Source organism: Artibeus jamaicensis, unplaced genomic scaffold, assembly GCF_021234435.1.
Source record: "Artibeus jamaicensis isolate MK-2021 breed Jamaican fruit bat unplaced genomic scaffold, CSHL_Jam_final contig_867, whole genome shotgun sequence".
Classification (NCBI taxonomy): domain Eukaryota; kingdom Metazoa; phylum Chordata; class Mammalia; order Chiroptera; family Phyllostomidae; genus Artibeus; species Artibeus jamaicensis.
Window position 1 is genome coordinate 6,059,923 of NW_026521995.1, and position 103,808 is coordinate 6,163,730.

The following is a 103,808-nucleotide window of genomic DNA, read 5'->3' on the forward strand; positions in this document are numbered from 1 at the left end:
GTAATAAAATATAATAATGTCACAAATAATATTTGCAACGGCCAATATCCAAGAATAACAACTCATCTGTTTAAGCTTTATTCTTAATTTTGCATTATGAGGTCTTTAGAGGCAAAATTCTTTTTACATCTCAAATTTCTGTTACGTATCTAGTGAAATAGCTTTGGACTAGGATTCCAATTTTTTTCTGGTAACAATCCATATGACCTTAGCCAATGATGCTAAGCCAATTGCATCAAATAATATAACTCAATTTTCTCATCTGTAAGAGGGGGCAGTACATTTCTGTTCTACTGCATGTGGTGTTGAGATAACATGCAAGAGAATCCTTTCAAAATGCTATAAAGGTATAAGCTGTTATTAATTTGAGATGCTGTGAAAATGTATGACCAAATGTTTGTAAAGTCATTTGGCATGAAAATGACAGGGTAATTGCCTTTTAAAGATGGGTGTATGGTGACCAATCAGGGTCAGTTATAATCTGGCTAGTATGAGAATGAATACAGTAAAATGAAAAAAATACTGAAATAATGGGATTTTTCCACAAAGATAGGTATTTTAGCTCAGCAATGTTCTTATATTCCATTGAAGGAGCTGTAAGAATAAAGTCATACATTTTTACAAAGTTAATAACCAGTAAATATACTCACATTTTTTCTCTCATTCTCTTTATCCCCTTTTAGCTGTTCATTCCCAGCATTTTAAATTCTGAAATTATCTTGTGCCACTACCATGGTGAAAACACAAATATTTATATTTACACGAATTATCCACTAAGCTGAAGACTTTTGTCCTGGAAGTATACACTAATCTTTGGACAGTCTGATCATTCTTTGGCTTCAGCCAATATTGAAGGCACAACTCAATTTATGCACTGAGTTGCTCAGAGCCAGTTGCCCAGTGACACTAGACTCAAATAACAAAAGGGCATTTCATTCTTTGAGTCCTGAAACATGAAAATAAATTTTAAAAAAGTCCTCAGCCTGAAAACTGTGTTGAAATACATAAACATATGAAACTTAGTGACTCAGATGGTTAGTCACAGAGTCACTGGTTGGGCTGGATGAAATCCACTGTGGACAAAGGCCAGCTGTAATGATGATGATATTTTGCTTTTCCTTGGTACTGAACAAAACCCTTTACAAATGTTACAAATACAAAAGAAAAAGTTGTGAGGTACTTTCTTCCAAATGTTCAGGATAAGTAAGAATCTTGCTACCTTTGAGGTAATTTTTTCCCCTCTGCATGGATACAGAAGAAATCTAGTTGCAAATAACTGTAACACAAAGCAACTTAAGCAAAAGCCTCATTAGTATTCAATTAGCATAGTAAGCTCTCTTTCAAGGCCTCTTGTGTGAAACAGATTGAATCCAATATGTAGTTTTAGAGTTAAGAAAGTAATGGCTCCATCGTAGTTCTTACACATAAAGCCAAGAGCTACATTCAGAATTAAATTTTGTAGTATTACACTTTCATTAGTAATTAACCTTCCACTGCAGAGTAGATTTAATCCAAAAGATTGCAATAATGTCAGGCATGAGTAATACCATCCACAGTTAAGTACTGTGCTGCTTCAGAAATATTCTCCCACAATCTCCCCCCATCTGACCGGAACAGGAATTGGGTAGCTTCAGAGCAAAAGAATAATGTGTCCATGTGTTCCTCCAGATCTCAGAGTCCTGGCAGCCAACCTCAACTCTCTTGGCCACCATAAAGCAGTCATTGAAAGGACACAGCTGCAGGAACTAGCCACTAAGCGCTAAATAAATCCACAGGGCTGGAGGCACAAGTCATGTACATGACCCTTACACAATACCTTGCGGTTATGAATGAACGGATTAGCATCTGATGGTGCTGTGGCAGCTTATGCAAAATTAATTGGTGCTTCATCCAGTGCTGAGTTTCTAATGGAAAGATGTCCATTTAAAAAAAACCACAAGAAACAAAACCCAAGGGTCCTCCTTAGTCAACAAAGACTTTGCCTGGGTTGTGGGGGGAATAAGGACCAACTGGAATGGGAACTGAGCTGTTTGTTCTCATAACTGTACCTAGCTATATTCTCTTCAGATCAAAGGTGATATACAACATCCACTGGCAATATCCCAGGAACTGACTGAGTTATTGCCAGGCCCTCAGTTGTATTTTAGGGTTGAGGTTGGGGGAGTTGGGAAAGAGGTTGGGGAAATGTGGCTTGAAGTCTCGAGCTTTCTCACATGGGGAAAGAAACTGAGAAGGAAAAAGAGACTGGATACTAATCTGCCTGGAGCAACACTTCCTAAAGTGTGTTTTGATTTACTTTGTATTTGAAAAAGATGATGCTGTGATTCATTAAGTTTGAGAAACAATGAGAGAAATGAAGTTAAACACACATCTGTGCTTGTAGGACTTCTGGAAGCCAACACCATGTATACTGCCGGTATTCAAGGAGACTATGGCAGAGTCCAGTGTTTCCCAAACTTTTTCGATCATAGAAACCATTTTAGGAGGTGTTTATAAAGATTTAAAAAAATTACATTGTTATGAAATATTTAAATTTATGCCTTTAGTGTTATATTGATGTAGGAGATTTTAATGATCTTAAATATATACTTGAAAGGACTAAATATTTTAAATACAACATTATTTTCAAAGTATGCATTACTATTTTTTTCTTCTCAAAAATATGCTGTAAGAATTTAATAGACATGCCTAAGGTCTTTTTCTACCTCTGAAAGGCCCTGGCTTTGCAATTTGGGCCTTTCTTCAAGTTGACAGGAAATTTAGAAGACAAGGAACTTACTCTCACCCACCTCCATTTGTACTTTCTCCTTTTCCTCCAGGTGTGAACAAGATCAGCCTTCTGGGTAGCAAAAAAGATGAAAGTCATCTCACTGTGTCTATTCCATTTTGTCTCTAGCAATGATAGTGTAGTGGCTTCCAAAGGTAATTGTTTTTAGACATTGCCAGCATATATTGAAATAGAATATCCCCATGAACCAGGAAGCAAAGCTGGGATGTGATATGGCAAGCCATGCAAGGACATGGGCACACTGGGCTCCTGGTTGTTTTTAAGGAGCTCTCTGTCATGTCGAGGTCAGTGGTAATCTATGGCAGCACCACATTAATAATCCTGTGATTTGTTCTTGAAGGAACTATGTTCTTTGCGTTTTCCAACCAGGGATCTCTCAACTATGCTACCTCAGCTGTACCTATAGGATTCATGGCAAGCCAAGCCCAATTTATAGAGGAGCAAATTTTGTAAGTTTTAGCAATTCTGTTTATGCCTTCTAATTTTGGTTTTGTTCCAGTTTTATTGAGGTATAATTGACATAAAGTTGTATATATTTAAAGTGTATAAAATGATAATATATCTATACATTGGGAAATAATTACCATATCCACATAAGTATCATACAGTTATCTCTGTGTCTGAGAGAACATTTGATATCTACTCTTAGCAATTTTTTGAAATTTTTTATTGAGTTTATTGGGGTCACATTGTCTAATAAAATTATAGAGATTTCAGATGTACAATTTCAGGTGGTCTGTGTGTTCACCACCCAAAGTGAAGTCTCCTTCTGTCACCACTTATGCCCCCTTTGCCCTATTCTACTTCTCCCCACCCCACTTATCTCTGATACTCACCATGGTGTTGTCTGTGTCTATGAGGGTTTTTTTTTGCTTAATCCCTTCACCTTTTATACCCAACTGCCCAGCCCCACTTCCCTCTGACAGCTGTCAGTCTGTTCTCTGTATCTATGAGTCTATTTCTGTTTGGTTTGTTTGCTTATTTTGTTCATTAGATTCCACAAATAATTGAAATCATATGGTTTTTGTCCTTTTGTTTAACTGACTCATTTTGTTGAGCATAATACTGTCCAGGTTAATCCATGCTGTCATGAAGGGTAAGGCTTCCTTCTTTTTTACAGTGGAGTAGTATTCCACTGTGTACATGTACCACAGATTTTTATCTGCTCATCTACTGATGGTCACTTGGGCTGCTTCCAAATCTTGGCTATTGTAAGTAATGCTGGATAAACATAGGGGTGCATATATTCTTTCAAATTAGTGTTTCAAGTTTCTTTGGATATATTCTCCCAAGTGGAATCACAGAGTCATATGGCAATTCCATTTGTAATTTTTTGAGGATTCTACAGCAGGTACACCAAACTGCATTTCCACCAGCAGCTCTTGAAAAGGATGTATATTCTGTTTCTTTGGGTTGAAATGCTCGAAAGATATCAATGATACCTGATCCAGTGTGTCATTTAAGCCCAATATTTCCTTGTTGATTTTCTGTCAGGAATATCAATCCATTAATGTCAAAATGGTAGTAAAGTTCCCTTGACTGTATTTACTTTATATATTTAGGTGCTCCCATGTTGGGTGCATAAATGCTTACAAAGGTTCTATCCCCTTGTTGGATTGATCTCTATCATTATACAGTGTCCTTCTTTGTCTCTTATTATGGCTTTCATTTTAAAGTCTAATTTGTATGGTATAAATATTACTACCACAGATTTTCGGTATTTTCATTTGTATAAAATATCTTTTTCTGTCCCTTTACTTTTAATCTATGTATATCTTTCATCCTGAGGTGAGCCTCTTGTAGATAGCATATTTACGGGTGTCTTACTTTGTTATCCATTCAGCTATCCTATGTGTTTTGACTGGAGCGTTTAAGTCATTTGTATTTAAAGTGATTATTGATAGGTACGCATTTAATGTCATTTTGTTCTTTATGTTCCCTGTTTTTATTTCTTCTTCTTCTTAAAGAAGACCCTTTTAACATTTCTCATAACACTCATTTGTTGGTAATGAATTCCTTTAGCTTTTTCTTTTCTGGGAAGCTCTTTATTTCTCCCTCAAATTTAAATAATAGCCTTGCTGGGTAAAGTAGTGTTGGTTGTAGATCCTTGTTTCCACAATCTTACTAACTACAGTTACATGGCGTACATAAGATCCCAGAAGGTATTTATTTTATAATTGAAAGTTTGTATCTTTTGACCAACATATCTACATTTCCATTGCTCAGCCCCAAGCCCTTGGATATCATTGTCTATTTTCTGCTTTTGAGTTTGACTTTTTTAGATTCTACAGGTAAGTGAGAACATACAGTATTTGTCTTTCTGTGTCTGTCTAATTTCACTTAGCATACTATACTCCAGGTTCATCCATGCTGTATTAAATAGCAGGATTTCCTTTTTATGGCTGAAATACACACACATGCACACATATATACACATATGTACATATCACATTTTTTATCTATTTATCTTTCAATAAACACAGGTTGTTTCCATATCTCAGCTTTCTTTGAATGATGCTGGTATGAACACAGGACTGTAGATATCTTTTAAGATACTGATTTTGTTTATTTTTTATATATATAAAGAAATAGGATGGCTAGATAATGTGATACTTCTATTTTTAATATTTTGAGGAACCTCCTCAAAACCTTCTGTAATGTCTGTATCAATTTACATTCCCACCAACAGTATACAAGAATTTGATTTTTTCACATCCTTGGCATTTATCTCTTTCTCTCTCTTTTTTTTTATATCACTCCTTCTAACATGTATGAGGTGGTATCTCACTGTGGTTTCAATTTGCATTTCCCTGATGATTAGTAATGTTGAGCATCTTTTCATATACCTATCGGCCATTTATATGCCTTTTCTTGGACAAACATCTATTCAGGTCTTTTGCCCATTTTTTAAATCAAGTTATTTGTGTTTTGCTATTGAGTTGTATGAGTTCCTTATATATTTTGGATATTAGACCCTTACCCAATAAATGGTCTGCAAATATTTTCAGTTACTCTATAGGTCACTTTTTCATTTTATTGATTGTTTGTTTCTTTTGCTGTGCAGAGCTTTTTAATTTGATGTAGTCCCACTTGGGTATGTTTTTTTACATTGGGAAATACAGAAAAAGAGAAGTAAAATATAAAAGCATCTTAAACATGTTTTGGTCTTTTCCAATTTTGTGCTTCCAAAAAGTTTATCTTACATAGATATGACTAAATGCTCGTTCTATATTTCTATACCCTGCTTCTCTGCTTCATACTCTTAAATACAATAAGCTTATACCACAGGTGCTTTTCTAATGTATAATAAACTCTAAATAAACATCATCTGAAATGTAATGCCATTATTTATTTAATTACTCCCCAATGTATTTTATTACTTCCAAGTTTTAATTTTATAAATATGTATAAATAAATGTTTGTAATAAAACACTTATATGCATTTTAACAATTTCTGGAGGATAAATTCTCCAGAAGTGAAATTTCTAAGAGGGTATAAATATTTTAATGCTCTTGATATATATAGCTAAATTTAGCTTACAGTAAAATTTCTGTGCTCAGTGAAAAATTATAGTAAACCTTACAAAATTTTTAACTGATCATGAATAAATTTTATTGTAAAACACCTTGAGGTTTGGGGGAGAAGAGTATTAGTTAACATTTTAAAAGCTGAGTAATTAGAACTAATAAGGAAAGTCAGTTTGAATTTGTGATTAATTCTTAACTACAGACTACTTTAAACAATGCGCTTTTATTATTGCAGTCCATAAAGTAATCCCCAGACTAATGAAAAGTTTATGGTGCTCTGTTTCAGGTTTTTGGTTCCAAGTCAGGCAAACTCAGCTTTAAATTGAGACTTCACCACCTACTGTGACTTTGGGCAACTGTCTTACCTTCTTTGCTTTATTTTATGCATCTGTTTAGTGAAGATAATGTTAGTTCCTATTTCTTAGGGTTAACCTGAGACTTAAATAATGAGCTCAGAGTACTGAGTACCTAAGGAGTGCCAGTTCATTTTATCTGTTATTAAAATAGAATAATTTAAATGGAATTTAGAATTTCTGAATTTATAATTCAGAATTCATTAGAATTTCTGAAGTAATAGATAGATCCGTTGAATAGTTTTAAATAAATAAACTTAAAATCTATACAAGTTTCTTCATGTAAATGAGCTAATACTTTCCATGAAATTATATTTGTGGTGTTATAAACCTGTTCTCTATATTGTGTGTTTGTGTATGTGTTAAGCTAAAGTTACAAGAGCAAACCCTGTTAGTATAAATAGTGATGGATTCTGAATTAGTCAACTTTTTAATTTATTGATTTATTAAAAAATTTTACACTAGAAAGAAAAAATTAGCTTGAATTAATGATTGTAATGTTTGGAAAAGGAAGGACAACAATAAAAGTTTACTTCAAAGTTAATGAATAGATAAGCTTGCCTCAAACATAAGTACATCAAAAATATCAATATTTATAAGGAACAAGTATAAATGGATCAAATTTTTTTTAGAAAACACAACATTTTTTCTAAGTATTTCCCTAAGCAGCAATCGGGAAAAGCCTTATGCTGAAAAGTTGTCCTGCTATGCAGAAATGGGCATTGTATTGGGTATTTGGGTGAAGCAGTGTTCTGTTTCCATGGGCCTTTTAGGATGCTATTTGGTTACTGTGGTTAGTGGATTTTATTTTATTTATTTTTTTGCTTTAGCACTCACTCTACCTCAAATTCTCCACTATTTCTTAGCTCAGCAAAACTATTATGATCCGTTTGAACTTGATGCTCAAGCCAATGTTGTCATTATGTAACTTTGTCCCTTAGCTCGAGAAATAACCTTCAGGTTCTTACCAAACACAGAAACAGCAAACAACCCTAAAAGTCACAAAAGTGAGAAATTTTCAACACATCTTTAAAGTAAGGCCATTCAAAGGAATAAGAGACCAGAGAAACCTAATTTGTATGGTAAGGCCAAATGCTAACCAAGAAATAATTTCCCTCTGACTTTAGGATTGGTCTCATTGCCTTTTTATTCTCAAATTTCTCAGCATATTCAGCAGAGTCATTTGTAGAAAATATACCCAGGTCACCTTTTACGGAACATAAGGGGATGAAAGTTGAGTGACTCAGTCTTCTCCATGGGTCTGGGGATTTTGCCAAAGCTTCAGTGATATAGACAGACTGTCTTTGAAATTATAAACATCAAACCTGGACTTTGTACTCGTTACCTTTTTACCTTGACAGTTAAGTTATGTTACCTTTCACATGATGGCTTTTTTAGTTACCTGTGACCTTTCTGCATTCTTTTTCAACATTTTTTTCTAGGCCTTAAAACTTGTTTGTATTTCTAAGTTCTTGTTTTAGGCATACTTTCTGGGTTCAGTGCAGTTGTCTAATCAACTGGATTAAATTTTTTAAAAATAGTTTTTAAATAAATAAAATCTTTAAAAGCAATAAATATTGAGATTGGTTACAAAAGTCATCATTTGGTAGTTATTTAGAAACTTGTTCTTTGTAATTAGGAAAAACTGAAACATAGGTTTCCAATGCTTTTTTATTTTTTAGAGAGATTAGACATTTAAAAAATATTTTCTAAATTTTTCACATTTTTTTCTTCTTATAAAAGCATAATAAAAAGGAAAATTCTGCTCTTAAAGAAAACCATGGAAATGATATAAAATGACAGTCAAGCAAAAATTCTCCAAAGTCAGTTTGCTTTGAGTAATGAGAAAAATAGAGGAAGATGGTGGATATAATAACCTAACAAACACTCCCTACCCCCATTTCACACAGCCCATTCTATGAACTTGTGAAAATTAATAGATAATGCAGGGAAGATGTTCCCTCTCCATCTGTGAAAAACTCTAGGCAACACCACCTTCCTGAGATTGCCTATGTTCAGGGGCCTAGATTTTGCCAACAGGGTTGCCCAAGCATGCAAGCTCTCATGCTTTTTTGTGGCCTTAGATCAGAATTTCTCAACCTTAGCTGTATCAACATTTGGAGCTGAATACGTGTTGCCAGGGCTGTGTGTGCATGAAGGATGTTTATCAGCATCCCTCACGTTTACCGTTCAGAAGCCAGTAGCACTCCCAGGTTTGGTCATCATAAACATCTACAGGAAGTGCTGAATGTCCCCATAGGGGAGGGGGTGCAAAAGCACTTTCAGATAAGAATTGCCTTCTGAGAGTAACAGCTCTTATTCTGACCTCAATCATTCCCAACTCTTTTTTGAAGAAGTAATGGAAACCATTTGTCCAACGGCCAAAAGAGAGTAAGTCTATAGCTTCCTTGGCTGTAGACTGATGTGAGAAAAGTTTGTGGAAGGGTTTTCTTTCTTTTCTACTTCCTGTAATAGTAAAACATGACCAAACATATGAAAATATTGATTATGTTTCAAACATAGAGAAACATAAATCAAAGTTCAGGTCAAAACCCAAAACAAAACTTGGCTTCTGTACTTTCTTTCTTTTTTTTTTTTTAATTTATTAAGATTTTATTTTTTCACTTTTAGAGAAGGGAAGAGAGGGGGAAAGGGTGGGAGAGAAACATCAATGTGTGGTTGCCTCTTGGTGTCCCTACTGGGGACCTGGCCCTCAACCCAGGCATGTGCCTTGACTAGGAATCGAACCAGCAACTCTTTGGTTTGCAGGTCTGCACTCAATCCATTGAGCCACACCAGCTAGGGCTGCATTTTCTTTTCAATATAGACTCAATGGATTGTTTTCCATTTTCACCTAGTCCTTCAAATTAAGAATTTGAGTTTATAATATTATCCTCTAAGGATAATAATATAAGAATAATAATATTATATAATAATATAAGATAAATCCTCTAAGATTTATTATTTCCATTTCATATAAAGAACTGTGAGTCTCAGGGGAGGCTGAGCAAGGGCACTAAGCCTGCTCAGAGTAGGGCTATTTCAAATCCATCAGGCTTAGGGGAGGATTCGGAAGTGAGTGTCCCTTCTTAGGCCTTTTATATAGAGCTGCTGCTGCGAGGCTCAGGGAGCCACTGGGCAGATGAACTGCCTGATAACATGGGCAAACCTGGAAGCAGGAGTCACAGCACTGACAACTGTGCCCTGCCTCTGCCACTTGATCTTGGGACTCATGTCCCTGCCAATCAGTTGATCCATGTGAAATGGGAACAACCAGGATTAATTGATGTGATGATTGTGATGGTTACATTACTATCACAATCCCTGTCATGCAAATTCATGCACTTTTCCTCCTTTCCCTTCAATCCCCTTCACTTGTGTCTGTCCTTGCGCATGCCCGGGCCCTCAGGGGTCACAGTTCAGTGTACTTGCTCAGCCCAATTCTGAGGCCCAGCAGGGCAGAGCTGGCCAACACCTACTGGGGTTTTGGAAAACTAAGTCCACAGGCTTCCTAAAATTAACCGAGAGCTCTGTCTCTCTTTCAGTTTCTTACTACTTAAAATTCTTTCATTAAATATCCAAGTACTTAGGTGTCTATGAATATAAAAAATTAGATTCTCTGGGAAAATAATTATCAAAGCCTGAGAGCTGGGGTAGGAGGAACCCTAGAGGTCCTCTAGTCCAGCAAGGAGTCCTAAGATAGCCCTCTTGACATGTGGCCAAGAATCTTTCATTTATAGCTACTTGACCTTTGTAGGGACCCCATTTCAATTTTAAGAAGTTCTAATTGTTGGAAAGTTCTGATATTGTCCTACCTGTACCTTTGGATTTTCTTCTGGAACAGTAGTGGTTGTGTTGCCTTTCTTGTTCACTAATGAGCTACCCAGCTATCCACATGTCTTGGGCTATACATTTACTGCATTTTATAGCCACACAACCACCTTAACCTTGTCTTCTTTCTTCCATTGAATTGGGGTTGTATAACTGGGAAGACTATAGAACCTTCAGATAAAAAGTTTACGATGACTATGGCCATCAAGACTTCAGAATAAGAGCCCTAACTAGAAGAGAAAATGAGATATATTTGTTTTTGTCTGTAGCATTGACTTCATCGAGGATGCCCATAAGAATTCTTCTCCCAGAACAAATTCAGATTCACAGTCTGAATGTATTCTCCAGAAGAGTGTCAAACACTCTCAAGGTGAGTATGAATTGGAAACTCCATGATATGCCCAGAAAATAGCAAAAGAAACTTGAACATGACTCATGTAATTTGCTTATAGGCATCTATGTCACCCTTGTCATTAGAGAAGAAAAATGAACTATGTGCAAAGGCCTTATTACTAAAATGGCTAATAAAGGAGAAAGCCCATTATATGTGGTATGTGCAATGTTGTCATTAACTTTAAAAAGCAGTGTGAACTCTTCCTTAGGTGATAACACCCTCTGGTACCTACAGCTTCCATCCTTTCTCCCAGTGTCATGGACCTTTTCTGAGACACTCCAGACATTAACTGAGCATCCTGTGCTTCCAGCCCCGTTCCCTGGGTACCTTTGCTATCATGCAGTCGTGCTCTGTTAGCACGGGCTGCCCCACACATACAGGAATTAAAGTGGGTGACATATGGTACAAGAAAGATATTCGAGATTAAGTGAAATCTTTGTATGGGGTATGTCATTTACTCTTCAGTGTATGCCATTATTTTTTAGCAAAAATGAAAAACACTCCCAGCTCCCAACACTTCAGTGCCAGTCATAAATGGTGCGATCTTGGACAATTACCTAACCTCTCTGTGCCTCAGTTTCCCTATTGCTAAAAAGGGATGATAATCATACTTACATCTTAAAGTTATAAGATTGAATTTATTTAAGTTAAGCATGAAGAACAATATAGACCCCAGGACTGCTATATATGTTTGCTATTATTAGTATTATAGAGAAGAAAATGCGGTAATATCTATGTTTCTTATTTTATTGGCTATTCGTGGCTTTGAAAAGTCATATAATAATTTAAGCAAGTTTTTATTTTACCTAATTTAATAAGCAGATTTACTCTTCACTATGAGGAAGACCCACTGCTCTTGGTCTGCTCATCATAACAGACCAAGAAGATTTAAGATTCTATGGGTACCAGGTTCAATTTCTGCCTCTACAAATTGAGAGCTTCTGAGTCCTTTTCCTGGAGTGTGTGTGTATGGGGCGGGAGGGCTCACACATGCTGAAACAGTGGCAGAGATGGGACCAGCTGGCTTAGAGTGTCCATTCTTCTGTCACTATTCTACATAATGAAACCGTGTGATTTCTTTCATTATGTGCAGCTGCTACCACCTGGTCTGCCATAATGGATGCCAGGCCCAGAAGCGATGAGAGCCTCTGGCACTTATAAATGAGAATATCCCTCCCAATGAACTGAATACTCATGGTGGAGGTAGGATATGAAAGATCACGAATTCTACTTTTTCCTTTCGGTTAAGACCCAGTATTTCTTATTAAATTACTATTTGCTTAATTCTGTATTTAGGCCCCTGAAAAAAAATTTTTACAAGAGACTTTTTAACAGTCTCACCCTGGTCCTAGCCCTGCCTTATCCCCTTAAATAGTAGTGACACCTATATTTACCTATATATGTAAATATATGTGTGTATGTACAAATATATGTTTTAGCCGATACAAGGAAATGTAGTAAAGCAATTCATAACTTATAGAAAAATAATTTTTTAATTTTTATTTATTTTTAGAGAGAAGGGAAGGGAGGGAGAAAGAGAGGGAGAGAAACATTGATATGAGACAGAAACATCAATGGGTTGCCTCTTGTACTTGCCTGACTGGGGACTAAACCCGCATTCTAGGCATTTGCCCTGAATGGGAACTGAACCAGTAACCTTCACCTTGTAGGACGACTCCCAATCAAATGAGGCACACTAGTCAGGGCAGAAAAATGATTTCAATAGCCCATAGGCCAGCCTTCCAGTGTTGCTGGCCATCAACTATATCATCACTAAGACGAGGAAATAAGATGTTGGGCTACTGTTTCTTCTTCCTTCTCATGCTGGTATCGGGAGTGGGGTTTCTCAGGCCCAAGAGGAAAAAGAACTGTTTTCTTTTCCTCTGACAAAAATCCTTTCCCAGAACTGACGAGCAAAGAAAATGAGGCATAAGCCCAGTCATTCTGAGGTGCTTCTGCCCATGAGGTCTGAGATGGCACTAGTTGTCCTGCCGAGCCAACAAGGCAAACTAAGAAAATAGAAAAAGTTGCCCTGGATGGTAGTGGCTCAGTGGATTGAGCACAGGGCTGTGAAGCAAAGGGTCCCTGGTTTGATTCCCAGTCAGGACATATGCCCGGGTTTCAGGCCAGGTCCCCAGTAAGGGGTGTGTGAAAGGCAACCACACATTAATATTTCTCTCCCTCTCTCCCTCCCTTCCCCTCTCTCTAAAAGTAAATAAAAGATTTAATTTAAAAAAATAGGAAAAGTTTCCATGTCCTCTACCAATATCCTCTAACATCATTTATAATATCTTTTATTCAATCTCCCTTAGTGGTGCTAAACCCAGATCTACTGAATGGATGTCAGAAAAGTCTGCACACCCAACACTCTTTTAAGTCTCCTGTGCTTCCACTCCTCCTTTACGTTCCTCGGACTCCTTCAGCAGGGCCCTGCGATCCATTTGGGAAATCTAATTCAGTAGTACCAGATAGACTTGACGGTGGAATTTCAGATATGATACCATGTCCATGGTGGCAGGCAGGTTGCTTGGGGACCCATAACATCACCTAGGAAGCCTGCATCCTGCTCGGGGTTCCCTTACAGAGGGGCTGCTGCTTTGGGGGGCACAAAGGTTGAATCAGGTCTGATCACTCACTCTTCTCTCTTGACCCTTGAATTTCAACTTCTTTTTAAATAGCAAGATGTTTCCAATTCTTAAGTAAGCCTATGCTGCCCCTTTAGATATGAAGACTCATCATTTTAGCATCTACAAGTCATGTTTGCTGAGGATGGGCTTTATGTGCTTAAGATATGAACATGTTTTATAGCTTTTGCACTTCTAGCACAGAACAACAGAATCCATAGATCTTTTTCTAACAAACACTAAAGGTTGTAGTTAGGTGTGTTTGAGCTTCAATAAAATTGTGTCATATAATTTTTAAAGGGAAACATGCATAGAAGCCAATGAATTTGAAGAAAAAGATGGACAAAGCTTTTTGCTTGCAAAAATACAAATAAGAGTACTTTTTAAAATTGCAGTTTGTGTAATATCAGTAGTTACAAAACCCCTGGAATGGGTGAATTTTATCATGTGGGATAACATCTTAGGCCACCATTGACATTTATCATTTCTTATCATTAACATTCTTAGATCATTCCCCAAGGAATTCTAAACATTTTTCTAAGCAAATTTTACATCATTCTAAAGTAGCATTTGTTAAGCTTGATTGTCTTAGGGAAAAAAATCCCATCCTTTTATTATCATTTTGCATAGCAACATCCCAAACACAGAAAACATGATGACGATGCTGGAAAATAGAGAGTCTGGGAGAAACAGCCACAGAGAGACAGGCCGTGTGTTCCCAGAAGCCACTTGAGGACCGTGTTGCTGCTCTCCCATGACGACTGCAAAGGGCCAGGCTCACCCGTGGGTCTCATTTCCTGAAGGTCTTCCTTAGCAATTCTCACAAACAAAGTTTATTTTATTCTGAAATCAGGTGAACAGAAAAAAAATGATGTTTACCGAAAGGGGAAAATCCTTTCGAGATGATGTGTACTCCCATAAGGATGGGCTGCATATTTTAGAAGTATAGTAAGTATATACTCTCTTAAAACGGTTACCATAGAAACAAAACTTTCCCCCATTAGATGAAAGGGTAATCATGGTAGTAAATTTCCACACAAATATCTAAGCTACATAAATTAAACATCAGTTTGGGAGGCAAATCCAACAGACTGTGAGTTTAATAGGCAGGTAGTAGAGGGGGAGAATAACAGCTGTAATATAAAATATTTCCACACCCAACAATCAAACTATAAATTTGCTTTAAATAATCTTTCAAAATGGGCACTTTGATGCCCACTGCTTTTTATTCTTCTCTAATTTCCCAGGAGAGTGTTGCCCCAGCTCTCAGCTAAGAATATTAAACAGGATTCTTCCAGCCTGGTTCATAAGAACTTATTCTGAAAAAAAGAGCAAAAGTGTCATACCACTGCATAGGTGCACAGTAGGGTTCTGTGAGCAATGCCATGCGTTGAGTGGGTCAATAATCATGGAGGCTTCCAGAATAAGCTGGAGTTGAGCCAGATTTTAAAAGACCAGTAACATAAAGGAAGCAGAGGGATGTTTTGGTAGAAGGCCTACTACCATATTTCATCTGTCTTAAGATGTACATTTTTCACATTTGAACAGCTCTGAAATGAGGCTGACTTAGATTTGATGGTGTCTCATGGTCACTATAAATGAGGTAGCAATTGTGATGTAAGGTCACATACATGTGTGTAAACTTGCTCATGGTCACTTCAGCTGAGTTCTGTACATTGTTGGATCTACATATGTTGAGTTTGATAGACATTTAAAATGTCTTACAAAAATTTGACTACCACTAATCCCTAAAATAAAAATTTTATGTATACAGAAAGGTATAGAAACAGAGCAGAATGGCCAGTTTGATATTATATTAGTTGAAGTAAGTGGTTGTCATTGGATGAAAGACCAATATCATCAAAACTTGCAGAAGAGGAGTCAGTGACTGGGAATAAAATCTCAGACCTCTTGAGTCTAATGTATCACCCACACTGCTGACGGCACAAAAAATGGTAAGATGGGAACATTGAAATGTGATAGAAATATGTCCAGCTCTGAATATAAAGATATTTTAAGATTATCTTAACCTTTATCTCTTTATGTGACATAGGAATACATAAAAGAAAGTACATCTAAGTCAAAAAAAGCTCTTTTAGGAAGTCTGAAATAAAAATTCTTAGTGATAACAAAGCACTGTGACCGTTTTTCTTTCTTAGTGGTACATAAGATAATGAGATGTCCTATTATGATGGGATCTTGGATTTAATGAGATATGGGCATGTGAAAAAAAGATAAGGTAAATATAATCTTAAGAGTATAAAATATAAAGCAGAAGTTCAATATGAGGCAAAAATCACACTACATAATACCCTAAAAAATATTGGTTAGCAAATATAATAATTTTAGAATAAATTTCTCTTTAGCATTGGAAAAATAATCTAGAACATATGAATTCTGATGCAACTATTAAAAAGAATCTCAAAAAGGGATCTAAAAATTTTGAATCCTTTAAAAATCTATTTTAAGAAATTAGCCTCAATGTGTTTATTAACAGAATTATAATATCAATCTGAACACTTACTATAAATCCATTCCATTTTCATGAAAAGTACCAGAATTCTTAAAAAACCCATATACTTATGATGGGTTAATACCAGATAATTACATAAAATATACTTAAACTTACAACACTAGAACCATAAGATTAATAAATGATAGAACAATGTATCTTTTATAAGTAGGATTATTCTGTTAAGGCTCTTGATTTCTATTTTTCCTTTTTGAGAATTTGCCATTTTATTTCATTTTTAAAAGCATAAGGGTCAATAGTAATCAACTTGTTTGGTTCATGCTGAAATAATTAGAAAATTTGAAAACAGAATGTTGGTACATTCTTTATTTTACTTTTATGTTATAAAATATACTTACAAGAAATCAGAGTCTTTTAGGCTTTATCACTGTATTTTAATTCCCCAAATGGTATGCAAAGAAATTTTTCAAAAAAACTTTGGAACTTCTGGCCAAGATGGAGGCATAGGTAGATACACTTTGGCTCCTCACACAACCAAAAGAAGGACAACAACAAATTTAAAAACAAAAATGACCAGAAATGCCAGAAAAATTGAACTGTCCAACAACCAAGGAGTTAAAGAAGAAACATTCATCTAGAATAGTCACAGAGGCAGAGAGAGGCAGCTGGGTGGAGAGGATGCATGGCAAAGCAGCAGCTGGTAGACCAGGTGAAGTGCTGGCTGGTGGACTGGGTCCTCCCATATTTGTGGGCTGATAAACCAGGAGCAACTGCGGTGAGACAGACTTTTCAACCCAGAGATCCAGTGTGGGGAAATAAAGTCTCAGAACCTCTGACTGTAAAACCTGTGGGGACTGGGACAGCAGGAGAAAGCCCCAGCCTCACAGGAGAGTTTGTTGGAGAGACCCACAGGGTCCTAAAATGTACAGAAACCCACCCACCTCTGGAATCAGCATCAGAAGAGCCCAACTGGCTTGTAGGTAGCAAGGAAAGTGGGTGAAAGCCAGACCAGAGCTGAGCAAGTGGCATTGTTCCATCTGGGACCCCTCCCCCACATACAGTGTCACAACCCAGCAACTTGGTTGTCCTGCCCTGGTGAACATCTAAGGCTCCACCCCTCACTATGTAACAAGCCTGTCAAGACAAAAAAAAAAAAAAAGGCTCAAATGAAAGAACAGATCAAAGCTCCAGAACAAATACAACTAAACAACAAAGAGATAGCCAACCTATTAGATGCACAGTTCAAAACACTGGTGATCAGGATGCTCACAGAATTGGTTGAATCTGGTCACAAAGTAGATGAACAAATGAAGGCTATACTAAGTGAGATAAAGGAATATGTAGAGAGAACCAATAGTGATGGAAAGAAAACTGGGACTCAAATCAATGGATTGGATCAGAAGGAAGAAAGAAACTACCAATCAGAACAGAATGAAGAAACAAGAATTCAAAAAAACATGAGGAGAGGCTTAGGAACCTCCAGGACATCTTTAAACATTCCAATATCCGAATCATAAAGGTGCCAGAAGGAGAAGAGGAAGATCAACAAGTGGAAATAATGAAGGAAAACTCCCCCAATCTTCCAGGAAGACCAGGAAGCACAGAGAGTCCCAAAGAATTTGGACCCAAGGAAATACTCACCAAGGCACATCATTATTCCATTATCCAAGATTAGAGATAAGGAGAGAATCTTAAAAGCAGCAAGACAAAAGGAGACAATTGCATACAAAGGAGTTCCCATAAGACTATCAGCTGATTTCTCAAAAGAAGCCTTGCAGGCAAGAAGGGGCTGGTGTTGCAGACTCTGTCCAGCAGAGTCCGCCTGTTGTGGTTGACAACGAGAATCAATGCACAGGGGACAACAATCCTGCGTGGAAAAAGGGAACAGGCACGACTACTCTCTCAAGGGGAGAGTGCCTATGGTGCCTCAGCCACTCCCTCAAGAGGGTAGCACCCCGACCCTTGCCTACACAGGGTTTTATTGTTTTCCTGGGGTCTTACATCATAGAAAGATTTATCATCTATCACATAGAGTATTATTGTCTACATTCTAGGTACAATCAAGGAAATAAAAATAACATGCAAAGGGGAATGACAATGAGCTCATTAGCTCTGTCCTTGGGAGAACTCATACAGGCTTTGGAAATTACCTTGAAGATAGACAATACACATTTGTTGTTTTAGACCAGAGTGATAGAGTTTTAGGAAGAGCAAGCCATAACAATCTGTATGCATTTTCTAGGCCTGATTCCCACGGGAAAACTTGACTCCTGCCCAAGGTCTGGCTCTTGCCCACCACTTAGTTTCTGTAGGTTTTCTATACAGAGCTGAGTCACATTTGCCAGGCCAAGACAAACCGGTCCTCTACAGGTTGGAAAGAAATATTCAAAGTCATGAAAGGCAAGGACCCATATCCAAGATTACTCTATCCAGCAAAGCTATCATTTAGAATAGAAGGGCAGATAAAGTGCTTCCAAGATAAGGTAAATTGAAAAAAGTTCATCATCACCAAGCCCTTATATGAAATGTTAAAGGGACTTCAACATTTTCATTTGCAAAAATACAAATAAAGGGACTTATTTTCTTAGATACAGGGACTTATCTAAGAAAAAGAAGAAGATCAAAACTATGAAGAGTAAAATAAAAACAAACTCACAACTATCAACAACCAAACCTAAAAACAAAACAAAACAAAACGAAATGAGCTAAGCAAACAACTAGAACAGTAACAGAATCACAGAAATGGAGATCCCATGGAGGGTTATTAGTGGGGAGGGGGCCAAGGGAGAATAGGGGAAAAGGTATAGGGAATAAGAAGCATAATTGGTTGGTACAAAATGGACAGGGGAAGGTTAAGAATAGTATGGGAAATGGAGAAGCCAAAGAACTTATATGTGCAACCCATGGACATGAACTAAGGGGGAGGGATGCTGGAGGAAGGGATGGTGCAGGGCAGAGGGGGATAAAGGGGAGAAAAAAATGGGACAAATGTAATAGTATAATCAATAAAATATATTAGAAAAAACCTTTGGGTGCGTTACAAAAGAACTGATAGCAGCTTAATGCTATGGTAAGACGGTGATATAAATTCTAAGATAAGGTTACAATTTGAGGTCTAACTCACCAATCTCACTGTGTTTATCACCTATACCCTATATAGCCCTTATGTTAGCACTAGTCATCATGTTACTACGTGGGTGGCAGCTGCCTGTCATCTCAATAATTCTAAAGAAAAGCCAGGGAATTTATTTTAAAATGTTTGTCCAGATGAAATCACATATGGCCTCCAGGGTGCTCTGGGCCTGAAGCCTAAGCCTGCTGGCTGTGTAGTACGATAGAGCTTATCCAGAAGAAAATTCAACTGTCTCCTAAAAGCCAATAAAGATAAAAGAAACCTGCACTGGTCCAAAACAGCACAGCTCATGTGTGGGAATTGCACAAGATTAAGTTTGTCCTCTGCACTGGCCTTAAAAAGGCCGGGGAAGAGGAAGAAAAGTACATAGCTACTGAGTCTCTCAGTTTTGTTGTGTTGCTTGCTTAGGAAAAACTTTGGATTGGATAGTTAACTTGGTTTTAGTTTACCCCATTGGTGAACCAAAACCAAGTTAGGGGTTTGAAGGGACTTCAACATATTCATTTGCAAAAATACAAATAAAGGGACTTATTTTCTTAGATACAGGGACTTATCTAAGTAAAAGAAGATCAAAACTATAAAAGAGTAAAATAACAACAAACTCACAACCATCAACAACCAAACCTAAAAAACCCACAAAAACAAAAATGAGCTCGTCACATTTTTGTGATGGGGGCCTTGAGCACGTCACAGCAAACTCTGGTTCTTATGTGTACCTAGGTGATACATTAGGCACACTGCTGGGGCAGAATCCTATGAAAGGTGAGACCTACAAGAAAGGTTATTCTTTTCTGGGCCTTGGAAAGATCGGTTCCTCTTAATCATTGAATAGGGTGGCATGTATTTGAAAGAAAAGGTCTTTGGGCAGCCTGGAGAGCTGCGGACCTTTGTTATTCCATGGCAAAATAGTTGATAAAATTGTCACCTGTACTGTCACAAAAAAGAAATCACATACCTGTTGACACCCTTGGAAGGAACTTCTTGGAAAAAGGGTTGGCTTCTCTTTCTTGCTTTTAGCAAGATGCTATGACAGAGAAGCACTCAGGCAAGGGGTGTACAGTTTCCACAGAGAGATGGAGTTGTGTCAATGAGATTAAGGCAAGGGCAACAGTGCAATAATAAGAAAAGATCACCAGAAGCAAAGATATTAGAGACTAAGGCTAAGATCATCCACACCCTCTTAGTAGTAGTTACTTTGTATGGATGCAAAAATTGGACAGTGAAGAAGACTTATAGAAAAATATCGATTCATTTGAAATATGGTGGTGGAGGGGAGCTTCACAGATATCCTGAACTGCCAGAAAGAAAAGTGGGTTCTAGGACAAATTAAGTTTGCAATATTGCTGGAGGCAAAAATGACAAAACTGAAACTGTCCTACTTCAGACACATCATAAGAAGGCAGAATTCTTTGGAAAAGATAATAATGCTGGGAAAAACAGAAGACCACAGGTAGAAAGAAAGACTGACTCCACAAAAATGCCTCAGGCATGTGTCCACGGGAGCTGAGCAGGCTGTTGAGGACAGGACACTGTGGCTATCACTCATCCATAGGAACATTGCCTATTCAGAGCTGCGTTGATGGCACAAAACACTCAAGGGAGCTTTTCTGAATGTGGTCTGTGCTCTAAAGTTAATAAATGTGTATCCTTCCTGTGTTGGAAAAGGTTACCAAGAAAAACGTAAACACAAGAAACAGTAGACCCAGTGCAGACAGCACCACCAGGAAGGTGGAAACAGATCTCAGATGGTTGCAATGAACCCAGTCTGGAAAAGTCAACATAGTGTGGCCAAGGACAGGGCAAGGTCCTGTATCCATGGCCTTTCTCTCATCCAGAATGAACACATAGGCACAGTGAAAGTCAACAAAACTCTTGCTTTCTTGACGGAATCCACAATATTGATGGCATGTGGATGATGGTGAGAAAGTAAAAAAGTCATTCCTTACATAACAGCTTATACTGATCTGTGATTCCTCTCTTGGCAAGAGTCTTCTGATTCTCATAGACTGTGACAGAAGAAAACCATGTATCTGTCATTATTTTTTTATTATATAGGCACATATACATGTTATATTATTTGAAAAGATACACAAGAAGCTAGTCAAAATGCTTAGTTCTGATAAGGGGGGTTCAGTGGCTGGAAGAAGAAGGTGTGAGAGAGACTTACTGACCCCTACTCACTTTTGGACATATGAATTTGAACCATGTTTATACATCACCTACACACATACACAGAGAGTAAAATAAAACAGTTTCAAATAAAACTATAGGCATGTATATCTTTTTTATTAATATATTTTATTGTTACTACAGTTGTCCCATTCCCCCCCTTTACTCCCCTCCACCCTGCAGACCCCCTCCCACCCACATTCCCCCCCTTTAGTTCATGTCCATGTGTTATATTTATGTTCTTTAGCTTCTACATTTCCCATACTATTCCTACCCTCCCTCTATTTTCTACCTACCATCTATGCTACTTATTCTCTGTACCTTTTCTCCCTTTCTCCCCCTCCCACTCCCCTGTTGCTAACCTTCCATGTGATCTTCATTTCTGTGGTTTTGTTCTGGTTCTAGTTGTTTGCTTAGTCTTTTTGGTTTTCATTTTTGTTTTAGGTTCAGCCATTGATAATTGTGAGTTTGTTGTCATTTTACTGTTTATAATTTTGATCTTTTTCTTAGATAATTCCCTTTGACATTTCATATAATAAGGGCTTGGTGATGATGAACTGCTTTAACTTGACCTTATCTGGGAAGTACTTTATCTGCCTGTTCATGCTAAATGATAGCTTTTCTGGATAGAGTAATCTTAGATGTAGGTCCTTGTCTTTCATGACTTGAAATACTTCTTTCCAGTCCCTTCTTGCCTGTAAGGTCTCCTTGGAGAAATCAGCTGGATGAATGTGTCTACTTTAACTCCTTGGTTGTCGGACTTCTGTACAGTTCAGCTTTCCGTCAGTACTGGTTGTTTTTTGTTTCTAAATTGCTGTTGTCCTTATTTTGGTTGTGCAGTGAGGAACAGTGTGTCTACCTACACCTCCATCTTGGCTGGAAGTCCTTTTCTGGAGCTTTTTTTCCATGTATATTTTTTGACATAGTTATTTTTCTCCTGGGAATGATTTCCTACAGATATAACCAAATATAGTGATGTGATGAATGTTCAGAGTCACTGTGGCATTGCTTTGAATAGCAAATATTGAAAACGACTTAAATGTGCATCAATAGGGCACTGGTGAAATATATGAAGAATTTAATACTGTGCATCCACAAAAAAAGAATGAACATTATGTTTTGATAAAAAATGAGCTCCACAAGATTATTAACTTAAATAGGCCAGTGTTACTGCATGCTGTCATTTAGTTGAAAAAAAGTGAAATATATGTATATATGATCATGTATATTTTTGTGAGAACATATATATTCATTGCTTTTAGAAAACATTTCTGAAAGCTACATAAAGATTGATAACCTTGGCAGTCTCAAGAAAGGAGAACTTGGTGGCAGAAGTTCAGGGGTGGGGTGGATACTTGTATTCCAAAAAAATTCCACAGATGTTTTCCACACCAGCAACATCATTTAGATAAGTGTGTATCCTGTTCCATAGACAACACCCATTTGTGCCTAAATTAAGGCAGTCAAACATATATATCACCATCTGATCTTGTTTCCTATAGTAGCATCCTTTACACTAAAAAGCCTGCATCTAAAAGTCATATCTGCACGTGCAGTTTAAGATTTATATGTATGTGTGCCTTTTTCCACCAATCCTGTGAAACATTATCTTCAGTTTTCAGGGATAATTTGCATTAATTTAGTCTGTTGTTAATTTCAGTTCTTTCTCATCAAGCACATTATGTGTGAAAAAAAAACCCACTGCCACTCCAGTCCTCATTCAGCAATGGAACGATTTTTTTATTATGAAGGTAAGATTTATTTTTTAATCAGAGATATTTTCAAAGAGCATAGAGGCTGGGGCAAGACCAGAGAGACTGTTCTATGACTAGAGTCACTCTTTCCAGCTAAAAGACATCCCATTTCTTTTACAAATTTTCTCCTCCTGTCCCTCTCCCCATCTTTCTTCTCTCCTGCTCTCCCTTCCTTTTTCCTTCCAGCACTGGTTTCCTAAAAAGACCATCTATTTAAAATCCTTACAGTGAAGAACACTCTGTGGTCACAAACCTCAAATGACTATAATTAAGAAATTTTTCATCTAAAAAGATATGAACACTTGTGATGGTTTTTGCTCTACTTAACATTCTTTTCAGTATGTCAAATGGTGGGTTGGGTCGATGAGGGTTGGTACAACTCTTTGGCTCTGGATGTTCAAGTCTAGTGTTTATCTGCATTCTGATCAGCTGGGAAACCAAACTTTTGCTTGATCTAAGTTGAAAATAGTCATATAGTTTTATAGTGCTAGATCATTAGAACTGCAAGTAGGGTTGAACAAAATCTAGGTCAGTTTTTTTAAACAGATGAAACCAGGGTTGAAGGACACGAAGTGATTTCCCAAAGGTTACATAACTTACTGTCAGAGTCAAATCTGCTGATTTTTTTCACTATAGCACCTTTCAGCAGAAAGAAATGAACCCTCCAGGAAAGTGGTTTTATTCTTTCATCCCTTATTTATGACTATTTGTAATAACCAGTGTTTATGAATAAATCACCTTCTACAGGTTACTAAGAACTTGAAATTAAATTGCCTGCTTAAGAGTTAATTATGATGTTAATCAGCATTGGCCTCCTTAACTGCTGAAATTTTTTCTTGAGCTGTTGAAAAGCTTTTTTCACTTTGGTGGTCAAATTGTGTTCATGTGGGTTGTATTAATAGGCACATTAAATCACATGCTAATGTTGTGACATTGGCCAGTGACATCAATGTATTGAGAAAGATAAAAAGAATTTCAACATAAGAGTTTGGATTGCAAATAAAACTAGGAGCAGAGGAGTCAATGTAGAAGTTGATCTGTAGCCAGCTCAGAGCAGGGGAGGAGAAGGCTTAGCCAAAGTGTCCAGAAGTTCATTCCAATTGTCAAGGTTCTACCTTAGGGAAAAGGTGCTCCTTTCCTGAATTTTCTTGGCTTCCTGGTTTTCTTCTGACCTCTCAGGACACTCTTTCATCTACTTGCTCCTTCCTGCTCTCCCATCTGACTTCTAAATGAAAGATTTGCTGAGACCTTATTGTCTTCTCACTCAATACATGTCCCAAGGTGATCTCATTCATGCTGTTGATATCCCAGGTTCATTGGCCTACCCCAGATCTCTTTTCCGACTGAAATATTTATTATCTATCTATCTATCTATCTATCTATCTATCTATCTATCATCTATCATGTATCTATCTGATCTAAATTTCCAATTAGCTGCCACAAGATTAACATAGAAACATGTCCAAAATTGTGTTCTTGCTCTTCACGGTAACCTTTTCCAATTTGCTCCTCCTTTAAGTTTCTCCAACTCAGAAAATGGCACCTCCACTGCTGAGTTGCTCAAATCAGAAATTTGGTTGTCATCCTTGAAACCTCTCTCTTCTTTTCCTTTCAATCTATCGCCAAATTACATTTTTACTTCTTAACTATTTCATGAAGCCAACAGCTACTCTTTGTCTTAACTACCACAGGTTTGGTCTATATCAATAGCTTTTTTTTTTACCTGGAAGATTATGATAGTCTCCCCTATGCATTCATTCTTTCACTACAATCTATGTAGTAAGTGAGCATTTAAAAATATCAATTGCACCCTGCTTAAAACACATCAATAACCCCCTGCTTCCCTCTTCAGCTTCAGCTTGTAGCTTTATCTCTTCTCTAAGCCCAAGCCAGCCCCAATGCCTGCCTTTACCCTAGAGATTGAGGGTTCCCAGCCTGAGATTCTTCAGATATTTTATTCTTTTTACTTAGAATTCTTTTCCTTCCACAACCCTATTTCCTCATCTCTCCTAACTTCTGCTAACTCTTTAGTCTGTTTTTAAATGTCAGATCTTAGAAAGGCATCCTCAGAATAGCATCTCCTTAACTGTAAAATCTAACTAAATAATTCCTTGATCTTCTCTTAGATAATTTTCTATTTTTCTCTCAAATCACTAATTTCAACTTATAATTATAAATGAGTTTGTGTAATTTTTTTTGTTTTCCAACATAGCCATTTCACTTTTCTGTACAGCAATCACAACAGTTCCTAGCAAGTAAGAGACAGTATTTGTTGAATGACAATGAATTAGGTCTGTTAGCTGGACAAATTTTTACAAACTAATTTTCTTTTTCTTTTTTTACTTTGTTCTAGCTAAGGTACCCTTATGGTCATTATTTGTTTTCCCACATAATCTGCTTGATAACTAGGAAAGAATGCATTGATTGTTCAGGTGAAAGATATTTCTTAGATTAAAAACTAATGTTTACAGCACCTTTCATGATTAAAACACACACACACAAAACTACGTATAGAAAGAAATTATATCAACATCACAAAATCCATATATTAAAAACCCACAGCAAACATTGGACTAAATAGCCAAAGACTGACAGCTCTTTCAGGAACAAGACAAGAATACCTGCTTTTACCACTTCTATTCAACATAATACTGGAAATCCTAGCCAGATTAATTAGTCAAGAAAAAGAAAATGCATCGAAATGAGAAAGGAAGGTGTAAAATTAGCTGGCTACAGATTGTATAACCTTATATGTAGAAAACCCTTAAAGATTGCACACACACACACACACACACACAAATATGTTAGAACTAATACATGAATTCAGCAAAGTAGCAGGATACAAAGTCAACATACAAAAATCAGTTGCAATTCTTGTACACTAACAATAAAGAATCTGAAAAGAAAAATCACAAAACAATTCTACTTAGAATAGCATCAAATATACTTAGAAATTAACTTGACTAAGGAGGTGAAAGATTTGTACACTGATAATTGCAAAACACTGATGAAAAAATTAAATATGACAAAAATATATCCCATGTTCATAGACTGGAAGAACCAAAAAAAAAGGTAACATCCTATTTTAGTGAAATACATATAGTAGCAAAGTTTTTTAAAGTTTGACGTCAGGAAGGAGGCTATTCTCTTTAATGACACATTTCATAAGTTGTTTCCTTGATTTTATGTTACCTTCTTAATAGTTCTTCCTCCAAATATAAGCCTTCTAATATAAATAACATTATGGATACTGAAAATATGTACAGTGGGGAATAGCTGAAAGTGAGAGAGCTACCAGAGAATATATGTTGCTAAGTTTGTGGTGCTCTGAAAATACTTTGGTGTAGTAAAGAAAGTATATGTCATTATTTCTATTCAAAATACCCAACAGTTCTAATGTGTTCCGTGAATCATGCAGTATAGAAAAATGTGAATACTGTGTACTGACTTTATTTTTCAGGGCTCAGAAATTAATGTTTATGTGAAACAAGTACCTAATAATAGTACTTAGACTATAGAACTATAACAGATAACATCAGTGTTTAATTAGTACATACGTGTAAAACTTTAAATTGGTAAAAGAAAATTATCTTGTGTAAGGAAAAATCCAATTATTCTTTAAACATTGCTTAAGCATCTGGTAAAAGCTATTTTTATTCTTTTCATAGTATTTTCCTCCTTGAAAGACTTAGTTTCATTTATAGGTTTTCCATGTTTTTTCCTATATTAAAATTACATCATTACTTATTGGCGATATAAATAATTTTGTGCTTTGCTATAACATCAATGTCATGTTCCAGTTGCTTCATTTTTTCTTCCAGCTTCTGCTTGCGGGTTTTCTTTGGCATGGAATCAAAGACCGAGAGGGACTGGAATTCTTTATGCACCTCTTCCCAGTTCTTTTTCAGCCCCTGCAAATGGTAAAGAAAACTAAATACTAAAGTAAACTTCAAAAGGAAAGTAAATTGTAAATAGTAAAGAAAACTGTACTATTAAGAAACATGTAAACAAGTTAAAAAATGGACAAAGATGACTTTTAAAATGATATGTATTTATCAAGTACTTGGCCACAGTAACAACGAATGCTGTACAGAGGCCAAACCCTGTCCTGACTGTGTGCTCAGTTCCCACTGGGAGTGTCTATTTGCTCTGTTTTTAATGTTACTGTACTTGCTTTTACCAGCAAATGTTCATGTGCTGAGTTATGAGTAGTATGAAACTAAGCACACAACAATTTTTTTTTGTAAAAACAATAACTTAGAATTCAGGTGGTCAGGCAAAAAAGTTTTGAACAGAAAATCATTTCTTTAAAAAAACTTGTTATTATTTTTTATCTTCACCTGAGGACATGCTTATTGATTTGAGAGAGAGGGGAAGGGAGGGAGAAAGAGGTGGAGAGAAACATCAATATGACAGAGAAACATCAGTTGGTTGCCACTCATACATATTCTAACCAGGGACTGAACCCTTAACCTAGGTATGTGCCCTGCCTGGGATCTGATGCCTCAACATTTTGGTTTGCAGGATGATGTACAACCAACTGAGCCACATCAGTCATGGCCAGAAAATTATTTCTTATAAAAATTAAAACAAAACTTTTTAGGATTTTCTTTTCAAACCATCATCCCCATTCTTCAACAGAGAAATCACATCAAAAGGCTTGATTCTGACTTGCATGGCCATATTTTTTTTAGACCTGACTAAATGGAATTATACAAAATGCCGAAATTCAGTTTCACAAGAGATTATCTTTTATATCTCTTTCAATATATTGGAATTCTTCCTCCACAGAGTCAAGGGATCTCTACTTCCCATTATCATACTCTAGAAACGATGGAAATGTCATTAAACGTAACACACATGCTAATTTAATAATGCAGTTAATTTTTTATATTCTCAGTAACCAACAAATTCAACATTAGGGATCTCGTAGGAGAAATAAAAGTTATTTCCATCTCTGCATAGTCACAATTTCTTATCACAGTGCACTAGAAGCCCCACTGACAAAATGGTATTAAACCACTAATTGAATTCATGCAATGAAAATTTGTAAATTAACACTTTCTTTTACTCACTATGGATGATCAAATCACTTTTTTTTACAAAGAAAATGTAAAACTAAAAGTACAAGGAAAATATCGCCATGGCAATATGGTCCTTGAAAATCATGGCTAAACATTTAGGTTTAGAAGAAACTTAAAAGTGTCTTATATGTGGTAATAATGCCTTCATAATAAAGCCTTATAGTAAAAATTTGATCTTGTAGAAACTTTCTGGGGACAACAAAATTTCAGTGACTTATACTATGCTTAAGTAAAAATAATTATAGGATGGGGCATACTATATAGAATAGGTCGGTTGAAAAAAGAATAACAAATTTTGAACCATTGAGTGAGATTATATCGAGGTTTGGGGAAAGGAGAATGACAGAAAGAAAAATAGACAGGTTAAGTTTTTAAGAGTGGGATGGCTTAACATAGTTCTTAATAGTAAACAAGATACATTCCAAAAAGAAATTCTCATAGAAATTCTATGATTCCATCATCCTTCACTGTTGAATGAGAAATACGTTTCCACAGTGCTCCACAGGGGTGCCTGTTGCAAAAGAAAATGTATACACTTCAAATAGCAAAGCTTTTTCATTTTTTGTTGGGCAATATATTTTTTAATTTTATTAATTTTAAATTTAATAATTTTAAATTATTATTTTTAAATTAATACTTTAATTTTATTAATTTTTTAGTTGGGTGATATTTCCATATTACTTGTGGTCACAGCAGCTACATTTTTTCTCCGTATTTCCTTTTAAAACATAGTTTGCTTTATCTTCCAGTGTGTACAATAACATTTGGATCAAAGTCAATAGTCAGAAATGGGAATTACATGTAAGTAGTGTTTCATATTACATTAAAATGACCTCTTTGTTGTTTTTTAAGACTTTTGTTATCTCAACCAAAAAAAAAATCTCTTATCCGTTGCAGTAACAGTGATTTTCCCTTATTTTTATTTCTGAATTTTTCTCTCTTCTATTTTTACGCTGAAACAAGATTGCTAATTTTGGAAAAACTTCAAATGAAGAGAAGCAGTCATAAAATAGTACCTTCATTCAGCTTCATGATTCTTTTGTATCCATCCCACCCCATCCATTCTTCACCTTCTTGTTCTTCACTGTGACAAGGAGTGAGGTGGGTGGGTTGATTTTTGTGGACTACACTCCACCCCCAGCACTTTTGTCCTCCAGCTTCTGCCTGAGTTCAGCCAAAGGCCCCACTGATGGGATAGAGAGGTTGGGGCCTTTCTTTCGCTTCTCTCTCGAAGTTACCTGATCCTAGTTCTGTCTTATCTGTCAGGTGGCCGGTCTTCTAGGCTCCAGTTCTCACTGGGCTCTGGTACTACAGTTTCTTGCCCTGCTCTTCAAGCCTCAGGTAGCTGCAGCTTCCCACTGTCATCAGTCCTGGGTTCCTCAGTGTTCCTTGTTGGCTCCCTTAGCCCTGCTTCATATCTGCAAATAGTTGCTTCAAAACTCTCTTCAGAGTCCCAGCTGGGTGTGCCTACTATTTCCTGCTTCAGCCCTGATTGATAGAGCTTCCTTTGGTTATTTCCTACAGACATGTATATAATGCAGTAGAAAATACTGGCCAGGGAATCAGCTGGTGTGGGTTTCAGTCTCTCTTCAGCTAGGGACTGCATTTGTTTTGCTCACTATAGTGTCCTCCAGGCTAGGACTGTGCCTGGAATATAGTAGATGTTTAATAAATTAATCCACGGATGAATGAACAAATGAGACCCATTAACATATTTGCATTTTATATTCTTATCTGAAAATGAGTTTGGAATAATTAGATCAGATGACTCCTTCCAAGTATAAAAGACTGTTATTTTGTAAAGAATGGGCAGAAGAACGTGGCCTGCTCAGAGATATACAACCATATTTTTTAGAACTATAGGCAAAGCTTAACCAGGAAGGGAAGCACGGTTCAGGGCTTGTCAGGAACAGAGCTAGGGGTCTTGTTAGCACAGCGGCTACACTACTACACTACCTGGCTAATAAGGCAACAGTGAAGGATCTGCTAGTGTCACATCAAAAGGCATGCAAAGAAACTGTGTAGTGTGTAGATCAGAAAGTAAGGGCAGTTTATCCATTATAGCAAAAAGGTGCAGAGGGAAGAGGCTTTTCATTCTGAGGGAAACTCTTTTTCCCTATTTCTCGGCATCATTTAGATATAAAATTCTGGCTTTCACAAAAGCATGTACTTTCTAAAAATGGTAGAATCTAAATGGGAGAGAGAGAGAGAGAGAGAGAGAGAGAGAGAGAGAGAGAGAGAATGGGCCAAAGAGTAGGGTGCTTCCTGAACATGACATGCAAGTCTCAAGTCCGGGTCTGCCAGTCACCTGCCAGCATGTCATTCTTTCTTCTTTCCAGGATACCATTATTAAACACCGTGTTTATACTGGGCAGGGGGTTGGGCACTGGGGAAACTGCTGTCAACGAAGAGACACAGTACAGCCTCTGCCCTTAGATCCCTCTTACTCTGCAGTTTAAGGCCCAGCAAATGACCTAACTATATCCTTCAGTGGACACTTGTGCCTTGGAACCTTATAAAACTTAGGGTCTGTACAGACATGCAATTTAATTCAATCATCAATTAAATCACAACATTCCTACAGCAGAAATTTTCTTATGCCTGGCTTAATATCCTGGGGACTTAGCATGATACTTTATGTGAAACAGGTATTTAACAAATGTTTATTGATGAATATTATGGCACTGATAAATGTTAAGAATTTATAACATATAAATAAATTTTTCAACAGAAATTAATATAGTAAGAAAACAAGATTTTCTATTTCAAAAAAGTCACTAGAAATGGCTTTGTAGAAAGCTTTGAAAAATAGCAAATACCACTTTAATTTCTATAAGAGATAATATGACAGTAACAGAGTAAAAGTAGGTACTTAATAAATACAATCCTGCTCAGATCCCCAATATTTTAAATGCTTCAGGTAAAATTTTGCAGTAAACACTCAATGAAAATATTGTCTTTAAGTTAATTTTATTCAAAATAAAGAAAACACATGTAAAATCGAACACCTGATTACTTTAAAATTTGAACATTGGCTTATAGGAAAGAAAAAACAACGTTGGTCTAGGGACAGTTTCAATTATTCTAGAGCTCCATCTAGTGAAAAATATCTATTTTATGGGTATTATTTTTTTAAATGCAAGGACATGAAAATGAATATAAAAATGTTTTCCCCCTTATTTATGCATGTTTGTTGAAGGAGAAGGTGGGCTTCCTTACAACACTACTTCAGGAAAAAATAGAAGCTCACCAAATTGGAAACAAATAATAACCCCCACATTACAACGTGTGTTTTCCCCAAAGAGTCCTCTTTGCTGCATGTAATTGTCACCATAACCAAAAGAAAGTCATCAGGTTGCAGAGTCAAAGTGCTAGCTTTGCTAATTGTGGATGGCAGACCTTTCTTTCAGAGGTGTTCCAAAGAGTGTCCTAGGATCAGAAATTACAGAACACTCACCTCCAGCACCGCTTCCCTTTCTTCATCAGAGAGCCTTTTCATAGCTGCTTTCCTGAGGTTTTCCTGGATGTAGTTATCATATTCTTCCTGGGCATTTTTTATTTCCTCATTTCGCTTACATATATATTCAGGTGTGACACCATAATCCTTACAAGGATTTTTCAGAAAAAAAGATCAATAACCTGAATGCACTCTAATACACATGTATATACCAACCATTAAGTGGGAGAAAAAGAAATAGTACAGACATAAAGCTTTTACTTAAAACACTCAAAATGACAAAATTCAATGACTTTTTCCCCATTGGGAACCAGTCGACTCTGTTTTAAAACCAACTGAGCTGTTATTTGCGGCAGGTTATTTATTCTGTTCTGAATGTTTCCAGTGCCTGCTCTTGGCTGATGACTCAGTCCTTACTTTACCTCTAAGACCTGACTTTTCCTTATTTCTGCTTCAGCTTTTACTTTGAAATATCTTAAATATCTTGGGGTCTCTTCTGAAAGGTCTTGTTAAATAAAAGATGACACATACTTCCAAGGCATTATAAAAACAAACTCTCAAAAGATAGAAAGCACATCTGCTTTAAGAGAAAGTTGACTTGGAGCCCTAAGTGTTTGGAGAAATGCAAAAATGCTGTTTACAAGGACTGATGGTGAAGTGATCAGCTGCGGTTCTTTCAGTTTAATGAATATGTGCAATAGATATCTGTGTTGAGACACAGAACTACTCCTTATTTATTTTTCAAAAAGTTATTTGTACTTGGTGCTAGGTATATTAGTGAATAAGAAAGACAGTTTCTGTCCTTATGGAATGTGAGAGAAACTCAACCAAAATAAAGTATAAAATAATGTATATATAATATTATATATTATTTCAAGGTAAGATAAAAGTCAATGAAGAGAGATAAAGTAATAGGAGCTATTTTAGATAAATAACAAGGTCAGGGAAGTTCTCTCTCAGAAAGCAGCTGTTGAGAGAGGTGGTGGTTATCCAAAATATTCATAAGTATTCTGATTCTTGAGCACTTGGTAGCAGAATATGGTCCTTTTACCCTTTCAGTAAGATGTAGATAGCTATGTTACCTGACTTGCCCAATGTAAGTGGAAGTGACCTCTGTACCTTTTGGGTAGAAGCCTTAAGAATTAATGGATGACTTGCCATATTCTTTTTCTATCTGGTATAGTGATGGGAGGTGTTTTGGGTTGCCTAGGTCATAACATGATGACAGGAAGTAGAGCTTCCAACAATCCTCAGTGGAGATGTAGCACAAGCAAATAATAACACTTAGTTGCTTTTACTTACTGAAATGTGAGAGTTATTTGTTACCACAACATAATATAACCCATCCTGCCTGAACAAGGGATAGAAATCCCAGCTGTGAGTGTGTCCTGGGAAGCTACAAAGCACTCTATAAATAAACACTAAGAGCTCAGTACTGCAGTTAGTCAGTGCACTGGCAAACAGTCCAGTCCATCCTAGGAAACACTGAGGGCGACACCTCATTGAAGCTCAGTGCAATTACTGATGTTCATCATAATAATTTAATATCATGACAAAAGATTAAATTATATTTGGTATACCCTGTTTAATAAAAAGAATTACATGATACATTTTAGGAAAAAAAAACAAGTTCACAAATGGGTAAAAGCTTCAGTGATCTGAAATATTTGCAGGTGTTGGATCACTGAAAGCTAATGCATACTATGATGATAATAATTGCATATATATATCTACTCTTTATTAAATTTTTACTAGGTGCCAGGTATTATGTCAAGTAATTAATATATTTTACATCACTTAATTCTCACTCCAACCCTGTGATAAATCTAATAACTAAAGATCACAGAGTTAAGTAAATGGCAGAGTTAGAATTGGAAATGATGTCATTACTGTTGCTATATGGCAATCATCCATGCTTTAGTTTGTTTTCACAAATTGTTTCTCGTGGCACAAATGGGCATATAATGTTTTATTTGGAACTAAACATGAGGTTTACTCATTTTTAAAAAATGATATTGCCCTTAAAAAACTTACTATCTCACTCATCAATAGTAGATTTAAAAAAAAAAAACCAACTCCGACAAGTGGGAAGTTGAGTAAAGTCTTTCATGAGCTCTGATTGCTTAGCCTGCAACACCAAGGGAACAGTAATACCTTAGTGTTTGCATGACTTGGTAGAGAAGCACAGGTACACATACTTAATATTTTCCTACCTCTGTGATGTATTTTTAGTTCAATTTTCTGTTTAAGGCAGAACATACATTGAAGTGGACAGCTTAGGCAGAAGGCAGCCAGAAGGAGGGGCAGACTGTGTGGCTATTGGTAGGTAGTATGACTATCAAAGAAGAGTTTTTATATGATGGTGGATAAATAATAGACTGAAAATAGCTTTAAAGAGCCAGGAGAGTGAAATTTCTGCTTTTCTATACCTTATGGGACAAAGGCTATAAGCTCCAGGGGCTACAGAAAAAGGAAGTATCCAGAGAGGCCTGAAAGAACTTGATGTGCTGCCAACTCCTAGACTTCTCCTGAAGTCTTCCCAAGTGTTTCAGCCCAGGGAGAAGCTGCATTCTCTGACAACAGTCTCAAGGGTCCTGTTTTGATTTCTTACTGTAGATCACTGGACTACCATAGCCCCTCTTACACCATTAATACAATTTTATTTCTTTTTTTCTTCCTTTCTAATTTTGCCACACCTTATTATTATTATGCATTATTATTCTTTAAGGTTTTGCACTCATATTTTACTATATGTGTTTCAAGTACTTCTATGCTCTACAAGTATACAAAGTAAAATTTTTTTATAAAGTATTTTTGGTAAATTAAAAAAATTTTAAAGATCTTCTATATTTAAACAATTAAACCCAAGTTTCTGTCATATTCATCAATGAAATGATATGTTTATTTGATTAGTGCCTTTTCAAATAGAAATGAAAATCCCAAAGGGACTAGATTGTTGTTCAGTGCTTTCAAGGCCTGCTTTACTTCAAACTAACAGCAACTGAATATATTCAAGTTGAATTAGTAATGTGAATTAGTTATACTACTCTGATAGGATGGACGGCTCTAAATTTATTCCTCTTATTCTGCTACCAAGACACTGAAACCTAGTGACTAAATCTTAGGATCTTCTGAAAGGTTATTCCTTTTAGATTTATAGTAACCACTGTGCTTTTAATGATTTGTCCACGTCTCCTAAAATTAATATCTTTTAGAGAATGTTTGTTATAATTATTAAATATATTTAAAATTTCAGTACATTCAATTTGCAACAAACACAAATTTCAGCAGAATAAGATCTGGCAATCTAGATAATTTGTCCAGTGAGAACCCTATTAATGATAATATAGACAATCATTATGAACACTATACTTGAATTATTTGAATTTCAGTTCCAAAATTAATATATCACAATATTACCTTTTTATTGATGTACTTTGGAACTAGTCCAGAAGTTTCAAGATCATGCTTGTCTCCAGTTCTTTTGTCAACATAAATTGGCTTAGGCTTTTTAGCTACTCCCATAATGACATCAGCTACATTTGAACTGACAAAATTTTTTTCACTCTGGACTCCCATGACTGGGTGATCAGTCCTCAGTGGCACAGGAGGCTTTTTGGGCTCAGTCCGATCAAACTTTTTTTCTGTTAAGCACAGCATTTCCTTGTTAATATTAACCATAAACATTTCTATCCACTGCTATCTATAACATCCAACTATTTTACCACTAGAATATTGAAGTTTTAATTTAAAATGTAGTCAAATGTTTAAGGTAAAAATCAATAATCATAAGTGCAAAAAAACAAGTGCAATATAATCAATTGAAGAACTGTATAAAAATCTAAGGGAAGAAGATAAACACCCCAAATCATATGCTTGGTAACTGATACATTTTGACTAGCTATTGTGAAAATATTTTCTTACAAAGATTTCAACAATAAAAGTTTAACCTTCCCATTGAAAAAAATTTTAAACACGTAAAACTTTTTTGAGTACTGTTAATATTACTAACAATTGCTTCTTCAGAAGAAAGTTACTGTAAAACCACATGTAAATGAAAACAAATTTGATGTATAGAAAACCCAAGAGTTTATGGGTTTTTAAAGTGAACTACTATTACTATAAGCCATAAAAATCATGTAATAATTAGGTACCAAACATGCAGCTTAACAAACAAAACATTACTGATATAAGTGAAGTTTCCAATATCATTCCACTCATTGCATCTTACTTCCTAAAAATACTGCTCTCCACAATTATTTTATTTCTCTATGCCAAATTCTTTTCACTAGCAGCAAAAGAAACTGGTCATTTTCATATAGTGTGTTTAACTTGACCATGCCAATTAATCTATTTTGATAGAGCCAAATTAAATGGTTTATAAAAAAATTAAAATGTAAGAAAATTACAATTTATTTCCAAGAGCTAAAGGACACAATTGTCTTGAAAAAACATTACTTGAATCTTAAATCCCATCACACTAGGAAATTTGACTTTATTTCTTTATCACTGGAGATTTTTATGAGTTTATATAACTTTTAGTATAAAAAAATACAGAGTGGGGTAAAAGTAGATTTACAGTTGTAATACTAGTAAATACTAGTATAATTAATAAATAACGATATGAGAATAGTTTTGAATACTCACAACTGTAAACCTACTTTTGCCCCACTGTGTACATATTATTGAAAGTCTGTGGACTGGATTAACCTCTTGTTATGGGCTGAATTGTCTTCCCCCAATATTCATATGTTGAAGATCTAACCCTTACTATCTCAGAATGTGACTGTATTTGGACACAGGATCTTTAAAGAGGTACTTTAATTAAAATGAGGTCATTAGGGTGGGTCCTAATCCAAGACAAACACAGAGGGAAGACCATGTGAAGAGAGAGGAAAAAGACTGCCACCTACAAAGGAAGAGAGGCCTTAGAACAAACCAACCCTGACAACACCTTGATCTTGGATCTAGACCTCAGAATTGTGACAAAATAAATTTCTGTTTAAGGGACCCTGTCTGTGATACTTTGTTATAGGAGCCCCAGCAAACCAATACACCTCTGATATTAGTTCTATCTATATGCCTAGGAACATTATAAAAGAGTTTCGAATATTCATTTATTCATTAATTTATGCAATATACTTTTGCTGAGCAATTGCTATGTCCCAAATAATGCTCTCAGAACTGCATTTACAGCAGTGAAAAAAGACCAAGTTCCTGTCTGTGCTCATGGAGTTTACATTATAGTAGGAGGAAGAAAAAATAAAATTTGATATGTAGACTATAATGTATATGTTTAGTTGAACCATATGTGAAATTGTTTGCTGTTTTTGACCTACAAAAATCATATCTTCTTCCTGCGTAATGTATTACTGAGGTGTTATGAGCACTGTTAGAAACCGAATTATGGAATTTCTTTTTTTTATTGTTCAGGTACAGTTGTCCCTATTTTCCCTCATTACTCTTTCCTGACCTATCCACTGCTACCTGCCACATTCAATCCTCTCCCCTCCACCATCGTGTTTGTCCATGGGTCCTTTATAAATGTTTCTTGATGACCCTTCATTATCTTTCCCTTTACCCTTCTCCCCCCACCTTTCTGGTTAGTCAGTTTGTTCTTTATTCCATGTCTCTGATTCTATTTTGCTCATTTGTTTGTTTTGTTCATTAGGTTCTAGGTGAGATCATATGGTATTTGTCTTTCACTGCCTGCTTTATTTCACTTAGTATAATACTCTCCAGTTCCATCCATGCTGTCACAAAGGGCAGGAAGTCCTTCTTTCTTTCTGCTGCATAGTATTCCATTGTGAAAATGTACCACAGTTTTTGGATCCACTGATACACTGATGGGTACTTAAGCTGTTTCCAGCATTTGGCTATTGTAAATAACACTGCTATGAACATTGGGGTGCATAAGTTCTTTTGAATTGATGTTTCAGGATTCTTAGGGTTTAATCCCAGCAGTGGTATTGCTGGGTCAAAAGGCAGTTCCATTTTTAGTTTTTTGAGGAAATCCCATACTGTTTTCCCCAGTGGCTGCACCAGTCTGCATTCCCACAATCAGTGTACTAAGATTCCCTTTTCTCCACATTCTTACCAGGACTTGTTTTATTGATTTGTTTATGATGGCCATTCTGATCAGTATGAAGTGGTTTCTCATTGTGGTTTTAATTTGTATCTCTCTGGTGAATAGTGATGCTGAGAATCTTTTCATATGTCTCTGGACCCTCTGAATGTCCTCCTTGGAGAAGTGTCTGTTCAGGTTTTTTGCCCATTTTTTAATTGGATTGTTTGTCTTCCTGATACAGAGTTGTATGAGTTCTTTATATGTTTTGGAGATCCAACCCTTGTCTTAGGTAAAATTGGCAAATATATATTCCCATATGGTTGGTTCCCTTTTCATTACACTGATGTTTCCTTTGTCAGGCAGAAGCTTTTTAATTTGATGAAATACCATTTGTTTATTCTTTCCCTTATATTCCTTGCTCTAGGGGAAAAAGTTAGTGAAAATATTGCTGCATGGAATAGCTGAAATTTTCCTGCCTATATTCTCCTCTAGGACTTTTATGGTGTCATGACTTATACTTAAGTCTTTTATTCATCTTGAGTTTATTTTTGTGTATGGCGTAAGTTGGTGGTTGAGTTTAATTTTTTTGCCTGTAGTTGTCCAGATCTCCCAACACCATTTGCTGAAGACACTATTTTTACTCCATTTTATGCTCCTGGCCCATTTGTTGAATATTAACTGACCATAGAGACATGGGTTTATTTCTGGGCTCTCTATTCTGTTCCACTGATCTATATGTCTGTTCTTATGCCAGTACCAAACTGTTTCAATTACTGTGGCTTTCTAATATAGTTTTATAACAGGTATTGTGATCCCTTCTACTTTGTTCTTCTTTCTAAAAATTGCTGAGGCTATTTTGGGTCATTTATCGTTCCATATAAAGTTTGAAATGTTTGTTCTATATCTGTGAAATATGTCATTGGTATTTTGATAGGGACTGCGTTAAATCTACAGATTACTTTGGGTAGTATGGACACTTTGATGATGTTATTTCTTCCAATCCATGGACATGATATATGCTTCCATTTATTTGTATCTTCCTTAATTTCTTTCTTCAGTGTTGTGTAGTTTTCTGAGTACAGGTCTTTTATTTCCTTGGTTAGGTTTATTCCTAGGTACTTTATTTTACATAGTTCCCATAGGAAATGGGATTTTCCCCCCTAATTTCTGTTTCTGATATTTCATTGTTGGTGTATAAAAATGCCTTCAATTTCTAAATACTGACTCTGTATCCCATTGCTTTGCCAAATTCACTTATTATGTTGAGTAGTTTTTTTGGTGGAGTCTATAGGGTTTTCTATGTACACTATCATGTCATCTGCAAACAATGACAGTTTTACTCCCTCCTTTCCAATTTGGATGCCTTTTATTTCTTTTTCTTGTCAGATCACTGTGGCTAGAAATTCCAGGACTGTGTCAAATAAGAGTGGTGAAAGTGGACACTCTTGTCTTGTTCCTGATCTTAGTGAGAAAGCTTTTAGTTTTTGTCCATTGAAGATGATGTTAGCTGTAGGTTTCTTGTATATGTAGGCCTTTATTATGTTGATATATGCTTCCTCTACTCTCACTTTGCTAAGTGTTTTTATCATAAATGGGTGCTGTACCTTACCAAATGCTTTTACCACATCTATGGATATGATCATATGATGTTTGTCTTTCCTATTGTTTGTGTTATCTATTACTTTTATTGATTTGCAAATATCGTGTCATCCTTGCAACCCTGGGAAGAATCCCACTTGATCATGGTGATCATGGTGTATGATCTTTTCAATGTAGTGCTGGATGCAGTTTGCCAATATTTTGTTGAGTATTTTAGTGCCTATGTTCATAAGCAATAATGTCCTATAGTTTTCTTTCTTTGTTGTGTCTTTATCTGGTTTTGGGATTAGAATGACACTGGCTTCATAAAAAGAGCTTGGGAGTCTTCCCTCTTCTTGGATTTTTTAGAATAGTTTGAGAAAGATAGGGGTTAGTTCTTCCATAAGTGTTTTGTAAAATTCTTCTATGAAACTGTCCAGTACAGGGCTTTTGTGTGCCAGGAATTTATTGAATACTGCTTAAATTTCACTATTTGTTATCAGTCTGTTCAAGCTTTCTGCCTCTTCTTGGTTCTGTTTTGGAAGTTTATATTTTTTCTAGAAAATTTTCTAGAAAAACCTGGGTTTCACCCAGGTTTTCAAATTTCTTGGCATGTAGTTGTTCACAGTAATTTCTTACAATGCTTTGCATTTCTGTGCCATCAGTTATAATCTCTTCTCTTTCATTTCTGATTTTGTTTATTTGGGTCCTCTCTCTTTTTTTCTTGATGAGTCTGGTTAAAGGCTCGTCAATCCTATTTATCTTTTCAAAAATTCATTGATCCTTTGGATTGTTCTGTTAGTCTCTATGTCATTATTTCTGCTCTGATCTTGGTTATTTCCTTCCTCTTATTTACTCTGGGCTTTATTTATTGTTTGTACCTCCAGTTCCTGTTTAGGTTATTTATTTGAAATATTTCCATCTTTTGTAAGTTGGGTGTATTACTATGAACTTCCATCTTAGGGCTGCCTTCACTGTGGTCCCATAAGTTTTATACTGTTGTATATTTGTTTTCATTTGTTTCTAGAAACTTTTGGATATCTTCCTTGATTTCATTATTAACCCTTCCATTGTTTAACAGCATGCTATTCAAGCTCCATGAATTGATTGTGATTGTTTTTTAGTTTTTTCCTTAAAGTTGGTTTCTATTTTCAAGCCCTTATGGTCTGAGAAAATAGTTGATATAATTTCAATTTTCTTGAATTTGTTGAGGCTTGTTGTGTGCCCTATCATGTTATCTATCTTTGAAAATACTCCATTTGCATTAGAAAAGAATGTGTATTTTGCTACTTTGGGTTGAAAGGTTCTATATATATCAGTTAAGTCCATTTGATGTGGGCATTGTTCAATGCTGCAATATCCTTGTTGATCTTTTGTTTGAAAAATCCATTGTTGACAGTGTGGTGTTAAAATCCCCTACTATAAGTGTGTCTGTCTATATCTTTCTTGAAGTCATCCAAAATTTTCTTTATATATTTGGGTGCTACTATGTTGGGTGCATATATGTTTACAATATTTATGTCTTCTTAATGGATTCTTCCCTAGAATATTATGAAGGGTTCTTCTGGGTGTGTTTTTATGACTTTTGTTTTGAAGTTTATTTTGTCTGATATAAGTATTGCTACCTCAATTTTTTTCCCTGTCCATTTGCTTGGAATATCTTTTTCCAACCATTCACTTTCAGCCTGTGTAGGTCTTTTGTTCTGAGGTGAGTCTCTTGTAGGCAGCATATGTGTGGGTCATGTTTTTTTTAATCCATTTCTCTACCCCATATCTTTTGATTGGAGCATTTAATCCATTTATATTTAAGTTTATTATTGATAGGTACTTATTCATTGTTATTTTTTCCCTTTGTACCTGCGTTCCTCTCTCTCTCACTCTTTTTCTCCATCTTCTTAAAGCAGTCCCTTTAGCATATCTTGCAAAGCTGGTTTGGAGGAGGTGTGTTCTTTCAGTCTTCTTTCATCTGGGAAACTCCTTATTTCACCTTCCACTTTAGTTGAGAGCCTTGCTGTGTAGAGTAGTCTTGTTTACAGGCCTTTGCTTTTCATTACTTGGAATATTTCTTACCATTCCCTCTGGCTTGTAGTGTTTGTGTTGAGAAGTAAGCTACTAGCCTTGTTGGAGCTCCCTTGTTTCTGGATACTATCTGTTTCTGTCTTGCTGCTTTTAAGATGCTGTCTTTCTCTTTAAATTTTAATTATGATGTGTCTTGAAGTAGGTCTCTTTGGGTTCATCTTGATTGGGATCCTGTGTTCTTCCTGAACTTGCATGGATTTTCTCCTCAGATTAGGGAAGTTTTCTGTCATTAGTTTTTCAAACAGGTTTTCTATCCCTTGCTCCTTTTCTTCTCTTTATGGTATTCCTATGATTCAAATGTTCTTGCATTTCACGTTGTCCTGAAGTTCCCTTAAGCTATCTTCATACTTTTTGAGTCTTTTTTCATGCTGCTGCTCTACCTGAGTATTTCTTTCTACCTTGTCTTCCAGCTCACTAATTCGGCCTTCTGATTCATTCAGCCTGCTTGTTTTCCTTCTAGTGCATTTTTTATTTCAGATATTGTATTCTAAATTTCTTGCTGGTTATTATTTATAGTTTCTATTTCCTTTTTCATGCTGTCATAGCTCCCACTCAGTTCCTTATAGCTGTCACTGAGTTCCTTGAGCATCCTTATAACCATTCTTTTGAATTATATGTCTGATAGCTTGCTTGCCTCCATTTCATTTAGCTCTTTTACTGGGGATTCTTCCATTCTTTTTTATTGTAGGTTCTTTGTTTGTCTCCTCATTTTAGGTGACTCATATTATGAAGATTAAGGTTGGAGCACAGAATAAGACATTATTGTGGAACCCAAGTAGTTTTCTTCTACTACATACACCTAACCAAATAAGCTCTGTATGATTTGTTTGACTACAAAATCAGGGGTATCCATTTATTTATTTATTTATTTATTTATTTATTTATTTACTTACTTACTTACTTACTTATTTATTTAAATATTTTATTTATTTATTTTTCGAGAGAGGGGAAGGGAAGGAGAAAGAGTGGAAGAGAAATATCAATGTATGGTTGCCCGTTGCCTCTTATGCGTCCCCTGCTGGGAACTGGCCTGCAACCTAGGCATGTGCCCTGACTGGGAATCGAACCGTGATACTCTGGTTCACAGGCCCGCGCTCAATCCACTGAGCTACACCAGCCAGGGCCATTTTTTAGATAATCACATGGATAAATTTGGCTTCCAAACAAGTATTCTGAAATTTGTTCAGAAGCCAAATTTAATTATGAATTGAAAGTATGAAAATGACTCCTAAAAGAGAATCTATATATTTATTAATATATTGTGTAAGAAGTAAAACTGAATTCTCAGAAAATTAGGACACTGTTTATGAAAACTAATTCATTCTTGGGTAAGTAGAGTAAATTATAACTCATGGTTGTTTGTGGTTGTCCATCTGATGGTGTCTTAATCCTATCTCCACCTTTCCCTTATGTTATACTTATCAAAATATCATTTTGTCTCTCACCCAGGAGTAGGAGTTGACTATGTGGTGAGGCTTGAAAAAGGGGGTGCTAACATTTCTTCACAAATTATTTGGTGATAGTAATAATAAATCTGTAAGCCAAATGGTTTGTTTTTATCAGGCTATGTGAAAATGGCAAAGCCCACATACCCTTGTTGTCATGCAGATGTTCTATCAGCTGAATTTAGAGAAATGTTCATGTATCTATCAAGTTTTTTTCAGTGTGTCTAGCAAATTACTGTCTTCAAAATTATGTTAGAAATGGCAGAATATTCAAAAAGAAATTGGCAGCAGTCTTGGGATATAGTATCTTTAACTTTGTCTCACAGAGTTTGTCTCGTGAACAACTGAACCTCTTAATTATCCTTAAGGCCCATGAAATTTTATGTTTATTTACTTATAATGTTTACAAAAGGATATATAGGATTCTTCTCTTTTTCTTTATTTTATACTTAGGATCTGCATAGTTTGGTAGTTGTGTTATATAATATGCTTGACCCTACAGAAGGATATGTGAGGGCCCAAGTAATATCATTGACCCTAAGGCATTGAAAAAATCTAGTTCCATTTTAACATTTTCTTGTGTTCTCAAGTGATTGTGGGTCACAAAACACCAAGACTCCACTTGAGGAACATACAAAATAAATTTTTGAATACATGAATTCAAGCATGAATGTTGTATTTTCAGGCTTGCTTCTCCATCTTTTCTGATAATGCCCTCTTATCTTTTGTTATGGCATATGGGTTATGAGAAAGGATTGTGAGACATAAACTATGGCTATAAGGAGAAGTAGTTTCACTTTTATCAAAAGGTACACCCTAACTGGGCTTGAGATGTTGCATTATTTCCTTGATACCAGAAGACATAAAAAGGTTAACTTTTGAAAAGAGATAAGTCTCCTTTCCCTCTCATCTTTCTCATCCTAAAGCAGTAGTGAAGACATACCACAGGCAGGAAGAAGCAGCTGCCCTTTTCATTCACTCTCCATTTTCTGATAACATTCTTTCCTGATATCTATATACACTATGACCATGATTAATTATGCAAATTGTGAGACCCAGTACAAAATAAAAATGTGGTGCTCCTTCATTAAAAAGTATCAAAAATTTCAAGATGGCAAAAGCAGAACATTAAACCAAGCATGGGATCCTCCTAAGCACAAGGTCCCGTGTGACTACACATGTAACATGTCCAAGAACTGACTCTGTCTACCACTCATTCATTAAGGCATCCAAATTATTGTTTTAATGGTCTTAGAGACCATTAAACCCATATTCAAGCCTACGGTCATTGCTTTAACAATTGATAATAATGCTTATAGTTTTCATCTCTTGGAGAAAAGACTCTTGCCCATTGGGGTTTAGAACTCCTCTTATAATTGTCAATGAAATCATATGGCTAGTGACTAGGACAGAGGGGCATGTGGTGCTGGAAGTGGGGCTTTAATGGATGGCCTAAGAGGTAGTTCAAGGTGCTTGACTACCAAAAAGAAAGTCTATTTTGGGAGCAAATTAACATTCTCTTCTCCCATGTCTATACATTCTCTTTTTCTACTTTATTTTAGCCTCTGAAATTCGGTTTTATATGTTGTAACATTGCTATTATCTGTAAATATTGAATATTTATAGACAATTAAATAATTTTAGTTAAATTACCTGTTAACATTATTAATATTAAAAAGAGTGATAAAACCTACTGGGTGGTAGAGTTTTTTCCTTTGAATGTTTCTTCAAAAAATCCTTTGGAGAAGGTACTTCAACTTTTGGTGGTCCCATAGTTTTCATAGCAGTTTTAGATTTTTGCATGTCCTCCTTTATAGCTGTCTTAAAAATTGATATATACCTAAAATTATAAAAAGTTGCAGCATTTATATTTCTAGTAAAATTATTTAAAGTTTAAATTAAGATACATATTTCTAATTTGTAAAAGTCTAAATTCATTTGGAGATAGCCCTAAAGCATAATTATCTGAGCCCTGTCCTCAGATTTAGGCATGATTTATGATGTTTTTCCCTAAGAAAGAGATGCCCAGGTAAAGATGTTCACAGTATTTCCTTATTATTCTTTCAATATCTGAAGCATCAATAGTGATTTCACCTCTCTCTCTTTCTCCTCCTCCACCCCCTTTTTTTCTAATCAGTCTGACTAGGGGTTTATTAAGCCATAGGGCTCTCCTCAAGAAACCAGCTTTCATTTGATTTTCTCTAATGTTTATACATTCTCCATTTCAATTTCTGCACACATATTTACTATTTCTCCTCATTTTGGGTTTAGTTTGCTTTTCTTCTTTTAGTTTCCAAGGTGTGAGTTTAGATATGACTTTCCAAGGTGTGAGTTTAGTATAAATATTTATATTTCCCTATTAGATGTATTTAACGCTATAAAATTTCCTCTATGCATTGATAACTGCATCCCACAAATTTTGATATGCAAAGCTTTCATTTTCATTAAATTCAAAATACCTTTTTAATCTCCTTCTGGTATCTTCTTTGATTTAGGAGCTTATTTAGATGTTTTGTTTGGTTCCCAAATATTCTGGGACTTTTCAGCTGTCTTTTTGATTTTTAATTATTTTCTATTGTGGTTAAAGAATACTCTTTGTATGATTTCAACTCTTTTACATTTTTTGAAACTTTTCTTGCAGCAAAAAGTATGGTCTGCTTTGGTAAATGTCCTACATACACTTAAAAAGAAAGTATACTTTGCTGTTGTTGGCTGGAGTGTTCTGTAAATGACAATTAGGTCAAACTGGTCAGTAGTGGGTTTTTGTCAGTAGTGTTTTTATGTGCTCTATTGATTACTTAAATCTCTGGTTACATTTGTAGATTTGTTTGTTTCTTCTTTTAGTTTTATCAGTTTTTGCTGAATATATATTTGACATTGTTAGTAGTACATACTATTTAGAATTACCATATCTTTTTAAAATCCTGACTACTTCATCATTATAAAATAGTGACTTTTAAACCTATAAAAATTTTGTATTCTAAAATCTTCTCTGTCTGATATGAACACTACACCTCCAGCATTCCTTTGACTTTTGGTAACATAGTTATTTTTTCATTGTTTAACCTTTTACTTATTTGTGTCTATTTTAAAAGGTAGGGTTTTTTTTTTTGAGATCAAAGAATTTTTATCCTTTCTAACAATCTCTTTTACTTGGCATGTGTAGACCATTAACATTTAATGTGATTTATTAAATGTACACATTTAAATTTTCCATCTTGCTCTTTATTTTCTATGTATCCCATTGTTCATTCTTTCTTTTTTAAAATCCTGCCTTATTTTTGGTTTTGTTTGAACTTCTTAAATTTAAATTTGTGTTATTTCTAAGATTTACATGTTTAACTTATCGGCCTATATTCAAATAATATTATACCACTACACATATAAGAACCTTACAAAGAATACTTGCATATATTCCTTTCCCAATCTTTGTCTTAAAGTTGTATCTTATTTCCGTATGTATTATAAAACTCATAATCATTGTGATTATTTTCCCTTTAAAAGGCTGAGTAATCATATCTTAAATAAAATTTAAAAAGAAAAATAATATTTGCACATATATTTCCCATTCTCATTATTTCATTGTTTTCATTCTGTTATTTCATTGTGTAAATCCAAATTTCTAAATTACACTCTACCCTTTCTGGTGCAGTAAGAACGTTTTAGTCCATAAGTATGCCTTCCTTCCTTGCACAAATATAACGAAAAAAGACAACTAGACCAAAAAACAAATATCCACTAGAATTGTCAGAAAATCAACCTGTGTGGAAGTCCAGCACCCAAAGATTTGAAGAAGGCACATTCATGCAGACGGGTAAGAAGGGTGGAGACATGGAGAGGGAGAGAGACAGAGAGGGCTGCAGATGCGGACTGGCGTGTGGAGGCGCGGGGCTGGGAAGGACTGGCCCCACACCTGAGCAGGCTGGGTCAGAGTCAGGAGGGATACCCAGGGTCAACAGTAATAGCGTAATTGACCAAATATGTTTCTAAAAGTAAAATAAAAATAAAACAAAATAGCACTCCCCCAACTTCCCCCCAAAAGAACACTTTAACTTCTAACTTCTGTTGTTTCTGATGAAATATTACTATTCTTCTTTCTTCCTCTGTATGCAGTGGGTTTTCCTCCCCTTGGCTACATTGAAGCTTTTTTGTTTGTTTGTTTTAAGAAATTTGATTGTAATGTCCCTTGGTGTGGTGGTGTATGTCTTCTTTTCCTTCCTCCTTCTTCACTGTGATTCTTGGATTTATGAATTTAAGGGTTTCATTAAATTTGTCAAAGTTTTGGCCATTATTCAAATATTTCTTCTGCTTACCCATCTCTCTCCTCTCCTTGGATTCCAATTACCCTTATGTTAGGCTGCCTTACACTCTTTACTGCTCACTGATTCTGTTTTTTCTGTTTTATTTTGTATTGTTCTATTACATGTTTTCAAATTCAACAATATTTTCTTCTGTAGTGTCTTGGACACTCTGAATCATATCCCTAGTCTATTTTCATTTTAGACATGATATTCTCTATCTCTGTCAATTAGATTTATGTCTCCCTGGTCAGGTGGCTCAGGTGGTTAGAGCATCGTGCTGTGTGTGGAAAGCCTGCAGGTTCAATTCCCAGCCAGGGCACACAGCTAGGGTGTAGGTTCAATCCCTGGTCAGGGTGCCTAGGGAAGGCAACCAATCAATGTTTCTCTTTTACTTTGATGTTTATCTCTCTCTCCCCACCCCCTTCCACTCTCTCTAAAATCAATAATTAAAAAATCCTAGGGGATCCAGATGGTGCTGGAGTAGATGGAAGCTACACTAACAATTTACCAGGATAAAACTGGAATTACAACTAAATTATAAAAACATCATCCTGAGTAACCAACTTAAGACTACCTGTAGAGAAGCCTTATAACTGAGGACTTACAGAGGAAACTACACCACCACCTCAAGACTGGCAGGAAGTACAGAGGTGCCAGAGAGCTGGCTGGGTTTCCGTGGGTGGAAGCTGAATTTTCAGAGGGATATTTCAGCAATCAAGGAAGAGGGTTCCTCTGAGAAGGATGGGGTTCCAGACACCAAGCCAGGCTTCCCAGCCTGGAGGACCAGGGCCGGGAAAGGTATCCACATAACATCTGGTTGTGAAAAGCAGAAGTGTGTTTTTCTACTCCAGGAAGCATTTGCTAGAGATGCAGCCACCTTCTTAAAAGACTAATGCATAAAATTTTGCTGGCAGGCACTTACCCAGGGCTCCAAAAAAGTGAGGGCTGAGTAGACTAGAACCATGTGAGGAGAATCTGGGGTTGGTGACTCCGGGGAGAGAGCTGAAGGGACAGCCACCAGGATCCCTGTCCTCAGTCATTTCCCATGTACTGCAGATGCCATCTTTCTCAGGCAGACCACTCCCCTCCATGTGACAACAGCCTAGAAAAGCAATAGTCCCGTCCCCAGGAATGCCTCTCACCTCATCCTGTGGTGATAAAACCCTATGACATAGCATAGCTAAAGCCTCTTTGAATGACTAAGCCTAACAGACATGCTATAGGCAAAGGTGGACATGTGGGTGCTTTGAGACTTTAGCTGACACTCCCAGGTCCAGTGCTGGTAAAGGCCAGCCTGGGTGTGCAGCTTGGTCCTTTTAGCATGTGCCCAGGCCTAGCAGAGGTAGCCACAGGCTACGAATCACTGACAGATCCAAATAGGTTGCCTAGGGTCAGTCACAGGCAGTGCTGGACATAGGTGTGAACCACTGTCTTTGCACGTTTACTTAATACATAGAAACAAACAAGAAGAGATAGCCAGATGGGAAGACAAAGAAACAGGTACCAAATGAAAGAACAAGAGAATTCTTCAGAAAAGCTAAATGAAAGTACTACAAGTGATTCATCAGATATAGAGTTCAAAGTAATGATTATAAGGATGCTCAACAGCATGAAAAAACACATAGAATCCACGAAAAAGTACCAGTCAGAAATAGAGTGCAATATGTGAAATAAATAATACACTGGAAGGAGTAAAGAATAGGTTGGATAAAGCAGAGGAATGAATCAGTGATTTGGAAGACAAGGTAGAAAAAAAAACACCCAGTCAGAGAAGAAAACAAAAAAACTTTTTAAAATGAGGATAGTTTAAGGAACCTTTGGGACAACATGGAGTATAATAACATCCACATCATATGGCTGCCAGAAGAAGGGAGAGAACGAGGGATCGAGAATCTGTTTGAAGAAACAATGACTGAAAAGTTTCATAACAAAGTAAAAGAAAAAGACACACAAGTTCAGGAAGCACATAGAGTTCCAAACAAGAAGGACCTGAAAAGGCTCACACCAAGATATCATTAAAATGGCAAAGCTTAAAGACAAGGACAGAATTAAAAGCTGGAAGGGAAAAGCAGGTAGTTAGCTATAAGGAAACTCCCATAAGAATGTCATCTGATTTCTCAACAGAAACATTTCAGGACAGAAGGGTATATCATGAAATATTCAAAGTGATGAAAAGCAAGGACCTACAACCAAGGCTATTTTAACCCTGCAAGATTATCATTTAAAATTGAAGGAAAATTAAAGAGCTACCCAGATATGAAAAAGCTAAAGGAGCTTGTTACCACCAAATGAGTATTGCAACAAGTATTAAAGGGCTTGGTTGAAGAAAGAGAAGAAGGAGAAGGAGGAGGAGGAGGGGAACAACAACAAAGGAAAAATAGTTTAAAAATAAAATGGCAATAAATATGTACCTATCAATAATCACTTTAAATGTAAACATCTTAAATGTGCCAATCAAAAGATACAGGGCAACAGAATAGATAAGAAAACAAGGTGCTGTCTTCAACAGACCCACCCCGGAATGAATGATAAATACAGATTAACAAGTGTAAAAAGATGAGAAAAGACATTTCATGCAAATGGAAAGAAAAATAAAGTTGGGGTAGCAGTACTTGTATCAAACAAAATAAACTTTAAAATCAATGCTACACTAAAAGACAAAGAAGGACACTACATAATGATAAAGGGAAGAATCCAACAAGAGGGTATAAACCTTGTAAACATGAATAAAACCAACATAGAAGCACCTGCATATTTAAAGCAAATCTTGATAGACATAAAGGGAGAGGTCATAGTAATGGAGTCATAGTAGTAGGGTATATTAACACACCATTCACATCAATGGACTGATTTTCCAAACAAAAAAATCAACAAAGAACAGCAGCCTTAATGACTCACTAGATCACATGGATTTAATTAATATCTTTAGAGTATCTATCCCCAAAGCAGCAGAATATACATACCTTTCAAGCACACATGGGGTGTTTTCTAGGATGAACCACATGTTAGGATATAAAAGAAGTCTCAAGAAATTTAAGAAGATTGAAATCATATCAAGCATCATTTCTGACCATAATGCTATGAAACTAGAAACACAAGAAGAAAAATGAAAAATACACAAAGATGTAGACATTACTAAATAACATGCTAATAAACAACTAATGGATGAACAATGGGATCAAGAAATCATAAGATAGCTTTAAATAAATGAAAATGACACATAACAACACAAAATCTGTAGAACACAGGGAAAGTAGTCTTAAGAGGGAAATGCATAGCATTATAAGCCTATCTTAAGAAAAAGCTCAAATAAACAATCTAAATTTATGCTTAAAAGAACTAGAAGAACAATAACAAACAAAGCCCAAAGTAAGCAGAAGAGAGGAAATAATATAGATCAGAGTAGAAAAAAATAAAATAAAGTGTAAAAAACAGTACAAAAGATCAATGAGCCCCAAAGATGATTATTTGGAAAGATAAACAAGATGGACAAATCTTTAACCAGACTCATCAAGAAAATAAAAGTGAGGACACAAATAAATAAAGAAATGAAAGAGAAGTAATAACCAACACCAAAGAAATACAAAAGATTGTAAGAAAGTATTATGAACAATTATATGCCAACAAATGGGACAACCTGGACAAAAATGGGTAAATTCCTGGAAACATAAAATATTCCAAAACTAAATCAGAAAGAATAAGAGATTCTTAATAGGGAAGAATTACAACTAGTGAAATTGAAGCAGTAATCAAAAAACTCCTAACAAAATAAAGGTCCTGCACAGGAAAGCTACACAGATTAATTTTACCAAAAATTCCAAGAATACCTCTCCTTCTCAAACTATTCCAAAAAAGTCAAGAAGTAGAATGATGGCAGATCTATTTCATGAAGCAGGCATTATCCTAATTCCAAAACCAGATGAAGATTCTATAAAGAGAGAAAATTATAGGCCAAATTTCTGATGAACATTAATGCTAAAATCCTCAACAAAGTATTAGTAAACTGAATACAGCAAAACATCAAAAATATCATACACCACGATCAAGTGGGATTTATTTTGGGAATGCAAGGTTGGTATAATATTTGGAAATCAATAAATATGATATACTACATAAATAAAATGAAGGCTGAAAACCACATGATCATATCTACAGATGCAGAGAAAACGTGATAAAATCTAGCACCCATCTATGATAAAAACTCTCAGCAAATTGAGAATAGAGGGAACAGTCCTGGCTGATGTGGCTCAGTAGATTGAGCATGGGCCTGTGAGCCCAAAGGTTGCCAGTTTGATTCCCAGTCAGTGCACATGCCTGGGTTGCAGGACAGGTCAGGTCCCCTGTGGGGGCTGCATGACAGGCAACCACACATTGATGTTTCTCTTCCTTTCTCCCTCTCTTCCCCTCTGCCTAAAATAAATAAATTAAATCTTAAAAAAAGACTAGAGGAAACATAACTCGACATAATAAAGGCCATATATGACAAACCCACTGCCAGCATTATAGTCAATAGGCAAAAACTACAAGCATTCCCCTTAAGATCAGAAACCAGATAAGGATGTCCACTTCCACCTCTCTTATTCAACATAGTCCTGGAAGGCCTAGCCACAGCAATCAAACAAGAATAAAAGGCATCCAAATTGGAAAAGAAGATGTAAAACTGTCTTTATTTGCAGATGATATGATACTATACAGAGAGAACCCCAAAGATTACATTAAACTGCCAGAACTGATAAGTGAATTCAGCAAACTAGCAGGATACAAAATTAATATACAGAAATCAGAGGCATTTTTATATGATAAGGAAATTAAGAATACAATCCTATTCACAATTGCTTCAAAAACAATAAAATATCTAGGAATTAATTTAACCAGGGATGTAAAAGACCTGTACTTGGACAAGTATAAGATATTGAAGAAATTAAAGAAGATACAAATAAGTGGAAGCACATACTGTACTCATGGACAGGAAGAACTAACATCATTAAAATGTCCATACTACCCAAACCATTATGGATTCAATGCAATTCCTGCAAGGAATGCATATTCCTTGCATTCAAGGAATGACATATTTCATAGAGCTAAAAAAATATTCCAAAAGTTTATATGGAACCACAAACAACCCTGAATAGCAACAGTGATCTTGAGAGAGAACAAAGTTGGAGAAATCATGCTACCTACTATCAAACTATACTACAAAGCCATAGAAATCAAAACAGCTTGGGGTACTGGCATAAAAACAGACACATAGATCAATGGAACAGAATAGAGAGCCCAGAATCAAGCACATGCCTCTACAGTCAATAAGAGGAGGCAAAAACATACAATTGGCTAAAGATAGTTTATTCAATAAATGGTGTTGGGAAAATTGGACAGATATGTGCAGAAAAATGAAACTAGACCATCTTCTTACACCACACTCAAGAATAAATTCAAAATGGATCAAACACTTCAATGTTAGGCCCAAAACCATAAAAATCACAAAATAAAGCATAGGCAGTAAAATCTTCGACATTGCTCATAGCTATATTTTTCTGATATACCTCCTTAGGCAATGGAAACAAAAGAAAAAAAAAAACAAATGGGACTGCGTCAAACTAAAATATTTTGCATGTCAAAGGAAGCCATCAATAAAATGAAAAGACAACCCACAGAATAGGAGAACATATTCACTAATACATCTGATAAGAGGTTAATATCCAAAATTTCAACCATCTTGTACAACTCAATACCATAAAAGCAAACAACTGAATTAAAAAATGGGCAAAAGACTTGAAGAGACACTTCTCTAAAGAGGACATACAAATGGCCAATGGAAATATGATAAGATGTTCAATGTCACTAATTAACAGAGAATTGCAAATTAAAACCACAGTAGGATATCAATTCATACCTTTCTGAATGTCTACATCAATAGATCAACAAACAACAAGTGCTGGTGAGGGTGTGGAGAAAGAGGAACCCTTCTGCACTGTTGGTGGGAATGCAGATTCATGCAGCCACTGTGGAAAACTGTATAGAGTTTCCTCAAAAAACTAAAAATGGCACTTCTGGTCAAGATGACGATGTAGGCAGATATGGCTCACCTCTTCACACAACCACATCAAAATTACAAGTAAAATATAGAACAACCATCACTCAGAGCCATCAAAAATAGAGTTGTATGGAAGTCTGACAACTATGGAGTTAAAGAAACCATATCCATCCAGACTGGTAGGAGGGGTGCAGACACAGTATGGGCTCACCCACTTTCAGTGGATAAAAATTTGGGAGAGTTATCTTGGGACCGAGGAGTCCCAACCCCACACCAGGCCCCACAGCCCAGAGTTCCAGTGCCAGAAAGATAAGTCCCCACAATTTCTGGCTTCAATACCAGCAGGGATTGATTTTGTGGAAGAAACTTCTGGAGCCCCAAGCAGTTCCCCTTAAAGAACCTGCCCATGGACTCACCTACTCAGACTCATTTCCTCTGAGCTCCAGCAGTAGAGTAGCAGTTTGAAAGGCACCAGTGGCATAAAGGTGGAACTGAAGTGTCTGGTATCTAGGTGAGCAGAGGTCATTGTCCCTTTTCTGGGTTCCCAACCCCCACAGAACCGAGAAGTTGATACCATATTTGTGACTCCATCAACCTGGCTAACACTGTTTGACCCTTCTTCAAAATCCCCAGAGACTCTGCCCCACACAATTTATTGGCCCACCTAAGCTGCTTTTTCATATGAATGGCGAGTCTTGGCTTATTCTTCACAACTTCCTAAATCCTATCAAACAAGCAACAGCTGGCCTCAGTGACCCTCAGGTCTGGCACTAGCAGCAGCCAAGCTAGATTCATAGCTAGGCTTCACCTGGGAATCTCCAACTCCAGCACAAGTAGCAGCCATCTCAGATTGCTTTATAGCTCAGGCAGGGTGGTTCCAGGCAAAACACGGGTGGGGGATGACCTTGGCCTCCACCACCTGGGAAACCCCAGGGCCAGTGCACTGAGCTGACAGCTACAGACCACATCAGAGCACCACCACCCTGCCTCTGCACAGCTGATCCTCCATGGAGGGTACAGGTTGGTGGTAAGTAGTCACAGCCAATCCTTGCAGCTGACTAGCCTGGGTAAATCCCTCCCATTAATCTGCCAATAATCATGGCCCATATGAAGTGTGCACCTCATGTACCCAGTTAGGGTGATATGGGAGGTTGTGCCACTGGACCCTACAGGACACCTACTACATTAGCCTACACTACCAAGACATGGAATCAAAGCAACTCTACCTAATACATAGAAACAAACACAAAGCCATGAAAAGCAGGGATCTACAGTCAAAATTGCTCTGCCCAGCAAAGCTATCATTTAGAATCCAAGGCCAGATAGAGAGCTTCCAAGACAAGAAAAAAACTAAAGGAGTTCATCATCACCAAACCATTATTTTATAAATGTTAAAGGGATTTAAGAAAAAAATCAAAACTATGAACAATAAAACACGTATTGATCAACAATTGAATTTAAAAAACAAACTAAGCAAACAAGAACAGAGACAGAATCATGAATACAGAGAGTTTTGATGGTTGCCAGATGGGAGGTGGTTATAGGGGAATAGGTGATGAGGTGAGGGGATTAAGAAGTACAAATAGGTAGTTACAGAATAGCCATGGGGATTAAAGTGCAGTCAAAGAAATAGCATAGCTAAAGAACTTATACAAATGACCCACGGGCAGGAACAATGGTGGAGAGATCACCCGAGGGGGTGCTGGGTGGAGGGTGGCAAATGGGGAAAAATCAAGATAACTGTAATAGCATGATCAATAAAATATAATTTAAAAATTAAAAATGGAACTGCCTTATGACCCAATGATCCCACTTCTGGGAATTTATCTGAAGAAACAAACTCAAAACACTAATTTGAAAGAATATATGTACCCCTATAGTCATTGGGGCATTATTTATAATCACCAAGATTTGGAAGCAGCCAAAGTGGTCCATCAGTAGATGAATGGATAAAACAGGTATTGTACATTCACACAACGGAATACCGTTCAGCTATAAAAAAAAAAAAGAAATTTTACCCTTTGCAACAGCATGGATGGACCTGGAGAACATTATGTTAAGTGAAATAAGCCAATCAGAGAAAGACAAATGCCATATGATTATACTCATATGTGGAATCTAAGGAAGAAACTGAACTAACAAGCAAAATACAAACAGACTCATAGGTAGAGATCAGGCTGACAGCTCTATGGGAGGGGAGGAGTTTGGGGGGGGTGGAGAGACTGGGCAAAAAATAAAAAGAATTCATGGACGCAACAACAGTGTGGTTATTGGGGGGGTAGAAGGGTGGGTGGTTGGCAGTGATAGAAGGTATGAGGGGAATAAAGGTAATGGAAAAACACAATAAAAAAGAAATTCTTTTAAAAATATCCTGCCCCGGCTGGTGGAGGTCATGGGTTTGATTCTTGGTGAGAGAACGTACCCAGGTTGTGGGTTCTATCCCGTGTTGTGATGCATGTGAGAAAGCCACCAACTGGAGTATCTCTCACACTGATGTTTTTTCTCTCTCTCCCTTTCCCCCTTCCTCTCACTCTAAAAGCAATGAAAAATGTCCTTGGGTGAGGGTGAGGATTAAAAATTAAAAACTCATAAATAATATATGAGTTGTCTGGGAAAAGTCTAGGCATTGTTAATATAATGAGGATGGTTTGCATGACATCAGTATAACCTGGAAGCCAAGGAGAGTGGACTGGAATACACATGTGTAAACAATGATGACTTCACTCTACTAGTCAGTGGGGCCTATAGACACCACTGAGTGAGCACGTGTACTGTGTAGCCATTCCATTCAAAATGACTGAGTGAGTGGAGCAATGAAACTGCATCCAATTTTGCATTAAGCTTGAACATTCCCCCACAGAAATTATTCAGATAATTCAGAAGGCCACAGCTACGGGCAACTGGTGATTGGGAGCTTCATCACAACAACCCATCCACTCATGCATCATGCCTGGTGCAAAGTTTTCTAGCAATGTGTCAAATCACCCAGGTGACTCTGCCTCTCTACAGCTCAGATTTGATGCCCTGTGACTTCTTTCTTTTCCCAAAACCAAAATCACCTTTGAAAGGAAAGGGATTTCAGACCATCAATAAGATTAAGGAAAATATGACAGAGCAGCTGATGGCGATTGGAAGAACTGTATGAAGTTCCAAGGTGCCTACTTTGAAGGGGACTGAGGTATCATGGCCCTGCGTACAATGTTTCTTGTATATTCTTCAACGAATGTCTCTATTTTTCATATTACATGGCTGGACACTTTCTTGACACTTTCAGACCTCATATATATCCTTGAGTGAGGATTAAAAAGTAAAAAATTAAATTTGGGTCTTTAAAATTTTTTCTACTTCTCTCTGTATTTTGCTTGTTTTCCTCCTCAACTTTTTTTGAATACATGAATATTTAAAGTGGTGGTTTTCATATCCTTGTTTATTAGTGCTCTCATTGATGTCAATTCTTTGTCTGTATTGACTGATTTTTCTCTGTTACGTATTGTATTTCTGGGTCCAGAAGAGCTTTAGTCTAATTCTAATTTGGCTCCACTACTCAGGCAATATACTTCTCAGTGTACTACTCAGTGCCCTGTGTCTTAGGTGTTCCCACCCTCACTGGTGGGGATATGAACTTTATTTGGCTCTGCTGCCTTCCGTTGCTTAATTCTCTGGCTTCAGTAGTTTCATCACAGACATGTACTGTTAACCAATGACTTCGGGGAAATCCTCTTGCATCTCCCCCCTCCACCCTGCCAACCTATGCAGTTCTCACCTCTCCCTGTGATGTGTGCTGTGAACTCTACATGCCTGTCTTGACCTTCCTGAACTCTAAACTCTGTCTCTTTAATGCAAGAAAACTGCTAGGTTTTGTTTAAATTCCTCTTCTTTGGGCTTTGGCCTATAAATTACCTCCAGAGAGCATGCTGAGGCAATTGTAGGGCTTGTTTTCCTTATCTTAGGGATGACTTCTCTATGCTGCCTATTGCCCAGTGTCTGAAAACCATTGTTTATATATATATATATATATATATATATATATATATATATATATATATATATATATATATAATAAAAGTTTTTAAAGGTTAAATTCCATCCTTGATTGGAAGCAGAAGTTCAGCTAAACCACTTTAAACAACTTGTATTTTCTTCATACTTATGTGGATAAGTTTGTTTAAAGAAACTAAAATTGTTTCTTGCTTTTAAGGGCCTTTCATCAATCTTGAACTCAATGGCTAGGAATCAATAATGGTCCATATCGAAAAAGTCATTAGATACCATCAGGAAATAACGTTCAATCCAAACCAATGCCTTAAAACTCCCTTGAAAGTTGGAAATGGCAGATATGATCTTTTGATTAATAAAATATTTCTTTCAGATAAAAAAGAAATGTGTATACTTTCACCACCTTTTAATTTGCAATCTTGTAATTCAATACATTATTTTGTGTGAGCTCAAAGCTAGCCCATCTGTTATAGAAAACAAGATATTCTATTCTATATGAATGATAATTTATTTTTCTAATTATAAAAAATAAAATTTAAATGAAACTAATACAATGTTAATGATATCTTAATTTTAAAAATGAATAAAAATCTAGGTTCCTTCTGTATTCTCAATTCATTTCCCAGGATTAATTTTGTTTTTTGTTTTCTGTATTTCTATTTATGTATCAATTATAACTTAATTTGTAAAACATAATATAATGTGTTGTTTTTCCATATACTAATATTTTCTTTCCAGTAACTACATTTTATTCATTTTCTGGATAATATAGCTTTATTATAAAGGTCTAGGAAATGACCTTTAGTTCTCATTAGAGAACTGGCCATACAGTGTACTTTTAATCAGATGTTAGCTATAGATTAATGATTTTAAAACTAAAATGGTAATCTTCAATAAACACACCATACTTGCATATATTTTATTGCCAATAATCACCATATAGGAAGTCATATCAAGTCTCTCGATACACATTTTAAAGAGCACACAGAAAAATACTGACCTAAAGTTGCAACAGTTTGATAATGCTTGATTGAGATCATTTCCCCTAATGGGTTAGATGGGCATCTGGTTAACTGCTAAAAAAAAATCAGGTACTTTTAAGGTTGGTTTTAATTAGTTACTCAGGTTAAAAGGCAGTGTGCAAACTGGTTAAAGTTATGTGCTTTAGTGTCAGGCGTATAATTCAGTCTGAGCTCTTGCTCATCCTAGCTGCCTCAATGTTCTGGACCTGAGTTCCCCTTCCATAAAACTGAGCTAATACTACTAATCTCATAGGGTTCGTGTGAAAATTAAATAGAATAATAGTAAAATACAATCACACTGTGTTCCTGGCACGTTGTAAACACTAATGCATTGAACAGATTATAATTTTTATCAGTATTCTTCTTGTTATTATCATTATTGGATACTCCTCTTGCTTATATTAAAAAGAACTGTTTGACCTTTTACTTCATCTTACTTATATGCTAGCAGAAAAGTCTTATTCTCTAAAAATGCTGTGTCATGGTATATAAATGGTTATCACAAGAGACAGAGATAGACATAATTTCCTGACTTGTAACAAACAGATTCTTATACTCCGATGTATACATACTATGCTTAAGATATTGAACCTTGTTCTGGAATGAAATAACCTTTAAAAAATAAATCTAGCACTCATAAAAGTTCACTTATTCATAAATTTCCCTGAAAATTAATTTTAAGAAATATTTTTGGCATATTTTCTCCTCAACATTTAAAAGTATATGTGAAATGCAAAAAATGGGAAAAGGACTTGAACAGACACTTCTCTAAAGAGGACATACAGAATATCCAGAGACACATGAAGAGATGCTCAATATCGTTAGCTATCAGAGAGATGCAAATTAAAACCACGATGAGATACCACTTTACACCAGTCAGGATGGCTATAATAGACAAAGCAACAAACAACAAATGTTGGAGAGGGTGTGGGGAAAAGGGGACCTTAGTTCACTGTTGGTGGGATTGCAGACTGGTACAACCATTATGGAAAACAGTATGGAATTTTCTCAGAAAAATAAAAATTGACCTGCCTTTTGACCCAGCAATTCCACTGCTAGGATTATACCCCAAGAATCCTAAAACATCAATTTCAAAGAACCTATGCACCACAATGTTCATAGCAGCACAATTTACAATAGCCAAGAGTTGGAAGCAACCTAGGTGCCCATCAGTAAACGAATGGATCAAAAAATTGTGGTACATATACACAATGGAATTCTATGCAGCAGAGAGAAAGGAGCTACTACCTTTTGCAACAACATGGATAGAACTGGAAAGCATAGAACTGGAAAGCATTATGCTGAGTGAAATAGGCCAGGCATTGAAGGACAAATACCATATGATCTCACCTTTGACAGGAAGCTGAAGAATAAAACAAACAAGCAAGCAGAATAAAAACAAAGACACTGAAATAGAGAACAAGTGGGCAGCGACCAGAGGGAAGAGGGAAGGGAACTTAAGGGGAAAAAGGGGGAGGGATTTTGAGGAACAAGTATGAAAGACACAGGGATGAGGACTGGGGGGGGGAATGGGAGGGAGGGGGGAGACCGGGCGGGGGGGTGGGGTGGGATGGGAGAAATAGATAAATAAAAAAATGTACTTGAAAAGTAACTAAATAAAATTTAATATTAAAAAAAAGTATATGTGAAATGCCAGAGAGATGTGTTAATATACCATGTTACACATAACCTATAGAAACCCAAATGAGAAGTAATAACCCACAATGAACAAACATTAAGTCAGTAAATGCAGATGGAAGCTGCAGTTCTCCTTCCTGACAAAAATCCTGCTTGTGAATGCCCTTACCTTCATTCATACGTCTGAAGAAAAAATAGTACCTTTTCTCATTATCCCTCTATTTCTAGTTCCCCAGACCTTCAATTTTTCTGCACTTTTTAAGTGAATATATTAATTATAGCACATCTTAAGTTGTATGTTTGCTTTTTCTGGTGATTTTAAAATCTATGTGAACTGTGAGGTTTATGTCTGGAATGAAAACATGTAAGTGTGAGAAGAGAACTTGGGTAAAAATAACTCAAGAGATGAAGAGAAGTGTTATTATTATATAGGTCTGTGGAGACTGGATAGCCAGATGAAAAATTGGAATAACGACTTCTAGCACTAATCATAAAACTGTCCAAGGTCATATATTGCAGCAATGGGAATTTTAGCATAAAATTTCATTATGCTAAAAACAAAGATGGAATATTCTTGACTTTGAATATAAGTTCATTTAAAAGTGTTACTGCTTTTTCCAATTGAATTATCGGCTGTAATTAGTCAGTAAAGTAGGTAAGAACCTCAGGAGAAGATTTCTATGTCAGATAAGATTTCATAATAATCAAGATCTCAGATAAATAATCAGATTTTAAACAAGAAGATGTTACAATCATTCGGAAAATGTATGGGTATGTATATATTATATATATATATATATATAATATATACATAAATATATATCAAAATAAAGGGTAGTCCAAGATGAATGAGAAGTTCTGAAAATGAAATTCTGACTACATGTCAACATTACCCCAAAGAAAACCCTGAAGGCATAAAATAGAAATGACTACTGATTGCTTATGGCGTTAAATATTCCCATGTTCAAAAAGCATGCATCCAAAAACTTTATGCAAGTGAGCTTGATGTCAATTTCAAAGAGCATCTAAAAATTTGTGGAGCAGCAATGATTGCATGAGCTTTTTGAAATTTTAGGTCACTGAAATGAAGATCATTTTTAAAAAAAATATAAGATAATTGGACTCATAAATCAGGAAAATACCTGAGACATAATAATATATATCTTGACTTTAGTACAGCCTCTTATCAAATCCTTACTGATAAGGTAGAGAAGTATGAACTGATTTATGGATGCTGTCCATTATTGCTGTCTACCTAGAAAAAAATATCTAGTAGCCTACTAAAGTGCAAAGTATTGTACTTGCCTTGTTTGATGATTGATGGAGATATAAAAGACATTGGATTTACAAATGACACAAAGCTGGGAGTGATGATTAAGAGAGTGTGTGAAAGATTAAAAATTCAAAACTCTCTCCATAGATTAATGATGAGTTTCGATAAAAAAGAATCAGCTACACAACTGTAGGATAGGAGGGACCAATCAATCATAATTCATGTGGAAATTTCAATGTGAGACAATGGTAGAAAGAACATGACTGTCAAAATGCTAATGGATGCATCAATATAAGTATTGTGTATCAAGAAAAGTAGATCATCACCCTATGGCTATTCAGACCAAATGTGGAATATTACCTTAAACAACAGGGAAAGAGAGAATGATCAGAGATGTCAAGTTGCTGGAGTTATCAATAGAAGAGTCACAAATTTGGCAAAGATCTTGGAAACCACTTCACACATCATGAGTAACTGAAATTTTGAAATTGATTCATTTCCCATTGACTTTAACACTTTTATCTCTTAAGTCCCACTTTTGGTTCACCTGGAAAAGGTTGTCCTTCACCTTACTTTGGTTACATAATATCTATTTGGTAACATACATCTGTCTCATTTAGGATCTACATTTCTCATTAAGGCCTTCAGTAATATATGGTTTTATTTTAATCAATGTTTTAATGTTTTTATTTTTGTTTTCCAAGGGAACCAAACTCTGAGGTATGGGATATCACAGTAGAGCCAATTTTTTATTTAAAAAAAATCCCATTCTTTATGAAAGCTGGACAATCATCTTGCCAGTCTTATAAAAAGCTGAGTTCTTACAGTGAGCTTTTTTCAAAAATTTGATTTTGTAAAGAGAGAGGAAAGGGGGAGAAGGAAACATCAATTTGCTGTTCCACTTATTTATACACTCATGGGTGATTCTTATATGTGCCTTGACTAGGGATTGAACTTGCAACCGTGTGTGTCAGGACAATGTTCTAATTAACTGAGCTATCCAGCCAGGGCCTATAGTGAGCTTTCCTGAAGCTGCAAATACAAGTAAGCCTTGTATCTTAATATATTTCTTATGACTAATTCTTACTATCATTCAGGGGATTGAGTCAGGATAAATTTGTGTTAGTGTGGTAAGAAAGTATTGGTTAAATGTGTAATTATGTTCTGTTTTTATAAATTAGTGGTTGTGGGCTGACTCATTAACAGAGAGAGTCCTGTAGCACCATATTCCTTCAGAGTAAACTAAGGAGTCTGCGTTGTCTCTCCAACATTCCCCAAGAACAGTATTATATTTTCCAAGAACAATATTATACACATCATAGGGGCTCAGTTAATGTTTGTCAAATGAAAAAGACTGTTCCTATAAAACTTCTTGAAAAAAATCACCTAGATGCATACTAAAGCTTTTTTAATTTACCATTGACAGAACAACTATCTAACAAAATATTTTACCATTCAAATTCAGTACTCTAAGGAAAAGACAATCTACCAGTAGGTTACAGAGAGGAGAAGCTTTATGTTGTACAATATACAGGAATTTTGAACCAAAAGTCCATTCAGTAATAGTTTGAACACTGCTCATAAACTCTGCAACTGTAGCATATCTTCTTTATATTCCCCTTTCCAATATCTACTAGATTTTGAGAAGTGAATGGAAAACAATGCAGGTACTGCTCTGATTAAAACTAAGATACTCAGGCTTAAAAGGAAGGGTGTGCTCACTTATTGAAGATGTTACCCATGCCGGGTAATTATCAACAAAAACAACTGACCATTAGATATGAAAGAAGCCATAAAGATTATTTAGTTTTACAGATCAGAAAACAAACAATTAATTCATAATTAATTAATTACCAAAACCAATTAGTTGTAGCCTCCTTTTTATTTTTCCTTAGCCTAATGCTTTTAATGTGGTTTTGACTTGAATCAGGAAAAGGCGAAAGGTAAATGACAGCAAAGTCCTAGGAGGAATGAGATTTTCTTCACTACTTACCTTCTTTTCTTTTTACTGACTTAAAGAAATCCTCAGTCCCTACACATGAGAGTAAATGAAATGTATTTTTGATGATCTTTTTGAAATTTGGAGAACTTAAAAGCCCCTATCACCTATGTACACATTTTAAATCAATTACATATTTTTGGTTCTCTATCCACTCTTCCTTCCATCTCACTATTAGACCCATAAGAGACCTTAGAAACTATCTTGTCTGTTTTTGTTTGTTTCACTGAGCAAAATACTGAGGCTCTGCACAGGCTGGGTAGCTCAGTTGGTAGAGTGTCGTCCAGATATGCCAAGGTTTTGGGTTCAATTCCCCGTGGAGGCACACACAAGAATCAACCAATGAATGTAAGTGGAACAACAAACTGATGTTTCTCTATCTAAAACTATTACTAAGTAATAAATAATAAAAATTGAGGATCAGAAACAAATTGATAGGGGGAAATGATAGGGGGAAATGAGTACTAGCCCTTTAGGAAGAAAGCAGTCAGAAATAAAACAACTCCTAAAACAACAAACTCCTAACACAGGATAAAATTGTGATTTTTTTCTTTTCAACAAGAAATTTCCCATATACCACATAAATTTCAAATGTTACATACCACATCATGTGCGAACAAATCAAATAAATTACAAAACAATTACATACCATATTACAGGAGACTAACACAAAATGGCCCTCTAGCAGCACTGGATTGCCCTTTCTGAATTCCGAGAAACTAAATATCTAATTTTGCAGACTTTTATTTACGAAGTTATTATCCAAGGCTGAATCTATTTTTAACTTCTTTTTAAAAGTCCTCTGATGCTTTGTTAATCCTGAAATAGAACAATCATTCCCCATTCTTCATTCAAGCGATAGTCCTATATTACCTACATACCGAGGAGGCTGGGGAGGCTCCTTCCAGTCACTGGGTATGAGGTTATAAATGCTCTCAGAAGAGCATGTTGAATCCATGGCCACCAAATGACGCCTCAAAACTACTCAAATTTTTTCTCAGAGTATCAGTATCTCTGTCCCGTTCTTCACTGCTTCCCCTTTCCTTTCCTACTCTCTTGCCTTCTCAAGTAACTAAGATTTATTTTTTTCACGCAATTCCCTTTTGACCTCTTACTAGCGGCCCTCTATTGGGAATATACCCTAGTCCTCTTGGAGTTGCTTAGCGTTGTTAGCCGCGAGCTTGCCTTGGAAACAGTTACTAGGCAACGAGAAAGCGGGGGAGGAAGCACAGCAAGCTACGTTTCCTCTTTTCCGTCACCGCAGCTCATTCTTTTGCCGGGAAAGCTCAATGGAGACCACTGTTTATATGTGCCTCTGGCAGTAATGGAGTGAAAAAAGGCATCCTCTGAAAAATGTTGCTCTTTCTGTCTCTATATTTGGAGAGAAAAACCATCCCAAACGCACGAGAAACGAATCGGGAACCTAACGTCACAACAACGCTCTTCGTTGCACGTCCCAAAAACGGCAGGGGCGGAGCAAGCGGATCTGGCCACGCCGACGCAGGCCCACAACTGGAGCTGGAGGAGGAAGGGGAGGGACCCAGGGAGCTGGGCGGCCCCGTGGGTGGAGCGCCCGACGAGAGTCACGTGCCAGGCCCAGCACTTTTGGCCTCGGGTGTAGCGCGCGGAAGCGCGAGTCCGCACCGGCGCAGTCGCAGGGGCGGCGGGGCAGGTTTGGAGCAGGCTAGCGAGCACCTGGGCCTGTGCTGCTGTCGTGCGTGGGGAGAGCCGTAGGTGTGGGGTTCGTTACCGAGGGGACACTGGCAGCTCCTGGGTACTCCCTCCCATTTCCGTTACTTATCCCCGTCTTCTCAGTGTCATTTTTTTTTTTGGTGAGTTATATGAGGAAAAATAAAGGGAGGTTATAGACGTTAGTCCGTTCCCATCGCATGCCTTACCCACCTAGTTCCTTCCCCTTTCCGTTCCCTTGTTGTCATCTCAGCTCACTTCTGCTTCTGGCCTCGGCTGGCCTGAGCTCCCTGTGCGCCCACGTCCCGCCATCCACCTGTCGCGTCCTGGCTTCTGCCATTGCTTCTGCACCCTAACATCTGCTTTCCATCCTGTTTCCCTCTTGATCCGGCCCTTCCTGTTAGATCTTTCTCCACCTATGTGTGGGCTTTTTTTTTTTAAACAAGTAGCCTAAATCAGAGGAAGCCGTTTAAATGGGCCCTTTAGTTTTTGCTCACACGTGTGTGTATGTGTGTGTGCTTGTGCGTGTGTGTGTGTCTGAAAATTTATCTTTAGGAGAGGCAGTTTTATTCCGTTCTCAATCCATTTGGTCTTACATGAACGTATTTGTACACGTATGACTCCCGAGAGAAACTTTTTAAAAGCTTTGACTTCCGAATTCCTAAAAGACATTTTGGCAATGTAATTCAGGAAGGAAGATAGATGGTTCTGAACTGACCTTACAAGTGTCAGTTCCAAAGACAATAAAGATGCTCGAAGATGGGAGAGAACACCAGTTTCGGTCGTCTGACTGCCAGTATACTCAGTGGGGGGATTAAAAGCATATGGTGTCTTAATTTTTTAGTTCCTACTTAAAAGGCTTTGCTGATTGTCTGAGTTCTTATCATTTGGGAATCAGTGAATTTCATTAGATAAGTATTAATGTAGTATTTTCTTAGCCAGTTGATGTTAATTTTTATCCCAGGCGTTGAACAAATATTTTATTTCAGATGGGTGACACCTTGGGGATGATTCCCCTATTCTCCACATCGGATTTTTTATTTTTCAAAACGTGTATATGCCACTTTGACCTTTTTGTTTCCCCTTTTAATTTTTTTTTTGTTTGGGTTTTTTGTTCCAATTCTTTTCTCTCTACATACTGAGATTTGAACTGAGTACTCAGAATGGTAATACCATTAGCTAAATGGATAGTCATTGGCAATAACTTACAAATTTTCTAATTAGAAGGAACACTTTAAGACTATTTCTGCTAATCAGTTCATTTAGGAGCCAGTAAGGGCAAAGAAAAACATTTCTTCAGTTAGTAAGTACTGACTGGCCTTAGTCTTAACTTTGTAGTGGTTCTGAATACAGTATTTTCATGGATGTCATATTTATTGTGGTTTTAAAATTACTGAACAGAATTTGATCTCACTATAAGATATTTAGTTTACAGTTATTGTGGAAGTTGTTAAATAGTTTGGAAAGGAACTTTTTTCCTTAGATACTTGGTCTGTAATTCTGTTTATTTTTTGAAAGTATGTTTACAAAGAATGAATTTCTAATTACTATAATGCCTTCAGTGTGGCAATATTGTTCAAGGAAATGCCTGTGTCCAGTATGTCCACAGGATCCATAAGAGGTCATATACTTACTCTGTAAAGGGCTAGTTAATAAATATTTAGGCTTTTGCAGGCCAGTTGGTTTCTGTTGCAACTACTGAATGATACCATTGTAGCTCATCAGCAGCCAAAGACAGTGCTAAACAAATGAACAAATGAAAGCAAAGTTGTATTCTCTGAAACTTAATTTAAATTTACAAATGAGCAGTGGACCAGATTTGGCATGTGGGTTGTATTTGACACAGACTCCTGATATAAATGGTTGTACATACATTTGGGTTTTGTTTGTTTGTTTGTTTTGCTGAAGATTATTTTAATCTAGTTAGATGAATAAAATGGGTGTAGTTGTGAATACAAATGAGACAGTTGGGAGGAATATAAACCCTTTATAAAGACAGATGTACTTTAAAATATTTTCCTAAGTTATAAATTGGAAAAGTATACTTTAAAAGTATTGAATTAAATATTCAAGAGCATTAAGGGGATATCTAACAGCACAAAGAAACAACAGGAAATGCTTAGTCAGCTTTGATCTAAGGTTAAGGCAACAGTGAGTGGTGAACTTGTAAAAATATGCTTTTGATTGTAAGATCCCTGTGATTACAACATGGCTTCAGAGTATGTGGTCCTTTCACACTCTCCACCTCACAATTTCTGTGGAAATAGGAGCTTGTTTAGAGGATGTTTGCTGAGTAGTGAGAAGCGGCAGAGCTTTACCTGCCCCTGCCTCCTTATGTCATTAATGTGGTCTCGTTTGTTCTTAATTACTTCTTGGAAAACAATGCTGTAAAAATGCAGTAATTTAAAAAAAACCTCAGTATCTTTCCTTACAGTGGACTAGGTTTAGTCATTCTTCTGAGAAATTTAAATAGAAATTGCATTAATAAAGAATGACAAACATAATCACGGCATTAATATGTCCAAAAGTTCATTAAACTATAGCCATTTCTCATCATGAAATAGTTTTCGAAGTGCTGTGTTTTATTTTAAATGGGTGAAAAATGCTGAATCATTTTGACTAAGTAGGATTTTGACAATTTCCCAGAGGAATTGAAAGATAAGTGGTTTTATAATGGAATCAAAAAATTCTTGTGGACCATTTTGAAACTAAAAATTAATAACATGTTGAGCATGATTTTGGTTGATTATCATTCATCTAGTGGTAAACTTAGGGAAACATCACTGTAAATAAATTGCTGAAAGTTAGCCTGTATTTCTGGTTTAAAATGTAACTTTATTAGCATTCTTAAGAAATGATTAAAAAGCAATTTGAAAAGTGATTACTGTACTTCTTCTCCTTGAATTCTGGCAATAATCCAGATTTGTGTGGGATCTGGCAAATCCCAGAATTGCCTATTTGTGACCTTTATACTGAAAAACATACTAACATATAAATAAATGAAAAATGTCTAATAACATAGCTTTGCATCATAAATGAAAATGATATGCAGTTGTTCCTCACTTTCACAGCTTCCATATTTGTGAATTGTGGCTAAAATTTATGTATAACCCCCATTAAATCATTAAAATTTTAAGTAATGTGAGAAATTTTATATGTTTTATTATTTGATCATATCATCTTTTATATTCCTTGATGACAGAAATTTTTTCACTACTGTTTAATAAAATTCTTTTCTACAATAAGACACACATGTTGAAAAAAGCAGTATTTTAATCTTTTAATAACAGACAGAAACGATCATTATTTTTCTGCACTTTAAATATTTCAGATGGACTTTTAATAATAGACTAGTCTATGTGTACAGTTTTATGGTACTGCATGCAGTTATGATTAACTTGAATTTTTTTCCATTGTAGACTTCACTTTTGCAAAGATTGACTTTGCCTCAGCTTCAGCAAACTCATCGTCTAAGATCGGTGCGTGTGTATCATGTTTACAAGTCACTGAGAATTAAGCACAGCACGTATAAGCTGGAAAACCAAATAAGAAATGTATTCCTTCTCAGTTGTAATTTAACTTGTAAGTTAAATTCAGTGTTAGCTTAAAATGGTTAATTACAGAACATAGTTTAAATAGAATTGATAATTGTAGTAGTAAATGATTGAACATATTTAAATGTACCATCTAACATTCAATATAGCTTAGTTGCATTTTGGTTCTACCACAGAACATTTGAAAAGCCCCACTGTGTGGCAATAAAGTTACCATAGTCAATTTAAATAAATTTGGCAGAAGTTATCAACTTGCATCTGCATGTGACTAAAATTTTTACTTGTCTGGCATGCTACATTTGTGTTATAATGGCGAGTATATTTCCCAAAACAGGGATTTGACCCATGTGAGGAATTACAGCTCTGCTTTGGATGCCAGAACAATTTTTTCCTCTTATCATTGGTAACATTCTTGAGGTTTTATTGCTGTCACTTTGGAGCCTGGAATTTTAATTAAGTCTTTCCACCAATGATGTTTATAGTACAGAGACCTAAGTGATGGTTCCATGCACATAAGGTTATATATATGTAGCCTTTGACCTTGCCACTGATCACTTTTCCTTAATTATTTGCATGTTATGCCTTTCCTTTTAGCTTTTTGTTAAGGTCTTCAATATGAAAAAATATAAGAATAATTCTTAACAGTATGCATAAAAAAGTCACATAAGAAAGAATATGTCATACCTTAGCCCAATACTTCGGAGAGTTATTTAAGCATGTTACAAGCAATCCTTTTTCTGGTTTCCTGTTGTGAATACTATATGTAAGCAATTTATGAGTAACATGATAGACTACCAACATATTCATATAACTAGAGAGAAATTAAATAGAAAGAGTATTAATCGGCGTTTGCGAACTGCAAATAAATAGCATTCCAACTCCAAGTAATCATATGGGTTATACACCATGAAACAATTTTCATTTTAGTAAAAGAAATGCTAATTTTATTTAGCATATATTTTTAAAAAGTATCTATTATACAGCATTTTTTGAATAAAGATTCTTTTGCTTAATAGTTACAAATTATTAAAGTTTTGATTATTCAATGGCTTGAAATTTGAAAAGATTTAAAAAAATATAATATGCATCATGTGGGAATTTGGGTTCAAATACTTTTTAAGTGTCTCGTAAATATGGAATGTTTTAAAATAGTTTATATACTGTGGGCATGGTTATATTCATTCCTGTAAGGATTTTAAATCTTGAAATTAGTAACCAAATTTTTGTTTGTTTGTTTTTATGTTTTGAAAAAGGCTAAAGCCAGTTTTTCGGTTGGCTTGGGCAGAAAACTGAAAAGAGAATGCTCCACTTTAACCGATGTCAGCATCTGAAACAAATAACTGAGAAATGTTTTTCTGTTATCCATGTTAACATGGATAAACATGTACAGCTATTTCTTTCAAGAACCTTTGTGCTTGCAGAATCAAGGAAGTCATGGCACTCAACCCACTCTCTTGGTGGAGACAAAAATATTGTCCTGATGGGACCGCCTGGAGCTGGGAAAACAACAGTAGGCAGAATAATAGGTCAGAAATTAGGTTGTTGTGTCATAGATGTGGATGATGATATCCTTGAAAAAACCTGGAATATGAGTGTGTCTGAAAAATTACAGGATGTTGGTAATGAACAATTTTTAGAAGAGGAAGGAAAAGCCGTGTTAAACTTCTCTGCATCTGGAAGTGTAATTTCCCTTACTGGGTCCAATCCAATGCATGATGCTAGCATGTGGCATTTGAAGAAAAATGGAATAGTCGTATACTTGGATGTACCTCTAACGGATATAGTTAGCCGTCTAAAATTAATGAAAATAGATAGGATTGTAGGTCAGAATTCTGGGACATCTATGATAGAGTTACTTAAATTAAGAAGACAGTATTATAAGAAGTGGTATGATACCCGGGTTTTTTGTGAAAGTGGGGCTTCCCCAGAGAAGGTAGCTGACAAAGTGCTTAATGCAGTTAAAAGATATCAAGATGTGGACTCAGAAACATTTATTTCAACAAGACACATTTGGCCTAAAGACTGTGAACAAAAGATTTCAACAAAATTTTTTAGCGAAGTTGTGATTGAGGGGTTAGCGTGCGATGGTGGACTCTTTGTTCCTGAGAAGGAATTTCCAAAATTAAACTCTGGGGAATGGAAAAGCCTAGTGGGAGCAACCTATGTAGAGAGAGCACAAATACTGTTAGAAAAGTGTATACATCCTGCTGACGTACCTGCTGCCAGATTGGGAGAAATGATTGAAAGTGCTTATGGGGAAAACTTTACCTGCTCAAAAATTGCCCCTGTCAGGCACCTTTCTGGCAACCAGTTCATCCTGGAGTTGTTTTATGGACCAACAGGATCATTTAAAGATTTATCTTTACAGCTTATGCCTCATCTCTTTGCATACTGTATCCCACCAAGTTGTAATTATATGATACTTGTAGCAACTTCAGGAGACACAGGGAGTGCTGTCTTAAATGGTTTTAGTCATCTTAATGAGAATGACAAACAAAGAATAGCTGTGGCCACATTTTTCCCTGAGAATGGAATAAGTGATTTTCAAAAAGCTCAAATAATTGGTAGTCAGAAAGAAAATGGATGGGCAGTGGGTGTCAAGTCAGATTTTGATTTTTGCCAGACAGCTATAAAAAGAATTTTTAAAGATTCCAATTTTACTGGCTTTCTTACTGTGGAATATGGAACAATCCTGAGTTCAGCTAATTCCATAAACTGGGGTCGACTGCTTCCCCAAGTAGTTTATCATGCTTCTGCATATCTTGATCTTGTTAGCCAAGGATTTATTTCTTTTGGAAGCCCAGTGGATGTCTGTATTCCCACAGGAAATTTTGGTAACATTTTAGCTGCAGTGTATGCCAAAATGATGGGGATTCCTATTCGGAAATTTATTTGTGCCTCTAATCAGAACCACGTTTTGACTGATTTTATAAAAACAGGACATTATGATCTAAGGGAAAGAAAATTAGCACAGACCTTTTCACCAGCAATAGATATTCTCAAATCTTCAAACCTGGAACGACACTTACACTTGATAGCTAATAAAGATGGACAATTAATGACAAAATTATTTAATCAATTAGAAGAGCAGCATCACTTCCAGATAGAAAAGATTCTAGTTGAGAAACTTCAACAGGATTTTGTAGCTGATTGGTGCTCTGAGGGGGAGTGCCTAGCAGCTATTCACTCCACCTACAATACTTCAGGGTATATTCTGGACCCCCACACTGCTGTTGCGAAAGTGGTTGCGGACAGAATGCAAGACAAGACTTGTCCAGTGATCATCTCATCTACAGCCCATTACTCAAAGTTTGCACCTGCTGTCATGCAGGCTTTAAAGATTCAAGACATCAACCAAACTTCATCAAGCCAACTTTATTTATTGAGTTCATACAATGCTTTGCCTCCACCACACGAGATTTTACTAGAGAGAACAAAACAGCAAGAGAAGATGGAGTTCCAGGTCTGCCCAGCTGATGTGAATGTCCTGAAGAGTCATGTGGAAAAACTAATACAAAATCAATTCATATAAAAGTTTTCTGAGTAAAATATTTGTTTCTGGTAATAAGCATGCAGTAATAAATCACAAAAGTTGATTTGGAGTACAATAGCATTTTAAATTTAAATACCTATGTCTGTATTGTTATCTTTTGGAAGTTCAATAGCCTAATCTCTACAACTGAACTTTGGACCTTGCACATGCTCTGTGAACCATTAACCTGGAAGTGACAAAAAGGAAGCATTGTGCGTGGAGCCTTGTGCTGTTCTGCTGTGTTTGGATATATCGGTTTCTACTTCCTTACCCCCACTTTTAGGTGGACCAAAATGTCTGGTATTCAGTTTGGCAATTGAAATATTTAAGCACAGTTGCTTACTACTACATCTAATTATTACTGGTTCTCTGTTGATGAGAAAGATAATTTACCACTCAAATGGCTGACTTGTATGTGTGAAGCAGTAAGCTCATCTATTAAAATTGAGTCAGTGTTTTTAACTTTATTTAGAATTCATTTGGGTTCAAATAATTGTGTGTATGCTACACCATCCAAATTAGATAAGTACTCTGTCCTTCACTCCCATTTGGATGTTTATAGTTACAGTATATAGTTTGAAAATCAAGATTCAGAAATAAAATTATTTCAAGAGAATAAATTTTCAAAATTCAGTGTGTGAGTAGTTTTAATAGAAGTATGTTTATAGGTAGCAGTTTTCCTGTATATTAATTGTCTCTGTTTACAATGAACATGGTCTTTTTTGACAACTAAAACCATACACAACTGATGCATATGTTAATTCTTTGTAGTAACTGCATTTTAATGAGACATTTATGAATTTATTGGATTATTTTTTTCTGAATTAAAGATTATCACTGAGCCCTGGCCAAGTAGCTCAGTTGGTTAGAGTGTCATCCAAATATGCCAAGGTTGAGGTTTGATCCCTGGTCAGGGGACGTACAAGTATCAACCAATGAATGCATAAATAAGTGGGTCAACAAATCAGTTCTCTCTCTCTCTCAATAAAAGAAAAAAAGAAGATTGTCATTGAAAGGACATGTTAGTGTAATGGACTACTCTCAGCCACAAGATGGCATTCCTAACATGACTTGTCATTGCTGATAATATTTTACCTCATTTTCCAGGAGAACCATCTCCATGAAAAAAATTAAAAGTTACTTGGAAAACCAGTAGTTTAATGAGCATGAATACTTTGTTTAAAATTTTAAAAATGCAAACCAATTACGTATTAACCTTGGCTCTCTGTCTTCTAAAAAGTAAGTTCTAAAACCAAAAATTGAAAACCAGGAGCACTTGTAAGAAAATAATGAGGTTTCAAAGTTCATTTTTAGTTATTTTATGATTTGCTTTTAAGGATTTTTGTCCCAGGAGTTGACATTTATAAAATACATCTAAATGTTCGATATATACATAAGAATACACTTTCTGAAAGAGGGAGGGACAGATGCACAAAAGTCGTTTCTGCCCTCAAGAACTGTAGTTAGGGAGACAACACTTAAAAATCAAATCATGTACAACGCAGTTAATGCAAGACAGTCCATAAGTGAAACAGTGATACATTCAAGTATTGTAATTAAGGAAAATATTACTATGGGATAGGTTTCAGAGGAAAGAACGTGAGGTGAGTCTTGAAGCATTGGGAAACTTTCTGAGAGGAGGAGGAAATGTATTCTAGACAGAGACCAGGGAAATAGGTAAGGTGAAATGTCTGAGAAAGCACCTGCATTTATGTGTGGTCAGTTTGTTCTCTTAACACACTTGCACTTTTTCCCAAAACCAGCTCTTGTCCTTCCCTCTCAGTTAATGATAGTGCCTCATTCAAGAGGAGGAACAAGCCATCAGATATGACATACCTTGGTTTCCCATCACCAAATGTAGTAAGTCTGCTGCACCTGTTTCTATCCTTTCCTATTCTACTTTGAAATTAGGTCAAATTCATCTTCCTTTTAGAGGCGGACCTCTTCAGGAGTGCCTTGGACTCTGTCCTTTGTAGCATTCGAGTAACTTACTTCATCAGTTGTGTCCTTTCCCATTTCTTCAACTTCTCTCTGATGGAACCTTTTTTGCTACGGCATTCAGATGTCGTCTTTTCCTATCTGAAAAAAGCATAAGAGCAAAAGAAAATCTCAATGTCCAGATATCTTCTCCATATAATCTTCAAAAAGGGTTGTCTCATACAGGTCTCTACGTTTTACTCATTATCTCCAGGTTATGTACAAGGTATATGTTTAAGGATGAATAATACACATGTGGTCATGGCCTCTCCTTAAGAATAGAACATTATGTATAACTTTGATACTCACTGTGGCCCCTCTTAAATTACATTCTCTTCTCTCGCCTAGAGGTACCACTATCCTAGAATTTCTATTCATCACTGCCTTGTTTGTATTTATAGTTTTGCATTACTTCGTTTGCCTCTTTTTGAATTTTATATAAATAGAACCATTGTATGTATGTTTCCATCACATTTTGATGAAAAACTTGAAAACCCATTCATGCAAATGAGTGAAGCCACAGTTCATTAATTTTTATTACTATGTGATATTTTATTGTGTGAGTAGGACAACATATCAGTTTACCAGTTAATGGATATTTAGATTGTCTAATTTTTATCTGTTCTTGTACTCAATATATATACTGTTTTATTAAATTTGTGTTGAGGCCTAATGAATATGGGCTTCCGAACATTTGTGATTCTAGTGATATGTAAAAATATATTTGATTTCTTTGCATTCAGATGAAGATGTATGGTTTATGAAATGAAAATTATCAATTTTCAGGATATAGTTATAATTTCTGGCTCTCACTATCTTTGAAATTATTTTATAATGTGAATTCGTAAGATTTTTGAAGAAATTAGTTTCAATTATGTATTAGTACAAATTGTAAAATATGTTTCCATCAAAATAAGAGTTTTGAGCCCTGGCTACTGTAGCTCAGTGGATTGAGCGCAGGCCTGTGAACTAGAGGATTGCAGTTCGATTCTCAGTCAGGGTACATGCCTGGGTTGCAGGCCAGTTCCCAGTAGGGACACACTCGAGAGGCAACCATACATTGATATTTCTTTCCCTCTCTCCTTCCTTTCCCCTCTAAAGATAAATAAATAAATAATTTAAAAATTGAGTTTTGAAGGCAGTAACTTGCTTTGTATGAGTTTTTGTTGGATTTTAATAGCAATTCACTTTTAAAAATAGTCATTTATGGAAAATACTGTCTCAATCCATTAAATCATTTATAAACATTTTATAATTCAGACTACTTAATGTTTGTAAAAAAAAAAAAGCTATGAATCTCAACCCATAGAAACATAAATGTTTTTGTCCCAAATCAAGGAACATGAATTAAATCTATGCAACAGTTACTTGTTTGGGCCCCACCTGTGTACTGCACAATCACAAAAATCTTTAGTTTTATCTCTGAAGCTTTGAAAACAAATAGCCTCCTTCAAAATCAAAGTTAGAATCTCTTCTGATTTCAAAAAAAAAAAAAAAAAAGCCAAGGAAGTTGCCCCTGTCCTGGGGAAGGAACCTGTCAAAGACACGAAATCAGGCCCTTGCCAGGTAGCTCAGGTGGTTGAGCATTGTTTTGATACGCCAAGGCTGTGGGTTGATCCCTGGTCAGGACATCTACAAGAATCAACAACCAATGAATGCATGCATATGTGAAACAACAGGTTAGTGTTTCCCCCTCTCCCTCTCCCTTTTCCTCTCTAAAATTAAAAAAATCAAACTTCATACATTGGTGGTATTTTGACTTGAAGACTTCCACACAAAATTTGAGCTTGTTTCCTAGAGAAAGCTTCATTGGTCATTTTAGCTATTTTTCTTTCCAAACTTTCTGGTTTCTTGAGGCTTTTTTCATCTAACTGGCAATTCCAGTTGTCTTGAGATGTTGCTGCACTGAAATTACTGTGCAGATGCAACACTTTCACTTATTATCATAGATGTCATTGAGATTTTTAGTGGCCTACAAAATGCAGAGTTGCTAATGGCTGATTAAATTTCATTCATAAATATTAAGGAAATTTATATATAATTTTAAATTAATTCAAAATGAATTATTTTACATAAATTCTCATATTTGGTGAATGAGTCCTAAAATTAGTCAATTTAATACCATCTAATAAGTTTAATGGCATCTTTATGGGGTTTTTGTAAAATAACTGCTTTATTATGGTTCCTATGAATTTGGCTGCTCTAATATCTCATATTAGTGGAATCGTACAGTATGTCTTGTGACTGGCTTATTTCACAGGCACAAGGTCCTCAAGTTTCTATTCACGTCGTACTGCATTTTTTAAATCTCTTCACCCCTTGTTAGTTGTTTGGGTTGTCTCTACATTTTAGCTATTGTAAGTAATGTTGCTGCAAACTTGAATGTACAAATATCTCCTCAAGACCCTGCTTTCAGTTCTTCTGAATATATACCCAGAAGTGGAGATACAGGATCATATAATTTTTAAACTTTTGAGGAACTGCTGTACTGTTTTTCATATTGGCACTCCAGCGACACCTCTGTGTGGGCTGTGTGCACTGGTTTGTTATAGTTGAAACTTGATTGCTTGTTTCTATGTGTTAGATAGAGTTGCTGCATCCCCTGGACTTGGAATAGTGGTCTTGTGTAGTAAGTGTCCTGTAGGGTCCAGTGGCTCAGCCTCCTCAGTTACCTGAGTGGTTGCTCCAGTAACACCTCTGTGTAAACTGTGTCACTAGTTTGTTATAGTTGATTGCTGTTGGTATCACTGGAAGGGATTGACCCCCAGGCCTATCGGCTGTGATGCAGCAAAGTAGCTGCTATGTAGAAGCCAATCTCTAGACCAGGATTTGCTTTACTTGGGTATTTGTCTTCACCAAGTCTGCCCCTTGAGCGTGTTACTTGTGGAGATGATAAGACTTGTAATCTGGTGTGGTCTGTAGCTGTCCACTGGGTGAATGGGCTCTGGGGCCTCCTGGGAGATGCAAGGTCAGCCACTGCCTGTGCCCTGCCTGGCACCATTAGGTAGGAGCTATGGAGTGATCTGAAGACGGTTGGTACTTGTGCTGGGCTTAGAGGTCTCAGGAGAGGCCAAGATGAGAACAAAGGCCAGCTGCATCTAGTGCCAGGCCTGGTGCCATTAATGGAAGGTATGGGGCATGCCAAGGCCAGATGCTGCTTGTTTGCAATTTGTTAGCTTTGAGAGATTTTAGGGAAGTCTGCAGCAGAATGTGAGATAAGCAGTTTGTATGGAAAAGCCACTGGAAATGGCTTGGGTAGGCCTGCAAGTTGGGTGGGGTGAACACTGTAAGACAGGTTGATGAATACTCAGATATGGCACCTGCCTGCGAGCTCTATGGGGAGAGGGTCTCATAAAAGAAACAATGGCCTCTGCCAGCATTTCTGTCTGGCAGAAAGCTGTCCCCCCCAGCTCTTGCCCTGATGCCAGATAATTCAGCTCCTTCCCATATGTCATTCCTGGTACCTTTCAAGCTGCTACCCCAGCACTGGAGTTTAGAGGGAGTGAATCCAAGTAAGTCTGTGCGGGCCCTTTAAGAAGAACTGCCTGGTATTCCAGCAGCTTTTGTCTCATTCAGCCGCACTCCCTGCTGGTTTTTATAGTCAGAAGTTATGGGACTTCTCTTCCTGGCTCTGGAACCCTGTGCTGGGGGACCTGGTTGGGACCCCTCGCTCCTAAGGGAGTACCTTTGTAGCTGAGATCTCTCTCTTGATTTTTAACAGCCACACATGGGTGTGAAACCATTCCATTCTGTATCTCCACTTCTTCTCCCAGTTTTGACATGGTTTCTTCTTTAAATCCCTAGTTGTAGGACTTCTATTCGATTAGATTTCATGTAGTTCTGAATGATGGTTGTTCTGTAGTTTAGTTGTAAATTTGATGTGGATGTGAGAGGATTCAAGTACCATATTTACAATGTTTCCATCTTGACCAGAAGTCCTGTCAATACATTTCTTAAGTTTGGTGATCCTTCTCTCTCATTCATGAATAAACATGAATTAAACATTCATGTTTAATTTTCAAGTAGTAAGAAACTGATTAGAAAATACTTCCTTGATGAAACTTGTCAATTATTGGATGTCACACTGAGATGACCTGACTGGGTCATTGTAATGGATATTCTTAAACTCTAGCTACAGGGCCTTTTCTTTTGGCCTGGTTAGATTTCCTGAAAAGGAATCCTGTAGGGAAGTATACATGGTATATAAAAAGAAAGGCTATGGGTTTTTTTCAAAATTTAGATTTTTCATTATGGAACCTCTCCCTGTTTTCAGTGTCATATTTCTGTCATCACCTTTATTGGTAAGCCAGCATCTGACATCTCTCCCTAGAATAAATCAACAGTCACTTATCAATCACTCAGCCACTGATGTGACCTGGGTCTTGTTTCTGGTGCTAGCCTCTAGTTGATTTTCTGGCTTTTTTGGAGATTCTTTGGTCTCTTTTCCTTTTAATAAATGTATTTTAAGCTTAAATGTATTTAGACCAACTTCTATTATTTTCAGTTAAGAACCCTGTCTAATACAATGCTAAATGATAATTATAGGTAGCATTTGTGATATTGACATCAAGTGCTATAGAGCAGTTACTATCTCTAAATTGTTCTGCGAACTCTAATATTTTAGCAAAGAAAAAAATGTGGTCAAATAGTTTTAGGAAATACCATATCCTATTCTCTGTTTTATAGATTTACTATATATTAGCATATTAATACTGCTTTAAGAAAATTTGTTCAACTTGGTTTAATAATATCTTCCCTAACTTATTTGTTAATTGAAATAAAACTTAAAATATTTTGCTGGATACACTTCAAAAATGTTGGAATAGGTAAATATAGGCTGGGGAATGTGGAGAGGTTTATTGGACCAAAAAATAGTGACTCTACATAATTTTTTTCTAGTAATCAAGAAATAATTAAGGCCAACCTATTTGAGAGTCAAATAAAAACTAGAAAATGAGTGTACAACACAAAATTTGTATATATGCAGCTACAGTAAACTTTGAGATGTAAGGCCTAAAATACATTTAATATGTGTGTATATATGTATATTTATATGCCTGTATCTATCTATACTCATATGTATACATACATATGAAAATAAATGAAAAATTAAAGAAGCTAGAAAAAGAACTAATAGTCCCCACAAAATTTTTAAAAATTGGGAAAATATCAACACATATTCATGACTGAATTACATTCCTTCATCAATCATAACCATTGGTTAGCTATACATGTAAGAGGCAAAAATTAATGTATTCTGTGAAAATTGATTAGTTATATAAAATGTCAGGGAAGAGTATTGTAATTTTATTATTTATAATTTTGTCGTATATTACTTAATCAGCAAAAGTCATAATAAATCTATGAATACACGTAGTCCTTTTTCAAAGAGCCATTTGCTACTACTGCACTGAATATGTGAGGCCTATCCAGAAAAAAATTCAGCTATTGTTAATATAACGAGAACAGTTTGCATGACATCTATGTAACCTAGCAGCCAAGGAGAGTGGACTGGAATGCACATGCATGAACAATGATGACCTCACTGTAGTAGTCAGTGGAGGTGGTAGATGCCATTGAATGAACATGAGTACTGTGTGGCTGTCACATTTAAAATGATTGAGTAGAGCAACAAAACTACATCAAATTTTGCATTAAGTTTGAACATTCCTCCACAGAAATTATTCAGATGATTCAGAAGGCCACAGTTATGGGTAACTTGTGATTTGCAGCTTCATCATGACAATGTGCCTGTTCATGCATCACATTCATGCAGAGTTTTTTGGCAAAACATCAAATCACCCCTGACTAAGCCCCACTGTAGTCCCGATTTGGTACCCTGTGACTTCTTGCTTTTCCCCAAACTAAAACCACCTCTGAAAGGGAAGAGATTTCAGACCATTGGTGACATTTGGGAAAATATGACGGGACAAATGATGGTGACTGGGAGAACTGTGTGAGGTCCCAAGGTACCTACTTTGAAGAAACTGAGGCATCATTTTCCTGTGTATAATGTTTCTTGTGTCTTGTATCTCTTCAATAAATGTCTCTATTTTTCATATTGCAGGATTGGATACCTTCTGGACAGACCTCATATGGCAATACTTGGTATTACCTTTCTAAAATTTGAAAATTTTTGAATTCCAAAACAGATTTACCTCATGCATTGAGTGGCATGATTCAATATCCCAGTTTAACATAATTTAAGATTATTTATATTTATTTTGAATTTTACAAGGCTCAATGCAAGTTGCAGAAGTTTTTAGAAAATAATTTTACTTACCCTTGCTATTATTTTTTTCTGAAGTTTCCAATCTGCTTGATGTAATATTTAAACAACTGCAAAATCACCCTGGGTCATTCTCAAAAATACATCATTTCTTGTAAATGCTACATCTGTGTAGGGCTCTTTTCTATTAAAGCAACACACTTAATTCTAAAAGACCCTAATAGCATTTTTTTTCATAGTGTTTTGTATATTTTCCAGAAAAATAGTCATCAGGTCAAAGGCACCCCCGTTCCCCTTCAGTGCTGAAGCTTACCATGAAGAAATACAGAACATCTTTCTCTTGAGAAAAGTTAAGAATGACAATATTTTACTGGCAGCAGAAAGAAGGAAAATATTAGTTTAAATCAGGTCAAGACCATAAAATACTGACCAAAAGTGTACCAAAATGAAATGAAATTTTAGAGAGAAAATAAAAGCTAAAACATTCTTTGAAATATGCGGGTCATTCTTGTCAAAGAGGAAAATATATGTGTAAGAGCTTTATAATTTTGAAAATAATAACATTTATATTATTTTATTTTCACAAGACCTCAGAAGGGGTAGTAGTGCCCTTACTAGAGTGAGAAGTCCAGATATTAAATTTTGCTCATGTACACATAGTTGATCAGATTTAGAGATCCCATCTCTTGCTAATCACACTTATAAACTAGAATGTAAATTTATTGACTTATAATAGTTCATATATTGTTCCAGTGTTTATAGATTTTCCCCCCGAGACTTTTTATCCAGCTATTATATAAAAATATCTAACAAATGAGCATTCAGTTTTCTCCATAAACATGAACTCAAACCAAAGAGAGAAGGCTAGTTTTAAAGGATATTTCACTCACAATTATTTACACTTACTCCACCATAAAGAATGCCTCTTTAGGGAACAGTATATTCTTATCTATTTGATTTGAGTCATCCTTCTCTAGACAGTGCTACATATATACTGGTAACTCTTGAACTTGGAGTGTCAGTTCATTATACTTCAAGGTCACACACTTTGGGTGAATGCATCCCTTTTTCAGATTTGTTACAAAAGAAAAAGATCATAGTCTCAGTCCTTGGGAAGCTTATGGAAAATTTGGACATGTAATTTGACTTATTACAAGATCATCTGATAAATAATTGGGACCATAGAGAAACATGGTGTGCTTCTGAAAAAAATAATTAGATACTTGATCCCCCTTCAAACTGATGTTCTTTAATATTTGTTCCATTGTTGGAGGGGTGAGAGGAGAGACCGGAATTTTACAAAGACCACCGCACCGTAATCAGTGCAAGGAAGAATGGAGAAGGACCTTCATTGCGAAAGATACCCTCTCTGTGATGCCTTAAGCAGCTCAGCTGTTACTCTGAACCTGTGTACCCTAACTAGCAAAACAGAAACACAAAAGCCAACCAAACTCACTCTCTTTGGAAAGCAGTTTAAAAGTCATTTATTGCTCTTCAAGCATGTTCTTGGCTCAACTGATTCCTAGAAGCTCGTCAAAATAATCCTTCTAACCACATGTAGTGTTTGATAAGCACATTTTTTCTCTCTGCAATATTTCTAACAATGTATATTTTCTTAAAGATTGGTATCCTGGACAATTGCCTGCCTGGCTCTTCCCAAATCCGCTTCAGACCATGATTATGTTGTAGACCTGAAACAAACAGATGGGGGCCATGAAGAGAGACACAGAAATCAGGCTGAGGGATTAAACAAGGCGTTCTAGAAGAGATGATTGCATGTGAAACAAAATTTAAAAGTCAAGTGACAATCACATAGGTAAGTTGGTTGGCAGAGGGAACAGCATGGCATGGAGCATGGTACCTATTATTTGGTTTGCCTGGGAAAAAAAGTGTGTATGTTTGGGGCCCTCAGGATGAAGCTAGAAAATCAGGTAGGATCCCTGAGTTTAAACTTCTCTGAAAGCTATGAGGTGTCATTGAAGGATTTTAAGTAGAATATCATATCAACATTTTATTTTAGAAAGATCATCATGACAGCTGGGTGGAAGTAAAAATATTAAACTCATGGATCCGAGATCTTCTAGGAGACCACAACATGGACTGAAGGAATGGAGCCAGAAGAGCGGGCAGTTACAAGAAATATTTAAAAAGTTGCTGTATGGGATTCGACGACAGATTAGATAAGAAGAGTGTGGAGAGGGATTCTGGTTCAGAAGACGGATGAATAGTTTTCCCATTGACAGGGATCATGAATATGGAAGGACACGCAGATTTGGCGGTGAGTAAAATGGAGAGGAGATGGTGATTGCTGTGTATGCCTACCTCTTCAAACATTCAGTTTTCACTTTAATTTCCTGTCACATTTTAAAATAAAAAGTCTCCAAACCTTCTTCAAATAAGAGAAAGTAAAATGATTCAATTACTAGTGAAACCATCTGAGGATTTGGAGAAATTTTGACCTCTAAAAAATTAATTTCTATTTCTTTCCTAATTTCCTGTCTTGCTCTTCTTTGTGGGAGCGACTTCTCCATGAGTCCCCCCAGTGCACGGACACGTGTGAATGAATAAATATGGCAGAGACATGCTGGGTCTGTTTGGGGAGGAGGAGTGGGCTGTGGCCAGTTTCTCAGGGGAGACAAAGGCCAGCAGCGGCCAGTTTCTCCGAGTAGAAAAAGGCCCCAAGCACCCTCTTCCATAGCCTTTTATTGAGTTGTAATACACAGGAATACAGGGCGGCAAGGATCAAACAGTAGATAACATTTCAAAGAAATCTGAGGGCTTCAGAGACTGAGTCAGTGTCTGTCAGGAAGAGAGTTGCAGAAATTTTGGGAGACAGTCATTTCCTCTCAGACCCTTATCATATGAATGAAAGCACTCTTAGCAGAGCAGATTTCACAGGTAATCAGCAAGTCTTTGTGATGCCAGATTTTTCCCTAGGGCAGGCTCTAGCAAGGCAAGGCTTCAGGGGATTAGAGCCAGGAAGCGTTTCTCCCAGAAGACGTGGGGACTCGGGCTTTGTCAAAGCCAGGGGGCGAAAGTCCATTGCTCTTTTTTGCAGCTCCCCAAGTCCTTCCATGAAGGCCTCCCAAGTGATCAAGTCTGTCTTAAGTTGCCCCCCCTGTGAGGGGTCTTACCCGTCACTGACTTCTGACCAAGCTTTGGGGGCAGGGAGAGGAAACTGAGGCAGTGTTTGCTACCAGAGACAGGCTTTGTCTCCTGCAGCTGGCATTCCAAAGGTTGTCTCTCTCCAGTAGCCACAAGGGGTAGAGATACAATTCCTAAAATCATGTACATTTCATGTAATGCTAGTCTGGTGGTGATGAATTCCTTTAGCTTTTCCTTTCTGAGAAACTCTTTATACAGGGTGGGTAAAAAATAGATTTACAGTTCATATGGAAAATAATATAATAAATGATAAATAATAATACAAGAATAAACTCTGTTTTGCATAATCACAACTATAAACCTAATTTTGCTTCATCCTGTATGTCCTTCAACTCTAAATGATAGCTTTGCTAGGTAGAATAATCTTGGTTGTAGGTCTTTGCTTTATATCACTTTGAGTATTTTTTTGCCACTCCCTTCTAGCCCACAGAGTTTTTGTTGAGAAATCAGCAGACAGTCTTGTCTCTTGGAGATAACTAACTGCTTTTAAGGTTCTCTCTTTGTCTCGAACTTTTGCATTTTAATTATTATTTGTCTCAGTGTGGACCTCTTTGGGTTCATCTTGTATTGGGCTCTGCAATTCCTGGACTTGTATGTCTATTTTCTGCACCTGGTTAGGGAAGCTTTCTGTCATTATTTCTTCAAATAGATTTTTTTTAAAGATTTTATTTTTTATTTTATTTATCTTTAGAGGGGAAGGAAAGGAGAGAGGGAGAGAAACATCAATGTATGGTTGCCTTTCATGCATCCCCTGCTGGGAACTGGCCTGCAGGGAACCGGCCTGCAACCCAGGCATGTGCCCTGACTGGGAATCGAACCGCAATTGTGTGGTTTGCAGGCCCGTGCTCAATCCACTGAGCTACACCAGTCAGGGCAGTCAAATAGATTTTTGATATCTTGCTCTCTCTCTTCTCCTTCTAGGATTCCCACAATGCAAATATTGGTGTGCTTGAAGTTGTCCCAGAAGCTCCTTATACTCTCCTCATTTTTTAATATATTTTTTCTTTTTTACTGTTCTAATTGGGTGTTTTCTGCTTCCTTATCTTCCAAATTGCTGATTTCATCCTCTGTGTTTTATCTACTCCACTGTTGATTCCCTATAGTGTATTCTTCATTTCCATTCATATATTCTTCATTTCTGACTGATTCTTTTTTATGTTTTCTATCTCCAGTTTTATGTTTTCTATCTTTTTGCTAAACTCATCGAGGGTCCTTATACAGTGTTTTTAACTCTGCATCTGATATATTGCTTGTCTCTATTTTGTTTATTTTCTGGTGTTTTGTTCTGTTCTTCCCTTTGGTACATGTATCTTTGTCTACACATTTTGGCAACCTCCACATATTAGGTTCTATTCAGCTAATAGAGCTGAAGCTGCTATGTCTACTGGGCTTAGAAGAGTGGGCTTATGTAGTAAGTATCCTGTGGGGTACAGTGGCATGGCCTCCCTAGTCACCCAAGCTGGATGCTCCAGTTATGTCCCCACCCATGTGGGATGTGTGCACCCTTCTGTTGTAGTTGAACCTTTATTGATATTGGCACATCAATGGGAGAGATTTACCCCCAGGCCAATTGGCTATGAGGACTGGCTGCAACAACCCCAGAGGATCAGCTGTGGGAGGAACTCCATCCAGTAGCATGGTCTTCCCGGCTCGGATAGTAAATAAGTCCTCCCAGACACAATCCTGCTGTTCTGGCAGGAAAGGGGGTGGCAATTACCTGTAGTGGAGAACACCCCGAGCCCTTCTCCCCAGTTGCTTCTATTGGGAATGGTACATGTAGGTGTATACATGCATAGCTCATCAATCAATGTCAAAAGGCTATAGTCATACAAAACAGGTATTATCTATAGATAATAGAAGGAACACAGAGATTTGTCATAGGTCAGCATTCATTAGTCATGCTGACTCCAGAGGGTCCTTAAGATGTATTTCATGAGATAAGGAGTTTACTCCTTATGCCTTGAACTTAAACACTCAGTTTATATCCCCAGGGCTATACAAAACAAAGCAGAGCAAGCTTCAAAGGATACAGTGTATTTATCAGGCCTGGTTCCCATGGGGACCCTTGGTGTTAGAGTAGAGTCATGCTTGCCACCTGTGTTTTTACCTGGTTTTCCAGGGAGACTTACTAGCCCCTTTTAGGGCTTGCTCTCATGGGGCTGCAGTCTTGGAAACTACACAGAGTAGTCCCCAACAATCAGCTGGGCAGGGGCCAACCCCACAGAACAGGGCTTACTTCAGCAGGACTTTGGTGCCCTCTGAATCCACCCTTTGAGTGTACTACTTTCGGAGGTGGTTGGGTTAGGGCTAGGTGCCTTGATGTGATCTGAAACTGCTCACTGGGTGCTCTGGCTTTGGGATCTCCCAGGAGGTGCAGGCCATGATCAGCTGCTGCCTGTGTTCTGCCCAGGCCACCTGACATGAGCTACAAAGTGATCTGCAGAGGATTGACACTTGTGTTGGGCTTAGGGGTGCCTAGGTGAAGCCAAGCTATGAACCAAGGCTAGCTGAAGCTAATGGCAGCACTGGGCCCATTTAGCAAAAGGTATGGAGCTTGCTGAGACTAGATGCTGTTTGTTTGAGAGATTTTTAGAAAAATCTGAAGCATGGGCCAAGACAGGCCATTTGTGTGGAAAAGCCACTGGAAATAGCTTGTGAGGGCCCATGAGTTGGGTGGGTGGGTGGGGGGGTCTCAGGAAATCACCAGAGCAGAGTGAACAGTGTGAGTCAGACTGATGGAGACTCAGATTTGGTGTCTGCCTGCTGGCTCTGTGGGGGCAGGGGCATCATAGAAAGGAATGACCTTTCCCAGCACTTCTGTCTTTGAGAAAGCTATCTCACCCAGCTCTCGCTCTGATGCCAGACAATTCAGTTATTCCCTCAATGTCCCTAGTTCCTTTTAAGCTGCTGTGCTAGCAATGGAGCTCAGAGGGACTGAGTTAAGTATGTTTGTATGCTGGCTCTTTAAGAAGAACTGCCTGGGAGTCTGTCTCCCTCAGCCACAATCCCTGCCAATTTTTACAGTCAGATCTTATGGGGACTTCTCTTTCCTAGCTCTGGAACTCTGGGGGAGGAGGGCCTAAGGAGTGAGTCTGGACCCCCTCATTCCTTCGGGGGGCATTCACAGCCTAGATACTCTTATTTTTATGTGTCAGATGTGGGTGTAGGACCACATCATTTCATGTCTGGTGAATTATAGTTCCCATTTCATGTCTGGGAAATTATAGTTCCCATTTTTCTCCCCTTTATTCCCCTCTGCCCTGTATCTCCCCTTCCACCAGCATTCCCCACCTTAGTTCATGTCCATGAGTCATATGTATAAGTTCTTTGGCTTCTACATTTTCTATACTATTCTTAACCTCCCTCTTTCTATTTTGTAGCTTCTTATTCCCTGTACCTTTCCCTCATTCTCCCCACTGATAACCCGCCATGTGATCTCTATTTCTGTGAATCTGTTCCTGTTCTAGTTGTTTGCTTAGTTTGTTTTTCTCGTAGTTGTTTTAGGTTCAGTTGTTGATAGTTGTGAGTTTATTGTCATTTTACTGTTTGTAATTTTGGTCTTCTTTTTCTTAGGTAAGTCCCTTTAACATTTCACATAATAAGGGCTTGGTGATGATGAACTCCTTTAACTCAACCTTATCTGGGAAGCACTTTCTCTGCCCTTCCATTATAAATGATAGCTTTTCTGGATAGAGTAATCTTGAATGTGGGTCCTTGCCTTTCATGACTTTGAATATTTCCTTCTAGCCCCTTCTTTCCTGTAAGTTTTCTTTTGAGAAATTAGCTGACAGTCTTATGCACACTTTTTTTGGAGGTAACTGTCTCCTTTTGCTGCTTTCAAGATTCTCTCCTTATCTTTAATCTTGGGTATTGTAATAATGATGTGCCTTGGTGTGTGCTTCCTTGGCTCTAACTTTTTTTGGACCCTCTGGACTTCCCGGAATTCTGTTTGCTTTGTCAAATTAGGGAAGATCTTCTTCATTATGTTTTCAAACAAGTTTATAGTTTCTTGCTCTTCCTCTTCTCCTTCTGGCACCCCTGTGATTCAGATGTTGGAATGTTTAAAGTTGTCCCGGAGGTTCATAAGCCTCTCCTCATTCTTTTGAAATTTTGTTTCTTTATTCTGTTTTGGTTGAATGTTTATTTCTTCCTTCTGCTGCAAATTGTTGATGTGAGTTCTGGTTTCCTTCCCATCACTGTTGGTTCCCTTTACATTTTCCTTTATTTCACTTTTGCAAGCCTTCACTTTTTCCTCTATTTTGTGACCATACTCAACCATTTCTGTGAGCTTCCTGATTACCATTGTTTTGAACTGTGCATCTGATAGGTTGACTGTCTCTTCATTGCTTAGTTGTATTTTTTCCTAGAGCTTTGATATGTTTTTTCATTTAGACCACATTTTTTGTCTTAGCACTCCTGTTATGCAGTAAGGGGTTGATTAAGCCTTAGGTATTCGCCAGGGCAGGGCAACACACATTGCTGCGTTATGGCACTGTATATGGGGGAGGGGTCTGAGAAGGAACAGCGCTGCTTGCTCAGCTCTGCACTGGCTTTCAGTCACTTCCTTCATGACCCACAAGCAAATTAGGCCCTTCTGCTGCTGAGTCCTGTGTGGGTGGTTTTGTGTATATTCCTGGATCCCATGGGTCTCTCCAAGGAGCTTACTTGGGGGGCTGGGAGTTTCTCCTGCTGCCACAACCCCCACAGGTTTTTTAAGTCAGAGGTTTTGAGGCTTTATTTCCCCCATGCTAGAACCCTTGGTTGCTCAGTCTGTCTCATTCCCCAGTTGTTCCTCCCAGTTTATCTGCATGCAAATGTGGGCCTGCCTGTTCTGTCACACAATGCCTTGCCCTGACCTCGAGTCACTGCCTTGCTGCAAGTCCTCTCCATCCTGGCTGCCTGTTCTGCCCTTCCTATCTGTCTGAATGAATGTTTCGTCTTTAACTCCTTGGTTGTTGAATTTATAGGTGACAACCAGTAAATCAACTGGGACCACACAGTTGATTTACTGGCAGTTCTGATTATTCTTTTATTTTAAATTTGTTGTTGTCCTTTTGGTTTTGTGAGGAGGCAAAGTATATCTACCTATACCTCCATTTAGCTGGAAGTTTCAGGGATAGATTCTTAAAAGCTTTCTAGACTAACTAATTTTTTTCCCTGGCTTCTTCCTTATATCCTTAGTTGGAGGACTTCCATTTGGCTAGACTTCAGATGGTCCTGAATGATGGTTGTTCCATGGTTCAGTTGTAATTTTGGTGTGGATTTGAGTACCATGTTTACTTATACTACCATTTTCACCAGAAGTCTTTAAAGGACATGTTAGATTCTGGGCATCATTTTTGTTCAATATCTATTCCAATTTTTTATAGGTTAAGGTATCATAAAAATAATGGTTTTCCTTAAAAAGAAGCTATTATTTTACTTTTCAGGAAAAATGAAAGGAATCTAACAGGTATCTGTAAGATTTTTGTGAAATTTAGGCTTTAATAGATATGGACCAGTGTTGTGTCCACAGCCCCTGTTCTGCAGTACTGACTTCATGTTGTGATCTCCATTTATAATAATACACAAATCAGACATTAGACATTTGCTTAACTTTTAGGAAACTTGGGTTTACAATGTAAAAAACATTGTTATTATAGTGACAGTGAGCACTTTTCTCAACTATACAACCTCTTGCTTTTTAATCTATAAGATGGATATATACCTATGATGAGAATAAAATAAAATGTTTGGGTGACTTTAAAAAAGTATGCATCGTATTATGCTTATGAGTGCTTACTTTTACTGCCTTAAATTTTGAGGAAACTTATTTTAGAACAACAGTGGTCTCTAGTAGTAGTTTCCTTTTTGGAGAATGATTTTAATGTATTCAAGAAGAATCCTATGTTAGATTGATTTCTGAAATAAGTGCCAGTTATTGACGTGGAGTAGAATTGGGAGAATACAATAAATGCACACTTTTATTTTAAACTGTGTGTTTTTTTGTTACTAATGGTATCTATTTCTCATAATGTCAGCTATGTGGGATGACCTGGACCTACACTACTTGTACAGGACTTGAGATGAGAAAGATTCAATAGTTGTTAAGTATACTATGAATTATTTAGATAAAGACCTATATACTGAGAAAAATTTAGATCACTTTAATAATTAGTTTGCATGGCAGATGTGTTTACAATATACTTAATTTTTCTTTGCTATGAGTCATAATAGTCATTTTAGCAGAACATTGTTTTAAATTATCTATTCTGTTACTGTGCATTTTTACATATACCTTTGTGAAATTAATTTAATGCTATGTAACAAATCTAGGTGCCAGAATCATAAAGCTTAATTTTTTAAATGAATATGTGTGATTGATGCCTGCATGGAAAGTAAGTTCATTAAGTTTTGCTTAAATACCTAAATTTGGTCTTTTTAACAGGGAATGTTTTGCTTTTGTACTTTTATTCAAATGGTCACTACATATTATGTTCCTGACATTTTCTCATTTTCTAGGTGTAAACAATATATAAATTGATGCCAAGATTTTTAGCTGAATGGTATTATTTCAGTCACCATTGCTGTATAACAACTACCACAAAACTCAGTGGCTTAAAGCAACCATCATTTGTTGCCGATTCTGTGGACTAGGAATTCTGGCAGAACTCAGTGGAGAAGCCTGGGACAATGTGACTGGCACTGGAGAAATCAAAATAGCTTCACTCCCAGATCCGGGTCTTGGTGCTGGCTGATAGCTGTGATGCCTCCGTTCTCCTCTGTGTGTCCTCTCTCTTCACATGGTCTCTCATTTTCTTGGTCCTGACTACTCACATGACTTCTCTCTCCAGCAGGATAGCCTTTACTTAGTTGAGTTGCCGGGTTCCAAAGAGCAGGAGCAGAAGCTCTAAGGCTACTTTTAAGATATAGGCTCAAAAACTCCAGAATATCATTTCCACTACATTTGATTGGCCAAAGAAAGTCACAAGGCCAGTTAGATTCAAGGGAAATACATTCCACCTCTTGATGTGAGGAGTGGCAAAATCATAGAGCAAAGGGGTGGGTACTCAGGGAGGCATGATTCACTGGGGACTATTTGAAACAATCTAACACAGTTATGTTAAATCAATTTTTTTAAAGAGGAATTCACTAAAATCAAGAGGATATGACTTCTTGGTCATGATTTGAAAATTTTAACATTAACAAAAAATAATGTTAATAATAATGATTTCTGAACCTAATGGTAGTTTGGCCATTTGGTCTTTTTTCCTTTGACAAAAGTTTCTTCCTTACTTGAGTGAGAACTTGCTTTTCGTAATTTCAGAAAATATATCATACTTGCTTCCAAAATTTAACAAGATTGTGTCAATAAATATATGACTAAAACTTTAAATATCTGAATAGTAATTTATATGAACATAAAATAATGTATTTAGTCCCTCCAATATTGGTAAAAATTTATTTATGGTTTTTACTGTTTCAAGTAACACTGTGATGAGCATTTTTAGGTACATTTATTTGTAGTAAATTCCAAGAAGTATAATTCTAAGATAAAAGATGTAAACACTTTAAAATTTAGTGTCCTTCAGAAAAGAAGTTGCTTCACTGTTTTCTGGTTTTCATGATTTTGATGAGAAATCGCAGTCATTCAGATCTTTATTTCCCTATATGTAATGTGTCTTTTTGTTCCCTCTAGCTGTTTCCAAGGTTCTTTCCCCCATCTTTTCCAACAAATTATGGTGTGTCTAGCCAAAGGCTTTCTTTGAATTTATCCTGTTTAGAGTTTGTTAAACTTTTTGATTCTGTAAATTTGTGGCTTTCACCAAATATAGAAAGTTTTTGGCCATTATGTCTTCAACTATATCCTTTTTTCTGTCTCTATCTCCCTCTTCTCTTTTTAGGGTTCCAGTTACATAACATATATTCTAGATGTTTTCACAATGTTGCATAGGTTCCTGAAGCTCTGGGTTTGTTATTGTTGTTTTTAAATTATTTTAAGGTATTTTTTATTGTTATTCAATTACAGTTGTCCCCATTTTCCCTCCATTACTCTTTCCTGCCCTACCCAGCCCCCACCTCCCACATTCAATCATCCCTGCCCCAACCCCCATTGTCTTTGTCCATGGGTCCTTTATACATTTTCTTTGACTTGACCCCTTCCCCTTCTTTCCCGGGGTATCCCCCACCCCCATCCCTTCTGCTCACTGTCGGTTTGTTCTCTTTTTCCATCTGTTCTTCACATTAGATTATTTTTATGCTATAGTCAAATTTATTAACATTTTCCTTTGTCACTTCCATTTTACTTATGAACTCATCCAGTGATTTGCTTATACCAGTTATTGTATTTTTTAATTCTAAATCTTCTTTTTGGTTCTTTTCACTGTATTTATTTACCTGCTGAGATTTCCCACTTTTTGAGGGACAGTCTATAAGGTAATTGGCCTGTACTATTCAAAAAATGAATCGTGAAAGATGCAAAAGACTGTGGAACTGTTCCAGGTTTAAGGACACTATAAAGATGTGACAGCTGGAAGCAACCTATGATCATAGATTGAGTCCTAAGCCAGATATTATTTTCTTCTGACAAAAAAAGCATTAATAGGCTGAGTGACAAAGTTTGAATGTCTATAGACTAGATAAGGATGTTATATCAAGGTTAATATCCTGAGTTTGATCATTGTGCTATGTTTACATAGGAAAAGTCATTGTTAATAGAAAAATTCACACTTAATTTTTTAAAGAGGCATCATATCTACAATTTACTCTGACATGCTACAGAAGGCTGGATGGCACAGTTGATTGGAGTTTTGTCCCATACACCAAAAAAGGTTGTGGATTTGATTCCCAGTCAGGGCAAATACTTAGGTTGTGGGTTCGATCCCTAATGGGGCACCTATGTGAGGCAACTGATTGATGTTTTTCTCTCACCTTGATATTTCTCTCTCTCTCCTTTCCTCTCCAAAATAAAAACAAAAGAAAACAAAATTAAACATATCCTTGGGTGAGGATTAAAAAAATAGATAGCTAGAGATAAAACACATGAATAAAAATTCCTGCCTTGTTGGGATGTGAGTGAAGCATTACAATCCTTTACTTTCACCAAAAACATGACCCTTCCATAGAATGAGCCTAAAAAAATATATCCCATAAAATGCTGAAATCTCACTGTAACTTTCTTTAAGCAATTGGCTTTTTACCAAATTCTTTTCTGTTGTAGTCCAGTCAGAGGATTTATTTACTGAAGTGCCCAAAGGGCTTTGTTAAATGGTTACTATACTTGAAAGTGAGTCCTATATATTAGTTTTAGTCTCCAAAAAATTCACAATATTTAAGTAAAGGGTTTTGTATTTATGTGGAAAAATGAGAATTTGTTATTTGCAGGCTAATTTGAAGTTTGGGCCATAGAAGGAGACTCACTTCACCTTTTGCCAAATAAAATTAGTTTTTGGCAACAAGATTTGGGGTAACTAACTCTGCAGCTCCTGGCAGTTTAGGTATTGTCTCTGTAAATTCTTATAGTTTAGGGAACAGAAAACCCCAGTTTTCCCTCTTATAAATTAATCTATTGTAGACACAAACTTTCAAAATTTGTTCAGGGATGCTAATTACTTTCTTCTTCAATTTTTCCATGATGAAGCTATTCTTGGATGTCAGCTAGCAGGATTCAGCTTTGGGAGCATGTGAGGCCACCAGAAAATGGTTTATTGTTTTTTCAGTCTTTCTGGGTCACTCAGTATTTGATTATCCAGACTAATTGTGGGCAGGGGGAGCATGAATAATTATATCATACAGACAGGTGATTGTACATTTTTTTTGGCTGAAGACTTCATCCTTCTTCTCAAACTTTATTCCAGAAGAGCTAGCAAGTGGAGTGGTTAGTTTCCTGTCTTTGCTGTATTTCCTTTGTCCTTTCAAATATGTATCAACAAATGACAAAATGTCTTCATCCCAATTTCCATTTCCTCTGCCATAAGGATTATTAATAATGAGGGTAAGAATCAGAGATTTAGGAAATAATTCCTTGAAAAGGTAGGCTTGCTTATTCTATAAATTTCTGGCTATAAAAAAAGAAGATAGAACTTGAGACTGAATTTGGCTCCTGGATTTTCCTTTTCCTGATCATTCTCCAAAAGTCTTAAAGGCTATTTTCCTTGTTCTTCCCATTACAGGCTTTTTGGCACCTTAAAAGTAACAATGGAAATAAACATTTAACAGATGGCCCCAGTGGTTTTTCTGACACACACACACATAACAAGGAAAGCATACCTAATGGAATCAATTAGATCTTATTTTAATTGATTTCATTTCCCTCAGAATATTTTCCTGGTGACATTTAAAAAATATTTTGTCTCTGCCTCTTACCTCTGTGGCCCCTTACATACAGTTTCTGAAGCATTCTTCAAGGTCAACACCCTGTGTTCTCCTTACACACTTCTGCACCACAGAGAAAGTGTATCATATTGTTAATACAAGTGGCTTCACCACAGCAACTCTGCAGAGGTTCTGCAAAAACAGATTAGAGAAATCCCTTCTGCAACAGAATGGATAGACCTAAAGAGTATTATAGTAAGTGAAATAAGCCAGTCAGAAAAAGACAAGAACCATATGATTTCACTTACATGGGGAATTCTGATGAACAAAATAAACTAACAAAGTGTAGATAAATCATGGATACAGAGAACAGACTGACAGCTGTCAGAGGGGATGGGGTTGGTGGGCTGGGTGAGAAGACTGAAGGGATTAAACAAAGGAAAAAAAGAAATACTCAAGGACACAGATGACAGTATGGTGATTGCCAGAGGGAAGCAGGGGTGGGGGGAGGAAGAAGGGAGTGAAGGGGGGATAAATGGTGATGAAAGGAGACTTGGCTTGGGATGGTGAGCAATTCAATCTACTGATGATGTATTGTAGAACTCTGTACCTGAACCCTATATAATTGTGTTAACCTAATGTCCCTCCAATAAATTCAATTTTAAAATGCTCAAGGATTATTTTCTTTAAAAAGATAGATCATTTTTTCACTAGTTAAGGCATAGAAACAGAAAAGAGTAAGAGTATCTTGGAGAGAACTGTGTCACTATGGGAACCACGATATGGTACAGTAGTTCTCTTTTATCCACGGGGATACATTCAAGACCCCCAGTAGGTGCCTGAAACCACAGATAGTACTGAACCATGTATGTACTATGTTTTTCCTATACTTACATACCTATGATAAAGTTTAATTCATAAATTAGGCACAGTAAGAAATTAACAATAATAACAAAAAATAAAATAGAACAATGATAATATGAAAAAGTTATTAGAATATAGACTGTTTCTGCCTCTCTAAAAATACCTTACTCTACTTGTACTCAGCTTTTCACTTAAAAGAAGCACTTTATGGCTTCTCTCTGGCATATCTTAATTGTGAACATCATTACTTTTGCACTTTGGGGCCATTATTAAGTAAAATAAGGGTGAACACAGCACTTCAGTACCACGATGGTTGAAGGGCATTCTATGATAAAAGTGGGCTGTCTTGTTAAAATTAAGAGAAGTGATAAATTGTGATATAATAAACTCATTTCTAATTAAATTCAAATTGCATACATACCTTTTACTGATGATTTATGTAGTTGTAAACATCCTTACAGGAACAGACTTTGAGAGCTAAGCATTCTATTTATAAACCAAATTTTTTAAATTATATTTTATTGATTATGCTATTACAGTTGTCCCATTTTACTCTCCTGTTTATCCCCTTCCACCTTGCACCCCACCTCCCACTAGCATTCTCCCCACTTAGTTCATGTCCATGGGTCTTACATATGAGTTCATCTTCTCTATTTCCCATACTACTCTTAACCTCCCCCTCTCTATTTTGCACCTACCATTTATGCTTCTTCCTTGTACCTTTTCCCCCATTCTCCTTCCTCCCCCTTTCTGTTGACAACCCTCCATGTGATTTTTATTTCTGTGATTCTATTCCTGTTCTAGTTGTTTGCTTAGTTTGTTTTCATTTTGTTTTTAGGTTCAGTTGTTGATAGTGGTAAGTTTGTTGTCATTTTACTAGTCATAGCTTTGGTCTTCTTTTTCTTAGGTAAGTGCCTTTAACATTTCATATAATAAGGGCTTTGTGATAACGAACTCCTTTAACTCAACCTTATCTTGGAAGCACTTTATCTGCCCTCCCATTTTGAATGATAGTTTTACTGGATAGAGTAATCTTGGATGTAGGTCCTTGCCTTTTATGACTCCCAATACATCTTTCCAGCCCCTTCTTGCCTGTAAGGTTCCTTTTGAGAAATGAGCTGATAGTCTTATAGGAACTCCTTTGTAAGTAACTGTCTCCTTTTCTCTTGCTGCTTTCAAGATTCTCTCCTTATCTTTAATCTTGGGTAATATCAGTATGATGTGCCTTGTTGTGTTCCTCCTTGGGTCCAACTTCTTTGGGACTCTGAGCTTCCTAGACTTCCTGGAAGTCTATTTCTTTTGCCAGATCGAGGAAGTTCTCCATCATGTTTTCAAATAAGTTTTCAATGTCTTGCTCTTCCTCTTCTCCTTCTGGAACCCCTATGGTTTTGATGTTGGAACCTTTAAAGTTGTCTTGGAGGTTCCTAAGCCTCTCCTCATTTTTTGAATTCTTGTTTCTTCATTCTGTTTTGGTCAAATGTTTTTTCTTCCTTCTGTTCCAAATCACTGATTAGAGTCCTCGTTCCCTTCCTTTCACTGTTGGTTCCCTGTATATTTTGCTTTATTTCCCTTTGCATAGCTTTCACTTCTTTCTCTTTTTCTGCATCCATACTCAATAATTTCTGTGAGCATACTCATTACCAATGTTTTATACTCTGCTTCTGATAGGTTGGCTATCTCCTTGTCACCTAGTTTGTTTTCTGGAGCTTTGATCTGTTCTTTCATTTGGGCCATATTTCTTTGTAGTTAGGGGTGGAGCCTTAGGTATTCTCCAGGGTAGGGCAACCCACTTCACTGACATTGTGGCAATGTCTGTAGTGGGAGGGGTAAGAGAGGGAACAATGCCACCTGCTTGGTTCTTGTGCACTTTCAATCACTTCCTCCACTACCCACAAGCAAACTGAGCCCTTCTGGTGCTGATTTCAGGAAGGGTGAAGTGGAGGAAGTGATTCTAGTAGATTCTAGAGCCCTGATGATCTCTCCAATGGACTCTCCTGTGAGGCTGGGTGTTTCTCCTGGTGCCACAACCCCCCACAAATTTTTACATCCAGAGGTTTTGAGGCTTCAGTTTCCTGCATTGGAACCCTGGTTTGTATGGTCTGTCTTGCTCCCCAGTTTGTCTTCCCAGTTTATCTGCATGCAAATGTGGGACTGCTTCGTCTGCCAGCTGCCACCTCATTGGCCCAGTCCATTGCCTTGCTGTGCATCCTCTCTGCCCCTCCTACCAGTCTGGATGAATGTTTCTTCTTTAATTCTTTGATTGTTGGACTTCCATACAGTTCAATTTTCTGGCAGTTTTTTTGTTTTTAAATTTGTTGTTGTTCTTCTTTTGGTTGTGAGAGTGGGCAAAGTATATCTACCTACACCTATATCTTGGCCAGGAGTCCTATAAACTGAATTTTCAAGCTTCTATACTACAATATTATACTAAGACTACATAAACAAAAATATAAAACTGAATATAGTTGCAAGTCTTGCCTGAAGGATAAATTATTTAAATATTTTATTGTTCTTTGAACCTCTGAAATATACTTCTTCCTTTTGCTTCTGAGTTATTAGTAGAGAATAAATATTTCAACAATTTCACATAAAATTTGAAAAGGAAATACTCCTGGGAGAGGCAGTACATATGTTCATATTCCCACAAACTCTGTTGGGTCCGTTCCTAAAAGTTTGGGAAAGATCCTAAGCTGTTGAAGCAAACAGGACAGAAGCAGGTGCTGAAGACAAATCCAGCTCACCCTTCTGCTTAAACCTGGTGGTCCTCTGAATTCATTCTGTTACTTACTCTTATGACACCTGGTGGTTGGTTGCGTATTCATACACATCTATAAATTAACATTATTTCTGATTTTTCAAAATGGAAAAAATTGACTTTGAACTGCAAAATCACAGTTTAATTGCCTGAGAAAAGAGCAGAAAACCATTGTCTTTTGTCATTGATCTGAAAGATACATTCCTCAGAATTCTTGGGTAAGTTGTGTAAAAGGGTAGGGACAGAAATATCACCCCCTTGGTGAGTTCTGTATAATATCCATTACAAAGCCTAGTTGACAAGTAAGACATTGTTCCCTTGGTTTAATAATTTGATAAGAAGAAGGAAACAAAAATTCCACTGAAATCAAGTCTTCTCATCTGAAAAGTAAAGAGGCCAGTATACTAAGGGCTGAGGTTTATAGAATGTGATGGTAGTTGGCCACATTTGGGCCTTTCAAATATTTCCTTCTTCATATCTTCTTGTTCAAGAAATAAATATTCTTATCTGTTATGGAAAGATATACAATGCTGATGGAACATTTTTTAATCCTGAGGAGTATTCATCCAGTGAATAAATTTATACCAATGATAGGCTTAATAAAGTACTAGAGAAATAAAATGGGAGAAATAAAAATTAGAATTAGGCATCAATTTTCTATCATCTTCCACCCACAATAGCTAGATTCAGCAGCGAGCTCCATGAAACTAGGTAACTTAAAGTTCAAAGGACGAGAATAGTAATATTAACAATATCATCTTGCTTTTTCACTGCACCATAATTTATTTAACCAATTTCCTATTGTTGGACACTTAACTTAAAATATTTTTACTATAGAAATTTTGCAAGGAGCATCTTTGCACATCAACCTTTGTGCCCAGAACTTATATTTTGTTTTTAAAATTATAATGAAATATTTAAAACACAAAAAGTCATACATCATAATTTAGAAAAATACTTGTGTACCCACCAGTCGGCTTAAGAAATTCATCTTCACTGATGATATAGTTAGTGCCCCCACACATTCTTCTTCATTCCGTCTCATTTCTTATTCCCAGCAGTAACCTCACCCTGGCATCAGCATGCATTGTCCCTCTGCATTTCTTTATGCGTTCGCCATGTGGTGTGCATCCATAAGCCACACATATCTTCACTATTTAACATAAATTTCTCTGACTGAAAATTCAATACATGCTCATTTTAGAAAGGTTGGCAATATAGCAAAGTGTAAATAAAAGTACAAACAAAATTACTGCCCCAAATACTACATCATGAAATACTATCCAGTGTTAGTATTTTGATCTACTTGACTCCTCTTATTACATACTTTAAAAAAATCCACTGGGCTCAAAACAATTACTTTAAATTGAATAGTGCATTTTGATTTATAAGGTGCTTTGTTTCCAATCTTACTCAATTCCCCAACATCTCTGTGGGGCAGGTGATTTTTTTGGGCAGGTAAGAAATTTTCATTTTAACTGCCATTCTAAAGATGAGAAACAGAAATTCTGAGAGATGAGTTAATATCTCAGTATCGGTTGCCTATCATGTGAAGGAACCAGAAGTGCCCTGTGGATCCTTCATGTCCCAGTCCAGTGGTTTTTCTGTTAAAATACCCTACAATGTCACCACCGTTCTCCCCCATTGAAACCCCCAAGAATCAATGACAGCCCTTTCTTCTCCTTGTCCTTTTGTCACTTCTTATCAATTTAAATGCCATCTTTCATGTTTATTTTAAATAGATTTTTATTTGTGTGCAAAAGTTCAATAGGAAGAAGGAATATGGTATAATTTAGCTTAGCTGTTATATCAAAATAAAAAAGTCTTTACTTAGAGGGTTATTATGCTAAGTAAAATAAGTCAGAAGAGACAAAAAACAAATAAACAAACAAAGCAAAGTAGAAACAGACTCACAGATCTAGAGAACTAACTGGTAGTTACCAGAAAGGCAAAGTGGGTGAAGGGAAATAAGAGGTATAAACTTCCAGCTATAAAACAAATAAGTCATGAGGATATAATGTACAGCAGAGGGAATATAGTCAAAAGTATTGTAACAACTTTTTATGGTGACAGATGGTTATTAGATTTATCGTGGTGAGCACATGGTAAGGTATATAAATGTCACATCACTATGTTATATATCTGAAACTAATATAATATCGTATGTCAACTGTACGTTAGCTTAAAAAATGATCCTAGGTCTTAGTCTTTACTGCCATGACCACCTCCCTTCTTAGCCAAGGCCTGTATTCTGGGTCTAGGCATAGATTTAACGGGATGCTCTTTTGCAAGTTCAGCACACTTGCAAAATGTGCTGAACTTGCCCTGTGTAGTAGAATCTCTCTCCACAGATATGAACTGCAAAAAGCTAAGAAACTAGCAAAAAAGAGACTTTCATTAAGTTGATTCTAAATTTGATCTAACTTGAAATAATAACTGTTGAAAGATTCTACAAAAATACTCCAATGATCCACAAAACTGTCTTTTTTGATTTATTAATATTTCTTTTTGAGTGGCTGATATAAGCACACAGTGAAGATTTTTAATGTACTTTTGCAGCTGCTCTTCTTTTTACTTTCATTGAACCTGTCCCAAAACACAGTGGTTCATCTATTCCTGCATTGCTACCAAGCTTCTATTTTTTTCATTAGAAATTCCATTGAAACAACTCCAGCATGTCAGGTGGAGGAAGGCTAGAAATTCTTATGGAATAGTTGTTTTCTGTTGGTGTCAATTGTATTACTTTGTTTATACTCAGAAGTTGGTGACCATATGGCATCATCGTCATCATCATCATCATCATCGTCATATCATCATGATAGGAGTCATACAGGGTAACCACCATATTCCTGGCAGTGTCTTTAGACTCCTTCAAGGTAAATATTATCCCCATTTTAGAAATGAGGAAACGGGGCTCAGGGTGGTTAATCAGCTAGCCTGAGTTCACCTTGGGCATAAGCAACCAAGTCAGAATTCAAATCCAGATCTGTCAGGATTAAAGTCTCTGCTCCACAAAGAGGAGTACGTTTGTGAAGCACTGTGTCACTTAGGTGACATAAGCTGTACAGAAATGACAACAGATCTGTGTTGGATGCCAAGGGTTCCCAGTTCAATGAGAAGAAAAACCATACACAGAAACAGTTCCAGTGCAGAGCCAGTTGTATGAATTGCTATAAAGAGGGACTGGCAGCATGTCATGTGAGCCTGGGGAAAGATTAAGTCATATTTGAGAAAAATTAGGGATTTGAAGAGGGCCTTGAAAAGCTAGAACTTCATCCGGTATCACTATGGAGTAGTTCCTATAAAGAAAGATGTAACCCTGGCTGGTGTAGCTCAGTGGATTAAGTGCAAGCTGCAAATCAAGGGTTTGCCAGTTCGATTCCCAGTCAGGACACATGCCTAGGATGTGGGCCAGGTACCCAGCAGGGGGCATGTGAGAAACAACCACACACCGATAATTCTCTCCCTCTCTTTCTCCTTCCCTTTCCCTCTCTCTAAAAAAAAAATCTTAAAAAAAAAACACAAAATATCCCTACTTACGAAAAATAGAGATGGGAGAATGCTGTTGGTGTTTAGATAATTGTAAGCAGGCTATTGCCAGCCCCCTTACCTCTTCTGTCATTCGGTGATTATGTCAGAGGTGAGACCAGGGGTTGGCTCTCACTTTTAACATAATCCTGTCCTGATTATAAGTGACAGAGCTGCCTAATTACAAGGAAGGCAGCCAACAGGAGAGAAAGCTATGACTGTCAGGTGGGGGCTGTGGAGGTGGCAGGAGCCACCAGAGACTCATGGACAAACCAAGTCTCTGAGTTTAGTGCCTACTTCACTGCCATGGCCATGCTTCAGGTTGTAACATTTTTTCATTTAAGATGACACTTGACCGATGTTCATTTTTTCCTGATTTTCATTTATATTTTGTATATGGAGCTCTCCTGTATGTATATAGGAAATCTACGTAGTACAAAGATTTATATAGCAAATATGAGAGCTTTCAACCCCTCCATGAAAGAGGAACTTTGTCTATTTTGTTCACAGCCACATCTCCAGTGCCTAGACCAGTGCCTAGAGCAGACCACTTGGCAAAATAAATGTCAACAAACACTGACTGCAAGCAGCTGTATGTTAGTGGGGGTGGAAGGATGTGACATGAGAGACAGAAAAAAAGACAATTCATCCATTCAGCCTGGATGAATTGGGTCTGTTTCACCATTTTGCTTCAGGGATCCTTGCATGAGTTTTATAGGGCTGAACCTGATAAAACCTTGTTATCAATATCTGGTTATGCTAGGCAAGTGGGTGTTTCATATATGCAACCCTTTTATCTGCTAGCTCTTTGCTTTCTGAAGGTGGGGTGCCTATGAAGCCTGTGAAGCCAACTGGTCTGTCCAAGGAGAATCCAAGGTCTAGGATGCTGTTGCATTTAATCCAAAGTGATACCAAGAACGGAACCTCAGGTGACCCAAAGTCTAAAAATATACTGTGTAAACAGACTGGCTGCCAGTCTTCTGGGTAATTTAACTGGGCTGGATACAGGTGAAGAATGCTGGTCTCCATACTCAACACGCACTCCACCAGGAACCCTGCGCGTATTCCCACCAGAAATTGATCCAGGCTGTTCAATTTCTAAAAGGAGATCATCAGCAGAAATACAGTCCTCATCCTCAACAAGTGAAGTTGAGTGATGAAACAAGTAACACTTGAAAGAACTGAATGAGCTAAAAAAGCCATCACCTTCCTTCCCTTGAACTTACCACACCAAAAATATGATGCTACTTTTTCAGAAGGAATTTTTCCAAATTTTGTGGACTCAAGTCGTAAAGCTTGACTGGTGGTTGAACTTGAACTGATGGTAGATAATTCACTCTGTTGGCAGAGAAGATAGCATTGCAAAGGATGTCATATAATAACACCAAACTCTCATGTTCTTTTCAATGAGAGAAGAAAGTCTCTCGGGTCCTTTCTTTGGCTGGCTGCTCAGATGTAAAATCTTTGAGCTAAAGAATGTCAGTATTACCTGGGGAGCCACCTCAGCCACCTGCTCTGTCTTCATGCTCCATGGCAACCAAATGCCATAGGAAGCTCACAGATGCTGAAATGTGCATGAAGGCCCGGAGCTTGGAGACCAACCCTTGTTTGCAGCTGTGTGGTTGACAGCTGCCAGACATTTCAGGTGAGGGAAATCAACCTGATCCCAGGGTCAGCACTGAGAGGGATGTTAGAGTTCATCATCCCGCACCTCCCTGAAGCCCCTTCCCTATTGGGGGTGTCCCTTTCTGCTTTCTCTATCTCAACTCTGGAAGGAGAAGGAGGAGGAGGAAGAGGGTAGCAGAGAGCAAGATAGAATCCTCTCCAAGAATTAGCATCTGTTCCACCTGCTCCTTCCTGTCAGGCTGAGTCTCACGTTCCCTCCCACATTTCCAGTTTCACAGAGGTAATCTGCTAGCTTTGGGTGAACTTTCTTTGGGGTTAGGAGGACCCAAGAGGCTAAGTCCTTTTCAAAGTCCTGGATTTGGTTAAGGTGAGACTCAAACAAAATGGTAATATCAACAAGTTTCCTTTCAGATTCTACAATAACTCTTTTCTCCTCTCTCCTATCTGCAGTCTTCCCTTCATGACATCCAGGTAGCCAGTGACTTCTGACTCAATACCTCAGTCAACACACTCTTTTCTCCCTTCCCTTCTATCTCTGCAGTATGAGAAAGTTAGTATAAGATATGGTTAAATGAATTTACACCACTCGATTATAAACTAGATATTCATTGCTGTGTTCCCAATATCTGCAACAGTGTCACATGGTAACCACTCCGTATATGTTTGCTGAGTAAAAGACTGCAAAAGGACAAAATACCAAAGGATCTATCACCTCCCCTGGGATGTTTGCACAGAGAAATAACAAAAACTACCACTAGTTAATATAACTACCACCACTTAACTGCAGTTTCTGTGTCACTTTTGCATGCTCAAAGGACAGGGTCTCTGCATTTCCAACAGCTCAGTGGTCTCACATTTTACATGTTCTTGTACTGAAGGAACCTCAAAAATGACACCACTTTAAGAAACTCCTTCCCTGCTTACAAATGAGCCTATTCCTGCAAATCTAATCACTCTCGAGCAAATGAGACTTTTTGCTCTTTCCTCACATTCCCACTGAGGTTCTTTCATGAAAAAGTAATTAAGCCTGTTTTATTTAACAGACTGTTCCGGAATGTTTGAGGAAAACCTAGGGCTTTACACAGCCACTCCCTGTCTGGAAAGTCTTGGGTCAGCTTCTTGCAGTTGTTTTCCTTCTACTTTCCTCTTGGTGTGTCCCTTCTGAGTGTGTTGTCCTGTTTCCTGAGGTAGAACCCTGTCTGCAAGCGAGGTCAGGAATTAATAGCACCTCTGGAGCTGGCTTTCTGCTCCCAGCAGGCCTGGCCTCATTCATTACTCATTGTTGACCTCTATATATGAAGCAATAGGTTAGCAGTGACACTCCCCTCCGTCAGACCACTCTCTGGTCTAGACAGAGAAGCCAGGCAGTGACTCACATCATGGCAGAAGACAGCCCAGTCAGCTGGGCTGCAGGAAAATGGCATGAAACAAGGAGCTAGGAGAGGAAGCATTCTCTCCCCCCACCCCATTCCATTCCAACACCTTTCCACCCACACCCTCCACCCCTACCCTAGTCTGCCATATAGGTCACCTCCTGCCATGCCTTCTTTCTCTGAAGCCAGCTCCCCTTTACCAC

General features: G+C 36.8%; 2 protein-coding genes and 1 long non-coding RNA gene across 10 annotated transcripts; 2 read left to right on the plus strand and 1 right to left on the minus strand.

Moving 5' to 3' along the window:
• Nucleotides 1-22,702: 22,702 nt before the first annotated feature.
• On the minus strand, nucleotides 22,703-65,088 carry ENKUR (enkurin, TRPC channel interacting protein). Of its 2 annotated transcripts, none has more exons than XM_037125802.2 (5): nucleotides 64,923-65,088; nucleotides 44,452-44,597; nucleotides 35,009-35,232; nucleotides 31,589-31,735; nucleotides 22,703-26,958 (listed from the first exon to the last, which is right to left on the minus strand). In XM_037125802.2, the coding sequence occupies exons 1-5, from the start codon at nucleotides 64,955-64,957 to the stop codon at nucleotides 26,788-26,790; spliced, it is 723 nt and encodes a 240-aa protein (XP_036981697.2). In that variant the 5' UTR covers nucleotides 64,958-65,088; the 3' UTR covers nucleotides 22,703-26,787. The 2 variants fall into 2 exon arrangements, with proteins under 2 accessions (XP_036981697.2, XP_036981696.2); XM_037125801.2 differs by lacking the exon at nucleotides 64,923-65,088 and adding an exon at nucleotides 63,902-64,588.
• THNSL1 (threonine synthase like 1) lies at nucleotides 64,631-74,884 on the plus strand. 7 transcript variants are annotated; one of them, XM_037125794.2, is made up of 3 exons: nucleotides 64,631-64,852; nucleotides 68,129-68,291; nucleotides 69,517-74,884. In XM_037125794.2, the coding sequence occupies exon 3, from the start codon at nucleotides 69,564-69,566 to the stop codon at nucleotides 71,793-71,795; it is 2,232 nt and encodes a 743-aa protein (XP_036981689.2). In that variant the 5' UTR covers nucleotides 64,631-64,852; nucleotides 68,129-68,291; nucleotides 69,517-69,563; the 3' UTR covers nucleotides 71,796-74,884. The 7 variants fall into 7 exon arrangements, with proteins under 7 accessions (XP_036981689.2, XP_036981688.2, XP_036981691.2 ...); XM_037125793.2 differs by having other exon boundaries at nucleotides 68,129-68,188; XM_037125796.2 differs by having other exon boundaries at nucleotides 64,631-64,794.
• Nucleotides 74,885-79,838: 4,954 nt separating this feature from the next.
• Nucleotides 79,839-91,451, plus strand: LOC119034695 (uncharacterized). Its single transcript, XR_005079610.2, has 4 exons — nucleotides 79,839-79,880; nucleotides 81,623-81,817; nucleotides 82,022-82,279; nucleotides 89,668-91,451. It is a non-coding gene; the product is annotated as an uncharacterized LOC119034695 (long non-coding RNA).
• The last annotated feature ends 12,357 nt before the right edge of the window (nucleotides 91,452-103,808 follow it).

What these genes read in the sequence shown, in the direction of transcription:
- THNSL1 (XM_037125794.2), top strand. Translation starts at nt 69,564, where the DNA reads ATGCTCCACTTTAACCGATGTCAGCATCTGAAACAAATAACTGAGAAA.
- ENKUR (XM_037125801.2), bottom strand. Translation starts at nt 63,978, where the DNA reads ATGGATTCAACATGCTCTTCTGAGAGCATTTATAACCTCATACCCAGT. An exon ending in GGAAAAAACTCTACCACCCA is followed by an intron (nt 35,233 to 44,451) that starts GTAGGTTTTATC and finishes TGTGCTTAACAG; the next exon opens with AAAAAAAGTTTGATCGGACT. An exon ending in AAAGGGAAGCGGTGCTGGAG is followed by an intron (nt 26,959 to 31,588) that starts GTGAGTGTTCTG and finishes TACCATTTGCAG; the next exon opens with GGGCTGAAAAAGAACTGGGA.